The 144,179-nt window shown below is 40.4% G+C and overlaps 1 protein-coding gene and 1 long non-coding RNA gene across 5 annotated transcripts; one reads left to right on the top strand and one right to left on the bottom strand.

Moving 5' to 3' along the window:
- Window positions 1-48,051: 48,051 nt before the first annotated feature.
- LOC133122783 (uncharacterized) lies at window positions 48,052-51,805 on the bottom strand. The gene is made up of 2 exons (XR_009708142.1): window positions 51,730-51,805; window positions 48,052-49,144 (listed from the first exon to the last, which is right to left on the bottom strand). It is a non-coding gene; the product is annotated as an uncharacterized LOC133122783 (long non-coding RNA).
- Window positions 51,742-126,045, top strand: fbrs (fibrosin). Of its 4 annotated transcripts, XM_061232938.1 has the most exons (18): window positions 51,742-52,170; window positions 53,557-53,876; window positions 63,294-63,473; window positions 64,310-64,345; window positions 65,159-65,188; window positions 67,017-67,065; window positions 75,923-76,277; window positions 76,590-76,837; window positions 77,207-77,478; window positions 81,920-81,964; window positions 94,893-94,988; window positions 100,389-100,457; window positions 103,900-103,971; window positions 106,253-106,415; window positions 107,416-107,493; window positions 112,073-112,156; window positions 119,091-119,289; window positions 123,155-126,045. In XM_061232938.1, the coding sequence occupies exons 2-18, from the start codon at window positions 53,580-53,582 to the stop codon at window positions 124,758-124,760; spliced, it is 3,879 nt and encodes a 1,292-aa protein (XP_061088922.1). In that variant the 5' UTR covers window positions 51,742-52,170; window positions 53,557-53,579; the 3' UTR covers window positions 124,761-126,045. The 4 variants fall into 4 exon arrangements, with proteins under 4 accessions (XP_061088922.1, XP_061088923.1, XP_061088924.1 ...); XM_061232939.1 differs by lacking the exon at window positions 51,742-52,170 and having other exon boundaries at window positions 53,509-53,876; window positions 76,590-76,804; XM_061232940.1 differs by lacking the exons at window positions 51,742-52,170; window positions 81,920-81,964 and having other exon boundaries at window positions 53,509-53,876.
- Window positions 126,046-144,179: the final 18,134 nt, after the last annotated feature.

Here is a 144,179-nt window from a genome sequence, read left to right as displayed (position 1 = left end):
CGTATAGTGTGCACAGGAATTTCCCTTTGATCAATGAAGATGTTGGCGCTGCTATTGGAATGCATCAATGATATAAGCCTCACTTCCTGTTGCCAGATGGTGGCGCTATATTATTGATCCGTGTATGTTTTTTGAATTTGATTACACTCCAGAAATAAACATATTTGTACATTTTCAGCCACATCGGAAGATGTTCAGCGAAATTAAGGTCAATTCCTGTTTCCAGATGATGCTGCTATAACATTGAGTCGTTTTTGGAATATGGATTTGATTACACTCCAACACTGAGCATCTGTGTAAAGTTGCAGTCACATCAGACATTGGAGAATTTAAGTATGACCACTTCCTGTTTGTCTGGCATGATGTGTTTTTTATGTGCCTGACCATAGCTATATCATCCCAGTAAATCAAAAATCTGTTTTGTCATGACCATCCTAGCATCATGCTGACCACATTTACCGTGAATGTCATGAACCCATTGAAAAATAATGCTTAAGAATGCAATATAAGGCTCACTTCCTGTTGCCAGCGGGTGGCGCTTTGCCATTTAGCCTTTATTGGAAAATGGATGAGATTACACTCCAAAAATGAACGTGTGAAGTTTCAGCCACATCAGACAATGTAGAATGAAATAAAAATAACGTCTTGCTTGCACATTGTGATAACATGCTACAGTCCTGTATGGAGAGCAGAGATTAATTAATTTCCATAGTTTTTACACGGGGAGGCACAATTTATGCTTGAAAAGTCATTAGGCCATAAACATGCACTCAAAATGAAAACAATTGGCTTCAAGAAACTATTCAAATTCATTGTGGCTGCAGCGGGGATCGAACGGATGAATTTGCGTGCCTTAATCCACCGCCCTAACCATTACGCTATACTGCCCGCTTATACACGGGTGCCATCTATTGGCCAAATGTCTCCTTTTATCTTGGTTTAATAATTTCTCTACGAAGTGTCGGATAATATTGCACGAAACGTCTAGTTAACCTGCATCATTCTTTTCCATTTCACTGGTAATTATGCTGCCTGAAACGCATTTGTTCAGCCAAATCTAAAAGAGATGCCAACTCTCTGCCCTCAATACAGTATTTTCATATTAATTTACCATTCCTAGCGAAATTGTATGTTCTCTTAATTCGTGTTTAATGACAAGCCTAATAAACTAACATAGCTGGCGATTTAACTGAAAGTTTTCTATTCATGTAAACCAACGTAGCTGACCTGTTTTTTGACTCACACAGACAGTGGACTGGCTGGCTGCTGTTAGCCCGTGCGTGTCATCTCGCAACGACCTGCATGTGATACCTTTGTTGAACAAAACGGTCTCATGTTAACACAGCGTTCGAGCAGAGCCACCTCAGACGCTAAAGTTTCTTTTTGACTTCATGTGTTAATCTTTTAAAAATATGATACTCTCCTGCCAGTTAAAGCCTGTCTTTAAGTCTTTAAATGTCTTTCATATTTCTTTTAGTTATTCAATTCATGTAATGAAAATAGATGAAAAGAAACGTCGGGCTGGGTGTTGTCAATACATTTTGTCACGTAGGCTGCAGCTGTAAATCATACATCGTTATGCCTACTGGCTCGCTAGAAAAAAACAAAAACCTATCGTTGAAAAATCACTTGAAGGAAGAAAAAAATGAAAGTACCACTTTCTGCCAATTAATTGAATCGCCGTATCAGAAATGGCGGGAAGTTACAGTGACGCAGTTAGTCTGTGAGTAGAACAGATTGTGTAGACAACTTCACTGTTTCCACAAAGGAACCAAAAATGTGCTTTTTAACAGGACTTGGTCAGTGTAATGATATAAATGCTAGCATTCGATTATGGTCAACGGTACCGAAAATGCCTGTTGCACCAGCCATCATAACAAATGTCCCAATACAGGATCGATTTAAACCTCTATATATTTTTATTTCACGTTGACAGTGTAGGCTATTATGTGTATTCCGACGTGAATTACATTTAATTGGGTTACGGCATTCACTTCAATCGAATGACGTCAAATAGAAACGGCTCGAATTCCTTAATAAGGCTTCTTGGTTTTCAAGCCAACTTTCCGAACAGCTGTTTTGTATTGAGTCCTTAAAATGCTACAATACGGTTTTTTAAAAATCCAAATAACATTGAACGTCAAAGCAATTTATGCATTATATGTATTAATCTTTTAAATATATGATACTTTCCTGCCAGTAAAAGCCTGTTTTTTATTTTAGTTATTCAATCGAGTTAATTAAGATAGATGAGAAAAAACGTTGCTGTGGGCTGGGTGTTTTCAGTACATTTTGTCATGTAGGCTGCCGCTGTTACTCATACATCGTTATGGTTACTGGCTCGCAAAAAGAAACAAAACTTGTCGTTGAGAAATCACTTTATCCAAGAAAGAGAAACCATACCGAAAATTAGAAAGAATACTAACCTTTGCCACTAGATGGCAGTCGCGTATTAGAAATGGGAGAGTCAGTTGCGACTTGAGTTGAAGTTTTAAGACTGGAGATAATGAGTCTCCAGCGAAAATAGTAAACTATTATTGCTTAATGGATGTGATGACACTCCAACAATGAACATATGTGAAAAGATGTAGCCTCAAAATCAGGCAATGTAGAACTTAATACCTTTTTGAAATTATTTAATATATAATTTTCCTATTTGGGCAGCATTACAAGTTAATTTTAAGGCTGACCATAGCCATACCATTCCAAGATATAAAAAATCAGTTCATAGTTGTGTGTCAGGGCTATAATATCATGCTGACCACATTTTGTGTGAATGTGATGAACCCCCTAGGAAGAGTATTTCAAAGTTTGGTACGTGAAAAAACACTTATAAACACACAAAATCCAAAATAGCTCACTTCCTGTTGGGAAAAGTTAAGGGATGCAAATGAGAAATGTGTGTGTCTTGAGGAGACCCTTATGCCTACCAGACGTGGTGCATTTACGTGAAAGTATATGTCCACAATATTAGAAAAAAGCCATAGGGGGCGCTGTGTAGCCACGCCCAGATCAATGTGGATATGGATGTGATTGCACTCCAAAAGTTAATATATTTGTAAAATATCAGCCCGATCAGATGATGTAGAACGGAATTAAGCCCACTTCCTGTTTTTGGGCGTAACGTGTGTATTATACGCCTCGCCATTGCCAAACCGTTTGAGATATCAAAAATCCTTTCGTCATTTAGGGTCAGGACTATTCTAAGATCATGATGACTACATTTGGTGTGAATGTGATGAATACCCTAGCAGGAACGCATACAAACATGATAAAAACCTCACTTCCGTTGCCAGATGGTGGCGCTATAACATTGATTTCTTCTTGGTATTTGGATGTGATTACACTCTCACATTGAACATATTTGTAAATTATCAGCCAGATCAGACAATGTAGACCATGAATTTATGGCTACTTCCTGTTGGCGCGGCGTGACATGAAAATTGTACGCCTCGCCATGACCATACCGTTTGAGATATCAAAAATATCCTTTGGAATTAGTATCATGACTATCCTGAGACCACTTTGACCACATTTCGTGTGAATGCAATGAACGCCCTAGGAGGAGTACTTAAAAGTGTAGTACGTGTAAAATGCACAAAATTCTAAATGGCTGACTTCCTGTTCACATATTTGATTCGATGCGAATGAGAAATGTGTTTGGCAAGAGGAGCCCCATATGCATACCAAATTAGGTGAAGGTAGCTCAAAGTGCCTGTCCACAATAGAAGACAAAGCATTAGGGGGCGCTGTGGAGTCCCTCGGCCACGCCCAGGTCTGAGCATCTGATACATCCTGACAGCCAACACTTCTCATGTGTGTGCAAAATTCCGTGAGTTCACATCCATGGCAAGCACCTCAAAAATGCAAAATACATTGAAAAAAAAGAGAATAATAATTATAGGGGGCGCTGTCTAGCCACGCCTCAATTGATATGTATATATTTGATATTGTACTCCAACAGTGAACATATTTGTAAAATATCGGCCAGATCGGACGATGTCAAAAAAAAAGTAATTTTTTTGCACGCAATATGTGTACTGTACGGCTCGCCATTTCCATACCGTTTGAGATATCAAAAATCCCTTCACAGCTTATGCTCATGACTATCCTAAGATCATGCTGACCACATTTCGTGTGAATGTGATGAATGCCCTAGCAGGAAGGCATACAAATATGATAAAGACCTCACTTCCTGTTGCCAGATGGTGGCGCTATAACATTGACCCGTTCTTGGGATATGGATGTGATTATACTTCAACAATAAACGTATTTCTAAAATATCAGCCAGATCAGACAATGTAGACCATGAAATTACGGCCACTTCCTGTTGGCGCCGCGTGACATAAAAATTGTACTCCTCCCCATGACTGTCCCGTTTGAGCTATTAAAAATATCCTGGCAATTTAGCATCATGAATATCCTGAGACTATTCTGACCACAGGTGGTGTGAATGTGATGAACCCCCTAGGAGGAGTACTTAAAAGTGCAGTACGTGTAAAACGCACAAAATTCAAAATAGCTGACTTCCTGTTTGTATATTTGATTAGATGCGAATTAGAAATGTGTTTGGTCCGAGGAGTGCTATATGCGTACTAAATTTGGTGAAAGTAGCTCAAAGTGCCTGCCCACAATAGATGACAATGCGATAGGGGGCGCTGTGGAGTCCCTCGGCCACGCCCAGGTCTGAGCATCTAATCGATCTTGAAGGTCCTCATTTCTGATATGTGTGCAAAATTCCCAGACTTTTTATGCATGGCAAGCACCTCAAAAAGGCCCATTTGCATATAGAAAAAAGAATAATAATAATAAATATAGCTGCAAGCAGCAATGAACGGGCCCAAGCACCATGGGCGCAACCGCCTTGGTGGCACAGTTGTGCCAATGACATGTTTCACAATATGTACACACTTTGGAAATAATCACCTTCCTGGACAACGAATAGTGTGCACAGGAATTCCCTTTTGATCAATGAAGATGTTGCTGCTGCTATTGGAATGCATCAATGATATAAGCCTCACTTCCTATTGCCAGATGGTGGCGCTATAATATTGAGCTGTGTATGGTTTATGGATTTGATTTCACTCCAAAAATGAACATATTTGTACATTTTCAGCCAAATTGGAAGATGTCGAGTAAAATTAAAGCCACTTCCTGTTGCCAGATGTTGGCGCTATAGTATTGAGCCGTGTATGGTTTATGGATTTGATTACACTCCAATAATTAACATATTTGTACATTTTCAGCCAAATTGGAAGATGTCAAGTAAAATTAAAGCCACTTCCTGTTGCCAGATGGTGGCGCTATGCCATTGAGCCTTTCTTGGTATATGGATGAGATTACACTCCAAAAATGAACATGTGTGAAGTTTCAGCCACATCAGACAATGTAGAATGAAACAAAAATTACTTCTTGCTTGCACAGTGTAATAATATGCTCCAGTCCTGTATGGAGAGCAGAGATTAATTAATTTCAATAGATTTTACAGCGGGAGGCACAATTTACGCTTGAGAAGTCATTCGGTTATAAATATGCACTCAAAATAAAACCATTGGCGTAAAGAAACTATTCAACTTTATTGTAGCCGCACCGGGGATGGAACCGCGGACCTTGCATGTCTTAATCCACTGTTTGAACCATTAAGCTATACTGCCCTCTCATACACGTACGCCATCTATTGGCCAAAAGTTGTATGTTTCCTTTTATCCTGGTTAAATAATTTCTCTCCGAAGTGTCGGATAGTATTGCATTAAACGTCGAGTTAGCCAGCATCATTCTTTTCCATTTCACCGGTAATTATGCTGCCTGAAACGCATTTGTTCAGCCAAATCTAAAGGAGATGCCAAGTCTCTGCCCTCAATCCGGTATTTTCATATTAAGTCAAAAATTCCTAGCGAAATTGTATGTTCTCTTAATTCGTGTTTAATGACAAGCAAAATAAACTAACATATATGGCGATTTAACTGAAAGTTTTCTATTCATGTAAACAAACGTAGCTGACCTGTTTTTTTTACTCACACAGACAGTGGACTGGCTGGCTGCTGTTAGCCCGTGCGCGTCATCTCGCAACGACCTGCATGCCATACCTTTGTTGAACATAACGTTCTCATGTTAACACAGAGTTCGACCAGAGCCATCTCAAACGTTAACGTTTCTTTTTGACTTTTGACTCTTTTAAATATATGCTACTCTCCTGCCAGTTAAAGACAGTCATTAAATGTCTTTAATATTTATTTCAGATATTCTATTCAAAAATGAAAATAGATGCAAAGAAACGTCGGGCTGGGTGTTGTCAATACATTTTGTCACGTAGGCTGCAGCTGTAAATCATACATCGTTATGCCTACTGGCTCGCTAGAAAAAAAACAAAAACCTATCGTTGAAAAATCACTTGAAGGAAGAAAAATATAAAAGTTCCACTTTCTGCCAATGAATGGAATCCCCGTATCAGAAATGGGGGGAAGTTACAGCGACACAGTTAGTCTGTGAGTAGAATAGATTGTGTAGACAACTTCACTGTTTCCACAAAGGTGATGTGCTTTTTAACAGGACTTGGTCAGTGTAATGATATAAATGCTAGCATTCGATTATGGTCAACGGTACCGAAAATGCCCGTTGCACCAGCCATCATAACAAATGTCCCAATATAGGATCGATTTAAACCTCTATATATTTTTATTTCACGTTGACAGTGTAGGCTATTATGTGTATTCCGACGCGAATTACATTTAATTGGGTTACGGCATTCACTTCAACCGAATGAAGTCAAATAGAAACGGCTCGAATTCCTTAATAAGGCTTCTTGGTTTTCAAGCTAACTTTCCGAACAGCTGTTTTGTATTGAGTCCTTAAAATGCTACAACACGGTTTTTTTTAAACCAAATAACATTGAACGTCATTGCAAGATATATGCAATACCAACTTTTGCCAGTAGATGGCAGTCGCGTATTAGAAATGGGAGAGTCATTTGCGACTTGCGTTGAAGTTTTAAGACTGGATATAATGAGTCTCCAGCGAAAATAGTGAACTATTATTGCTTAATGGATGTGATGACACTCCAACAATGAACATATGTGAAAAGTTGTAGCCTCAAAATCAGGCAATGTAGAATTTAATACCTTTTTGAAATTATTTAATACATAATTGTATTAAAACATGAACTGTTTGAGCAGCATTACAAGTAAATTTTAAGGCTGACCAGAGCCATACCATTCCAAGATATTAAAAATCAGTTCATAGTTGTGTGTCAGGGCTATAATATCATGCTGACCACATTTTGTGTGAATGTGATGAACCCCCTAGGAAGAGTATTTCAAAGTTTGGTACGTGAAAAAACACTTAAAAACACACAAAATCCAAAATAGCTCACTTCCTGTTGGGAAAAGTTAAGGGATGCAAATGAGAAATGTGTGTGTCTTGAGGAGACCCTTATTCCTACCAGACGTGGTGCATTTACGTGAAAGTATATGTCCACAATATTAGAAAAAAGCCATAGGGGGCGCTGTGTAGCCACGCCCAGATGAATGTGGATATGGATGTGATTGCACTCCAAAAGTGAATATATTTGTAAAATATCAGCCCGATCAGATGATGTAGAACGGAATTAAGCCCACTTCCTGTTTTTGGGCGTAACGTGTGTATTATACGCCTCGCCATTGCCAAACCGTTTGAGATATCAAAAATCCTCTCGTCATTTAGGGTCAGGACTATTCTTAGATCATGATTACTACATTTGGTGTGAATGTGATTTATACCCTAGCAGGAACGCATACAAACATGATAAAAACCTCACTTCCGTTGCCAGATGGTGGCGCTATAACATTGATTTCTTCTTGGTATTTGCATGTGATTACACTCTAACAGTGAACATATTTGTAAAATATCAGCAAGATCAGACAATGTAGACCATGAATTTATGGCTACTTCCTGTTGGCGCGGCGTGACATGAAAATTGTACGCCTCGCCAAAACCATACCGTTTGAGATATCAAAAATATCCTTTGGAATTAGCATCATGACTATCGTGAGACCAGTTTGACCCCATTTCGTGTGAATGCAATGAAGCCCCTAGGATGAGTACTTAAAAGTGTAGCACGTGTAAAATGCACAAAATTCAAAATGGCTGACTTCCTGTTCACATATTTGATTCAATGCGAATGAGAAATGTGGTTGTCCAGAGGAGTCCCACATGCGTACCAAATTAGGTGAAGGTAGCTCAAAGTGCCTGTCCACAATAGAAGACAAAGCATTAGGGGGCGCTGTGGAGTCCCTCGGCCACGCCCAGGTCTGAGCATCTGACACATCCTGACAGCCTACACTTCTCATGTGTGTGCAAAATTCCATGAGTTTCCATCCATGGCAAGCACCTCAAAAATGCAAAATACATTGAAAAAAAAGAGAATAATAATTATAGGGGGCGCTGTCTACCCACGCCCTGATTGATATGTATATATTTCATATTGTACTCCAACAGTGAACATATTTGGAAAATATCAGCCAGATCGGACGATGTCAAAAAAAAAGTCATTTTTTTGCACGCAATATGTGTACTGTACGACTCGCCATTTCCATACCGTTTGAGATATCAAAAATCCCTTCACAGCATATGGTCATGAGTATCCTAAGATCATGCTGACTACATTTCGTGTGAATGTGATGAATGCCCAAGCAGGAAGGCATAGAAATATGATAAAGACCTCACTTCCTGTTGCCAGATGGTGGCGCTATAACATTGACCCGTTCTTGGGATATGGATGTGATTATACTCCAACAATAAACGTATTTCTAAAATATCAGCCAGATCAGACAATGCAGACCATGAAATTACGGCCACTTCCTGTTGGCGCGGCGTGACATAAAAATTCTACGCCTCCCTAGGACCGTCCCGTTTGAGCTATCAAAAATATCCTGGCAATTTAGCATCATGAATATCCTGAGACCATTCTGACCACAGGTGGTGTGAATGTGATGAACCCCCTAGGAGGAGTACTTAAAAGTGCAGTACGTGTAAAACGCACAAAATCCAAAATAGCTGACTTCCTGTTTGTATATTTGATTAGATGCGAAATTGAAATGTGTTTGGTCCGAGGAGTGCTATATGCATACAAAATTTGGTGAAGGTAGCTCAAAGTGCCTGCCCACAATAGATGACAATGCGATAGGGGGCGCTGTGGAGTCCCTTGGCGACGCCCAGGTCTGAGCATCTAATAGATCCTGAAGGTCGTCATTTCTGATGTGTGTGCAAAATTCGCAGACTTTTTATGCATGGCAAGCACCTCAAAAAGGCCCATTTGCATATAGAAAAAAGAATAATAATAATAAATATAGCTGCAAGCAGCAATGAACGGGCCCAAGCACCATGGGCGCAACCGCCTTGGTGGCATAGTTGTGCCAATGACATGTTTCACAATATGTACACACTTTGGAAATAATCACCTTCCTGGACAACGTATAGTGTGCACAGGAATTCCCCTTTGATCAATGAAGATGTTTCTGCTGCTATTGGAATGCATCAATGATATAAGCCTCACTTCCTATTGCCAGATGGTGGCGCTATAATATTGAGCCGTGTATGGTTTATGGATTTGATTTCACTCCAATAATTAACATATTTGTACATTTTCAGCCAAATTGGAAGATGTCACGTAAAATTTAAGCCACTTCCTGTTGCCAGATGGTGGCGGTATAATATTGAGCCGTGTATGGTTCATGGATTTGATTACACTCCAATAATAAACATATTTGTCCATTTTCAGCAAAATTGGAAGATGTCAAGTAAAATTAAAGCCACTTCCTGTTGCCAGATGGTGGCGCTATGCCATTGAGCCTTTCTTGGTATATGGATGAGATTACACTCCAAAAATGAACATGTGTGAAGTTTCTGCCACATCAGACAATGTAGAATGAAACAAAAATTACTTCTTGCTTGCACATTGTAATAATATGCTCCAGTCCTGTATGGAGAGCAGAGATTAATTAATTTCAATAGATTTTACAGCGGGAGGCACAATTTACGCTTGAGAAGTCATTCGGTTATAAATATGCACTCAAAATAGAACCATTGGCGTAAAGAAACTATTCATCTTTATTGTGGCCGCACCGGGGATGGAACCGCGGACCTTGCATGTCTTAATCCACTGTCTGAACCATTAAGCTATACTGCCCTCTTATACACGTACGTTATCTATTGGCCAAAAGTTGTATGTTTCCTTTAATCCTGGTTAAATAATTTTTCTCCGAAGTGTCGGATAATATTGCATTAAACGTCGAGTTAGCCAGCATCATTCTTTTCCATTTCACCGGTAATTATGCTGCCTGAAACGCATTTGTTCAGCCAAATCTAAAGGAGATGCCAAGTCTCTGCCCTCAATCCGGTATTTTCATATTAAGTCAAAAATTCCTAGCGAAATTGTATGTTCTCTTAATTCGTGTTTAATGACAAGCAAAATAAACTAACATATCTGGCGATTTAACTGAAAGTTTTCTATTCATGTAAACAAACGTAGCTGACCTGTTTTTTTGACTCACACAGACAGTGGACAGGCTGGCTGCTGTTAGCCAATGCGCGTCATCTCGCAACGACCTGCATGCCATACCTTTGTTGAACATAACGGTCTCATGTTAACACAGAGTTCGAAAACAGCCATCTCAAACCTTAACGTTTCTTTTTGACTTTTGACTCTTTTAAATATATGCTACTCTCCTGCCAGTTAAAGACAGTCATTAAATGTCTTTAATATTTATTTCAGATATTCTATTCAAAAATGAAAATAGATGCAAAGAAACGTCGGGCTGGGTGTTGTCAATACATTTTGTCACGTAGGCTGCAGCTGTAAATCATACATCGTTATGCCTACTGGCTCGCTAGAAAAAAAACAAAAACCTATCGTTGAAAAATCACTTGAAGGAAGAAAAATATAAAAGTTCCACTTTCTGCCAATAAATGGAATCCCAGTATCAGAAATGGGGGGAAGTTACAGCGACGCAGTTAGTCTGTGAGTAGAATAGATTGTGTAGACAACTTCACTGTTTCCACAAAGGTGATGTGCTTTTTAACAGGACTTGGTCAGTGTAATGATATAAATGCTAGCATTCGATTATGGTCAACGGTACCGAAAATGCCCGTTGCACCAGCCATCATAACAAATGTCCCAATATAGGATCGATTTAAACCTCTATATATTTTTATTTCACGTTGACAGTGTAGGCTATTATGTGTATTCCGACGCGAATTACATTTAATTGGGTTACGGCATTCACTTCAATCGAATGAAGTCAAATAGAAACGGCTCGAAATCCTTAATAAGGCTTCTTGGTTTTCAAGCTAACTTTCCGAACATCTGTTTTTTTATTGAGTCCTTAAAATGCTACAACACGGTTTTTTATGAACCAAATAACATTGAACGTCATTGCAAGATATGCATTATATGTGTTAATCTTTGAAATATATGATACTTTCCTGCCAGTAAAAGCCTGTCTTTTATTTTAGTTATTCAATCCATATAATTAAGGTGGATGAGAAAAAACTTTGCTGTGGGCTGGGTGTTGTCAGTACATTTAGTCACGTAGGCTGCCGCTGTTACTCATACATCGTTATGGTTACTGGCTCGCAAAAAGAAACAAAACTTGTATTTGAGAAATCACTTGAGAAACAATACCAAGTTTTGCCAGTAGATGGCAGTCGCGTATTAGAAATGGGAGAGTCATTTGCGACTTGCGTTGAAGTTTTAATACTGGATATAATGAGTCTCCAGCGAAAATAGTGAACTATTATTGCTTAATGGATGTGATGACACTCCAACAATGAACATATGTGAAAAGTTGTAGCCTCAAAATCAGGCAATGTAGAATTGAATACCTTTTTGAAATTATTTAATACATAATTGTATTAAAACATGAACTGTTTGAGCAGCATTACAAGTAAATTTTAAGGCTGACCAGAGCCATACCATTCCAAGATATTAAAAATCAGTTCATAGTTGTGTGTCAGGGCTATAATATCATGCTGACCACATTTTGTGTGAATGTGATGAACCCCCTAGGAAGAGTATTTCAAAGTTTGGTACGTGAAAAAACACTTAAAAACACACAAAATCCAAAATAGCTCACTTCCTGTTGGGAAAAGTTAAGGGATGCAAATGAGAAATGTGTGTGTCTTGAGGAGACCCTTATGCCTACCAGACGTGGTGCATTTACGTGAAAGTATATGTCCACAATATTAGAAAAAAGCCATAGGGGGCGCTGTGTAGCCACGCCCAGATGAATGTGGATATGGATGTGATTGCACTCCAAAAGTGAATATATTTGTAAAATATCAGCCCGATCAGATGATGTAGAACGGAATTAAGCCCACTTCCTGTTTTTGGGCGTAACGTGTGTATTATACGCCTCGCCATTGCCAAACCGTTTGAGATATCAAAAATCCTCTCGTCATTTAGGGTCAGGACTATTCTAAGATCATGATTACTACATTTGGTGTGAATGTGATTAATACCCTAGCAGGAACGCATACAAACATGATAAAAACCTCACTTCCGTTGCCAGATGGTGGCGCTATAACATTGATTTCTTCTTGGTATTTGGCTGTGATTACACTCTAACAGTGAACATATTTGTAAAATATCAGCAAGATCAGACAATGTAGACCATGAATTTATGGCTACTTCCTGTTGGCGCGGCGTGACATGAAAATTGTACGCCTCGCCATGACCATATCGTTTGAGATATCAAAAATATCCTTTGGAATTAGTATTATGACTATCGTGAGACCAGTTTGACCCCATTTCGTGTGAATGCAATGAAGCCCCTAGGAGGAGTACTTAAAAGTGTAGTACGTGTAAAATGCACAAAATTCAAAATGGCTGACTTCCTGTTCACATATTTGATTCGATGCGAATGAGAAATGTGGTTGTCCAGAGGAGTCCCAGATGCGTACCAAATTAGGTGAAGGTAGCTCAAAGTGCCTGTCCACAATAGAAGACAAAGCATTAGGGGGCGCTGTGGAGTCCCTCGGCCACGCCCAGGTCTGAGCATCTGACACATCCTGACAGCCAACACTTCTCATGTGTGTGCAAAATTCCATGAGTTTCCATCCATGGCAAGCACCTCAAAAATGCAAAATACATTGAAAAAAAAGAGAATAATAATTATAGGGGGCGCTGTCTAGCCACGCCCCGATTGATATGTATATATTTCATATTTTACTCCAACAGTGAACATATTTGGAAAATATCAGCCAGATCGGACGATGTCAAAAAAAAAGTCATTTTTTTGCACGCAATATGTGTACTGTACGACTCGCCATTTCCATACCGTTTGAGATATCAAAAATCCCTTCACAGCATATGGTCATGAGTATCCTAAGATCATGCTGACTACATTTCGTGTGAATGTGATGAATGCCCTAGCAGGAAGGCATAGAAATATGATAAAGACCTCACTTCCTGTTGCCAGATGGTGGCGCTATAACATTGACCCGTTCTTGGGATATGGATGTGATTATACTCCAACAATAAACGTATTTCTAAAATATCAGCCAGATCAGACAGTGCAGACCATGAAATTACGGCCACTTCCTGTTGGCGCGGCGTGACATAAAAATTCTACGCCTCCCTAAGACCGTCCCGTTTGAGCTATCAAAAATATCCTGGCAATTTAGCATCATGAATATCCTGAGACCATTCTGACCACAGGTGGTGTGAATGTGATGAATCCCCTAGGAGGAGTACTTAAAAGTGCAGTACGTGTAAAACGCACAAAATCCAAAATACCTGACTTCCTGTTTGTATATTTGATTAGATGCGAATTTGAAATGTGTTTGGTCCGAGGAGTGCTATATGCATACAAAATTTGGTGAAGGTAGCTCAAAGTGCCTGCCCACAATAGATGACAATGCGATAGGGGGCGCTGTGGAGTCCCTCAGCGACGCCCAGGTCTGAGCATCTAATAGATCCTGAAGGTCCTCATTTCTGATGTGTGTGCAAAATTCGCAGACTTTTTATGCATGGCAAGCACCTCAAAAAGGCCCATTTGCATATAGAAAAAAGAATAATAATAATAATAATAATAATAATAATAATAATAATAATCTTTACAATAACAATAGGGTCCTTCGCACCCTACGGTGCTTGGGCCCTAATAATAATAATAATCCTTCCAATAACAATAGGGTCCTTCGCACCCTACGGTGCTTGGGCCCTAATAATAATAATAATAATAATAATAATAATAATCCTTCCAATAACAATAGGGTCCTTCGCACCCTACGGTGCTTGGGCCCTAATAATAATAATAATAATAATAATAATAATCTTTACAATAACAATAGGGTCCTTCGCACCCTACGGTGCTTGGGCCCTAATAATAATAATAATAATCCTTCCAATAACAATAGGGTCCTTCGCACCCTACGGTGCTTGGGCCCTAAATATAGCTGCAAGCAGCAATGAACGGGCCCAAGCCCCTTGGGGGCAACCGCCTTGGTGGCATAGTTCTGCCAATGACATGTTTCACAACATGTACACACTTTGGAAATAATCACCTTCCTGGACAACGTATAGTGTGCACAGGAATTTCCCTTTGATCAATGAAGATGTTGGCGCTGCTATTGGAATGCATCAATGATATAAGCCTCACTTCCTGTTGCCAGATGGTGGCGCTATATTATTGATCCGTGCATGTTTTTTGAATTTGATTACACTCCAGAAATAAACATATTTGTACATTTTCAGCCACATCGGAAGATGTTCAGCGAAATTAAGGTCAATTCCTGTTTCCAGATGATGCTGCTATAACATTGAGTCGTTTTTGGAATATGGATTTGATTACACTCCAACACTGAGCATCTGTGTAAAGCTGCAGTCACATCAGACATTGGAGAATATAAGTATGACCACTTCCTGTTTGTCTGGCATGATGTGTTTTTTATGTGCCTGACCATAGCTATATCATCCCAGTAAATCAAAAATCTGTTTTGTCAGGACCATCCTAGCATCATGCTGACCACATTTACCGTGAATGTCATGAACCCATTGAAAAATAATGCTTAAGAATGCAATATAAGGCTCACTTCCTGTTGCCAGCGGGTGGCGCTTTGCCATTTAGCCTTTATTGGAAAATGGATGAGATTACACTCCAAAAATGAACGTGTGAAGTTTCAGCCACATCAGACAATGTAGAATGAAATAAAAATAACGTCTTGCTTGCACATTGTGATAACATGCTACAGTCCTGTATGGAGAGCAGAGATTAATTAATTTCCATAGTTTTTACACGGGGAGGCACAATTTATGCTTGAAAAGTCATTAGGCCATAAATATGCACTCAAAATGAAAACCATTGGCGTAAAGAAACTATTCAACTTTATTGTGGCCGCACCGGGGATGGAACTGCGGACCTTGCATGTCTTAATCCACTGTCTGAACCATTAAGCTATTCTGCCCTCTTATACACGTACGCTATCTATTGGCCAAAAGTTGTATGTTTCCTTTTATCTTGATTAAATAATTTCTCTCCTAAGTGTCGGATAATATTGCATTAAACGTCTAGTTAGCCAGCATCATTCTTTTCCATTTCACCGGTAATTATGCTGCCTGAAACGCATTTGTTCAGCCAAATCTAAAGGAGATCCCACGTCTCTGCCCTCAATCCGGTATTTTCATATTAAGTCAAAAATTCCTCGCGAAATTGTATGTTCTCTTAATTCGTGTTTAATGACAAGCAAAATAAACTAACATATCTGGCGATTTAACTGAAAGTTTTCTATTCATGTAAACCAACGTAGCTGACCTGTTTTTTTGACTCACACAGACAGTGGACAGGCTGGCTGCTGTTAGCCAATGCGCGTCATCTCGCAACGACCTGCATGCCATACCTTTGTTGAACATAACGGTCTCATGTTAACACAGAGTTCGACCAGAGCCATCTCAAACGTTAACGTTTCTTTTTGACTTTTGACTCTTTTAAATATATGCTACTCTCCTGCCAGTTAAAGACAGTCATTAAATGTCTTTAATATTTATTTCAGATATTCTATTCAAAAATGAAAATAGATGCAAAGAAACGTCGGGCTGGGTGTTGTCAATACATTTTGTCACGTAGGCTGCAGCTGTAAATCATACATCGTTATGCCTACTGGCTCGCTAGAAAAAAAACAAAAACCTATCGTTGAAAAATCACTTGAAGGAAGAAAAATATAAAAGTTCCACTTTCTGCCAATAAATGGAATCCCCGTATCAGAAATGGGGGGAAGTTACAGCGACGCAGTTAGTCTGTGAGTAGAATAGATTGTGTAGACAACTTCACTGTTTCCACAAAGGTGATGTGCTTTTTAACAGGACTTGGTCAGTGTAATGATATAAATGCTAACATTCGATTATGGTCAACGGTACCGAAAATGCCCGTTGCACCAGCCATCATAACAAATGTCCCAATATAGGATCGATTTAAACCTCTATATATTTTTATTTCACGTTGACAGTGTAGGTTATTATGTGTATTCCGACGCGAATTACATTTAATTGGGTTACGGCATTCACTTCAATCGAATGAAGTCAAATAGAAACGGCTCGAATTCCTTAATAAGTCTTCTTGGTTTTCAAGCTAACTTTCCGAACAGCTGTTTTGTATTGAGTCCTTAAAATGCTACAACACGGTTTTTTTTAAACCAAATAACATTGAACGTCATTGCAAGATATATGCAATACCAACTTTTGCCAGTAGATGACAGTCGCGTATTAGAAATGGGAGAGTCATTTGCGACTTGCGTTGAAGTTTTAAGACCGGATATAATGAGTCTCCAGCGAAAATAGTGAACTATTATTGCTTAATGGATGTGATGAGACTCCAACAATGAACATATGTGAAAAGTTGTAGCCTCAAAATCAGGCAATGTAGAATTTAATACCTTTTTGAAATTATTTAATACATAATTGTATTAAAACATGAACTGTTTGGGCAGCATTACAAGTTAATTTTAAGGCTGACCATAGCCATACCATTCCAAGATATTAAAAATCAGTTCATAGTTGTGTGTCAGGGCTATAATATCATGCTGACCACATTTTGTGTGAATGTGATGAACCCCCTAGGAAGAATATTTCAAAGTTTGGTACGTGAAAAAACACTTAAAAACACACAAAATCCAAAATAGCTCACTTCCTGTTGGGAAAACTTAAGGGATGCAAATGAGAAATGTGTGTGTCTTGAGGAGACCCTTATGCCTACCAGACGTGGTGCATTTACGAGAAAGTATATGTCCACAATATTAGAAAAAAGCCATAGGGGGCGCTGTGTAGCCACGCCCAGATGAATGTGGATATGGATGTGATTGCACTCCAAAAGTGAATATATTTGTAAAATATCAGCCCGATCAGATGATGTAGAACAAAATTAAGCCCACTTCCTCTTTTTGGGCGTAACGTGTGTATTATACGCCTCGCCATTGCCAAACCGTTTGACATATCAAAAATCCTTTCGTCATTTAGGGTCAGGACTATTCTAAGAAAATGATGACTACATTTGGTGTGAATGTGATGAATACCCTAGCAGGAACGCATACAAACATGATAAAAACCTCACTTCCGTTGCCAGATGGTGGCGCTATAACATTGATTTCTTCTTGGTATATGGATGTGATTACAGTCTAACAGTGAACATATTTGTAAAATATCAGCCAGATCAGACAATGTAGACCATGAATTTATGGCTACTTCCTGTTGGCGCGGCGTGACATGAAAATTGTACGCCTCGCCATGACCATACCGTTTGAGATATCAAAAATATCTTTTGGAATTAGTATCATGACTATCCTGAGACCGCTTTCACCACATTTCGTGTGAATGTAATGAACCCCCTAGGAGGAGTACTTAAAAGTGTAGTACATGTAAAATGCACAAAATTCAAAATGGCTGACTTCCTGTTCACATATTTGATTCGATGCGAATGACAAATGTCTTTTTTCAGAGGAGGCCCACATGCAGACCAAATTAGGTGAAGGTAGCTCAAAGTGCCTGTCCACAATAGAAGACAAAGCATTAGGGGGCGCTGTGGAGTCCCTCGGCCACGCCCAGGTCTGAGCATCTGATACATCCTGAGAGCCAAAACTTCTCATGTGTGTGCAAAATTCCGTGAGTTTTCATCCATGGCAAGCACCTCCAAATTGCAAAATACTTTTAAAAAAAAGAGAATAATAATTATAGGGGGCGCTGTCTAGCCACGCCCCGATTGATATGTATATATTTCATATTGTACTCCAACAGTGAACATATTTATAAAATATCAGCCAGATCGGACGATGTCGAAAAAAAAGTCTTTTTTTTGCACGCAATATGTGTACTGTACGACTCGCCATTTCCATACCGTTTGAGATATCAAAAATCCCTTCACAGCTTATGGTCATAACTATCCTAAGATCATGCTGACCACATTTCGTGTGAATGTGATGAATGCCCTAGCAGGAAGGCATACAAATATGATAAAGACCTCACTTCCTGTTGCCAGATGGTGGCGCTATAACATTGACTCGTTCTTGGGATATGGATGTGATTATACTCCAACAATAAACGTATTTCTAAAATATCAGCCAGATCAGACAATGTAGACCATGAAATTACGGCCACTTCCTGTTGGCGCGGCGTGACATAAAAATTGTACTCCTCCCCATGACTGTCCCGTTTGAGCTATCAAAAATATCCTGGCAATTTAGCATCATGAATATCCGGAGACCATTCTGACCACAGGTGGTGTGAATGTGATGAACCCCCTAGGAGGAGTACTTAAAAGTGCAGTACGTGTAAAACGCACAAAATCCAAAATGGCTGACTTCCTGTTTGTATATTTGATTAGATGCAAATTAGAAATGTGTTTGGTCCGAGGAGTGCTATATGCGTACTAAATTTGGTGAAGGTAGCTCAAAGTGCCTGCCCACAATAGATGACAATGCGATAGGGGGCGCTGTGGAGTCCCTCGGCCACGCCCAGGTCTGAGCATCTAATCGATCCTGAAGGTCCTCATTTCTGATGTGTCTGCAAAATTCCCAGACTTTTTATGCATGGCAAGCACCTCAAAAAGGCCCATTTGCATATAGAAAAAAGAATAATAATAATAAATATAGCTGCAAGCAGCAATGAACGGGCCCAAGCACCATGGGCGCAACCACCTTGGTGGCATAGTTGTGCCAATGACATGTTTCACAATATGTACACACTTTGGAAATAATCACCTTCCTGGACAACGTATAGTGTGCAAAGGAATTCCCCTTTGATCAATGAAGATGTTGCTGCTGCTATTGGAATGCATCAATGATATAAGCCTCACTTCCTATTGCCAGATGGTGGCGCTATAATATTGAGCCGTGTATGGTTTTTGAATTTGATTACACTCCTATAATGAACCTATTTCAAAATTTTCAGCCACATCGGAAGATGTTGAGTCAAATTCAGGTCAATTCAATGTTCTAGTTTCCAGATGGTGGCGCTATAACATTGAGTCGTTTTTGAAATATTGATTTAATTACACTCCAACAATATACATATTTCTAAATTTTCGGCCACATCGGAAGATGTCGAGTAAAATTAAGGCCACTTCCTGTTGCCAGATGGTGGCGCTATAACATTGAGTCATTTTTGGGATATGGATGAGATTACACTCCCACAACGAACATATCTGTGTAATATCAACCAGATCAGACCATCTAGAATGAAATTACGACCACTTCCTGTTGCCGCGGCGAGACCTTAAATTGTACGCCTCGCCATAGCCGTACCGTTTCACATATCAGAAATATCCTTTCAATTTAGCATCAGGATTATCCTGAGACCTTTCTCACCACATTTGGTGTGAATGTGATGAACCCCCTAGGAGGAGTATTTCAGAGTTTGGTACGTGTAAAACCACTTAAAAACACACAAAATCCAGAATAGCTCACTTCCTGTTTGGAAAAGTTAAGGGATGCAAATGAGAAATGTGTGTGTCTTGAGGAGACCCATATGCATACCATATTCGGTGAATTTACGTGAAAGTATATGTCCACAATATTAGAAAAGAACCATAGGGGGCGCTGCGTAGCCACGCCCAGATGTATGTGGATATGGATGTGATTGCACTCCAACAGTGAATATATCTGTAAAATATCAGCCCAATCAGATGATGTAGAACAGAATTAAGCCCACTTCCTGTCTTTGCTCATAACGTGTGTATTGTACGCCTCGCCATTGCCAAACCGTTTGAGATATCAAAAATCCCTTTGGCTTTTAGGGTCAGGACTATGCTAAGATCATGCTGACTACATTTGGTGTGAATGTGTTGAATACCCTAGCAGGAACGCATACAAATATGATAAAAACCGCACTTCCTGTTGCCAGATGGTGGCGCTATAACATTGACTTGTTCTTGGGACATGGATGTGAGTATACTCACACAATGAACATATTTCTAAAATATCAGCCAGATCAGACGATGTAAACCACAAAATTATGACCACTTCCTTTTGGCGCGGCGTGACATAAAAATTGTACGCCTCGCCATGACCAGACCGTTTGAGATATCAAAAATATCCTGGCAATTTAGAATCATGACTATCTTGAGACCATTCTTACCCCATTTGGTGTGAATGCGATGAACCGCCTAGGAGGAGTACTTAAAAGTGTAGTACATGTGAAAACGCACAAAATTCAAAATGGCTGACTTCCTGTTCGCATATTTGCATCAATGCGAATGTGAAATGTGTTTCAATTGAGGAGCCACATATGCATACCAAATTAGGTTCATGTAGCTCAAAGTGCCTGCCCACAATAGGCAACAATGCAGGGGGGGGGGGGGGTCAGTGCAATAGGGGGCGCTGTGGAGTCCCTTGGCCAAACCCAGGTCTGAGCATCTGATACATCCTGACGGCCACCACTTCTGATGTGTCTGCAAAATTTCAAGACTTTTTAGCCAGGGCAAGGCCCTCAAAAATGCCCATTTGACGGAAGAGAAAGAATAATAATAATAAATATAGCTGCAAGCAGCAATGAACGGGCCCAAGCACCATGGGCGCAACCGCCTTGGTGGCACAGTTGTGCCAATGACATGTTTCACAATATGTTCACACTTTGGAAATAATCACCTTCCTGGACAACGAATAGTGTGCACAGGAATTCCCCTTTGATCAATGAAGATGTTGCTGCTGCTATTGGAATGCATTAATGATATAAGCCTCACTTCCTGTTGCCAGATGGTGGCGCTATAATATTGAGCTGTGTATGGTTTATGGATTTGATTAGACTCCAATAATTAACATATTTGTACATTTTCAGCCAAATTGGAAGATGTCAAGTAAAATTAAAGCCACTTCCTGTTGCCAGATGGTGGCGCTATGCCATTGAGCCTTTATTGCTCTATGGATGAGATTACACTCCAAAAATGAACATGTGTGAAGTTTCTGCCACATCAGACAATGTAGAATGAAACAAAAATTACTTCTTGCTTGCACATTGTAATAATATGCTCCAGTCCTGTATGGAGAGCAGAGATGAATTAATTTCCATAGATTTTACAGCGGGAGGCAAAATTTACGCTTGAGAAGTCATTCGGTTATAAATATGCACTCAAAATAAAACCATTGGCGTAAAGAAACTATTCAACTTTATTGTAGCCGCACCGGGGATGGAACCGCGGACCTTGCATGTCTTAATCCACTGTCTGAACCATTAAGCTATACTGCCCTCTTATACACGTACGCCATCTATTGGCCAAAAGTTGTATGTTTCCTTTTATCCTGGTTAAATAATTTCTCTCCGAAGTGTCGGATAATATTGCATTAAACGTCGAGTTAGCCAGCATCATTCTTTTCCATTTCACCTGTAATTATGCTGCCTGAAACGCATTTGTTCAGCCAAATCTAAAGGAGGTGCCAAGTCTCTGCCCTCAATCCGGTATTTTCATATTAAGTCAAAAATTCCTAGCGAAATTGTATGTTCTCCTAATTCGTGTTTAATGACAAGCAAAATAAACTAACATATCTGGCGATTTAACTGAAAGTTTTCTATTCATGTAAATAAACGTAGCTGACCTGTTTTTTGACTCACACAGACAGTGGACAGGCTGGCTGCTGTTAGCCAATGCGCGTCATCTCGCAACGACCTGCATGCCATACCTTTGTTGAACATAACGGTCTCATGTTAACACAGAGTTCGACCAGAGCCATCTCAAACGTTAACGTTTCTTTTTGACTTTTGACTCTTTTAAATATATGGTACTCTCCTGCCAGTTAAAGACAGTCATTAAATGTCTTTAATATTTATTTCAGATATTCTATTCATATAATGAAAATAGATGCAAAGAAACGTCGGGCTGGGTGTTGTCAATACATTTTGTCACGTAGGCTGCAGCTGTAAATCATACATCGTTATGCCTACTGGCTCGCTAGAAAAAAAACAAAAACCTATCGTTGAAAAATCAGTTGAAGGAAGAAAAATATAAAAGTTCCACTTTCTGCCAATAAATGGAATCCCCGTATCAGAAATGGGGGGAAGTTACAGCGACACAGTTAGTCTGTGAGTAGAATAGATTGTGTAGACAACTTCACTGTTTCCACAAAGTAACCAAAAATGTGCTTTTTAACAGGACTTGGTCAGTGTAATGATATAAATGCTAGCATTCGATTATGGTCAACGGTACCAAAAATGCCCGTTGCACCAGCCATCATAACAAATGTCCCAATATAGGATCGATTTAAACCTCTATATATTTTTATTTCACGTTGACAGTGTAGGCTATTATGTGTATTCCGACGCGAATTACATTTAATTGGGTTACGGCATTCACTTCAATCGAATGAAGTCAAATAGAAACGGCTCGAAATCCTTAATAAGGCTTCTTGGTTTTCAAGCTAACTTTCCGAACAGCTGTTTTGTATTGAGTCCTTAAAATGCTACAACACGGTTTTTTATAAACCAAATAACATTGAACGTCATTGCAAGATATGCATTATATGTGTTAATCTTTTAAATATATGATACTTTCCTGCCAGTAAAAGCCTGTCTTTTATTTTAGTTATTCAATCCATATAATTAAGGTGGATGAGAAAAAACGTTGCTGTGGGCTGGGTGTTGTCAGTACATTTTGTCACGTAGGCTGCCGCTGTTACTCATACATCGTTATGGTTACTGGCTCGCAAAAAGAAACAAAACTTGTCATTGAGAAATCACTTGAGAAACAATACCAAGTTTTGCCAGTAGATGGCAGTCGCGTATAAGAAATGGGAGAGTAATTTGCGACTTGCCTTGAAGTTTTAAGACTGGATAGAATGAGTCTCCAGCGAAAATAGTGAACTATTATTGCTTAATGGATGTGATGACACTCCAACAATGAACATATGTGAAAAGTTGTAGCCTCAAAATCAGGCAATGTAGAATTTAATACCTTTTTGAAATGATTTAATACATAATTTTCCTGTTTGGGCAGCATTACAAGTTAATTTTAAGGCTGACCATAGCCATTCCATTCCAAGTTATTAAAAATCAGTTCACAGTTGTGTGTCAGGGCTATAATATCATGCTGACCACATTTTGTGTGAATGTGATGAACCCCCTAGGAAGAGTATTTCAAAGTTTGGTACGTGAAAAAACACTTAAAAACACACAAAATCCAAAATAGCTCACTTCCTGTTGGGAAAAGTTAAGGGATGCAAATGAGAAATGTGTGTGTCTTGAGGAGACCCTTATGCCTACCAGACGTGGTGCATTTACGTGAAAGTATATGTCCACAATATTAGAAAAGAGCCATAGGGGGCGCTGTGTAGCCACGCCCAGATGAATGTGGATATGGATGTGATTGCACTCCAAAAGTGAATATATTTGTAAAATATCAGCCCGATCAGATGATGTAGAACGGAATTAAGCCCACTTCCTGTTTTTGGGCGTAACGTGTGTATTATACGCCTCGCCATTGCCAAACCGTTTGAGATATCAAAAATCCTTTTGTCATTTAGGGTCAGGACTATTCTCAGATCATGATGACTCCATTTGGTGTCAATGTGATGAATACCCTAGCAGGAAGGCATACAAATATGATAAAAACCTCACTTCCTGTTGCCAGATGGTGGCGCTATAACATTGACTTCTTCTTGGTATATGGATGTGATTACACTCATACAGTGAACATATTTGTAAAATATCAGCCAGATCAGACAATGTAGACCATGAATTTATGGCTACTTCCTGTTGGCGCGGCGTGACATGAAAATTTTACGCCTCGCCATGACCATACCGTTTGAGATATCAAAAATATCCTTCGGAATTAGTATAAATACTATCCTGAGACCAATTTGACCACATTTCGTGTGAATGCAATGAACCCCCTAGGAGGAGTACTTAAAAGTGTAGTACGTGTAAAATGCACAAAATTCAAAATGGCTGACTTCCTGTTCACATATTTGATTCGATGCGAATGAGAAATGTGTTTGTCCAGAGGAGGCCCACATGCCTACCAAATTAGGTGAAGGTAGCTCAAAGTGCCTGTCCACAATAGAAGACAAAGCATTAGGGGGCGCTGTGGAGTCCCTCGGCCACGCCCAGGTCTGAGCATCTGATACATCCTGACAGCCAACACTTCTCATGTGTGTGCAAAATTCTGTGAGTTTCCATCCATGGCAAGCACCTCAAAAATGCAAAATACATTGAAAAAAAAGAGAATAATAATTATAGGGGGCGCTGTCTAGCCACGCCCCGATTGATATGTATATATCTGATATTGTACTGCTACAGTGAACATATTTGTAAAATATCAGCCAGATCGGACGATGTCGAAAAAAAAGTCTTTTTTTTGCACGCAATATGTGTACTGTACGACTCGCCATTTCCATACCGTTTGAGATATCAAAAATCCCTTTACAAATTAGCGTAAGGACTATCTTAAGATCATGCTGACCGCATTTGGTGTGAATGTGCTGAATGCCCTAGCAGGAATGCATACAAATATGTTAAAGACCTCACTTCCTATTGCCAGATGGTGGCGCTATAACATTGACCCGTTCTTGGGATATGGATGTGATTACACTCCAACAATAAACAAATTTCTAAAATATCAGCCAGATCAGACAATGTAGACCATAAAATTATGGCCACTTCCTGTTGGCGTGGCGTGACATAAAAATTGTACTCCTCCCCATGACCGTCCCGTTTGAGCTATCAAAAATATCCTGGCAATTTAGCATCAAGACTATCCTGAGACCATTCTGACCACAGGTGGTGTGAATGCGATGAACCCCCTAGGAGGAGTACTTAAGTGTAGTACGGGTAAAACTCAGAAAATCCAAAATGGCTGACTTCCTGTTTGGATATTTGATTAGAACCGAATGAGAAATGTGTTTGGACCGAGGAGCGCTATTTGGCCACCAAATTAGGTGCAGGTAGCTCAAAGTGCCTGCCCACAATAGAAGACAATGCAATAGGGGGCGCTGTGGAGTCCCTCAGCTACGCCCAGGTCTGAGCATCTGAGAGCTCCTGACAGCAACCACTTCTGATGTGTGTGCAAAATGTCAAGACTTTTTACGGATGGCAAGGCCCTCAAAAAAGCCCATTTGCCTGAAGAAAAAGAATAATAATAATAATAATAATAATAATAATAATAATAATAATAATAATAATAATAATACTTCCAATAACAATAGGGTCCTTCGCACCCTACGGTGCTTGGGCCCTAATAATAATAATAATAATAATCTTTACAATAACAATAGGGTCCTTCGCACCCTACGGTGCTTGGGCCCTAAATAATAATAATAATAATAATAATCTTTACAATAACAATAGGGTCCTTCGCACCCTACGGTGCTTGGGCCCTAAAAATAATAATAATAATAATCCTTCCAATAACAATAGGGTCCTTCGCACCCTACGGTGCTTGGGCCCTAATAATAATAATAATCCTTCCAATAACAATAGGGTCCTTCGCACCCTACGGTGCTTGGGCCCTAATAATAATAATAATAATAATCTTTACAATAACAATAGGGTCCTTCGCACCCTACGGTGCTTGGGCCCTAATAATAATAATAATAATAATCCTTCCAATAACAATAGGGTCCTTCGCACCCTACGGTGCTTGGGCCCTAATAATAATAATAATAATAATAATAATAATCCTTCCAATAACAATAGGGTCCTTCGCACCCTACGGTGCTTGGGCCCTAATAATAATAATAATAATAATAATCTTTACAATAACAATAGGGTCCTTCGCACCCTACGGTGCTTGGGCCCTAATAGTAATAATAATAATAATAATCCTTCCAATAACAATAGGGTCCTTCGCACCCTACGGTGCTTGGGCCCTAAATATATACATATCAATCGGGGCGTGGCTAGACAGCGCCCCCTATAATTATTATTCTCTTTTTTTTCAATGTATTTTGCATTTTTGAGGTGCTTGCCATGAATGAAAACTCACGCAATTTTGCACACACATGGGAAGTGTTGGCTGTCAGGATCTTTCAGATGCTCAGACCCGGGAGTGGCCGAGGGACTCCACAGCGCCCCCTATTGCTTTGTCTTCTATTGTGGACAGGCACTTTGAGCTATCTTCACCTAATTTGGTAGGCATGTGGGGCTCCTCTGGACAAACACATTTCTCATTCGCATCGAATCAAATATGTGAACAGGAAGTCAGCCATTTTAGATTTTGTGCGTTTTACATGTACTACACTTTTAAGTACTCCTCCTAGGGGGTTCATCGCATTCACACCAAATATGGTGAAAGTGGTCTCAGGATAGTCATGATCCTAATTCCGAAGGATATTTTTGATTTCTCAAACGGTATGGTCATGGCGAGGTGTACAATTTTCATGTCACGCCGTACCAACAGGAAGTAGCCATTAATTCATGGTCTACATTGTCTGATCTGGCTGATATTTTACATATATGTTCACAGTTAGAGTGTAATCACATCCATATCCCAAGAAGAAGTCAATGTTATAGCGCCACCATCTGGCAACAGGAAGTGAGGTTTTTATCATGTTTGTATGTGTTCCTGCTAGGGTATTCATCACATTTACACCAAATGTCGTCATCATGATCTTAGAATAGTCCTGACCCTAAATGACGAAAGGATTTTTGATATCTCAAACGGTTTGGCAATGGCAAGGCGTATAATACACACGTTACGCCCAAAAACAGGAAGTGGGCTTAATTCCGTTCTACATCATCTGATCAGGCTGATATTTTACAAATATATTCACTTTTGGAGTGCAATCACATCCATATCCACATTCATCTGGGCGTGGCTACACAGCGCCCCCTATGGCTTTTTTCTAATATTGTGGACATATACTTTCACGTAAATGCACCACGTCTGGTAGGCATATGGGTCTCCTCAAGACACACACATTTCTCATTTGCATCCCTTAACTTTTCCCAACAGGAAGTGAGCTATTTTGGATTTTGTGTGTTTTTAAGTGTTTTTTCACGTACCAAAGTTTGAAATACTCTTCCTAGGGGGTTCATCACATTCACACAAAATGTGGTCAGCATGATATTATAGCCCTGACACACAACTATAAACTGATTTTTAATATCTTGGAATGGTATGGCTATGATCAGCCTTAAAATTAACTTGTAATGCTGCCCAAACAGTTCATGTTTTAATACAATTATGTATTAAATAATTTCAAAAAGGTATTCAATTCTACATTGCCTGATTTTGAGGCTACAACTTTTCACATATGTTCATTGTTGGAGTGTCATCACATCCATTAAGCAATAATAGTTTACTATTTTCGCTGGAGACTCATTATCTCCAGTCTTAAAACTTCAACGCAAGTCGCAACTGACTCTCCCAGTTCTAATACGCGACTCCCATCTACTGGCAAAGGTCGGTATTGTTTCTCTTTTTCTTGGATAAAGTGATTTCTCAACGACAAGTTTTGTTTCTTTTTGCGAGCCAGTAACCATAACGATGTATGGGTAACAGCGGCAGCCTACATGACAAAATGTACTGACAACACCCAGCCCACAGCAACGTTTTTTCTCATCTACCTTAATTATATGGATTGAATAACTAAAATAAAAGACAGGCTTTTACTGGCAGGAAAGTATCATATATTTCAAAGATGAACACATATAATGCATATCTTGCTTTGACGTTCAATGTTATTTGGATTAAAAAAAAAAACCGTATTGTAGCTTTTTAAGGACTCAATACAAAACAGCTGTTCGGAAAGTTGGCTTGAAAACCAAGAAGCCTTATTAAGGAATTTGAGCCGTTTCTATTTGACTTCATTCGATTGAAGTGAATGCCGTAACCCAATTAAATGTAATTCGCATCGGAATACACATAATAGCCTTCACTGTCAACGTGAAATAAAAATATATAGAGGTTTAAATCGATCCTATATTGGGACATTTGTTATGATGGCTGGTGCAACGGGCATTTTCGGTACCGTTGACCATAATCGAATGCTAGCATTTTTATCATTACACTGACCAAGTCCTGTTAAAAAGCACATTTTTGGTTCCTTTGTGGAAACAGTGAAGTTTTCTACACAATCTATTCTACTCACAGACTAACTGCGTCGCTGTAACTTCCCCCCATTTCTGATACGGGGATTCCATTTATTGGCAGAAAGTGGTACTTTTATTTTTTTCTTCCTTCAAGTGATTTTTCAACGATAGATTTTTGTTTTTTTCTAGCGAGCCAGTAGGCATAACGATGTATGATTTACAGCTGCAGCCTACGTGACAAAATGTATTGACAACACCCAGCCCGACGTTTCTTTGCATCTATTTTCATTACATGAATTGAATAACTAAAATAAATATTAAAGACATTTAAAGACTTAAAGACAGGCTTTAACTGGCAGGAGAGTATCATATTTTTAAAAGATTAACACATGAAGTCAAAAAGAAACTTTAGCGTCTGAGGTGGTTCTGCTCGAACGCTGTGTTAACATGAGACCGTTTTGATCAACAAAGGTATCACATGCAGGTCGTTGCGAGATGACACGCATGGGCTAACAGCAGCCAGCCAGTCCACTGTCTGTGTGAGTCAAAAAACAGGTCAGCTACGTTGGTTTACATGAATAGAAAACTTTCAGTTAAATCGCCAGCTTTGTTAGTTTATTAGGCTTGTCATTAAACACGAATTAAGAGAACATACAATTTCGCTAGGAATGGTAAATTAATATGAAAATACTGTATTGAGGCCAGAGAGTTGGCATCTCTTTTAGATTTGGCTGAACAAATGCGTTTCAGGCAGCATAATTACCAGTGAAATGGAAAAGAATGATGCTGGCTAACTTGACGTTTCATGCAATATTATCCGACACTTCGTAGAGAAATTTGGCCAATAGATGGCACCCGTGTATAAGCGGGCAGTATAGCGTAATGGTTAGGGCGGTGGATTAAGGCACGCAAATTCAGCCGTTCGATCCCCGCTGCAGCCACAATGAATTTGAATAGTTTCTTGAAGCCAATTGTTTTCATTTTGAGTACATATTTATGGCCTAATGACTTTTCAAGCATAAATTGTGCCTCCCCGTGTAAAAACTATGGAAATTAATTAATCTCTGCTCTCCATACAGGACTGTAGCATGTTATCACAATGTGCAAGCAAGAAGTTATTTTTATTTCATTCTACATTGTCTGATGTGGCTGAAACTTCACACGTTCATTTTTGGAGTGTAATCTCATCCATTTTCCAATAAAGGCTCAATGGCTCAAAGGCTCAATGGCTTTAATTTTACTCGACATCTTCCAATTTGGCTGAAAATGTACAAATATGTTAATTATTGTAGTGGAATCAAATCCATAAACCATACACGGCTCAATATTATAGCGCCACCATCTGGCAATCGGAAGTGAGGCTTATATCATTGATGCATTCCAATAGCAGCAGCAACATCTTCATTGATCAAAGGGGAATTCCTGGGCACACTATACGTTGTCCAGGAAGGTGATTATTTCCAAAGTGTGTACATATTGTGAAACATGTCATTGGCACAACTATGCCACCAAGGTGGTTGCGCCCAAGGTACTTGGGCCCGTTCATTGCTGTTTGCAGCTATATTTCAATTTATATTTGATTCCTATATCCCAGAAGGAGTACGCGATTGTTTTTGGCGCCATACCTGAGGGTACATTAATGTTGCTGAGGAGTGCCCCTTGTCCTTCGATTTTGCCCTAGTTTGATCCAGCTGATACCCAAGTGGGTAAGGTGTGTTTCTCCTCCATTCCTAGGAATAACAATAGAGCTATACGATCTTTGTTCCAAAAAGATATTGTGTCAATCCCTTGTGTCATCTTTTATTGGAATGGTTTGGTTGATGATATCTGTTGGAAAGATGTCTGGATGCTACCTTCCAAGTATTTGCTTCCAAATAAAATTAGAGAGGTATCATTTAAAATTATACATAAGTATTACACAGCCAATCATTATCTGAGGAAATTAAAGAAAGATATTGATGTCAGCTGCTCTTTTTGTGATACAAGCCCTGAAATGTTGGTCCACTTATTTTGGCACTGTCACCATGTGAAGTTGTTCTGGAAAGATCTTTGTAGATTTGTCATAGATCATGTTTATAGTGACTTTTCTTCATTTTGGAAAAACATTTTGTTTGGTTTGACTGTATATGATAGATCTAAGGACAAGGAATTTCACCTGATAAATTTGATTATTATATTGCCCAAATTTCATATCCAGAAATGCAAATTTACGAAAAAGAAGCCCCTTTTTTTAGAATGTGAAAATTTTACTAGTTTAATTAAACATTCTTTTAATAAGAAAGCTGTCAAAACTATTAATGTCTGGACTTACTTTAAGTTATTTGTAGATTGAATTTATTGTATTGATGCCTTTTGTATCACCCCCAGCCCCCCCCCCCCCAGTATTTCTTATTTTTGTCTTTGTTTTTTTCTCTCTATTGTTTGGCTCAGCGATTGTTCTGGATACATTGTACTTGTATACTTATTATTTTGTATGTTTGTATTGTCTGCCTAATAAAAAAATAAAAAAAATAAAAAAAAATTTAAAAAAAGAACTCATCCCCTCATGGTTTCCGGTTAGCGTAAATTAACGTCAAGTCGCCAGCGTGGTTGCCAAGATTTCTCTGTTGGTTGCTATGATGCAATCTATAAGAAGCGCTGGCCAACTGTCAAAAATTTACCTCCAGCAGAACAAGCACATCAGCTTAAGGAGACCAGAAAACGGCTAAGCCCATTCTTTTCTGTAATATTACTACGTAATATATCATATCATATATTATTTTTATTATTATTATTAATATTATTATTATTATTATTATTATTATTATTATTATACTCATTAATTGAGTTATTCATTGATTTATTCACTGATTTATATTACTGACTTGATTGACCGATTAGCTAGGTAATTTATTACTACTTTTATATAATTTTATACAATAACTGACTGACTTTGTTGAGGAAAAATGGTGGTGCCACTTAATGACATTTTCCTCTATCTCTCTCAAGGGACCTATGGAAAAGAGGTTTCCAGAAATCTCAGGCAGAGTATCCGGACGGCCTCTGCAAAATTCTGTTTTCGAGGTAGAGCTGACCTACGAACAAATCTCTCCACTCGTCTCAACACGAACACTAGTCTTGGCACAATTTCACTAAAATGCTGTGTGTCCGGTTGTTTAGGTGAGCCCCTTCACTATGGAGAGAGGAGGGTCATGCTGACAGAGGAGGAGAAAGTGGTCGTCCTGACTGAGGCGCATGCAGGCCATTTCGGACCTAGGAGGATGCAGGAGAAGATCACTCCCAGGTTTTTTTGGCGTAGCATTACACAGGACACCTTGGGCTGGGTAAGTGAACTATTGGGAATACAGGGAACATCATGTTAGATTTAGATTTATATTATTATGCTTGGGCAAAATGCTTGGGGCATTGTATTGTGGGAAGCTTCAAATGCAGTTTTACTTTCCTTTATTGTCATGTTTTAAGGTGCGCACATGTCCTGACTGCCAGTGCTTTGAGAAGGTGAAGACGGAGGCACCAGAGCTGAAGCCCATCAAGTCCGTTTCACCATGGTATATGGTTGGTGAGTGAAATCGTTGATGAATCTCTCACATGTGGGGGGATCGATACACCTGTATAAATAATTAATACACACACACCTTTTCTAAAGTGACTTTATACTATAGGCGTGGATCTCTTTGGGCCAGTGGCAAAGTCCTCCAAGGGGAACAGGTACTGCCTTACCTGACTACATCACCAAGTGGCTGGAAGCCAGGACCTTCCCAAAGAAGACGGCAGCCAACGTGAAGGAGGTATGGTATACATTTTGGTAAGTCACTTCGCCAATATGACCAGTAAGAAAGAAAAAGTCACAGAAGTATTATCATTTTGGCACCACACAGGCCTTGAGGGATATCTTCTTCATGCATGTTTTGCCTGAAATTATCCTCACCGACCAGGGCACTGAGTTCAAGAAGGAGGTACCCTTTGGCTATATTTGTCCTACTGCACATTGGTCATAGAGTTAGCAGAAACATATTTTCAGACTACATATGACTGACTACATATGACTTTAAATTTAGGCTGAGGTGGTTTTTAAGGAGCTAGGGATTGAGCACCGAGTTTCATCAGCATACCACCCCCAGAAAAACGAGCTTGATGAGAGGACGAACCAGACCATCAAGGCGTCCATTGGGAAGACCATCAGGGGCCAGCAGGAGAGGTGGGAGGACAACCTCAGAGAGATTGTGTACGCACATAACACCTGTGTACAGGCGTCAACCAGGTACTCCCCCTTCCGCCTAATGTTTGGGTGGGAGACACATCTGTTTATGGAGGTACAGTGGGAGCAATAATTATTTGATCCCTTGCTGATTTTGTAGGTTTGCCCACTTACAAAGAATGGAACTGTGTAGAATTTTAATCATAGGTACATTTTAACATTGAGAGACAGAATATCACAAAATAATCCACAATAACAACATCATATAAATTTTATACATTTATTATCGTATTTTTGCATGAAATAAGTATTTGATCCCCTACCAATCAGCAATAATTCTGGCTCCCACAGACCAGTTAGTTTTTCATTAAGAAGCACTCCTAATCTCAACTCATTACCCAAAACACCTGTGTCAACTCGTTACATCGTTATGTAGCTGTATAAAAGACACCTGTCCACACAATCAATCAGATCGTTTCCACCATGGCTAAGACAAAGGAGCTGTCTAAGGACATCAGGGACAAAATTGTAGACCTGCACAAGGCTGGGATGGGCTACAAGAAAATAAGCAAGCAGCTTGGTGAGAAGTTAACAACTGTTGGAGCAATTATTAGAAAATGGAAGAAACACAAAGTCACCGGCAATCTCCCTCGGTCTGGGGCTCCACGCAAGATCTCGCCTCGTGGGATATCAATGATCATGAGAAAGGTCAGGGATCAGCCCAGTTCTACACAGGAGGAGCTTGTTAATGACCTGAAGACAGTTGGGACCACAGTCATGAAGAGAACCATCAGTAACACACTACACCGCGAAGGATTAAAATCCTGCTGCGCGCACAAGGTTCCTCTGCTGAAGAAGGCACACGTACAGGCACATGGACAGGTTTGTCAAAGAACACCTAGATGATCCAGAGGAGGCTTGGGAGAAGGTGATGTGGTCAGATGAGACCAAAATAGAGCTATTTGGCATCAACTCGACTCACCGTGTTTAGAGGAAGAGAAATGCTGAGTACAACCCCAAGAACACCATCCCCACTGTGAAGCATGGAGGTGGAAACCTTATGATTTGGGGGTGTTTCTCAGCTAAGGGGACAGGACGACTTCACCGTATCGAGGGGAGGATGAATGGGGCCATGTACCAGAAAGTTTTGGGTGACAACCTCCTTCCCTCAGTGAGAGCACTGAAAATGGGTCGTGGATGGGTCTTCCAACATGACAATGACCCAAAACATACGGCCAAGGCAACAAAGGAGTGGCTCAAAAAGAAGCATATTAAGGTCCTGGAGTGGCCTAGCCAGTCTCCAGACCTAAATCCCATCGAAAATCTGTGGAGGGAGCTGAAGCTTCGAGTTGCCAAGTGACAGCCTCGGAACCTTAAGGATTTGGAGAGGATCTGCAAAGAGGAGTGGACCAAAATCCCTCCCAAGATCTGTGCAAACCTGGTGAAAAACTACAACAAACGTCTGACCTCTGTGCTTGCCAACAAATGTTTCTCCACCAAGTATTAAGTCCTATTGTTCTATGGATCAAATACTTATTTCATGTGAAAATATGATATTAAATTTATAAAATGTATATGTTGTTATTGTGGATTATTTTGTGATATTCTGTCTCTCAATGTTAAAATGTACATATGATTAAAATTCTACACAGTTCCATTCTTTGTAAGTTGGCAAACCTACAAAATCAGCAAGGGATCAAATAATTATTGCTCCCACTGTAAGTGATTTGTTTTTGACATGGTTTTAATCATCTATGAATTAGCTTAAGCACCAAGACTGTTTGCAGGGGGAAGCATCTTAGCATCTAAGCATCTAAGAAAAGTGTTTGTCAGAATGTTAGCTTGTTACTTATATTTTACAGTGAGGAAGCAGTGATTGGTATGTGCAGACCATTGCACGGTAGGGACTCAACATTAGCCTAAACATCTCAACTCAGTAATTGTCATCGATTAATAGTTAAAAGTCTTGTTTTGTTTTGTCTGTTTGCCATATGCTAATTTCAGCTAACATCTGACTGTCCAGATGTGACCATAGCTTCTGTTGAGCCAGATTTAGTGGAGGCCTTTGTCCAGCTCCGGGGTGGCCAGGATTACATGATTTTCGGAAAGGTACTCATTATGTTCATGTATGGTGATGTATCCTGTTATAGACATATTACTTAATGGTTACTTTCGGCTGCTTCATGCATATATGTTTATTTCGTATTTATTCTCATGTAAATGTTCTGTAATCTTATCAATCTCTAATAAACCAATTAAGGTGATCTGCAATGTGGAGAGGGCCCAGGAGAGACAGAAGCTAGCCTACCGGCTGAGGATGAAGAGTGGAGTCAAGTGCTTCATCATCACCCCTGGCATGGAGGTTCTCAAGAAGGATGAGAGGAAGAAGGGGAGACCGGGGCGTACCATGGACCCAAATTGGAGCCAAACTACCAACAGGTATACATACATACAGTAGTAATCTGATATCATAAATATTGGTGGTGGTTTTCTTTCATTTTCTGTTCAATATGTTTCCTGCATAATTGTCAAAAAATGTATTTGCAAAGAAAGGCTGATTTTACTGGAAAGGGTGGTCTCTGATTTTTGGACAGTACTGTACATCTCATCCATCCATCCATCATCACCCGCTTATCCAGAGTCGGGTCGCGGTGGCAGTAGGCAAAGCCGGGTATTCCAGGCGTCCCACTCCCCAGCAACGCATTCTAGCTCCTCCTGGGGGATCCCAAGGCATTCCCAGGCTAGGAGAGATATATAAACTCTCCAGCGGGCTCTGGGTCTCCCTCGGGGTCTCCGCCCAGTTGGACGAGCCCGGAAAACCTCCAAAGGGAGGCTTCTGGGAGGCATTCTGATCAGATGCCCGAACCACCTCAATTGGCTCCTTTCGACGGCTCTACTCCAAGCTCCCTCCGGAAGTCCGAGCTTTGGAGGTTTTCCGAGCTCCTCACCCTATCTCTAAGGCTGAGCCCGGCCACCCTACGGAGGAAGCTCATTTCGGCCGCTTGTATACGCGATCTCGTTCTTTCGGTCACTACCCAAAGCTTGTGACCATAGGTGAGGGTTGGGACGTAGATCGACCAGTAAATCGAGAGCTTCGCCTTCCGGCTCAGCTCCCTCTTCGCCCCCATTACTGCTGACGCTGCACCGATCCGCCTGTCGATCTCATGCTCCCTTCTACCCTCACTCGGGAACAAGACCCCGAGATACTTGAACTCCTTCATTTGGGGCAAAGACTCGTTCCCAACCCGGAGGGAGCAATCCACCATTTTCTGGCAGAGAACCATGGCTTCGGACTTGGAGGTGCTGACTCTCATCCCGGCCTCGGCTGCGAACCGCTCCAGTGCGTGCTGAAGGTCACGGTCCGATGAAGCCAGCAGAACCACGTCATCCGCAAAAAGCAGAGGTGCGATTCTGAGGTCACCAAACCGGACACTCTCCTCACCTCGGATGCGCCTCGAGATCCTGTCCATGAATACCACAAACAGGACCGGTGACAAGGGGCAACCTTGGTGGAGTCCAACACCCACAGGAAACGTGCTTGACTTTGTGCCGAGAATGCGAACACAGCTCTCACTTTGGTTATACAGGGACCGGATGGCTCGTAACAACGGCCCCGGTACCCCATACTCCCGCAGTACACCCCACAGGGTTCCCCGGGGGACACGGTCGAAAGCCTTCTCCAAGTCCACAAAGCACATGTGGACTGGATGGGCAAACTCCCATGACCCCGCCAGCAACCCTGCCAAGGTAAAGAGCTGGTCCACTGTTCCACGACTAGGACGGAAGCCACATTGCTCCTCCTGAATCCGAGGTTCGACCGTCGGTCGGAGCCTCCTTTCCAGCACCCTAGAGTAAGCTTTCCCAGGGAGGCTGAGGAGTGTGATACCCCGATAATTGGAGCACACCCTCCGGTCCCCCTTCTTGAAAATGGGGACCACCACCCCGGTCTGCCACTCTGCAGGTACTGTTCCCGACCTCCACGTAACACTGAAGAGGCGTGTCAGCCAAGACAGCCCAACAATGTCCAGAGCCTTCAGCATCTCAGGGCGAATCTCATCTACACCCGGCGACTTGCCACTGAGGAGCTTTTTGACTACCTCAGCAACTTCCGCCAGGGATATAGGTGCAGATTCCCCGAGTCTTCTGGCTCTGCCTCTTCCACAGAGGATGTGTTGTTCGGGTTCAGGAGCTCCTTGAAGTGCTCTTTCCACCGCCCGACAATATCCCCAGTCCGGGTCAGCAGTTCTCCTCCCCTGCTGAAAACAGCCTGAGACAAGCCCTGCTTTCCCTTTTTGAGTCGTTGGATGGTTTGCCAGAACTTCCTCGAGGCCAACCGAAAGTCCTTCTCCACAGCCTCCCGAACTCCTCCCATACCCGGGTTTTTGCTTCAGCGACTGCCGAAGCCGCAGCCATTCTGGCCACCCGGTACCTGTCTGCTGCTTCAGGGGACCCCCGGGCCAGCCAAGCCCGAAATGCCTCCTTCAGCTTGAAGGCCTCCCTCACCACTGGTGTCCACCAGCGGGTTCTTGGGTTGCCGCCCCGACAGGCACCGATGACCTTCTGGCCACAGCTCCTGCTTGCCGCCTCTGCAATGGAGGCTTTCAACATGGCCCACTCGGACTCCATGTCCCCAGCTTCCCCCGGGATGCGTGAGAAGTTCCTCCGGAGGTGGGAGTTCAAGACCTTGCGAACAGGGGCCTCCGCCAGACGTTCCCAGTTCACCCTCACTACACGTTTGGGTTCACCGGGTCTGTCCGGCAGCCTCCCCGCCACTTGATCCAACTCACTACCAGGTGGTGATCAGTTGACAGCTCTGCTCCTCTCTTCACCTGAGTGTCCAAGACATACGGCCGCAGGTCTGATGATACGACCACAAAGTCGATCATCGATCTTTGGCCTAAGGTTCTCTGGTACCAAGTACACTTATGAGCTACCCTATGCTTGAACATGGTGTTTGTTATTGACAATCCATGACCAGCACAGAAGTCCAATAACAAAACACCGCTTGGGTTCAGATCAGGCAGGCCATTCCTCCCAATTACCCCCCTCCAGGTTTCTCCGTCATTGCCCACGTGAGGGTTGAAGTCGCCCACTGCCGTTTGGTGCATTAACACAAATGACAGTCAGAGCTTTCCGCCCAGCGACACGTAGTCGCAGAGAGGCGACCCTCTCATTTTCCGGGTGGAACTCCAACACAGTGGTGCTCAGCCGGTGGCTTGTGAGTATCCCCACACCCGCCCGGCGCCTCTCACCTTGAGCAACTCTAGAAAAGAACAGAGTCCAGCCCCTCTCCAGGAGTTTGGTTCCGGAATCAGTACTGTGCGTGGAGGTGAGCCCAACTATATCTAGTTCGTACCGCTCCGCCTCCCGCACTAGCTCCGGTTCCTTCCCCACCCGAGAGGTGACCAGTCTGTGACGTCGAGGATCAGCACGCCCGGATCCCCGCCTTTGCCTACTGCCTGTTGGGCAAAGCACCTGACTCCGATGCCGACCCCTGCAGGTGGTGAGCCCACAGGGCGGCGACCCCACGTGACCAGTTTGGGCTGTGCCCGGCCGGGTCCCATAGGATAAGGCCCGGCCACCAGACGCTCGCCGACGAGCTCCCCTCCTGGGTCTGGCTCCAGCAGGGGGCCCCGGTTTCCCTTTTCCGGGCGAGGTAACTGGGTCATTGTGTGGCCGTATCATGGAGTCTTTGAATCGCTCTTAGTCTAGCCCCTCCCCCGGGACCAATTTGCCTTGGGAGACCCTACTGGGGGCTAACAGTGCCCCCGAGAACTTAGCTCCCGGGATCACCGGGACACACAAACCCCTCCACCACATTAAGGTGGCGATTCCTCTGAGGGTACTGTACATCTGTAATTCAATTTGATTCTGCTCACCTTGTTCAATGCAATATTAAACACTGACCACACAACCTATTGGCCAAGTGTTAAATAACCGTGTCCTTCCAAATAACATTGTGAGGCTGGAGACCCTGGACAGAGGGGCTGCACACGAAGACACCTTATGAGTCTGTGAAACCTCTGCGCCAGAGTATGTCAATTAAAACTGTTTACAGGCAACTTTTATTCAGTGCTCCTTTTTACTGCATCATAATTTGCCTCCTCTCATTTAGGGACATGCCCCAGCTGGCCCACTGAGTCCACTTCAGCATCTGTGCTTTCAGGGGATGCTGAACTGTCCATCTCTCCCTCAGATGTGGAAATGGAGGTATATTTTTCACATGGTTGGCAGGTCAGGCTACTGGTTCTAGAAAGTCAGTAGAGTTACTTACAACCTTAGTCAGGGAGGTACGTGTGGAACAGGCATTCTGTGCATGAGGCACTATTAATTAGATCTTCAAATCAAATAGAATCTGGGCTTTGGTATAGAAGCAACATCTAATTCTGTATACTGGTCACTGGTCGTACATTGCCTAACACTCTTCTTTGTTTCTTCTTCCTGGGGCATCTGTTCCCCAAACCCCAAAAACTGCTTCAACTGGGTCTTCTGGTGTGAGATCCTGGACCACTGCAGCCCTGCTCCTCCCCTGGCTTATCCCCATGCTTCCACATCCCGGAGCTACACATTCGCCCCTCTAAGCTGCTCACTTTATATGCCTTCATGTGGACTTTTAACTTTACCTGCTAGTTTACTACCTCAACTGTTACAAACTTAAACTGTAGGCCAGTGGAGGATGGGCATCCCTGATGTATGTTTGAGGGTTTTTCTCCCCACTTGCAATCTGGGGGCTTAGGGCTAGTATTTCCCTTCTGTTACTGTGAAAAATGACAGTCCTCTGTGAAATTGAATTGAATATTTTTTTGAATTAAATGGGTTATGTGCACACGTGCTTTCTAACTATTTGCATGATCAACACAGGTTCAGGCTCACTGTCTCACAGACCATGCCTACGCTGGCCCCGCACAAGCCTGGGAAAAGGAGCTGCACTCTGACCAAGAACAATTGGTGAGTTGGTTTCAATCAGAATTAAACTGCTTGTTTGGACATTTGAGTCATCATGTGATTAATAAATAAATAAATCATTTCAGTTTATCAAGTAGCCCTAGACAGCCAACAGTGAAGTCATACAAAATGGAATATGTTTTGTATCATAAGCTTGAGTACGTTCTGGATCCTGCACGTCCTGCATTGGAGCTGATTGCCAAAGAGGGGGGATGTGCAGTTGACCTGAGAGGACTTCTGGTCCCTTGGGTTGTCCAGAGACATGGACCCCACGGTGAGTATTGTTGGAGATGAGCAACATAGAATTTTGTGACAAAAGCACATCAGACCCAAAAAAACTATCTGCTGACATGTACGTTGTACCAACATGGAAGTACATGTACAAGTACAAGACATCAATATACTGCCAGGCCTTCCAGTGAGTACAATGAATCTTAAATATTAATATCCAGAGTAAACAGACATTTTTAAAATAAAATTCATGAATCATCACGACAGAAGGATGCACACCTGAAGGATGCACTCATCCCAGCATGGACGAACTGCAGTGGTCCAGAGCAATGGTCCAGAGCACTTCCTTCTCTGCATAAGTAATGAGCAGAAAAATACATACATTGAATTCGCTGGAGATCTCTGCAAAATCTTGTGTCATGTCATTTATGCCTCTTTCTGCATTGCTATTATAGGTGTTGAAGCCAGCCAAGAGAGATTCTCTTGCTGGACTCTCAGTTTGCCCTTTGGCCTTCGGGTTTTGGTGAGGAAGAGCCATCTTTAGGTCCCTACATACTAATTCTGGTCATGGTTCCATTTTGGCCAATTTCTTTTCTTGCCATGTTCCTGTTCTGGTCTTTTTTGGGCTATGTTCCATTAGCCTTTCATTTGATCAGTTACTGATCGTGTTTGTTTTAGAATGTAGTCTGCATTTATTTTTTGACAAAAAAAAATATTATTATTGCAGGAACCTTGCAGAGAGCATTATTCCAGGAAGCTGAAGTGAGAGGACTGGAAGGGACATGCAGGTATAGTATTTTTTTTCAAGGAATCAGGAAGAAAAAATGCAAACCACTAAAAATTCATTGAAAGTCCATTGGAAAACAAATTCAAGGAAGTCTTGATATTTTTAAAAGAAGCTTATGCTGTCACGTCAATTTCTGAAAATATTCTATGATATAAGACACAGTACCTGATTACATTAAATAATAATTTAATGTAAAATCAAAGAATATACAAATTTTCATGGTGCAAATATCCCACGCCAGACATCCGGGAATGACTGTGGGATTTTCATGCTCATGGTAAGTTGAGCTATTAGGTAAATATTGCAAAGACTTTGCCCAGGAAAGACTTTAAAAGAAATCTGAAAAATGTTTATTTTGTTTTTTCCCCTCAGTACATCCTATGCATCTGTACAGATGCTCCATTTCACTTCGGTGTGGTCAATATTTGAACATATACAGATAAAAAATGGCAAATATACTGTCGTATGTAAATCTTATGTACTCATTATTGCTATATTTGCTGTAGCTGGACATGCATTCAATCAGGCGGTGGTGGGGTGTTCTTGTCATGGAGCACTTTGGGATAGAGGGGTATGACAACTACAATATCAGATTTCATGCTTTTCTTTGATATTAACAGGGACTGGAAATGTTCTAACCTTTTTTTAATTTTTATTTCATTAAAAGCCACGGCCAGAGGCTTGCCTTCTCGATAGAGATAGATAGATAGATACATTATTCATCCCGAGGGAAATTTTAGAACAGATGGACAGAATTTCTGGACAGACGAGGTGAGTTGTCTGCTACAGGGCATTCTTCAGCTGGTGTACCGGGTGGGCAAGGGGGCTACCACGGCGGTCCCAGCACATCTCCAGGCCATCAACGAGTGGACAGCAGATGCTGGTTGACTTCATTGTCAAGGAGCGCAGGACAGAGGAATGACTACTGGTACGTATGTTACATTACATTATTGGCATTTGGCAGACGCTCTTATCCAGAGCGACGTACAACAAAGTGCCTACCCATAACCAGGGATAAGTTCGCTGAAAGACCCTAGAGGGAAGTACAATTTCAACTGCTACCTGTACAACAAAGATAAGGACCAGGGCCATTTATTTATTTATTTATTTATTTTTTTGAACAAACAAACAAACAAACAGAGCAAAAGTGACCAAAGTTAACTATCCAAACACTGCTTACCTAGCCAACTAAAAATACCGATACACAAAGCAAGTCACAGAGACAACAATTAAGGTTCACAGGGAGGTAGGGAGGGATGGGGAGAGGTGCTGCTTGAAGAGGTGTGTCTTCAGCTTGCGCTTGAAGGTGGGGAGAGATTCTATAGTTCTGACCTCAATGGGGAGTTCGTTCCACCACCGTGGAGCCAGAACAGACAGTAGTCGTGAGCGTGAGGTGGAGGTTCTGAGAGGGGGAGGTGCCAAGCGGCCTGTGGAGGCTGAACGAAGAGGTCTGGCAGGGGTGTAGGGTCTGATGATTTTTTGCAGATAAGCTGGGGAAGACCCTTTAACTGCTTTAACTGCAATGTTTTGAATTTGATGCGAGCCAGGACAGGCAGCCAGTGGAGGGAAGTAAGCAGGGGGGTGACGTGTGAGTATTTGGGAAGGTTGAAGACCAGACGAGCTGCTGCATTCTGGATGAGTTGGAGGGGTCTGATGGCGGACGCTGGGAGGCCAGCCAAGAGGGAATTGCAGTAGTCCAGGCGGGACAGAACCATCGCTTGGACCAGGAGCTGGGTCGAATAGGGGGTGAGAAAGGGGCGGATTCTCCGTATGTTGTATAGGAAGAACCTGCAAGACCGGGTCACCGCCGCAATGTTCTCGGAAAGGGACAGTCTGCTGTCCATCACCACGCAGAGGTTCCTTGCACTGGGTGACGGCGTGAGTGTGGTATCCCCGAGGGAAATGGAGAGATCCAGATGGGGAGAGGTATTAGCAGGGATGAATATCATTTCAGTTTTACCTGGGTTGAGCTTTAGATGGTGGTTGTCCATCCAGCTCTGGATGTCCCTCAGGCAAGCAGAGATACGGGCTGAAACCTGCGTATCAGACGGCGGGAACGAGACGAAGAGTTGGGTATCGTCCGCGTAGCAGTGGTAGGATAGCCCATGTGCAGTGATCACAGGGCCAAGGTATGTGAGGAAACAAAGGTGGAAAAAATGTTTTGTGAGGTATGGGCGTGTTACTGCGTTCCTTTTTCACTGCATAAGCAGGCTGTGATCACTGGAAAGGAGCCCTCCACGCGGCTGAAGGATTTCCAGACAAAGTCACCTGAAAGAGTCCCAGTGTACCTTGACAACGATGCCCAGCAGGACAGGCTGTTCTACTACCTCGAGACAGTCCTGAATAGTACATCTGCACAACCTTTTATCTGGGATCATGTACTGTTCATTCTAGAGGTGTTGTTCCCAGAGGTGAGACAGATATGACACATGATCATGTGATCAGACTTGATGATGTGCAAGACCTATTAAGAGCTTCATTACTTTTCCCATACCAGGCTGTCTTCGGTGCAGTTTCTGCTCTTGGGAAGATGACCCTGCAGAAGGCGGCGGATGAGTTCTTCACAGGCACATCGCTCCAGGAGAGGCAAGGTTACATTTTGATTATTAGTTAGTTGGGTCTAACCCTGATGTTACCATGATCCATTTGACGCCTCTTAATCCGTTTGTTTTAGAGTTCGACAGGAAGGTGGAGAAGGATGCAGAGAAGTGGTTTACTTTAATTTTCTTTCTCTGTGCACTGTTGTTGCATTCTGTATGTTAATGTTTTTTTCTTTATTAATTTGTTTGAAATAAATGTATTCCCATGTTCATATTGTTGTTATTGTGCTATATTGCAAACAATTATAAATAAAAGAATTTTGATCAAATGTAAGACTGAGGTTAATCAATAATTATGGGATTGCAATTGTTGTTGGAATGAACACAAGCATTCCACATTTGGGAACCACTACCCTAGGTTATGTGTAAATAATGTGACGTGAAAATGCAGTGCACGCCAAAAGCATTAGGCTGCTAACATACACACATCATTATTAATTTTCTACCTAAATGAACACAGAAACACGTATTTTACTTACACCATAATCGCTAGCTTTAATTATATAATGTGGGAGGTAAAAGGGTGGGGCGGCAATGAAGGGATAGTTAAATTTGCTTTTCTACCTTAGATTTTCTTTAAAACGACAGGTAGGCGAATACCTTTGGCCTGTACTATATTGTTGTGGGCCACAGGAAGACTAGGTCTTGAGGATCCTCATCACAAACAATACAACCAATTCATTAATACATTTAGAAATTGAACCGATGAAGCTCATGAGTGGAAGAGGGGAAATTACTGAAATAAATCAATAATAATGCATGCAACTATGGCAACTAACAAATGCTCAAGTTTCAAAAATATGCGAACAGTAATAAATATAAATAACGCATGGATATGCTGGTGCCGTGTTAATTTTGTTTTAATACGTTTTCCTGCATTGCGAGGATGGAGCGGCTGTTCTGCATACGCCTGTTCCGGTGTATGCAAGTTAGCGAAACGTATAGATTGCCATTTCCCCTACAGTTTAGGATAGCGATAGAGATAGCTAGTGCTCATCTCTCGGTGGACTAATATCAGCACCGTTAGCTAGTTAGCGAAACCAGGGAACTAACTTAAATAAATAAATTCGATGTGAAACTAGGAAGATAAGCCTTTCTATCTAGACAGTTAGATGTAGCCTGTATCGTGGTTCGATGTGTGTGTGTGTGTGTGTGTGTGTGCGTGTGTACATATATAATATATATGTAAACAGCTGCGTGAAGTTGGCAAATGTTGCTGGCCACAATTGGAGACTTCTGGTTCGCATTTATCAAAATAAAAGTTCGGTGAATAAAATTATTTATGAACTGTAATTTTGTCAATTTTAATTGTTAAATTAATATAGTTGGATATGATTGTGATGTATTTGCAGAGAATATAAAATTGTGCAGAAATTTCAATAAAAACTGTTTGCCACTTGTTGTTGCTGTCTGTCAGGTGTGGTTTGGGCATTCATTGCCATAGACTGTCAGTTGCCACCCAACTCATTTGCATAGCTGATAACTCAAAAACTATAAATTGTTTCAAAATGAAAGGGGGTATACATTTGTTAGCTGGACCCATATCTTTAATATTCTATAGTCCTTTCTGTGAAATCCTGTTCCGAGCAATTGTTGCTGTGTTTCTTGTGTGGGGTGGCCATACGTTGCTATTGACTGTCAATTCACAAGCAGCTCATTTGCATAGCTGATAACTCAAAAACTATGAATTGTTTCAAAATTAAAGGGGATATACATTTGTTAGCTGGGCCCATATCTTTAATATTCTATAGTCCTTTCTGTGAAATCCTGTTCCGAGCAATTGTTGCTGTGTTTCTAGTGTGGGGTGGCCATACGTTGCTATTGACTGTGAGTTGCCACCCAACTCATTTGCATAGCTCATAACTCAAAAACTATGAATTGTTTCAAAATGAAAGGGGGTATACATTTACTCTATATACCCATATCTTTAATATTCTATAATCCTTTCTGTGAAATCCTGTTCACAGCAATTGTTGCTGTGTGTCAGGTGCAGGGTGGGCATTCATTGCATTAGACTGTCAATTCACAAGCAGCTCATTATATACCTATATACCCAGGGATAAACCCAAACCATGCAACTTTACAATGAAATTAAAGTCAAATCAACTTTATTTGTGTTGCACATTTCACGCTATATTTGTCAGTACATGCTTTAGAGCAGTGCTTCTCAACCAGGAATTTATTAATTGATTTATTTAATTCAGGGCATTTTTGGTGGTATGATTGGTTCAGTTATTAAATTAGTTGTTTCAGTTTCTGGTTACAACAAAAACCTTCCGGCAAGGCTAGAGTTGAGAAACACAGCTTTAGAGCAAGCCCCAGCCTTTTCCCCCACAAAACCAAGCCTAGGGCAACAGTGGCAAGGAAAAACTTTCAAGGTGGAGAAGGAAGAAACCATGGGAGGAACCAGACTTAAGTGGGGGGGCCCATCCTCCTCTGGCCGGCTTACGGGTGACAATGATGGTCAGATAAAACAATTAACAATTAATTATGAACAATTTGTTTGTGTGATGGGTTTTGAATGTGTGTGAGATTGGCAGGGTGCAGATGAAGGAGGTGGCGGTCCTGGGGCAGTATGTGGGGGGTACAGCGCTGCAGTATGATTGTGATGAAGACAAGGGAGAAAAAAAATGACAATATGGCAGTGGGAAGTAAGTAGGGACACAGATGGGACTTGGAAACAAACCGAGGCCTTAATTGTAAGGAGGATTTACTGTTGGGCTAATTCTAATGAGTATTTAATTTTAAGTTAAGTCATCTCGGACAACCTTTCGCATTTTACTTGGACTGCAATTTAACTGATTACTATCAAGTATTATACTTTTTGAAAACAGACAAACGTAAAGTCCACAGCTGCTCCCATCTAACTGATCTGGAAAGGAAGGACATTGGTGAGCATATTCAAAAACAAAATTTACTGGATGTAGTTTTCCTGTAATGCCAAAATACTGTAAAGATAAATAGAGTGAGACACAGTCAAGAACTGCAAATAAAGATGAGTTGTGGTGCTTCAGTGAATCCATTAATATTGCTTTTAAAAATATTTTTCCCTCTAATATCCTGCAATGTTCCATTGTAATATGAATCATGGACCAATGTAACGAATCTAAATTCACTGGAACAAGGACAAATTTAAATCTCCACCAATTTCTTTTTAAATTTGGCAAGACCTCAATTGTCTCGCAGTACAAACTATACAGTTCCTGGCTAACAAATGTAGAGGGGACTGCAAGAATTATTTTTTCGGGTACTGTTCTGATTAAAAATGACAGGTATGTGTTTATAATGGAATCATTTAGCCAATTGTTTCCAGGAATTCACAGAAAGGACTGTAGAATATTAAAGATATGGGTCCAGCTAACAAATGTATACCCCCTTTCATTTTGAAACTATTTATAGTTTTTGAGTTATGAGCTATGCAAATGAGCTGGGTGGCAACTGACAGTCAATAGCAACGTATGGCCTCCCCACACTAGAAACACAGCAACAATTGCTTGGAACAGGATTTCACAGAAAGGACTGTAGAATATTAAAGATATGGGTATATCGAGTAAATGTATACCCCCTTTCATTTTGAAACAATTTATAGTTTTTGAGTTATGAGCTATGCAAATGAGTTGGGTGGCAACTCACAGTCAATAGCAACGTATGGCCTCCCCACACTAGAAACACAGCAACAATTGCTCGGAACAGGATTTCACAGAAAGGACTGTAGAATATTAAAGATATGGGTCCAGCTAACAAATGTATACCCCCTTTCATTTTGAAACAATTTATAGTTTTTGAGTTATCAGCTATGCAAATGAGCTGCTTGTGAATTGACAGTCAATAGCAACATATGGCCACTCCACACTAGAAACACAGCAACAATTGCTCGGAACAGGATTTTGCAGAAAGGACTGTAGAATATTAAAGATAAGGGTCCAGCTAACAAATGTATACCCCCTTTCATTTTGAAACTATTTATAGTTTTTGAGTTATGAGCTATGCAAATGAGTTGGGTGGCAACTCACAGTCAATAGCAACGTATGGCCTCCCCACACTAGAAACACAGCAACAATTGCTCGGAACAGGATTTCACAGAAAGGATTGTAGAATATTAAAGATATGGGTCCAGCTAACAAATGTATACCCCCTTTCATTTTGAAACAATTTTTAGTTTTTGAGTTATCAGCTATGCAAATGAGCTGCTTGTGAATTGACAGTCAATAGCAACGTATGGCCACCCCACACTAGAAACACAGCAACAATTGCTTGGAACAGGATTTCACAGAAAGGACTGTAGAATATTAAAGATATGGGTATATAGAGTAAATATATAACCCCTTGCATTTGGTAACAATTAATAGTTTTTGAGTTATGGGCTATGCAAATGAGCTGGTCGTGAATTGACAGTCAATGGCATTGCATGCCCTTACCACACTGTAAATACAGCAACAATTGCTCGGAACATGATTTTAGATAATAAATGTATAATTTTATAGATATTATACTTAGATTTAATGTATGCCCCTTCATATTTGGCAACATTTTTTTCAAACAGTAAGCAGGTATGCAAATGAGCTGTTAAGCAATTTATGCTTGGCCTACAATATAGTAACTAGTCAAATAGCAAGCTAGTTGCTTGCTGACTTTTATAAGTTGTATCAGCAATGAATTTAAACAATGGTAAGTCTGTGAGGAAGCGCAGAAAACGCGGTAACTATGTTCTCATTATTTAACGTTACTCAGCAGCTCTTATTTTGACGGAAAATCACAGGAAGATGAAACCGAAACTTCTGTACAGGAAGTCTAATTGTTGCCAACTTCACCGAGCTTTTTTTATTTTTTTTATTAGTGTATTTATTGACAACGTAGTAATATAACAATACCAATCACAATATGTGAAGCAAAAGTATCACAATAACATCACAAATGACAGGGGTTAAGAGGTAACTAAATTTTAAGTACAATACAAATAAAATAAAATGAATAAAATAATAAAAGAGAATAAAAAATAAAAAACTGGTTCACTTCACGGAGCTTATATATATATAATATATATTTAAATGTGATTTGACGTCATTAGGCGGAACCGGAACCATGACCCCGGAGGGGATACGTTTTGTAAGGGGGATAGAATTTGTTGCGACAATACCATAGACATATATACATAGACGCCACATCGACCGAGTCCGTCCGCCATATTGGTCCGGGCATGACTGTCCTGTAAACACATACTAGTAAACGGGGAAGTTGCGGTCTTTTTGGATAAAAAGCAATATAACGTTTGCATTTCTAAACCGATTTAAATGAGTCGTTTATATATTCAAGGGTTTATGCGTACAGTCTTCAGTTACTTAAAATATGTGACCAACTGTGACCGGTGTTCGTCTTCGTTATGCGTTTCTTCTTTAAAAAGGAGGCGGACAACTTCTCCTGGTTTCAAACCATGTATTTTCTGTTTTCAACAAAGAAACGTACCCATCAGGACATGCTATATCTTCAAAATAGCTCCTCTCTCCACGTGCACATTACCGGAAAGAGAGTAGTACATATTTATTCATATTAAAATACCAAACAAAATGATATATCTGTTTTCAACAAAGAAACGTGGCTACTCATCAGGGAATGCTATCTCTTCAAAACAGCTCCTAAACCAAGACCATAGCCACCATTAACGCCCAGAAGTCACAATGACAATAATACATAAAACAACATAACGGGACTGAGTCATCTTTTTGGAGATGAGTCGGGGAAATGAAGACAGATGGTTTACTTCCATCTCTGATCCTGACAAGCTGACCCGTCCTGTCAAAGTCCTCCGGCTTGAATGTTCACTGCAGAGCACGGACGACTCACTGGCTGAAAAACCTTCCCTTCTTACAGCTATTTCCCACTGCCTCCTCAACTCCTTCTGTTTGGGAAACCTTCAAAGTGTGAGAAAAAAAGCTACTTTTTTTTGCATTTTCACAAAAGCATCGCTAGCTAGCCGATGCAGAGCCTGCACACACAGCAGTAAACAAATATGATTGACGTCATTGCAGAGACGGAACCGGAAACGTGACCCCGGAGGGGATACGTTTTGCAAGGGAGTGTGTGACAGCGCCCAGAAACTGGACTTCCTTCGCATCAATGGTTTTCACTTTTCTTTTTTTTCCTTTTTCTTTTTAATTATTAAGTAACATTGAAAACAGAGCATATTCAAGTGACATCCATCAATCATTTCCTATTATACTGAATAACAAAAGCAAGAAAAATAAAGTGCCAGGGGACAGAATATACTGGTTTCAATTTCAGAAATTTTAAATAAGGGTTTAGAGGTATTAAATTTGGATTTGTGGATATTAAATTTAGCTAAGATAATGATTAGGTTAATAACATAATATTCTTTGATTTTATTTCCTTTACTTTTATTGAAACCAAACAAAACATTTTCTAAGCATAGTGTGAAATCAGAGTCAATATTGTCAATAATAAATCGAGCACTTCACAAAATGAACAATTTATATTGATATCCTTTTTCAACTTTACAAGATGGGTTTTTGCTGGGTAATATCTGTGTATATGTCCCTCATGATTAAATAACTGTCTCACTAAGTAAATATTATGTGTGAACCATTTCTTATAAAATAGGGATTTGTTTTTATATAATATATTTATATTATTCCAGATGAAATATTTGTGAGGCGAGAAGTTATGCTTGTAGATGAGGGACCAAGCAAGCAGCATTTGTTGATAATTTAAGGGGGATCTTTTCAATCTTATAATTACATACTAAAACAAATTCAAGGCCACCCAATTTTGAGAATATGCAATGTGGTATGAAGTTCCAAATCAAGGTGGGATTATTAAAGAATTGTTTAATCCAATGGACTTTGAACATATTATTAAGTGTGGTAAAGTCAAAGAAATTAAGACATCCTGAATCATATCTGTGCATAATAACTGATTTTTTAACATAATGTGTTCTATTTTTCCATATGAAATTAAAACACATGTTATAAATTATTATGCAAGTTTTATTATTGACATACAATGAGATAGCTGCATAGGTTAGGCGAGAAATACCTTCTGCCTTTGTTAATAGGCAGATAAGTCCCTTTGCAACCAATGATTCCGTTTTTTCTTGGTTCTATCTATAATTGGATTCAAATTTAGGGTACACCTAGAATCTTTGTTCTTGATCATTTTAATTCCTAAGTGTGTAACTGTTTATTTTATAGGTATAATGAAAATGTGGGGAATTTCATTCATTTAGCAAGGTTTAAATAGAGCCCAGAAGCTTTAGAACATGCCTGTATAGCATTTATCGCAATGGGAACCTGAGTGGCATCTTTTAAGTACTGGGTCGTGTCATCCGCTAACTGACTAATAATAATCTCCCTATCAGCAATTGATATCCCTTTCATGACATCATTTTCACAGTGACCTCGTCCATATTTTTTATAGTCTATGTTCCTAACCAGATTTTACATCACCAACGCAAGCACTTGTTGTCCTGCATTATTGTTGTTAAATAAATAAATACATAAAGATTCCTAATTGTCTTCTAAGCACCCACGTTTTTCACATGTTTACTGGTAATCGCTTACAACATAAAATACGACACCTGCTATTCATCACAGGGAATCTAACAGCACAGCTTTCCTGCTGTTCTATAGATTAGCTTCAAGCGAACAATAATGGACGTGCTAACGGAAACTAGCCTAACTTGTACATTTCCTAATTTAACACCGCATTACCTAAAAATACTTTTGACTCCACATTATGAAAATACTTAAAACCTTAGGATTCACTAGCGAACATGTTATACTGCTACTGCTACGATGCTAACGTTCTGTTCTAAAACTGTTCTTTTCGTCACATTTCAGCATTTTCGCTAGGTTTATGACATAACATTAAAATGTTTATGGGTGCTTGTTGTGTAACATTTCTCATCCGGAAATGACACATTAAAGCCAGTGAGCTGGGCTAGAAAGGCTACCTTGCTTTGCGCGGTTTGAAAAGTATAGAGCTAATTAAAGTGACTCGTAGACATGGAGTCTGGTCCCATCTTAAAATTCGGGCCCATCGAGATTTGACTAAACAAGGGTAGCTAAATGTTTAGAGGCAAAGTGGATGACATAATCCTGTGTTGAACCTCCGGCACTGTCTCCTGGTGAATACAATAGCTACATTAGCAAGCGAGCATTTTGCTTTCTGACATTTTCTGTGGCTTTCTGCATCACAGAAACTATATATCTTAATGCTTTGTTGTATAAACATAATTTTTCGTCAGCTAGCTAGCCAAGTTATCCACATTAGCTAAGTCATCTACCTAGGCTACATGGTAGAATTTCCCCTACCAGCCTACTGTAACAATTGAAAATAAATCGTACAAATAATAACAAGCTTTGGTGGCATTAAAGCGGCGTAAAATGCGGTGTTTGTAGGTATGAAAGAACCGTCAAATACGCCGGAAGTAGGACACGTCCAGTTTTAGGCTAATTATGACCCTTTTAGCGTTCCATACCCGCATCCCGCAGTCAAATGGATTCGTTCTCATGTTGACCGCACGGCCACTGCTCAGCTAGTTCATGGAGGCTGCCATGTTTGACTGTGGGGATTTTAGCGCCACAGCAAGCGCACTGGGTCTAAATTGATTGACAAATTACGTCACGTTAATGAAGCATTTCAAGTGATCCTGGCAACCCTGAACCCAGCAGACGGAAGCGTTCTCTTTCAACATCTAAATTAGCTAGCTAGGCTAATATTTGTGTCGAATCAAATCAGCTAGCTAGTCCCTTACAGTTTTACGTAATTTATGCGTTTCCTTCAGGATAGTGGTGGTGAATAATATTTTACTTAAGTTGAAATGCACGAAAGACAATAGTTTCCTTCGACACGGTGGATTGTATTTGTTGCAAAGGGGGAACACCCCTTTAGCCTGGTCCGCGGGCATGTTTTTGGAGATGTAAGTTAGGCCGAGGCGTCAATCATTTGGCCTTGTTTTTTTCGTTTTGTGGATGTGTAACGGGAATAATACGAAAGAAAAACATCGGTTATAGTTAGATGATGAAACATAATCCAGTTTGGTCTGTAATGCATGGACTCGTTTCAGTTATTCCATATTTTCCGAGAATGATTATGTCGAATTGCCTTGACCGCACAGTGGCGTTTTTTAACTGGACATTGGCCATTTAGATTAGGCACGGAATTGTTCCTTTCTAGCTAGCGAAAAGGGGGATAGCTAGCAACTAGGAGACGAATTCTGTCAACATTGTCGTAATTGCTACCTGAGCACACGCAAAACTTTATAATGAAAACTACCACTGTGCATGGCTATTTGTTGTCAGTTAGCTAACGTTAGTTATTTTGCTAATTGCGGTTTAGTCGAAAATTAGCTCGGGTAGCGATAACAGCTCGTTTTCTTATTCTAACTAAGTTACCTGGTTAAGCAAACTATGAATGACGACTAGCTAGTTAAATTAGATGGCTCCCGTTAAGGCTGAATCAGCCTTGATTGTGTTTTTGTTAGCGAGCCGGTCGACCATAGCTGTGTGTGCCATTGTTTGTAGCTAGCGTAAGTTAGTCGTTATCATTGGTGACTAAGAAGTTGAGTGGACAGCGAATCGATTTCTATTTAATATTTCCACCCGTTAGATAGTAGACATGAATTGCCACTTAGTGCCAAAAGATCAAACCGGTCCCAAAACAAAGTAACGTTAAGTTGGCAAATTAGTATTAGATAGCTTTATCGCTAGCTGTATTTCGCTCATAGTTATTGGCTTACCATCTGTCTTGTAGAATATTACGATGGGAAACATTAGCTAGTTCGTGTATTCTTGATACTGGCATGTTGCTAGCTAGCTAGTAAGACTATCTGATAAAAATAACCAATTTAATAATGGAATGGATTTCTTTTTATTTTAATACTGTCCATGTGATGGCCAATTCAGTTGGTTAACGTTAGTTCTCAATTTATTAAATTGATTTCGCTTGCCGTTCCATTTCGCACAACTGAGTGATCGGAAATTTAGTGACGTCGCTCGGTTTTTATTAAAATCGGGACGTTGTAGATTTATTTGACTTGACGAATAGTTGCTCGAGTTTGATGTCTGGGTGATTTGATGGGAGTTCCAAAAAGGCACAGTCGCGTTGTGACACATTGTTCCCGAAGAAGGCTAAAGTGAGACGCGTGACAAACGCCATTTTAGGACAGAAACCTTGTTTACGGCGTGTAATTTTTCCCTTTTTATTTTTGGGGGGGGGGGGGGGAGGGAGGGAGGGGGAGGGGGGGGGGGGGGTTGGGTGGAAGTGCCTTTGACTTGACCGGGACTGTAAAAGTGCCTTTTACCAGACAGGGAGTGGGCTTTGTTTGACATGGATGGGCCCGGCCGAAGCAGCGGCTTCAGGCAAAGCCGTCGCTCCCGTTCGCAACGCGACCGAGAACGGCGAAGGAGAGGAGATCTAACAGAACGTAGGCCTTCCTCGTGCTCTGAGCGAGAAGCTTGTGGAAGGGACGGCTTTGGAGGTGGATGCAGAGTTGATTGTGGGCCCGGAGACATTGGCAGGAGACACAGGCCGCCACGCCGGAGGAAGCGAGAGTCTGTATCATGTGAAGAGGATATTATCGATGGCTTCGCCATTGCAAGCTTCATCAGCCTGGAGGCCTTGGAGGTAGGTTGTGGGCTTTTGTTTACGTAGTTGGGTACTGCATTTCATTTTTGTGTTGTCAAGGAATTGGGAGTTACGTTTGCTTTTACTTCGGGATATTCATCTTCATAGATACGATTGCAGTACAGTTTTAAGGTACTTTGGCGTTTCGCTATGATTTAGTAGCACGTTTGCTTCTACTGTCGTACTAGGCTAAGAAAGGTATGAAAGGTATTTTAATTTACCTATACACATTTTAAACGACGTAAAGGAAAGGACAACGAATAATGGCTTCATTCAGTCTATAAAACAAGCTTTATTCATGCGACGTGGACCTGATTCAGTCCAACGGAAGTCTTCTCATTTAAAGTGTGCGAAACCTCACGAAAAAAATGTTTTTGCAGACATCTGAGGGCCACTTTACAGCTACGTGTGTTCTCAAGAACACATTCCTTGATCTCATTCATAATTGGCTCTTTGTCCGATGGTGCTCTTTAGCCAACCAATACATACGTCTTTCAAGGTTATTTTCAGGGTTTTAATTTAGGTCCTGACGACATTAGCCCTGTTTGGAGCATTTTATTCCATGTTTAAATGGATTAACAGCCCGATCGGAATACAAATTCCTCATGTAAATCACTCGATCGGAGCAAATGATCCTATTCCGATTTAACTTTTATTCGGTTGAAAAGAGGTAGTCTAAACCTTTTGACAATCCGATTAATATATGCCATGTAAACACTTTAACCGACTACTTTCTTAGGATGAAATGCACATTCTTTCTGCGCATGTTCATTCACAAGGTAAATGACGCCACCGGGTTTCGACCGTGCCGGGGAAATCATCAGATCGCTTTTTTTCTTTTACTAACAACATTGAACATTTAATTAACTAAATATTGTGAAGAGCTTTGAAAGGCTCGAAAGAATAAGTTATTCAAACGGGTGTTCGAAAAAATAACGAAAGCGGAAACCACAGGAATATCGACCAAATAATAAACGCTGGAAAAGTAAAAAAAAGAAAATAATTGTTCTGACCCAGCCAATTTTCATTTTTACTTTTTACGAACTTGGACATAAGCTGCACTTGCGCTCCCCTTCTCGTTTTGTTGCAAGATAATTATATCCAGATGATGCTGCTTGAAAAGTGACAGCAGAAATGCAAATATTGTCCATGACACACAACGCATATTTGGAGATGTGCGAGCAATGTGTTGCGTATCATTCTCCGTATGTAAATTCTCCAAATGTTTTATTCTGATTAAATGCTTGGCATTTAAACGCACACCTTAATCGGATCAGTGTTTTTTTCAGCGTGCGTGTAAATGGTTTATTTCGTATCTTCAATCGGAACAAATTATTCGTTATTTTGAAGAAATATTCTACATGTAACGTTTGCGTGGTTGTTTTTGGTACTTAAAATCTAGTTTCACATGTCCATTCTCCTGCGCCTCTCTTGATCTTTACCAAGAACAGGTTGTTTTAGGGACTGTGTATTTAAGGATCATTTATATCAATGAACCTCTGTTCTGATTGGCTGGCTAGTTCCAAGGAACTGAACGCCGTCTGAACGCTTGGATTTATTCCGGTACCTGTCTGCAGTCTGCTCGGGTCTTTGAACTGTGAAGGAAACAGAAAAACGGCATTTTTGCCATGACCAACATTTTTTTCTTTTCTTTGATTGTCAACTAGGGCATTTTTAGTGCCGTGGTGTTGTAGTAATCGCCCACCCCTATGGTTCCGGAAGTTCCCATTCATTTTTGCCATAGATATTTCAGAAAGTTCAGAAAGCGTTTTAAGCCATAAATCGAACCATCCACATATCGGATTTATGATTTATGAAGGATTTTTTAAACCAGAAAAATCTTTAGAAAACGGAAAAAAGGCAAAGGTATAAGGCTGCACTTAACGGTTTTAATGGGAATTAACGCATCCCATAAAGCATTGTGAACAATGTAATCGAATGGCTTTCCACTCAGTTTCGCATTTTAAAATGATACTATTCGCATATATTCGATGTGAATGATATTTTATATTTAGAGCGTTCTTGTATTTTGTATCAAGTGAGGCTGCTCTGAAGCAGTGCTTCACCAGAAAAAAGAACATGCATATCATACATTATACCTATTTCTTTAATGTTAAATTATCATAGCAATGACTGTTCCCTTTGTAGTTTTGCCTCTGTCGTGAGGCAAACGCATTTTTGCTTTACTAGGCCAATATATTTCGATGAGACCTTATAAGACATTGATTGGATATTTGTGGATTTATGACGGTTTTTTTTAAGCCCACCCATGAAGCATGCTTCACTAATGTCTACTAAGCCTGTGTGCTCTTGTGCTTGTTCTCGACATGATGATTGACATAGTCTGACCAATCAGAACATCACAGTTCAACTCAGTTGGCACTTGCTCTGCCATTTTTATTTTCGGGATGTGTAGGGCTTGTATGTACTGTATTGAGAATTGAGATTGAAAGAGTGAGTAAAAGTGATTATTATAGCAATTTTAATGGTTGAGGCGTTGTCTGCGTTGCGTATATATAGTTGAGCTTAGACTTTGTATTATTATTCATTGTTGTTAGTAGCATTTTGAAATTCAAAGACCAATCAGTCGAGAAAAAGACTTGAGCTAGGTAGCTCAACATTAAGGTTAGCCTATTAGCTAACAAATTCGGCTGCCTTCATTTAATTTGGGTTTTAGAATTGGAAGAAAATAACATCTGCGAGTGAAGGTGAAAACATCCTTGTCTAAAGAGCACATGCTAGCACAGCTACTACAGTTTTGCACTCTGTTATGCAAGAAAACCTCTTAAATCTTATCTGGTTAGTCTTAATAAAAAATTAATAGTGTCTATATGAAACAATGTGTGTATGTGCGTGAACAATTTTACAAGGAACACTTATGGCTGAGCCAGATAAGCCTTCCCAGTTCGTAGTCTCATTAGCTCGTCAGCTTCCCCACCACACTCACTGGAAGTAGGCTCATTTCTTATTTATTCCTCATGAAAGCTGCATAGTTTGTAACATCGTGAGCCAACTTGGTGTTTGGAACACAGTGAGTGTACGTTACACGTCTATGTCTTCATAGACGTGTAACGTCTTTGCTAGGCAAACTTACCATCAATGACCCTTTCCCGTTTACGGGCTATTTAAATATTTTATTATTCCCACTTCTATCATTTCCTCAATCCCCTTCAGTGGAAATTGTTTTGTCTCACTAATGTGATTTAACACCGCATATTAAGTTACTTTTCCTGTTGAATCTGACACAAAGTACAGCTGACAGAATGTTTACGTGGCTTGTTACCGGCCATGCCCTACAATTACCTGGTATTTATTGGCCTACTCTTTAAAGACGGATTATATCATTTAAAAAGAATCGTGTAGTTTAGAAAAATAAAAGCAACCTGACCAGTATTTGAAAAATTATGACGGAAGTTTGGTATGCTTAAAGACTGTATAAGGAAAGAAGTCATAAAGAACCAGAAAAAACAGTTAGACAAAAAAACGAATATTCTTTTTTATTATTGTATATTTATCTTGGGCAATATCCACTTATTTGTTCAATGAGAAAAAGTAGCCGATTGCTGCTGCAGAAAAATGTATTTTTGTTTTCGGGAAATAAAAGCTGTGGCAATTCTGTTCTAAAATTTGTCTTTCAATAAAATACACAATTATGTGCAATATGTGCCCCCTCAGTTTTTTTTTTTCTTTTTACAATATAACACCTGATTACAATGTTACATTATTTTGTTCTATTTTGTTTTTATCTATTGAATATTCATAGGTAATGGATAGTGAGATGAGTACATGACTACTTGTCATTGTATTCTGTGTTCTGTTTATCATTTAAGAGAAGGCGGTTCAATTTAAATGGAATGACCATTGTGAGTGGTTGTCAATTTAGACCTGTTTAACAGGCTGCTTATATCTGGCTGTGTAATGTGGTCAGTGTTTATCGCCTCAAAAAGGCCTAGGTCAACAAGTAAAGCGTGGAACTAACTATAATTTTCACAAGGAGTGATGGTGGGTTTGCTTCACCAACAATTCTGGCCAGCAGCCGCCACTGGTATGTATGTATATGCATATTAGAGAAGTCATCAAATGCAAGTTTGAGTCAAGTCTCAAGTCTCTGAGCTAGAGTCCAAGTCAAGTCTCAAGTCTCCAGAATGGTGCAGCCTAAACAACAGTATGGGTATAGAAATTCATCATGATTCCTATGCTAATTGAAGATATAGAAACCAGTAGAAAACATATTTTTTAACGTTTTGGCAAAGCCTTTCTATAGATGGCTGGAGAAAGGCTTTGCAAAACCTCTGCTCTGGTGTCGTAGGTAATTGATATATCAATAAATAAGATAAAAAATAGAATGGCTATTTTAAGAACTCTCTATGACTCGTGATGTAATGAAAGCATTAACATGCGCTGTAATATAAGGTGATGGTCAATAACAGAATGTGGCCGGTTACATGAACACAGATTAATCTTAATCCTGGACTAAATGTTTTGTATGGATAATCTCCAATTAAATATCTAGGACTAGGCTTAATCTGTATCTGTGACTATTTGTAAACAGTTTTACAAAGTGTTGAAATTTGAATCACATTGCAGCATTGGTTTATTAATATACTCTTACTATATTCATTAAAAAGAAATCTAATGTGGCTAGATATTGTTTATGCGAGAAATTGGGAGCTATGATTTTTGGGCGTACATCTGCATTATGCTATAGGAAAACCTTGAATCCTAAGGAACGCCATTGCACTATTGCATAGTCAAATTATAAATAATTTCAAAACCGCATGCAACTACAGTACATGCCAAACTCGGGTTCTGCACTAGCTTTTAATGTTAACGTCAATTACAAACAAGCTCTCTCAAATACAGTTCAAGGCTTGTCTCGGTACACGTGATACCCCCAAAATTAAACCCACAAGCTAGCTAACATGAGTAAAAATAAATGTCTTTGGAGAGCTTCTTTGCTAAGGGGAAAAGGCCCAATGAGGAGACAGAAAAAGAGCCTACGACTACCAAGAAAAAGAAAGCTGCATTTAACAGACAATACCAGGAGTCCTACTTAAAATACGGGTTCATCGCGACCGGTGATTTTCACGGTGAAGCTGGGTTTTGCAACCAAAACAAAATTATGGAGTAGACTAGACCTAAAGAACACACTTCGGGTGTCATTGTCTCCGATTACCCCTCGATGGGACCTTCTCGTTGCAAAGAAACAAGCTCAGGGCTCCCACTGATTCAGCATTATGATGAGTTGTATTTTTAATGCACTTTGTATTTGTTTTAATGCCGGTCGTTCCATTTTATTTTCTTGTATTTATCCCCCACCCCTTGAAGGCCGGACCGTGAAAATATCGTCTTTCATGAAACCGGCCCGTAGCACAAAAAAGGTTGGGGACCGCTGATCTATAACTTTGTTACATTCCGTGCGTCTTCAGTTTGCGCTTGAAGGTGGGGAGAGATTCTACAGTTCTGACCTCAACGGGGAGTTCATTCCACCACCGTGGAGCCAGAACAGACAGTAGTCGTGAGCGTGAGGTGGAGGTTCAGATGGCTGCTTTGTTGAGGTTTACCAGGGAGGAGGTTACTAGTAGGCCGGAAGGCATCCTCAATGCATCTTGGCCAGTATTGTGATGGGGGATAAAGATATATAGGATAAATTGCATCAACTAAAGACCAATAAGGCTGCAGGCCCTGATGGCATATTCCCAAGGGTTCTCAAAGGAGTTAGGTGAGATCATTTTTTAAACAACTGGTAAGTATTTTTAGACCGTCATTGGAAACTGGAGAAATTCCAGATGACTGGAAACAAGGTAATATAATACCAATATATAAGAAAGGGGACCATACCGATCTAGGAAACTGCAGGCCTGTCAGTCAACTTGTATCCCATGCAAAATACTAGAATCTATAAGTAGGGACAAACTGGAACTCAGTTTAAAATAAATGTATGTTCATCACCAGCTGTATTATTGCAGTTCTAAACTATTCTGAACTGGCAGTCGACAAGCTTCAGTGGCCATTCCAGGGGGTTTAAAATGCAAACACCACAGGGAATTGAATGCAACGGTATTATAGTTATCAAATAATTTCTGTAGCTGTTGGTCATTTCTTAAGGTTCATTGAAGCCGTGTGTTTATTCCTTGGCACACCAATTCAAACTACCGGCAAACTGAACGTACCTTTCCACTACGCTGTATCTACATAAAAATAAACAAAGCAAAACATCATTGGACAAATGTTGCCTGAAATATTCCAATACGCTTTCCTCAAGTGACAGTTGTACAAGCAAGCAATCCACTGCCATTTCAGGTGGTTAAGAATGCGAACACCGCATGAAATCGAAGTCGCTGTTAATTCACTTATGGCTTATTCTATGGCGTTTCTTCATCCGTGTTTATTCATTGACGCACAAATTCGAACTACCGGAAAACTGAACTACTCGATGCTTAAAAAAAAAAAAAAAAAAAGACACATGATCGACCAGCATGCCTGGATGTAAACTCCAGGGATTTAACTACAGATTTCTGCAACTGTGTGGTTACACTGCACAATGTCAATGCAAATGTAAATATTTAATTTGGCAATTAGGCTGACTTTCTACAAAATGTAGCAGTAGTGGAGGGACCTTATCCAAGCAGAGTACTATGGGAAGTGGAGTCCTGCAGGGATCTGAGCTGGGGCCACGGCGCTTCCTCATTTACATAAATGACATTGACATCGGCATCGAAAGTAATTTGGTTACATTTGCGGTTACAAAACTAGGAGGTTTAGCTCCTAGCTTAGGTTTAACAGTATGGACTCTACTAAAATTATCCAGGAAGACTTTGGTGGAAACGGGAACCTAGCAAATGAAATTCAGTAACTAAATGTAAAGCTCTCCACTCTGCAAAAGTCTTAGGCACCTGTATAACATTCTGTACAGATAAGATTCTTAACAAAATAGCTCAATGAAAGGTCCTAAATAAACATACTATACATTGTACATTACATTTTAGTAATTTGGCAGAATAGTTGAGAATAGAAACTGAATCAAATCAATATTGTATCAACAGAGTATGTACACACACACACACACACACAGTACGGTATAAGGCAGGATTACTACATGGGGGGGGGGGGGGGGGGGGTTCGTGCTCCAGTTGAAAAAGGGTCATGGTTTACCAAAGCCTTTCGGGTTCTAGTCAATGTGCGGTTGCGGTATTCTTTTGGTTAACAGAACGAGAGGGCACAGATGGAAATTGGCGAAAAGAGAAATTCCGTAAAAATGCTAGGAAGTATTTTTTTACAATAGTGGTCCATTTGTGGAATAGCCTGCCAGTACCGGAGGCAGAAACACTAGGGGCTTTAAAGACCAGGCTTGATATGGTTCTATTTAGCGTTTAGGCAGACTAGGCGGTAGGAAAAGGCGAGCATTGCTGGGCTTAATGGCCTGTTTTCGCCATTACCTTATGTTAAGTTATAAAGAGCTGATGAATGCTGATTGGCCAAAAAGGGGTATGTATGGTGGCCATGAAGGGGTTTGTATGGTGGTGGGTGTCATAGGCCATGGTTACACCTGTAGTTTCATGTAGTCCCAGTCATCTGAATGTATCATAATACAACTTATCATAGTGCAACTATATTTGACAGATTTCTTGTTCCCGCCCACTATTTAAATAACCATCCTTGGAAATGACACACGCACCCCTTCACCGTTGCATGAACGGCAAATACAGTACAGTAATGCAGCCTATGTTATTTTAAATGTCTTCATTTTGACAACACTGTCTCTTAGCTTATAATTTCTTAGGAAAGCTGAAGTGAAGCAGTGGAAAATAAAACATTTATTCATGCTATTCATAGCTGATGTATTTTTTAGGCTACTAAGCAGATGGCTTTTGTGCAGAATCATCCAAACTGCAAGGCATAATTAAACAAATGTTCAATTTATTGATCAGCTGCCCGGATAGCAAGTGACTCTCGACCGCATCTATGCCACTACCGGCTGACTTCAAGCCATAATCAGGGCATATCCAACCTGGAGTCACTTGCTGTCTGAGTGCAATCCAAAAGGTCAAAATATTGCGTTTGTTTTATTTTACTCTGAGATTCTGAGGGAGCCACGCGTGGGTGGCTTGTTTATGCTGTGAACTAATAGCCTACAGTTCAATGCTACGAACGAAAGATTAACTGAGTAACATGAGGCTCATGCGTGTACTTTCTGGAAGTACAAGTGAATGAACAAGTGAGTCAAAAACATTCCCATTGCTACCATGATGATCTCATCTGATCATACAGTGTCTGTGTAGCTAACCAGGAATGGTCTTGAGTGGGAGTGTGTAGCATGTGTAACGTTGAACATTTTTATATTTTATATCTAATATATTTAAACTGAAAACATACAATAAACACTAACAACTTATTCGAGTCATATCTTGAACTCCAAGTCGAGTCTCAAGTAATTTATTTTCTGTCAAGTTGCAATCATCAAAACAGTGACTTTAGTCGACTCGAGTCCAAGTCACAATGACTTGAGTCCACATCTCTGCTGAATAGCCTATGATTTGGAATGACGGTATTAAATGAAATCAAACATGTCACATTGATAACTTGACTATATTTCATCCAATTGAATGCAATTAATAAGAAAATGGTAATTTAATGGTGTTCCATTAATGTTAAGCCCACGATAATAACACAACACAGTCCTTCAAAATTCCAAAGCACGCTGCACTTGGTACTTTAGCAAGCTAGTATGACATTAAACTGAAAATGAGCTGTGCATATAGATTTTTAATACAATTCTATTTCAAACGCTCAACGCCAGTGCGTTCACAGTGAAGAGGGAGGGATAAACAGTGTGGTTTTTACATTACATTACATTATTGGCAGTTAGCTGACGCTCTTATCCAGAGCAATGTATCGCAACGTGCATACCCATAACCAGGGACAAGTGCGCTGAAAGACCCTAGAGGGAAGTACAATTTTAAGTGCTAACAGTACAATAAAGATAATGACTAGGGACTGTTTGAGTAATGGATTGTATTTATGTCTAAAAACTGTTTTATACAGCACAACACAATAGAATGTATACTTCCATATGATCAATGGAAGGTTTGTGCTGCGATTCCTCTCTTGATCGTTGGAAGAAATTTTGTTTTGTATTTTTAACGTTCTTAAATTCGATTCATTTTCTTAAATGTCTTACTATGCAATTGCCTGTTTGTGCTCTTGGCATGATGTGCTGGCAACATTAGCCTAGATCCAAAGGGGAGTTGGGTAGTTGGCAGTTTAAGTTCCAATTGCAGACAGTGGAAAATTACTTTTGATCTGTATATATGACTGTATATGACTCCCACGAGCCCCGTCATTATTGTTGTGAAGATGTTTAAATGTTCTGTCACCTATGATCTGAATATAAACTTTGTCATACTGGCTCTTCAGATGGACTGCTCTCTGAAACCCCCAGAGTGTTCTGCAGTCTTGCTTCGGAGGGGAGGAAAGAGGAAGAGGTTCCCCGAAGAAAATGGAGGCGGATCACTTTCTGAACCAGAGGCAGGAGACCCGTCCAGTTACTCGCCTAGTGCTCAGGACAGAGCTAGAAAGAGGAGGAGAAAGAGACAGGTAAGGGTGGCTGGGGAGCACACATGGCTTTAGGGTTGCCACGGTGTTACTATTTTGACATTGGTGTTCCTTATCAAACACCATTGATCCCGGTATTACTAACCTTCGCCACAAATTAAGAATTCACAAAGTGGGCTACTTCACAACAAGAAAGTGAAATTCAAGAAACCAAAATGTGAATTCAAATAAATACAATACAAATTAGCGCTGGGCAATATAGCCATAGCGATATAACAATTTTTTTGTCAGCTGTGCGTGCACTGTTTTTTCTCCCCCGGAAACGAGATGGTTCTTAGTATGCAAAAAAATAATTATATTCTGCTATGGCAGAAATTCATGTCAGTAGAGAGACTGAGGGGCCAGCTTCCCAGTAGATCCTTGTTGGGTTGCAGGTTGGCATCAACCAGTTATGGAAATTTTGTCACTATGAAAGGGGAAGCTTTATGGGAGATCTCTCTGCGATCTAAAAAACGCAAACCGGGACTTATTACAAATTGAAATGTTATCATATTCATCATATAGCTATGCATTTAATCCATGAAACACATACTTTGAACCCAGACTTCAGTGCTTCGTAGTTTGCTTATATTTAGCTTTTGTTGCTCTATTTAATTGAGTCATCTCACCCCTAGTGTCCATATAAGTAAATGACAAAATTAAATTTCTTCAATTAGGCACGTCACTTGCATCATACTTTCGCAAATTGGATTTTGACAGGAAGTTTCTTAATCGATAACAGTACATCAAGCTGCTGTTTTTATTTGTTTGGATTGTCAAAAGTATGTTTAGTATGTTTTTAGGATTCCTGAAATAAACTTATTTTCTTTTATTTTCAGGCTGCCAGAAACGTTTTCCTTGAAACAGGCTACATTGTAAGTGTCTTCTCATTGTAATTGTGGTTTACCTCCGTTGAGTTTTGGGAAGACCTACAGTGCCCTCCATAATGTTTTGGACAATGACCCATTATTTCTTTATTTGCCTGTGTACTCCACAATTTGATATTTGTAATAACAAAAATCACAAGTGGTTTTGGTGCACATTGACAGATTTTAATAAAGGGCATTTTTATATATTTTGCTTTCACCATGTATAAATGTCAGCGGTGGCTGAACAGTCCTCCCATTTCAGGGCTCCATAATGTTTAGGACAAAGCAATGTTATGTAACTGAAAGTAGTTGTTTAGTATTTGGTTGCATACCCTTTGCATGCAATCATCACAAGTTGCTGGGTGTCTTCCCTGGTAATGCTCTGCCAGGCCTGAATTTCAGCCACCTTTAGCTCATGCTTGTCTCAAGGGCTACTACTCTTATGTTTTATCTTTAGTATATGAAAGGCATGCTCAATTGGGTGACTGAGTACCTTCGGCTGCGATACATGCCGAAGCCGTAACGCCCCCACCACTCTTTTTCACAGATGAGGTGGTGATCTATGTATGAAGACGGCTGTAATTCCTACACGGTGAAACCAAAATGTTTAGAAATACCTTTTAGTAAAATCTATGAATGTGCACTTTAACCCCATTAATTGTGTGATTTTTTAAATGTAAAATTATGGTAAATCAGAGGCTCATCAATGTATAATGGATCTTTGGAGGGCACTATATATGCCTGACTGGAATTAATAGGTCTATCTTGCTGGAAAATGAGTGAAAATCCAGTTCATATCTTTCATGCCTTTTCTTTCAGTGTGATTCGGAGAGTGAGTCTGGCGATAAGGTGGGTCACCTCAGTACTCTAACATTGTGTTGTGCTTTTTTCAGTAGGGTAGATTATTATTATTATTAAACAAAGTTCTTTAGTCTACATTCTCATAAAATTAACCAAACTGCTACAACCATGCAATAAAATGTATACGAATTAAAGATATTTATTGACCCAGAAAATGCAGGGCCTAAAGAACCAAGTAGACTTGAAACGGTTTGTGGCTGAAAGGTGCCTGACTGAGATCTGGTGCAAAGAATCACAGAAATCATTTTTGGAATATCTATCCTTCAGACTGATTAATATTTTATTATATTCAGATATAGTCCCCTCAAATCTTTGGACAGTAAGGGCAATTCCTTTGTTTTTGCATTACCCTGAATACATTTACGGTTGGGATAAGAAGATGCACACAAGACAAGAGTTCAGAATTGCAGCTTTTTTTTTTTTCTTTTTTTTTTCTGGTGAGCAAAAGTATTCGAACAGAGTATTTAAGTAAATGGAAGTAAATAACAATATTTGGTAGCATATCCCTTGCTTGCACTAACTGCATCAAGCCTGCAACCCATTGACATCACCAAACTGTTGCTTTCTTCCTTGTGATGCTTTTACTGCAGCCTTTAGCTGTTGTTTGTTTCGGGGGGAGAGGGGGATTTGCCTTCAATCTCTTCAGGAGGTGAAATGCATGCTCAATTGGGTTAAGGTCTGATAATTGACTTGGCCAGTCTAAAACCTTCCACTTTTTCTCCTAAGTGAAGAACTTGAAACCAAAGAACAAGTGTGAAATCTTGGCGTTCTAATAGACTCACTTTCACCAGCCATATCAAAGCAATCACCAAAACAGCCTTCTATCATCTGAAAAATATAGCCAGAATCAGGGGTTTGGTGTCCCAAGCAGCCAAGAGAAGCTTATCCATGCTTTTATTTCCTGTAGGGTGGACTACTGCAATAATCTCTTACTGGTCTACCCAAAAAGACCATTAAACTGCTGCAGCTCATTCAAAATGCTGCTGCTAGAGTTTTATCTATGACCAAGAGAACAGAGCACAGTACTCCGGTTCTAAAAGATCTATACTGGCTTCCCGTTAGTTACAGAATAGATTTTAAAGTGCTACTACTAACTTTTAATTCACGGAATGGTTTGGACCCAGAATACTCTCTTACATGTTTAAAGCATGTAAACCAAGTATGGCTCTTAGATCCATGGACTCAGGTCAGCTAGCAGAGCCCAGAGTCCACACTAAACATGGTGAAGTAGCATTTAGCCGTTATGCTGCATGCAACTGGAATAATCTGCCTGAAGACCTTAGATGTGAATCTTCGGTTAAAAACATTTCTCTTCATGTGCCTACGACTAAATACTAGTGTGTGTGGTACTACTACTACTACTACTACTACTACTAAATACTGCACTTCATCTTAACTTAATTCTTTAAATTATGTCTGTATCTCTGTACTCTTAACTATTTTATGCTTTTATAGCTTTTTTTTTTTGGTTCTTATGTAAAATTGATTCTGTGTATGAACTGTGCTATACAAATAAACTTGCCTTGCCTTAAGTTTGGGTGGTCTGATACAAAGGTGATATGTTTCAAGTTGTTTAACAAATCTAGATAAAAAATACCAGGACATATAAAAGCTGAAATTTGGATCTGTCATCTCGTGTACATAATTTGACCTCAAACTCAATTGTCTTCAGTGTATAGCAAAAACAAAGGAATATATTTGGCCTGTAGTGAATTTTATAGCTCAAGAATTCTACACATTGAAAACTTTGTATTTTCTGTCATTGTACTGGTAATAACTAAATAATTATTCAATATATTTTTCTTTTGTGGTCCAGGCTTCTGATGGTGAGATGGAGCCTACGTTTACTGTCAGCACCAGAAAAGGTAAATGTGATGGGCTGTGTTACTCAATTACGAAGAAGCTAATGCTCCTTTTCACACATGGAACCCACACCGTGAGGCTCAATTATTCGGGTTTGGTCGTGATTTTCTCCATCCGGACACAGATCTCCTATGTGGAATCAGACATCTGTTCATACATGACATGGCCATTACTTATAGATTAGGGAAGGTGGGTCTACCCTTTGAAGAAATGCAGTACAAATATTAACGTTATGTTCAGGGTTCCAGACTATCTTTTTTCACTATTGTTCTTGAACCGAACCTCCACCTCACGCTCATGACTACTGTCTGTTCTGGCTCCACGGTGGTGGAATTAACTCCCCATTGAGGTCAGAACTGTAGAATCTCTCCCCACCTTCAAGCGCAAACTGAAGACGCGCCTCTTCAAGCAGCACCTCTCCCCGTCCCTCCCTACCTCCCTGTGAACCTTAATTGTTGTCTTTGTGATTTACTTTGTGTATTGGTATTTTTAGTTGGCTAGGTAAGCAGTGTTTGGATAGTTAAGTTTGGTCACTTTTGCTCTGTTTGTTTAAAAAAAAAAAAAAAAAAAAAATTCAAATAGGTCCTGGTCCTTATCTTTGTTGTACAGGTAGCAGTTGAAATTGTACTTCCCTCTAGGGTCTTTCAGCGCACTTATCCCTGGTTATGGGTATGCACTTTGTTGTACGTCGCTCTGGATAAGAGCGTCTGCCAAATGCCATTAATGTAATGTAATGTAAATCAATTTTACCTTTCCCGAAATGAATGCGGAACTTGAGAAGGCCCTTATATATAAACACAATGCAGTGCCACTCTCTTCTTTTTGTTAAGGAGGGCCATCCAACTTTATCATAAAATACACAATGGTGAGTGCGGTATCCATCCCCAGTAATGAAGCGCAAGGCGCTGTGATAGACAGCTTCAAGAGGTTTTCAAGTTGAAGCTGTAGCATGCCAAGAGATAATATCCCCATAATCAAATACAGACAAAACAGTTGATTGTATATTGATTTTCCTATTAGCAGGAGAAAGGCATGCTTTATTTCTATAGAGGAATCCCAGTTTAATTCTAAGTTTCTGAGCAAAGTTGTCCACATATGTCTTAAAGGACAGTGTACCATCAGCCAAGAGCCTAAATATTTATAAGAATCAACCATCTCGATTTGCACACACTGGACAGTGTGAATACCAACACGGGGCAACTTTTAATTTAGTCTCTGAGAAATAGATACTTTGTTTTATCTGAATTCGAAACAAGTTTATGATCCATGAGGGACATCTGCAAACCATCGAAAGCAGACTGCAAATTCATTAGAGCCAGTGGCATAGAGGATTGTATTGTCCGCATAAAGGTGGACATTACAATGCAATGTAAGAAGAATGTTATTTAAATAGAGTGAGCAAAAGTGGGCTAAGAATATACCTTTTGAGGTACACCTTTACTAATTTCTAGAGCGGTAGATTTAGTACCATCAGCAACAATAACTTGAGTTCTCCCTGTGAGGTAAGCACAAAACGAGTTTAGAGAGAGGTCATCCAATAGTGGATAATTTGTTCAATAGAATAGTATGGTCAATGGTGTCAAATGCCTTGGAAAGGTCCACAAAAAGTGCAGCACAATGTTCTCTGCTATCTTCACTAAACTATGACCTGGTCTAAATGCTAATTGCTGTGGCTGTAAATTATTATTTATCTTTAGAAAGGCCTGTAGTTGGGAGTTAACGAAGGATTTTGGAGATACAGGAAAGTTTTGAAATTGGGCGATCGTGATTTAAACGCACATATCACCTCCTTTATGCAAAGGGATAATTTGAGCTGCCTTCCAAACAGCAGGGATACTGCCAGAGGTAAATGTTAGATTAAAAATTAAAGCAAGCGGCCTAGTAATTACATGGGCTCTGAGACGTAAGGCTAGGGACAAGATGATCCTCTCCCACGGACTTCCTTGTCAGTGCTTGCCAAAGCTTTGTAAACTTCACTATAGCCTATAAGATAAATTATTTCCAGGATGGTAGGGTGGATTAGATGGGGTTTCACTTTCAGGGCTAGGGGTGAAACTATCAGGGGCAGTGTCAGCAGACAATCAAATAAATGACCATTCAGCTTACAGAACAATAATATGTAAGGAAACGTATGTATCCTTAATTGTGTGTTTGGATAACTATAAAAGGCTTTCACATAGAAAGATTTCACTTTTTGCAAGGCGTGTCAGTCTTGTATTATAAACATAGCTTTGCTAGTCAATTCTGAGATATGTCTGTTGTTATATGTAGCGAAAAGCAGGCTACCATGGCAAATGCAACCAATACTCAATTTTCGTGCTTGTCTTACTGTTGTAGACTGTTAATTTGTAAAATACTTTAAGGGCTGCTGTCATGCTTTTTGATCATAGGCTAATGCTGGTTAATTGTCTCTGTGAGATTTAGAAATAGCATCACTGCGGATTTGAAGTGAACAGGATTCAAAGCATTATTCCAAGCTATTCTCATGACAGCACTTGCATCCTTGCTTTCTCCAGTTCCCTCTTATGACCAGAATCTAGTAGTAACTTAACATTTTGAGTCACGCTAACATTGAAAATACAGAATAGGCCTATGTCACGGCTGCCTACATTGACAGATACCGTTGGATCAAGAAACTTGAGTCTTGCAGTTAAGTAAAATATGGTAATACACAAAGTCAACGAAGCAAACCATAATTCTTAAGTCACACACAAGGGTTCGCAGAGCTAGCCTCCCTAGATCAGTGCAAAGAAAATAACAGGAAGTGGAAATTGCCTCTCAGGCAAACTAAATTTGTGCCTCCAGCCAAAAGTAATACCAAAGCTTCCACCTGAGGTTGTAAAACCCCCCATCCTTATTGGGAAGAAAATGGTCTTGGTACAAAGGTAATGAGAACTGTAGTGGGAAAATTAAAAGATGCTTGGCCTGCATATTTAATCAATAATTCAGTGTTGGCTGTGGGGAGGATGTGTCTGAGGTAGCTGCAGAAGGAGCAGGTGATCTGTCTATTTACAGTGAGCGCCATAATTTATTGGGCAGTGACACATTTTCTTATTTTGAATCTGTACTATCTGAATCTAGCACTGACTTTGAAAGTGTACAATGACTATGAGGTTGAAGTGCAGACTGGAAATTTAATGAACAGTTTGGAAATGACAGTGCCTTTTGCACATAGGTCCCCCATTTTTTTGTTTAATTCACTTCAGTTTTATTTTGTTGGGCTAGTGTATTCATTTGTGTTATGTAAGACCAGCGGCATTTTGACAAAAAATAAGGAAAAGGACTCAAGTGCTGTCCGTATGCAGTTACATGGTGAACAGATGATCCAACTCAATCACCTGAGAATATCGCTCCCTGACGTCTTTTCTATCTTATTAAATCCCACTTCAATTACATTCATGATCCGTAACCATTAGGGGTGTGCATCTCTCCCTTATAAGGCAATCCGATACGCATCTAGTATTTTTGTTACTTTATGGTCCAGGGGAAAAAAAACGGAAGACAAATGTATCAATTCAGAATTAAATGTAATTGTTTTTATTACTTTTGTACAACACAGTTAGAAAAAAAGACTTGTGAACAAGACTTATGACATTATGAATAAAAACGGAAGTCTGTCTCACACACCCATGCCCAGGTGCCTCACTTTGGCAGTTAGTTGGGGGGGAGAAATATAAAAAAATATTATAAAAGTCTTAGCCCTTCAGTGCATTGCAATTCATGAACTGAAAAGCCCCTCTTAACACTGATAACTAAATTAATATTACATTTTCACGCTTCTGTGTGTCTGCTCAGATGGGAGAGCAATGAGTATGCTGTTGAGGTAAAATAATAATAATAAAATAAAACTGCATGTAATAAGGTATCCATTTTCTAAGTGCTTCAGCCAAGTCTTGGATATTAGAGACTCAAGAGAGGTAACACAACGGCAACATTTCACTGAAAACAGGATAAAAATAAAGCAGCAAACTGTAAGCAGCAGTTATAGGAAGCGCTACAAATTTCCTTTTTTTTCTTTCTTTTTTTTTTGTGCCATTCTGCCATATTCCATGCATCTACCTGATAAAATCTCAATGCAGCATTAGCTCTTTAGTACTATTAACAGTGCAAAGCCACTAACACTGAAAACAGACTAACTTTATTACATTATCCCTTTTTCACTCATAAATTGTTTTTGAAGTTGTTCTTCTGTGAGACAATATTCATTCATGTATGCTTGCAGTCACACAAACACTTTCTTTCACCTTACTATAATGTTGAGAAATTAAAATCTTAATCTATTTATACCTCACACACAGTGAAGAATCATTCATGTATGCTTGTGCTTGTCAAGATTCTTCTTTTCAATTCATCGACATGTTCATGTCGGAGTACACTGCGTCGCGCGGAAGTACTATCTCCTGCAGTGCTGAACTCTTTCTGATGCTACACTGGTGGCTGGTATACAGAGGTATTTTTGGGCAAAAGATGACAGCAGTGGAAGGTTGTGGGTTCTCATTCAGGGGCAAAGGATTCTGCTCTCTGTACCTCATGACTTCCTCACTGGCCTTCTTTCTTGAAGATCTTGCTGCCGCTCTCACTTCGAAGAGTTCTTTGAACAGCTGGTCCAGTGCTGCACTTTTTCTTTTTGCAAGGAGGGTCATCATCCGAAATACAAAACAATTGCTGTATATTACCAGTTTTGTTTGCCATGACTTGCCATGAGCTCACCTTACTATTATGTATAAATCTTAAACTGCTTATACCTCAGTGTATTAAAAAAAACAAAAAAAACCACACACCTTTTGTCTCATCCTGGATCTGGGGACTAACTATGCTGTTGTCTGGATCTCCATGAGCAGCGACGCTGAGCTGGATCTGTCTGCATTGGACCTCTCTGAACTGGATGTCCCTGACTTTCTATATCCTCTGCTTCCTAGTAATCAATGTATAAAAGCACAGCTATGATTAACAATCAGACAAATGTTTACCATTGCTAACAAACTCAAAAGTTGGATTGACTAGTAAACAGTGTACAGTATGGTTAAATTCAGTACATACTATCATTAGACAGTAAACAGTGTACAGTATGGTTACCATCAGTACATACTGTCAGTAGACAGGAAACGGTGTAGTATGGTTAAATTCAGTACATACTGTCAGTAGACAATGATGGCAAACAGTGCAGTACCAGCAGTCACAGAATATAGCTAGTGATAGCTATATGTTCAAAAGCAGACTGTTAGCAATTGTTAGAATGCAAAGTGTCACTGGAATAATTTATTTTGTGTTGAGTGAATAAGAGAGTGTGTTTGTTGGGGGGTTGCCTTGTTATGTAGGGCTGCACCTTCAGCTGACATGCGTGTAAATATCCTTGTGTGAATAAGTTTTGAAGCGAGGGTCTAGAGTGGATGCAGTGTAGAGGAGGTCATGGAGGTGTGTGTACTGTTTTTCAAAGTCATGTTAAACACGTTTATCTCAGTAATGAGTGCCATGTCTTCATCGGATGCCTCAAAGTGCTTTTGAAGTCTTGCTTTGAGGGTAATAATCATTGAGATTGTGGGCTGCTCCTCCTCACATATAATAGTGGTCACAACTTTGACGGGTGCCATCACTTTGACTATGTCTTCAGCATTGCAGATGTCATTCTCATTAAGAGTATTCACCTCCTCCCCTTTTCTGAGCTCCCTTGACATGAGTGGGGCAAAAACCACAGGTTGCTCCTCTAAAAAGCGATGCAAAAACCCAACCACCCTCCTCACTCTTCCCAGCAACTTTGCAGCTGTGTTCACTTTCTGTGAGGCCAGATTTATTCTGCGAGCAAAGCACCTGCGGTGAGGGGTCATCTCTGCTTCCACTCCAGCTACGATCATGTTTCTGGCATTATCAGTTACCAGGGCTGGTTCTTTATCAGCAATGTTCCAGTCAACACATGCTTCTTTCAATAAAGCGCCTAAATTTGACCCTGTGTGTGATTCATTGAATACTCTTGTCTGTAGGACATTACTTCTTAACTCCCAGTCCACAGAGATGTGGTGTGCTGTGATCGTCTCACAGGAATCAGTTGCACATGGCATCTAGGCATCAGTTGTTATAGCCACTCGCTCAGCATTTGACAATTCTGTTTTAACTTAGTTCTTTACTTTGATATACAATTCTGGCATGCATTTGCCTGTGAAATGCTGTCTACTTGGTATCTTGTACCTCGGCTCCAACCTATTTACCATGTCATGAAAGCCATCACTCTCCACTACACTGTAAGGTTGTATGTCCTTTGCAATAAAACGGGCTATAGATGCCGTGATTACCTTAGACCTGTGTTGTGGCTGGAAAAAGTGTTTTATATCCGTGTCTGTCTTGCATATTCTTGCTTGTGCTGGCTGTACTAGCGTCCATAAATTCCTCGTCACCTGCATAGGTTTCACCAGGTGAGTGCTGAGATTTGTCGTGCTACCGCTGTACTTAATCGCTGTTCTACACGCCTTACAAATGGCCAGACTTTTGTCTAATTTCCTTCCTTATAAAATCCTTCTGAACTGTCTTCCAGATTTTAAATTTGGTGGTGCACTGTAAACCGTGTCAATTAGCAGCAAAGTGTCAGTCAACAGATTCATAACGGGAAACGACCAATTCATGGTACATTTAGATTGATCTATGGGTCTGCGTATCGATGTAGTCGCATCTTTAACGTTAAAATCGGTTTCTGATCCTTATCAGTGAATCGTTACACCCCTAATAACCAGTGTGGTTGTTCATAATCGTTCGGTTTCACTTAACATTACGTTGTACGAACGGTGTTCACAATTTCATTTTATGGGCAATTGGTGTTGGCCGTTACCCACATTCTTCTTGGCAATTAAATAACATGTACATATGTATTCGTACGCAATATCAGGCTGCGAGTCTGCAGTTCTGTAGCCGTTGCGCTGCTTGTTCTATTGAATATTAAATCATATCCTATTGCCTAATTGAACTCGGTACTTTTTTTGGATGATTACTTTGCTTTGATACAATTCCTGTTTTTTACTCCAGCACATTGGATTTGAAATTAAACAATGAATGTGAAGTTAGTGCAGACTGTCATACAGCTGTATCTTGGTGACCTAAAATATTCATACAAGGATCACATAAGTAATTCAGTAGTTGGCTTCTTCACTGTTTCTGATTACTCTGATATATTCAATTGCTCCCTTGTGCAGGTATAAGACCTTTCAGTATCTAGTCTTGATTCTTGGCTTTGCATTTCCTTTGGAGTCTGTTATTGGTGTTTGTCAGCACCAATAATAGACTCCATAACAGAAATAAGAAAAGACATACACCAGAAAATATGCTTACCAAAATAAATGGTTTGGAACATGATCATTATGGTTGACATTACTATGGAAGGAATTTGTGTGTGGAAAAGTCAGACACACAAAATCTATTATTTTATTTTATTTTAATTTTAAATATCAAATTTACCATGGTTCGTCTAAATCAGTGGTCTCCAAGCCTGGTTCTGGAGAGCTACAGTGTCTGTGGTTTTTTGTGCCAATGAAAGTCAAAGAAGCCATTGAGACTGAGAAACGAGCATAAAACTTAGACGTTGACTGAACGTTAGGCTTACTGTAATGTTTGGAACATAATTAAGAAGAGAGCACTGGGTAGCTTACTAATTGTCCAAAGGGAAGACATCCACAGCTAGTGACAAAATAATTTTCTCCATAATAAAGATAAATCCCCCAACACCTGTACAACAGATCGATCTTCAGGTGTGGAAACAAAGGAGTTTTTCAAAGCAAAGAAATGGTCAAGTCAATCACCCCATCTGAACCCAATTGAGCATGACTTTCATATGTTGAAGAGAACTTAAGGGGACTAGCCGCTGAGCCAAGTATGAGCTAAAGATTGCTGCAATTCAGGCCTGGCAGAGCATCACCAGAGAAAACGCCCAACAACTAATGATGTCCGTGAATCGCAGACTTCAAGCAGTCATTGCAAGCAAATGACTCTCCCTGCAACACTCTCCTCCTGCAGAAATTCCTCCAACACTTTCCTGCAGAAATTATTTTTTTCTGAGTTGGAGGCACAGATTTTGTGGAACTGCATGTAACTAGGAATTTTTATGTCGGTGGAATACTGTAATCACTTAACACTGCACAATGTGTCATCTTGGCTAAAAGTGAAGAGTTCATGTCATCACGTCTTCATTAGAAATCTTTCAAATGGTTTACAAGGTTGTTTGACTTTAGAAGTCAACTCCATGTTCAGAAATTCCATTCAGTTTAGGATCCCAATAAATGTTTGTATCACTTTATATCCAATAAATAAATAAATAAATAAATCTGAGCCTAGGGGTGAATGTCTTATAAATCTCATCCTGGTGAAGTTCTGCAGCCGAACAGGTATTTATTCATAATTTTCATGGCCCCAATTTAAAGCTGATTTTCATTAGAAAATAACTTACTTTGAAGACTCGGAAATGCATATCAAGGAAGAATCGAGCATTGTTTAATGGCACTTATAGTTATATAGATATTGTTGTGTTTTGTATTGGCTTTTGTATTGTTGTACTCAGAGTATTCTAGCTGCCAACTGTGGTATGCTAGTTTGTAAGTTGATGTATTCTTCAAGGTTTCTGATGGTCTCTATGGTCACACTAGGACTCAGAACCGTACTGTCCTTTCAGGTCCTCTTCCCACTTGTACGTTTTTGATCTGCACTTCGTTGTACATCACTCTGGATAAGAGTGTCTGCTAAATGCCTTGTAATGTAATGTAGTGGTCATTTTGTAGTATTTGCATTTATACCAGTCATGAAATCATCTGGAGTTGTAGTGATTGTATTCTCGGTCAAGTTTCACCTGTCTGGCTAATGTGTCATGTCTGTTTTTCGCTGCAGTGTTGAAGCCTGGCCCTGTTATCATGGGTTCCTCTGTGACCAAAAGCTACTCACCCTCATCAACTCTCGGTGGCCTACCCCGGCTCTCGGTCACACCCCGCGTTTCAGGTCTCCATCGAAGCCAGGAGAGAAGCCTTGAACCCCCATACCCAGATTCCTTGTCGTCCTCTTCTACATCTGCTTCTTCATGCATGCCCACCTTTGCCTCCTGCTCCTCTGCTACTGGAACTGTACCTGGTCAGCTCAATGGTGATGGCCGTTTTCAGCGCCGTGCACCAAGTCCACAACAGCCCAAACCTAAGCCCTTTCTCAACTACTCTGGACCCGCTCATTTCACTATTGGCCTCAATAACAGGTTAGTCACTCTAAAGCAAACCCTTCAGTTCCCATTATAAACCCATTTGTTGTGTAAATTATTATTATTATTATATTTTTTATCTTTTTTTATTAATGAATTTTTTTATATGCTACTTTACTATGTGCTTCTCGACACATACATTTCATACTAATTTGTATGGGTAACAAAATTACATTTAGTGAATTTAAATGACATGAAATAAGTGAAATATAATTCCCATGAAAAGCACAAAATGGAATTTCCCCCAAAAACCTTTGTTAGAATATAAAACTGCATGATGTCTTAAAACAACATTTTCTCAATTTTCAGGAACAGTACCTCAACCAAGCCCCCGTCCTCTTCTGCCTCATCTTTGCGTCCCCCCACACCTTCTATGAATATAGCCTTGTCCCTAGGGTGTGGTCCTGGCTTCCCAGGCTCAATGAGGCCTCCATCCCATCCAAGCTCAGGGGCTGTCTTCAGCCCATCCCCAGGCTTGCCCCCTCCACCACCTCTCCTGCAGGTCCCTTCGCACCCAACCACAGGCATGACCACCTCTACTGCTGCTGCCCTCACAGGTGTACACCACTGCACTGTTTGCTTACAAGTGTCAGTATCAACCAATGCACTTACCCTAAAGTAACAGCTTCATCACAGGATTGTAATGAATGAATTTTGTGTGATTTTGTGCTAAATGAGTTTTAATTGCATTTGATTGAGCCATTTGCATTTGCAAGTGTTCAGACATTCTTTACCATGTGTGTGTCCTTTTGAAAATGCTTAATGTGATTGAGTCACAGATCATTTGTAAATCATCCTGTACTGAATACACACTAATATTAAAGACAGGAGTTGGTAGTTTCAATGGTCTGGTCATGTTTGCCTGGTGTCTAAACTGTACCTTTTTTCTTTTCTTTTTTCCCCCCCCTTTTTTTTTTTCCTTGCAGAGCTTAACTCTCGCTTCCTCACCTCACAAAATGTAGAGCGAGATGGAGGAGGGAGTGCAGGTGGAAACCAGGTGAGCGGGGGTACAGCACCAGCAGCATCAGGGGGTCCCTTGGCATCCAGCTCAAGACCTGGGGCTTCTGGATGTGTGTCTCAGGCCCAGCCACCCATCCCCCCTTTGGCCTTTCAGTTCCACCAGCACAACCACCAGCACACCCACACACACCAACACTTCACCCCTTTCCTGCCCCCATCTGCCACAGCATCTCCTCTGGTAAGTCTTTGGAAATATTCTGTTAGTAATATGGAGTAAGTCTCGAGAGCTGAAATGATTGGGCTGTCTTGTGCTAAATTGACTGATGAGAAACTGTCCTTGTGCTGGAAGTGTTTGTTGAAAAAATTATTTCTTACTACAAATGCAATGCGTTCCATTTTATATTTGGACATTGACCCATTTTTTGTTCTTGCTCTGTACTCCAGCAAACAAATAAAACCTCACTGGTTAAAGTTTAGACTTTCAGTTTGAATTTGAGGGTTTTTACATCCATATTAGGTGAATCACGTAGGAATTACAGCCCTTTTTATACATCATACTCCAAATGTCCCTCTGATGTCCCTGCTGGTGGCAGCAGCAGGATGAAGGCCGCAGTGTACAGAAACATCTTGTCTAAACAAATATATCAAAACTGATTTGAGGATGTTTCATCATGCAGCAGGACAATTATCCAAAACATCCAGCCAACAGAGGATTTTTTTTTTTTGTTAATGTTCTTGTCTTGCCAAGTCAAGCACTTGACCTCAATCCAACTGAACATGCATTTAACTAAGACCACACTGAAGGTAAATCCACTGAAAGGTGGGTGCTGAAGAGAGCTGCAGTACAGGCCTGGCAGAGCATCACCAGGAAAGATACCCATGGCATCTATGGGGAGAAATTAGCTAAGAGCTGTTGTCTGGCAATTGGAAGGTTGGCAGTTTGATCTCCTGCCCTGGGTGTGTTCAAGTGTCCTTTTCAGTCCTCCAGAGTGTGACCACTTTGTAATTGAGTAATTAAGATGATTGGCTCAGACTTCTTGTGGCTTAAGGCAAGTGTCGTTTTTCCGTGGCGTACTGTTTCCAAGGCTGACAGCCGCTTTACATTTGTTTCTTTATAACGAGGTGTTTCTTTTTTCTCTTTATTCAAAATGCAGTGTTTTTGTTCTCGTCATGGTTTAGTGTTACATTGTTATTGTACGTATTGCACTGAGGCTAACCGCTTGTCGAAGGTAACAACCCTCGGAGAGAGTGTTTTGCTCCTTCGTTACTTGAGGTCTTAGTGGTGGGTAAGTTTACTTCCGCGTGGTTCTCTTGGCTGGGATGCATTTCATTTCCTTCTTGGTGCAGGTCTGTTTCATTTGTAACGTTAGGTTAAACACGTGTTTGGTGTGTTGCGAATCTCTGATAGCCCATACGGGAGATCTTTGTGGCTGTTCGCGTTTTTATCTCCCTTTCCCTTAGGTCTTCCACACTGGCGGTAGAGCCTTGAAGCGTTTTTGTAGCAGTGTCAATATTAATGTATGTTTGCTGTTTTCACTCAGTCTAAATGCAGTGTTTGGAGGTCGTCCCGCTCGGTTGGAGAGCTCTGTGACTCTCGGTGGCCGGGAGTTTCTGTGTTTGATACCTGCGTGGCTGTTTGTGTGCACTTCTCGCTAATTTATAAATAATCCTGTTTGGTCAGGGGCATTTGAGCCATAATGTTTTGTGTATTCTAGCCTCGGTAGGCGTTCTGCTTCACTTGAAGTACGGTTTATGTGTTTTATGGGTTCCTGTCTCTTCTTAAAGTAATCCTGCTTCAGAGTTTCTTTTGTGTATTCTAGTGTTGGGGCCAGTATTCCTGCTGTGGAATCAAGAGATGTGTCTCATTATCACGTTACCCTTCCAGGCCTAGGTAGGCTGTAATGCAGTTGGGAGCCTGGGTAGGCATCTCCCTTGTGCTAAAGGCATGCCTATGTTTTACTCACCTCATCTTATGACCACCATAATCTGTAGGATGCAAGGTTGAGTTTCCCTACCATTTGTTTCCTCGCTTGACTCAGATTAAACAAAGTATGTGCAGTGAGAATGTCAACTGAAATAGCTAGGCTTGTACCCCCTCTGGGTGGAGGGGGTGAGCTGGATGACGAGCCGGAGGGGCACCTGTCTCCTAGTCTCTGCGCCCTGGTATGGCCCCTTCATCACTACTGCCACCTGGGCACCAGATCACTGTGGGAGAGACCTCTTACTGGCACCCTGTCTGCGTGGCCTCTTCAGAGAAGGACTTGCAGCACTGGGCAACAGAGGAGAGGGCAACAGAGCACAAAGGAGAGCCAACGAGCATGGAATTGCTGAGGAAAGAAAAGGGAAAGACAATTTATTCAAAAAGAATTTAGGAGAGCAAACAATTTTATACACACTGCACGAACCCTGACTATGGATGCCAACAAACTACTGATGCAACAATCAACAACAATAAACATTCTCTCCCCCTGTTATGCATAAATTACCCATTTGTGTATCTGCAGTGTATTGCATTTAGAAGAAATTACTCGGCTGGAACAATGGTGAAACACTTCTGAACAAACTAAATAAAATCTACGAAACAAATATTTACACAAACAATTTCATACATTGAGGGGGAACTTTTTTGGCATTTGCTAGCTGTATCACACTAAAGGTATCATGTATTTCCATGTAACTTTGCTGTACTCATATGAGCAAGGGTACTTGGGCTTGCTAACTTTCCACTGTAAAAGGAAGATTGTTTTATTTTGGTGAATATAACATTAGCTGGTTATGCAAATCTAAAATTGTTGCTAGGCTACTTGTTTCCAGAAACTTTTTAGGATATACCGAATATGGCAAGCGAACACTCACAAAAGCAATTCACCGTATGTTTATGTAGCTGTAGTTAGTGTCATACAGTTGCATTGAGCCCTTTTGTTATGTCGTGTCTAGGAAACGACAGAGTCCAAATCTTCAATTTGTTGAAATACATCTTCGTGAGGGAAAAGACGACACCAGGCAGCAAGATCTTCAGGAAAATCAGACTTTATTAGCACACGTGCATAAAGCCGGATCAGCTCTCCAGAACTGAACCCCAACTGTCATTTGTACACCCATTTTATACACAGTTACTCCACCTACAACTCCTCCTCAAACCTCATTCTGGCAAATCACCCACACTTTTCTTATCGTAACTCCTCCCAACGCTCCTCCCACAACGTCATTGTGGAAAATTGCCAACGGTCCTTATGCTCTGCCAACTCTGTACAAAGTTCAGGGCATTCTGCCAACTACGTGTCCTCACTTCACCCCGCACCTGCTCTTGGCAAACTACCAGACCTCATAAAGTTCTGGATGGCCTCCCTCTTAACACGTCATCCATACACGTCACTCTGTATCTTTCGCTTTTATAAGACGAACTAAGCCGCAGTAATCATTGAAAATATACAGACAAACTAAACATTAATATTCACTTCTAATATACTTTTCTAATATACAGACATACTAAACATTTGATTAATTATTCTTTGCTCTCATTTCAACAGTTTTCACTGTGGTTTCTTGCGTTTTCATAAGCTCAGCTATAATTAAGATTCTAGGTCAAATAGATACACTCCTGGCATAAAACATTGAGAGTCCCGGAGAAATCACCTGTACAGTCATATCTTGCTCTGCCCGTGTCCTTGACAGTTTGGTCTACACAGTTCAAGACGGCCCCCCCCTGCCAGCTGGCTGGGCTCACTGTGTAATCCTAGCACAATTTAGCAGTTAATCAGTTTGAAACTGTACAGGGTACATATCATACTTTAATACAGATATATTGATGAACTTTTAGCACACATCGTCGAGAGTTTTGGAGGAACCAGCCTGCTCACTAAGGTGGAGTCTGATTTTGACTTGTGATTGGTTATCATGCTTTTAGGAGGGAGATCTTTCGTTCTGTGAATTTTCCCCTACAGTTATTCATTGAATTTAAAGGGGTAAACAAAATGGAAATAATGCAATTGCAAAAAATGTGAACGCATCTGCCGAAGTTACCACAGTCTTACCAGCTCATTCAAAATTAAATGCAAGAGCTTAAAATAATCTTAAATCTAATCTTAAGTAGACATCAACTGTTTGCCATTAGCACGGTATTGAGCACTTTTGTGAATGTTCAATATGCATAATTCGTGTTAGCATGCGTCTCCCCCAAGTTTATGGGTCGAAATTTAGAATTTTGAGGTATAATTAAAATTTTATTAAATGTACAGTCATGAGATTGGAAAAAGCGCATATTTCTGAATTTCCCACAGAATGAGTGGTCTGTGTCAGGATCTGTTGGATTTAAATAGTTATTTTTCTGCAAAAAATCTAAGCTAATTTAAGGACATCCATAACACAGAAATGGTGTATCAGTACAGCCAATGTAAAAAGTGCGTCTGGTGCCCTGCCTTCAATATTTAGTTGTATTTGCAATGAAGGGGGACAATGTATGAAGAGGGCTGTAATTCCAACATGGTTCACCCATTTAGGAAAATTAATGCTGAAAGTCTGCGCTTTATTGATTGTTTTGTTTCAACTGTTTTTTTGCTGGAGTACTGAGCTAAACAACAAAGTGTCCTTATCCAAATACTTATGGACTGTACTGTATGTACCACTTGTTATTTCCAGTTATGCCAAAGTGGGGTTTTTTCTTTTCTTTTGTGTCTTAGTTTGACAAGTACCCAGGCAAGATGGAGAGTCTCTACAGACACCCTGTAAGTGTATGGTGTGCTTTTTTCATCTCTGATGTGAACCGACGATTGTACTGTTCATGATGTGCTATTGACAAATTATCTTGCCGATTTTCAGTACATATTAATCACAGAATTATGTTTGATGTGAAATGTTAGCATTTGCCGAAAGCCTCAAAAGACAGGAAATTAAATTGATGAATCCGAACGCCATCAGCCTGCTCTCCCTCAAGGTGCATCAGCACAGATCTTTGGCCACTGCTACTACAGTATGTCAACTTTACATCAAACGTATACTTACCACTGTGCAGATTCAAACCTTCTAAACTTGCAGATTTGGATCTTTTCCAAAGCATGCTTCATTTCCAACATCCACCCGTGTTCTATTTGGGACTACATATCTCGTATCACACTTTTCACAGAGCTTATCCGCAAACTGTGTTGGTACACAGCATACCATTTTTTTTAAACTAAACTGATCGATGGTGTATTTGCAATGAGGTTTTCTGGGGTTTAATCCAATGCTAAACTCTTAAGTCAAATAGGTTAAATAGTTACTGCATCATAATCAAAATCAACATATGAGTCTTATGGCTCAGTTAGTAGAGCAATGCAATAACAAAGCAAAGGTACTGGGTTTTGAACAGGGTACTTCATGAACTGAAAAATATACAGTACTGTCAGTATGTATTTTGGACAGTGCTGCAATTTCTGCTTTTAGCTCTGTACTCCGGCCCATTGGATTTGAATCGATGACTGAGGCTAAAGATCGTTTAATTTAAGGATGTTTACGGCCATATCGTTTGGTCCATATTGGAATTACATCCCTCTTTATACATGACCCCCCACCCCCTGAATTAGTGGACCAAAAGTAATTGGACAGTTGGCTTCTCGGCTGTTCTGATAAGTCCAGTGTTTTCAATCACTTCCTTAGTCCAGGCATAAGAGAGATTTCAGCATCTAGCCTTGATTCTAGGCCTTTGATTGCCATCGGAGTCTGGTGTTAGTCAACATGAGGACCAGAGTGGTGCCAGTGACTGTCGGGGAAGTCATTATTAGGCTGGGAAATAAGTGAAACGCAGCCACATTGACACCTTGGCTAAACCAAAAATAAACATACAAAATAAACTATTTGGAACATCATTAAGCAGGAAGAGAGCACTGGAGCACAAAGGGACTAGTAGGCAAAGGAGGACCTCTACAGTTGGAGATGAGGAAAAACTCCTGTCCAAGAGAACACTTTTCTCTCTGCAGAAGACTTCAGACACTGCACTGAGACTGCACTGCAAGATTGCAGTGAATAGGAACGGGCATTTTCAGTATTTTCATGGTTGGGTTAACCCCTTATGGGCGGATGCGACCTGTGCATTACATCTCCCTTAACAGGCGGATGCTACGGTTGCTTTTGATCATATGACTGTTTTTCAAGAGACACGATCATTGAAATGTATTGCGATTCCTAGCCCTTTCTATAGGTTTTCTATAGAGCACCTTAGTCTGTAATGGGTTTAACTGTTGAAATTTAATCTGAACCAGAAATCTGTTTTTAGAATAGGCTATACATGCATGCTATAGGCTGGACCACAGCCAAAACAATACATTTCAGTATAAGCACATTAGATATGTTACTGCACAACAGGGGTGTCCCCAGGAAGAACATGAGGATGTAAAAAAATAAATAAATGAACAATGAATTTGTTTGATAAAAAAACATGTCTATAGCAGTGTATCACCAGTCATTTTTCCAAATATTTGATTGCTTACTATATCAGCACCACTTGGTCTATGACTTCCAAACTTTTTAGACTATAGTAGATATTTTGGTTAAGAATAGCAACAACCAAAATTATCTCTCGTAAATAATTTATTCAATTATTACAATGCCAAATTCGGGTCCGGCCAGAACCTCGCATTTCAAGTTTAGTTACCATATGCCAAGTGACGCTGATGTAGGAAGCCTGCAAAGTATGTTTTACTGTGTATTAAGCTTCTCTGTTTTCATCTGGTTAAGAAATGTAACAAGGAACTTTTTTTTTTAACATTTATGGCAAGCCTGCTATTGTTCAAGGCCACTGGCTTGTTTTAATTGTATGATTGAGGGGGCCTCGGCAGGGAGGGTTGCCACAAACAAAAGCGCCCTGATCACCTTGGAATCATGGTCTGAGCCTTGAGACGATGCGGCTTAGAAGGCGGCGCATTGAATTTATTTTCAAAGGCAATAAAAATTCAAGTGATGTTTCTGATTCTAATCTAAGATGAGCTGCGATGTTTTGGGCTGTGTGCCTCATTATGCTGTGAGCTTGCAGGACAGCTTTTTTCCCCATCCATGAACATGTTAGTCATATAGCAAATGCCGCCATTGTAAGGGAGGTCAGTCATCAGTGGAAAAAGCAACATTACTGATGGAAAGAAGGTAGGATTTTATCTTTATTTTTGCTATAGCCTCCACTGTAATTATCTTGTGCGCTGGTATCTTCTGGCCCTTGACATAAAGGCTTAAGAAAGCCTTTATTTAGCTACAATTAAGAGGCAATATGTACTTAATCTTAAAACTGACCAGCTGTGCTCTTTTCTGGTTTAATCGCGGTCACATTTAACGGTTTAGAGAATCACTTTGGTTTTCCTTCATCTAGAAATTTGTCATGGCACTTTTGATGCAACATATTTTATACTGCACAAATTTTTGCAGATGTTTCTTAACATTCATGTTAATTTGGCTACTCTACGACCCCACTTCTTTAGGCTACCTATAACTTTTATCCGAATATAGAACACTCTTAAAAACAAAAAAACTTTTCTCAAGTTATTATATAACGCTATAATGCAGGATAATTGTAAATATGGAAAAAAAAAAAACATTAACCGTTAAGACTGACTGTTTTGATTAAGTGTCCATTTTGGTTAACTGGTTCTCTGTCTCAGTCTGTAGTCAGTCTATACACTCAAAACGAGGAAAGAAAAGTAGATTCATTTGTGAAGGATGCATGCGTTTTATAACGTACTGTAGTTTTGCTGTTACATCTTTGCTTTGAATTCTTCAAAACCTTGTAGGCTAGTCCAGAAAATAACTTGCCATCTTGAATTGCATTTCAAATCCTTTAACTTTTAACTTCCTCAATGCAAAGTTTGGATGCTCAACTTCTCCTATTAGGAAGGCTACACTAACCTTTTTTGGTTTTTTACAAAATTATATTTGTGTATATCTTGGTGAAAACCATTACTGTATGCTGGTTCAATCCTTTTTTTGGAACTCTGCAACCCCTACAATTTATTTAAGCCTCAAACTAGTGGTTGAGTATGCAACGAAGCCCTTCCATAAAAACAACTTATAAACATATTTTCTGTTGCATGTACTCACTTCAAATTAGAGAAACCACCCCAGTCTAAGATGACGAGTCTTTCCCTCATCATTTTTACAAATGTTTTAAGTCAAAAGCTGAAATCTAATTTACCTAAGTATTCAGACCTTTTGCTGTAGCACTCAATTGTGGTCGGTTGCATCCTATTTGCATTATCTTTGAGATCTGTCAAACTTGACGAGTCCACCTCTGGCAAATTTAATTGATTGGACATAGTTTAGAAAGCCACACGTGTACTGTGTACATAAGGTCCCACAATTTGCGTTGCATGTTCGGACAAAAACTAAGTGAACATGAAGTCAAAGGAGCTTTCTGTAAACCCTTACGATGCAATTATGACAACATAGATCAGGGCAAGGATACCATTTTTAAAGCTTTGAGTGTTCCCAGGAGCGTAATGCCTCAATAATTAGGAAATGGAAGAAGTTTGGAACCCCAGGACTCTTCCTAGATTTGACCGTCTGGCCAAACTGAGTAAACGGGCAAGAAGGGCCTTGGTCAGGGAGGTGACCAAGAACCCAATGGTCACTCGAACAGAGCTTTGCAGAGTTGGGAGAACCTGCCAGAAGGACAACCATCTTGGCAGCATGGCATCAATCAGGCCTTTTAGTGGCTAGACTGAAGGCATATGACGCTTCGAGTTTGACAAATGGCATTTAAAGAACTCTGAGAACATGAGGAAAAAGATTCTCTGTTCTGATGAGATCCCGATGGTGAAGCATGGTTTTTTTATAAGAACTTTGTGTAGATAAAGTACGTGATCCGTACCGAATTTTCATAACTTCATTCGAGTTGATCATACAGTGAGTGTGGTGGGGAAGCTGTTGCTAACAAGAAACTTTGAATCGGGCTGGCTTTTACGGCTCAGGCAAAAGTTGGTGCTTGTTCAATTCTGCATAAAATGTACACCTGTACATGCATCGTTTTATACATACTATCACTTTTTAATTCATGTTAAGATTAGTAAGATAAAAAATTTACAACAGCCTCTTAAATTGAGGGGAAGGTAGAGTGTCATTGTCAAGAAATTTTAATGTTTTATTACATTTGTCTGTTGGGTGGAGATTGTATGCCTATTTGTGAAACAATTATTTGTATTTATTAACCTATTATTTTGTAAGATGAGAAATATCTCATTTTATTTGTGTGGTTTATATTTGATTGATTTTAGACAACAATAACCCCATAATGTAGCCCACTTGTAAGTTGTTGTCCTGATTACATTTGTTTTGTTCTTGGCTCTTAAGTCATAAGATCATTTGGTTAAAAAAATATCAATAGCATATTAAATGGACTGAACTTTCAAAACTGCTGACGAGGATGACCATGCCTCCTGGTGTTGTCAACTGTTGCATGTGATTGCTGAATTTATTGTGCATATTTCTTTAAAAAAATGACCCGAGTTAACCACAATTCCCCCGTGGAAATTGGACTGCATCTGTGTAATTTGTGATAAGTTTCGCGGACACATTTGGGCAGATTTTTTGACCATTCCTCCATGCAGAATTTTCAAGATCATTGATGTCCTTGAACTGCCCTTTTCAGTTCTGACCACAGGTTTTTGATGGGATTTAATTCCGCAGAATGAGATGCCGAACATTTATATTATAACATAATAACGTGGATTTTTGTGCTGCTGGACATTTAAACTGCAACTAAGTCTTGGCTTCCTTCCAGAGGCAACCAGGTTTTCTGATTATTTTTGTTGAATGTATTATGCCATTGATAGTGCCCTTTATATAGTGCCCCTGTACCACTATCACCAAAACATCAATGACCACCAACATATTTGACAGTAGGTGCTTCTCCTTGTATGTATTCCTCTTTTGCCACCAAATATGTCTATGGTATGTATGGCCAAATGTTCAATTCTGGCCATGGCATTCTTTTCCAGTCATAATTTCAATGATGTTTGGCAAACTCCAGATGCTTGGTTTGTTTATTATGCTCAGTAAGAGCGGTCTTCATACCAACCTTCCAAAGAGTTTGTTGGTATGGAAGTCTCATGGTTCTTTTGGACACTGGGTGCCCCCTAGATGTAATCAATCACTGCAATTCTTGAATCTGGGATTCTTGGTATCACACACTGACACCCCTGGGAGGTTAGATGAGCTGGACACTTTTGGGAGATATTGAAAGTCCAGATTGCTCCAGTGTTTTCAGTTTTCACAGGAATGGGGAAGGGAGAGAGAGCGTGTGAGCAAACTTATCAACAAAAAGGTCTTCGGCCGCCACCCTCAAGGGTTCCGGGTAAAAATAAAGGCAAAAGAAATCCAAGCAAGCCCTGTCTATCTCGAACAACAGCTATATTGTCCATGGTTCCCCTGTCTCCGACACCTACTGCTGAAAAGAGCACACATTTAACTGCCTCGACTAATAGGAAACGTTGTCTTAACTAGTAGTCGTGGTCCTCAGATGCTTCCTTCTCGTGAGCCGTGCCCTTGCCACTTATGTCCCCATCAGAATACAGCCGGGGTGCATTCCTGCATACAGTGGCGCATGTAGCATGCAATAAAAGCTCATTTTACAAAATACATCTGCAAAGTCTTACTGCAATCGGAACCTTTGCCTGTTGCTCTGGAGTCAGATAGCTGCCAAGAGGGACCGGATGAGTTTTGAAGCTTAGAAAAAGATGGGTAATCATTGGGGATACAACTTGGAATGTCCTGAAAAAGAAAGAAACCGCTGATGTACTGACAGACATTGAACAACAGATATTGAACTGGTCAACCAAGGAAAACGACAGTAGTTGATGATAGAAAAATTGTGAGAGCTGTGAAGAAACACCCCAAAACATCAGTCAGTGACATTACAGACAATCTCCAAAGGGCAGGGTTGAAGATATCTCAATCTTGAAGACTTGGAGAGCAGCTATACCGCAAGATATAAACCACTCATCAGTGGTTAGGCAAGATTACAATTCGTAAAGGAGTACCGAGATGAGCTACAAAAGTTCTGGAACAAACTTTTATGGACTAATGAGATCAAGATTAACATTTACTGAAGTGTTGGAAAGGCCAACGTTTGTAGAAAGAAGGAATCTGCTCTTGATCCAAAATGTGCAAGCTCATCTGTGAAGCATAGTAGAGGAAGTGTCATGGCTTGCTGCTTCTGGAGTGGGCTCTCTAATGTTTATTGATGTAACTCATGATGGTAGCAGCAGGATTGTTTTAGAAATCTACAAAAACATTGTCTGCCAATTTACGGAGAAATGTGTCCAAACTAATTGGGAGGAACTTCATCATGCTGTCGGACAATGACCCAAAACACTGCCAGTGCAACAAAGGACTTAATTAGGGAGAAAAAGTGCAATGTTTTAGACTGCCCAAGTCAATCACCAGATCTTAACCCAATTGAGCACTATTTAGCACCCAAGTTAATTGCAGCCAGCTGTAATTCCACTATTCCATGAACATTACAATCTTAATATAAAGTGTTATCTTATCCAGTAACAGGTTATATTAGATGAGATGGCATTTTATGAATCGAGTTAGATCTTAGCCAGGCAAATGTAGTTTTGATGGCATTTACTTTAGCTAATAGCTTATCGTTGGAAATAAACATACAAATCACTGTCTTCAGCATCTTATTGAACCGCTCCACCAGCCCATCGGTTGGTGGTAGAATCGACCTAACGTCCAACAATTCGTACACCTTTTCCAGTGTCTGTTACACTAAAGAAGTGCTTTTGCTCTGTGAGAATCTCTTTCGGGATTCCCACACCGGGGGAAATAAATGCCAATAATGTAATGTAAAACACCCTAGTGTGGCCGCTTCCTCCAGCTTCGCCCTTGCTTTCTCTCTCAACCCTGGCCAATCATGTCCCAGAATCAGTGGACGGGGGCTGCAGGTACTAACCCTAGCCACCATGCTATGCTTTTATCCCACAATTGAAAATTCAATCCGTGCAGCTAGATAGTAGTGAACAACCCCATGCACACACCGGATGCCCACCTCTGAGTCTTATTGGTAGCCATTGGTGGAACAAGGCGTAGCTGCTCGCTCCTTCAACAGCTTCTTTAGGACAGCCAGTCTTTTTAGGCCTATAACCCTTTTCGCTAGGAACGAACAGAACAGTCGTGGAACTCAGACAATTCTGCCGATTTCGAATGTTCCAGGTCATGCACAAGTACATACAAACCTCACTTCTCACTTTTGCAACAGTCCTGTGTCTCGTTGCCAAGGTCAGCTAGTCTGTATAAGAAGTGACAGAAAACAAACACTAATGTTCAAAATTAGATTGAAAATTTTCTTCATTTATCTACATTGAACTGCAAGCATGGGGCAGATTAATTCCTCTGATCTTTACAAGGATCGGGGACAGTGTACTTTGTTGCATAGTTTGTCAGCACTCCGCAGACTACCTCAAACGACAGATGCTGTGAACATGCATCTCACTTCCACAACATGCAGGAAGGTGAGTGTGGTTGGTTTAGGCAAGTACCATATTACTACTAGCTTGCTAACATGTTGTATTCGTAACAAAGTTGGTTGAAGTTAACACTAGAGATTTACCAATCACAGTGATTATCGCCATTTCTGTCACTTGGTTAGGCTAGGTAAGTAGCTAGCTAATTATAAGTAAGCCAATCTTGGGAACATTTCCAAGTCTACCAGTAATGCCTCGATCCAGCGTTGGTAGCCAGAGTAGTTTCAGCCAAATCTACTTGCACACGTACCTTGGTTGCACAAACAAATCAGCCTGGTGTTAAATACATTTGTAGCCTCTATGTAATTGTTTGCAAAATAGCACACTGAGCACAACATGGACATCAAACTGTTATCCTTCATCGAGGGCTTAGCAATTTCTGTCACAATGAGGCTTAAGAGGGTAAATCTTAATATACAAAGATTTAAGAATTAAAAAGGAAACATTTAAGACAAAAGGAAACTCTTGTTACAATTCTGGAATTGCAACTGGTTGGAACCAAATCCAGCATACCCAGAATGGGAACTTCTGGGTTAGGGTGTATACTGTATATAGTGTTGTCATTACTCAAAAAAATTCTGATTTTTTAAAAAGTGTGTTTGTCTCAACCTCACCTGACCACATGTTCTATCCTGTTTGGGTTTTTGCTTTTTGTGCCTCAGCCAACAGTTATATTATCAAGCAGTGATAATACGTAACATAAACAATCTAATTCTTGAGATCATTTACACATTTCTGGTTTGGCACTTCATAGAATTGTTACATAAGACACAGGGGTTAAATAGACAGTATAGACGGTAAGTGCACCGCCTTCATTGTAAAATAGAACAAATGCACTTTGCTGTGCGTTTTTATTTCACCTCGAAGTTGATCTGGGAGGGGTCTTTTGGGCCCGTTCATCGAATTCGCAGCAGGTCATTTAGGATTTTTAGGTCATTGCCGCAATGACATGGCCTGGAGCAAACACTGTTACTGTGATCGGGTACGGAAACAAAGAACCTCGATTGTGCCAACCTGATTTAATAGCCGTGCAGAAAATGGCTCCGATGAGTCTGTCACTTTTAAAGTGGGAGGACTGATGAGCCTCAGGGCACCATGATGGCCTCATCTTCCAGGACAAGGGAGTTGGTGATAGTGGGGCACTCTATTATTCTAGACCAGGAGTTTTGTTGCCCGACTGGTGCCAATCTCCTTGAGCCCGCCACCAGGCTCCTGGCTTGGGCAGAGAGGGATCTGGTTGTCATGGTCTTTGTAGGGGCAAATGACATGGGTTAGGGAAGGTTTGAGGTTTTGCAGGACAATTGTGGAATTGGCAGAAAAGAGGGAGGACAGAGTGAAATGGGCAGGGAGGCGCAGACTGCCCAGAAAAACGGTCAAGGCTACCTATAATGGTGAGAGAGCTAATAATGTTTTTAAAGCAAAATCTTAATTTGGCAATGGTGTCTTGGGACAGCGGGGAGTGAGGGAACACTGCTAAATTAGCAGTATTAGGGTAATGGTGCCATTTGTGATCAATGCACAATATTTTTTTTTGTATTTTGGCAAATTAAGAGGACCTCCTCTAAGTCCAGGATTTTGGATGTGACAACTTTACATTACTTTAATTTGATTGCATCTTTTTAGAGTGCATGTGGCTTCAGGATTGCAGTACTGTGAATGAAAAGTGGGGCAGATTCAAAAGGCTTGATTCACAGTATAATTCATTTCAAAGGTGTGGAAAAATATTTTGAAAAAGCAGTCCACAGTGGATGAATAATGCTTTATGAAAGAAAAGAGAACTGTACACAATATATAAAAATGACAGTACTGAGACTAATAAGGCTGAATATTGTATCGTGTGCTAAGGCTCTTTGAAAGGAAAGTTGCACAAGATGTTCTATGTAATCCTATGCGTTTCTTTCAGTAACTTAGTAGGAAAGGGGAAGTTAAAGAAGAGCATTGTATAAGAATAAAGATATTGCTGATGCCTAAAATAGCTACTTTGTTGAGAGTTTGACCAGGGAGGAGATTATCAAAATGGATATTCAATACTCAGAATGCCTTTGCTGATATTGAGAGAAGTACTATATAAATGAGAAGCTAAAGACAAATAACACAGCGCACAATTTTTTAGATGACTGGAAACCAGGTAATGTATAAGAAAGGGGACCGTACTGATCCAGGAAACTACAAGCCTGTCTGAGGAAGCTACCTCAGACAGGCTTGTATGTTTGCATCAAACACTTGGTATGTTCGATGTTAGCGGGGCTTATATACTTTGAAACTCGTTATCATACTGAGGATGGTAGGAATTATAGGAGGCATTTGAGAGTGCGTTCGGAACTAGTTTTGGGATAGAACACAGTAGTGGTAGGAGGAATCTTATCTGAGCAGGTATTGTGGGAAGTAGTCGCACACGGATTGGTGCTGGGACCATTGTTCTTCCTCATTTCCAAAAATGACCTCAACATGGACATTGAAAGTGTTTAAGGTTCTGTTCCACTGAAAATTTCAAGTATTCAACTTTCAGGATAGCACTACCTTTTGAATGATTATGCCATGTGTATAAGGAAACTAGTATAATTATTACCATTTATTTGCAACCCTTTACTCTATCCAGGAGAGTGTTGAGCCAATTGGTGGCTCCAAATAATCTTCAAACATGTCTTTATATAGAATCTGAACCAAGTAAGATATCGTTATTACTATTTCAGGTCATAGACTGCTACAGAAATGTTCGAATTTGTCATTTCCGCCATCTTGAAAAATGTATGCAAATGAGCTAATTTACTTATTTTGTCTGAATTTATCTTTTCAAGTCCATACCTCATGATAATTGAAGTATGTACCTCTGCAATTATCTGGAAGACCAAAGATACATTTTTGATGGAACATAACCTTAAATGGAATCCAGAAGTGGGTGGAAACCTGGCAAATTAAATTCAATATTACTGCATGTAGAGTTCTGCATGTAGGAAATCTGTTGTCGCAGCAAGGCAAGTATGCTATGCGCATTTACTTGTTCACTTCTTGCTATGTTGCTGAATGATAGCCAAGTAAGAAGTTATTAAATGTGCTGATCCAGTGGTGGATGCAGTTAAATTGGCTAACTTACAGCACGATAGCATGTTTACTCTAGCCTAGTCGTAGCTAGTCGCTGGCGTCTGTCTCCATGCATTCATCTGTTTCTGTAGGCCTTCACGCTCTCTTTCCCAAATGGGATAGGCCTTGGCTAGGGTCTGTCTTGTTGCACATTATAACCCTGATAGGAGCTGGTTCTTGAGGGGGAAGGGCAAGGGAAAAATTGTGGCAAAGATGTGACCGCAATTACCAAAAGTGTTATGGCAGCTCTTACAGGAAGCGAGTACCTAGCCGTTCCAACTGATGTGACTGCAGAGGGAGTCTGTCCAGCTCAAAGATGCTGCAGCCCAATAACCAAAGCATCCCCCTTCATCTGTGAAACATGGTGATGGTGGTGTTATTGTTTTGGCACGGCCTTAGGCACACTGTATAACTTGCCTTCATTGATAATGTAACTGCTAATTGTAGCAGAAGAATAAATGCTAAAGTCTACCGAAGCCTAGTAGGAGCAAGTTCTATCAGATGCCTCCAGACACATTTGGATGGTGCTTTATCCCACCGCAAGGCAGTGAGCCTCTACATACTCCAGTGCTCTCTTCTTAATGAGGTTTAAGGAAGCCTATTGTTCGGCCTATGTCTCTGACTGGTTTTTTTATTATTATCATTTCTCAGCCTCATAATGGCTTCCTTGACTGTCATTGGCACAACTGGTCCTCATGTTGACAAACGCCAATAACAGACTCCAAAGGAAATCAAAGCCTAGAATCAAGAAGAGATACTGAAAGCTTTCTACCCAGAGATGTGGACTCAAGTCACTGTTTTAATGACTTGCAATTTTACTTGACCGAAAATCAATGACTTGACTCAACTTGGAAGTTAAACACTTGTGACTTGACTTGGGACATGAGTCAAATGTCTTATTTGTATTCATTTTCTGTTTAAATATTGCTTAAAAAATAAAATGTAAAAATTCATCATTACACTCATTTAGTAGTGATGGGAATATTTATTCATTTTGGTCAGCTGGATCTTTTTGCTCCATTTGTTCCAAAGATTCTCATATGTTACTCAGTTCATTGTTCGTTCGCAGCATTGAACTGTATTAGTTCACTGGGACTTGACTTGCCTAACTAAGTGGTCAACTCGACTTACATTACATTACTGGCATTTGGCAGATGCTCTTATCCAGAGCGATGTACAGTTGATTAGACTGAGCAGGAGGCAATCCCCCCTGGAGAAATGCAGGGTTAAGGGCCTTGCTCAAGGGCCCAATGGCTGTGTGGATCTTATTGTGGCTACACCGGGGATCAAACCACCGACCTTGCGGGTCCCAGTCATGCACCTTCACCACTACGTTACAGGCCGCCCTGTGACTTGACGTAACCAGTCACTTGACTTGCCCAAGAAAAAATGACTTGGGACTTGCTTGCGACTTGGACCAAGTGACTTACTTCTGACTTGGATAAGAGGGTCACATGTCTGCATGAAGGAAGCAATTGCATTCACCTGACTAATCAGAAATTGCTAAGGAGCCAACTGTCCAATTACTTTTGGTTCCCTTAAATGGCAGGACTGTGTATAAAAAGGGATGTCATTTATACATCGATCACTCAATTTGGATGTAAATGCCCTCAAATTAAAGCTCAGTCTGCACTTTAATATCCTCATATCCATTGTTTATTTTCAAAACCAATGATCTGGAGTGCAGAGCCAAAAGAGCAGAATTTGTACTTAAGACTACACTGTACAATATGTGCTTGGATTTACATGTACCTAATTTGGTAGACACCCAGGAAACTATGCTTATGTCACAGGATACGACTTACTGCTTGATGATTGCTATGATGTACAGCTACTTAAAAATACTGGGTTTTCCATTTTGCCAATGACAGCTTTTTGACGGCCATGCTCTTTGGTGTAGGCTCAACTGCCTTGACTCATGTAATGTTCATCTTGACGGTTGACCTGAAATTGCTTAATTCAGGCTCTCTTTGGTGAAATTGGTTATGGCCCGTGGAAGATAGCATGAGGATTCCTTAAATCCTGCTGGGTTTGTTTGGAGTAGTGTTCTTAAAAGCTGTTCTGCTATTTGTTCCCATTTCAGTTCTTCCCTCAGTATCCACCCTCTATGTCAGGAATCCAGCCAGTTCTGCCCCCTGCTGGACCATTTAGCTCACTGCAAGGGGCCTTTCAGCCCAAGGTAAGTGGCACAGGTCCACAGGTTTTTCAGACAGCCTGAATATTAAAGACCATCGGAGTCTCTGCAGTGTACAAGCAGTGGTAGACTAAAAATATTTGTGTGTATATGTATATGTGTATATATATATATATATATATATATATATACACATATATATATATATATATATATACACATATACACATATACAATGATCAACAGGAAATTTGGAATATGTACATTTTGAACTTTTCACTATTCTACTATAATTTCTATGCATTTGGCTTAGTGTGTAATGGACATACTGAAGAGACCTTCAAGTTGCGCTCAAATGCAGTGCTCTGAAAAAGTATTTCCCCCCTCCTGATTTCTTTTATTTTTGCATATTTGCCACACTTGATTGCTTCAGAATGTTTTTAAGTTCATTTCTAAGTAATGCAGCACCAGTTGACCCAGTGCGAAAAAATAATTGCTCCCTTAGTTACTAAAATGTAATTGGGTTAAATTAGACTTGACACACTCAGACATAGTTGCCTGCCCTGTTGAATCTAAACATCAATTAACCTTTCCAGCAATGTGAAGTAGGCAAAAAGGTCTCAATAACCAGTGCGCTATGCTTCGATCAAAGGAAATGAAGAGACCAGAGCGAAAGTTTTTGAAATGTGTCCGTCTGGAAAGGGGTACCAAGCCTTTTCTAAGGCTCTGGGACCAAAGTGAGAACTTGGCACAGTCGTGAATATTCCCAGGTGTTGCCAGTGTACCAGAATGTATCCAAGAGTGCGTCAGTAAGTTCTAGAGGAACATCTTAAGAACTGCAGACTTTGCTCGCCTCAGATAAGGTCAGCGGTCATGATTCCACCATCAGAAATGGTATCCATGGAAGTGTTGCAAGGCGAAAACCACTGCCATCCAAGAGGAACATAAAGGCTTGTCTCATGTTCTCTCTGTTTTTGTACATCAGTACTTCAACTGCAATTTTTTTTAAATTATCTTAATTATTATTTTTTTTATTTTATTATAGAGAAATAAAAGGAAATTCAATAATAAAGATAATGATAAAACTGTGTGTGAATAACGGTGTGCATGTTTATCATGGTTGGTGGACAGGCAGAAAATATATATGTATGTTTATAAAAAGAAAAAATAAACATGGAGAGAAAAAAAACTCTAATTGATGAAAGGTTAAGGTTAAGAAGGTTAAGAATTTAGGGCATCAATGAATGGATTGTCAAAGTCAGCGGTTTGTATTCGATAAGTAGATTTTTCCAAAGTGTAATATGTTGCTTGATCTCCAATTCATAAGGATAGTTTTCTTGGCAATGATTAGGGCTAAGGAGAGTATTCTGCTGGATGCGTTTAAGTTTATGTTGGGTATGTCTCCAAGTAAGCAGAATGGAGGGGAGAGTGCGATGTGGCAGTCCAAAAGAAGGGAGAGGTTGTCTGATGTCCCGCCAGAATTGTTTATTGGTGTGCAATCCCATGTCGCATGCATATAGCTGTCTGTGGTGTGTTGGGTGCAGTGTGGACAAATCTGAGCCTATAGACCCCATTTTAAACATCCTTTACCCCCGTGTAGTGTCCTCTGAATAATCTATGGATATAGAGAAGATGTTTCTGCAGATTTGGGTCCAGAAGTTGGCACCAGGAGTAATGTGTAGGCCTCATTCCCAATTTTTTTGAAGGGATGGATATTGTTAAATCAGACATGGAAATTATCTTGTAAATTTGGGATAAATTCATTAAATGAAAAACTGAAATCTCTCATTTACAAAGTATTTATAAGTATTCAGGCCCTTAATTCAGTACGTTGTAGAAGCCCCTTTGGCAGCAAATACAGCTTGGAGTCTTCTTGGGTAAGTATCTACTAGAGTTACTTACTTAAATTTGGGCAGTTTATCCCATTCCTCCTGGCAGATCCTCTCAAGCTCCATCAGATTGGATAGGAAGCGTCTGTGAACTTCCATCTTTAAGTCTACCCACAGATGTTCTATGGGGTTGAAGTCACTCAAGGGCAGTCAGACATTTCCCAGAGCCACTCCAGAGTTGTCTTTACTGCATTCATTCTTCTTAATTCTGAGCAGTCTCCCTGTCCCTGATGCTGAGAAGCACCCCCATAGCTTGATGCTGCCACCACCATGCTTCATCTTAAGGATGGTTTTAGCCAGGTGATGAAACAGTGCCTGGTGTTTGCCAGACATAGTGCTTAGAGTTCTGCCCCAAGAGTTCAATTTGTCTCATCAGAGCACAGAATCTTTTTCTGTCATATGCCTTTTCCTCAAGAGTAGCTTCTGTCTCGCTGCTCTACCATAAAGGCCTGATTGATGGAGTGATTCTCCTTCTGGCTAGTTAGCCCATCTAGTTAGCGAGATTCTTGGTCACCTCCCTGATCCAAGGCCCTTCTTGCCTGATTGCCAACTCTCGGTCCTGGTGGTTCCAAACTTCCATTTCACAATTATTGAGGCCACTGTGCTTATGGAAATACTCAAAGCTTTCATAATGGTTTTATACCATTTTCCTGATCTATTCCTCACCACAATTTTATCGTGGGGGTCTACAGAGTCCCTCGTGACTTGGTTTTTGTCCTGACATGCAGTGTGAATTGTGGGACCTTATATGCGCAGGTGTATGCCTTTCTAAACTGTCCAATCAATTCAATTTGCCACAGGTGGACTCCAATCAAGTTTTAGACACATTTCAAGGATAAAGCAAACCGGATGCACCTGACCACAATTTTGAGTGAAATGAGAGATTTCAGCTTTAGATTTTTAATAAACTGTCATTGGGTTATTGTGTGTAGATTGATGGGCTTTATACTTAAATCTGCAACGCAGAGTGGAAAAAGGGAAGGGGTAAAGTAGTGGAGTCAACCAAAGTCTTGTACTTCTCAAATAAATTAATTTCCCTATAAAATGGGTTCCACAATTACTGGCACCCAGGGGCGTCGTAGTGGGGAGAAAGTGGTACTGACTACCCAGGGCCTGAATGGGCAGAGGGCCCTCAAAGCCTGGAATGAAAAGTTTGTTTTTGTTTGCAATTTTCTTTTTATGAAGTGATTAGTGTCATAACTAAATAAAAATTGGCTGAATAAATCGGTTGAGAGACTGAACTTTGTATCCAAAAAAAGTTAAAAATAGTGGAGGCTCTCTAAGGCCCTAAAGGCGCAACATGGTTTAGTCCGCCCCTGCAGTAGGATTTGTCTGATGCTGGAGCACCAATGTGCACTGTAATTGTCATGTCTTTCCCCAAGAAAGGGAAATTGGGGTACCAAAAAAGTAAATAAGGGACTGGGAAAACAACAAACTAATTTATTTCAAAAGAAAGGTGAGCACAACTTAGTTTAAGAATGGTTTAAGCTAACATCAGTAGTTGGATTTGAGGCAGTCGGCCAGGAATCGAGCTTGGAGCATATTCACATTGTATAACCTAAATTAACTGCTTACCTCTGGCCATAGAGCGATAATGCTGGCGGTAGGATCGGATTATGGACTAATCACATATCCATAATTTAGCAATTTTAAATGTCCATAGATAATGTACTTAAATTGCAGTCACTTCAGTTATATCTGATACATGAATCTTGAAGGTTATTTTTTTCATATAAACATTTGCATAATCCAAAATGCTTCCGTTAGTATGCAAGCTAATTGTTTTCTTTGTTAGACGCCATTTTCCATTGACCCCATGGGTGTTATCATGCAGTATAGTAGGCCTTTTCTCAGTGTAGGGGTTAGAAAACTAAGACTTTTTTTGTTTTGTTTTTTTTAAGCTTTCATACCTTGGAAATTATAAATACTTAAATAAACATGAAGAAAATAATGTTCTCTTAAGCATGCTACTCCAAGCAAATCTCATTAAACAAAGAAATAGGAAAAAGCCTTTCTCCATGCAGAACTTTTCCAAAACATTGATAATCTTGAGATTACTCTTCAGTTATGACCACAAGTTTATCATGGGATTTAAGTCTGGAGACTGAGATGACCATTGCACGACATTGTTGTTTTTACATAACCATTTCTGTGTGGATTTTGATGTATGCTTGGAGTCATTGTCCTGCTGGACAATCTATCTATGGCCAAGGCAACAAGATTTTCTGCCAGTAAAACATCAATTACCCACTGTCATATATATATATATATATATATATATTTTTTTTTTTGTTTCTAATTATTCCTTTTTTCTCCCAGTTTGGTAGCCAATGTGGCAATTACTACCCTATCTAATCCAATTATTTTTGCGTTAGCTTAGATACACCACTTATGACGCCGTTCCTTGGTGGATCCTTGGAGAACAACACGCCATATCGTCTCTGTGTTACCGTGATTCTGAGGCGCCCCGGGGTTGTTGTAAATGGTAAATGGTTGGCATTTATATAGAGCCTTTATCCAAAGCGCTGTACAATTTATGCTTCTCATTCACCCACCCATTCATACACACACTCGCACACCAACAGCGATTGGCTGCCATGCAAGGCACCAACCAGCTCGTCAGGAGCATTTGGGGGTTAGGTTTCTTGCTCAGGGACACTTCGACACAGCCCGGGCCGGGGATCGAACCGGCACCCCTCCGACTGCCAGACGGCTGCTCTTACTGCCTGAGCCATGTCGCCCCCACCTTCAAATGGCTTTGTACAACACACATTTTTGTGTGGAACTGAAGTAATGTATCAGATGAAAAAGAAAATCATCGGCAACATTAATGTAATTTAAAATTAAGAAGGATTAATTTGTTAGACAACCCACCATTTTCTCAGAAGCATGCTGTTGCTCATCCGATAATGGGCACTGCAAGTGTCTACCCTATAATATATATATTTTTTTAATGTTCATGAACAAAAGAAACTACCTAATTTGAATATTTGATTGTTTTGAACCAAGTATCGCAATTGTGGATAACCTTGTTTGTAGCTCAGCAAACTCTTTTATTACTATTAGCTCAGGTTGTCAGAGCAGTCGGAGGGTTGCTAGTTCGTGTCAGTCAGCCCTGGGTGTGTCAGTGAGCTGGTTGGTGCCTTGCGTGGCAGCCAATCACCATTTGTGTGTGAGTGTGTGTATGAATGGGTGAATGAGAAGCATCAACGGTACAGCGCTTTGGATAAAGGCGCTATATAAATGCCACCCATTTACCATTTACCATTTTTCTGGTGCAAACCATACTGTTCAGAAGATATGTGTCTTCAGGTAGGGTCCAGTATGGGTCAACTTTGTGGACACTCTCTTGAATGTGTGGTCATTCTGGTTAATCACCACATTCTAACTCAAAATTGTTGAAATCTGTATTGAGTTTTCACTTCTTTGTTTTTTCAGCCCCAATAATGAAACCTCATTTGTTTGTTTCCCTTTATTGTTGGATTCATATACGTGGGTTGCTAAGGCTCTATTGAGTTTGGATGTGTTTTGCGATTGATATCTTATGTCCCTCTAGGGAACCAGTTCTGAAATGGCAGCTCGCCTAGGGCCTGTGCATCACCACTTGCACCCCAAAGACCCAAGGGTAAGGAATGTGCTTATCTATTTGTCTATTTAGTGATGGATGTGTATCAGCTGTTGGATGTGGTTGCTTATGATTTCCTTAGTTTGCAATACTGCACTGGGGCCACACAAGTTGTTCCAAAAACATTTTCATTAAGGGTGTACTTTCGATTGTGCAAAACCTTCCCAGCTAGCAAGTGTTGATCTAATGACCCACCAAGGGACATTTACAGGAAATGTATGTGACTCCTGGGGGAGCTTCCTCAATATATGCTACTTCAGGGATTTAGATTTAACTTGATACAGAACTGGCAAATGCCTGACACTGGTGTAAGAAAATGGCACTCAAGAAGTCCTTTGTTGTGTTGGCAGTGTGTTTAGGGTCATTTTCTTGCTGCATGATAATGTTCCTCCTAATTAGTTTGGATGCATTTCTCCGTATGTTGGCAGACAGAATGTTTTTGTAAACTTCTGAAATCATCCTGCTACTACCATCATGAATTGTATCATCAATAAAGATTAGTAGCCATGCAAGCCCAAGCCATGACACTTGACGCAGATGTCAAACAGCGTCATCACGTAGGCCACCCACTGCTACATATAGCCACAAAACCATTAACAAACATATTGCATAGCCAGTTCTTAACACATTACTTCTTTAACCTAATTTTTTATCTTTCAATGCCCAGTCAAGATGCAGCTGCACCCTGTGGCGTTCAATTCATTATAAAAAAAAAATTTCAAACATGAAAGGACATGGCCGTGACTTATTTTATGTGTGGGACATGTAAAAGAACATGTTTTCACTGAGTAAACATCTACAGCACAGAATACAGGTTTAGAGGAATGCTGTTGACGCCTTTATTCAAAAGACTACATTAATTGCATTTTAGCTAGCTAAAATACAGGGGTTTGGATTATTGAGTAATAAATACAGTATCTATGTTAGGTTATAGGGTAGTTGTACTTCATTATAATGCTCAGTATAAATGTGTTGGTCATCAACGTGCTCCTGGACCACATCTTAATATGAGAATGGGGGGGGGAAAAGGGGTTGTGAATAGTAAAGTTAGGGAAAATATTGGTCGCAAAGCATTGTGGTTCATATCAAACTTTCTTGTGACGACTCTGCTTTGGGCTTCCAGTGAAATTATACATCTAGCTGCGTCGCTGAATTTAAGTTCACTGAGGGAAATCCGGGACCACTGCAAACCTGCAACATGGACTGTACTAAAACCACTGTCCAAGGGTTGTCTAATTCTTTGCCCCCCTCTGAATCATGTTCCCCCTAATGCCTCGTGCTTAGAGGGCGTGTTCATTGTGCTCTGAATTTGACATAGACATACAGATTATGAAAGCCCAAACATTTCTCCAGGAATATCAGATGAATCTGAATAGTTTGCAGCCACAGAAGCAGCTTTTGTGATTGTGTAACCGTTGACGAAATGGACAAATTGCTACAAATGCCAAGATATTCATATTCATCATTTTCTGCGGTAATGCTATTTCTTTGGAGCGAGCTGATCCCAAAAGGCGCTTTGTTATTTCTCTGGAATCATTGGAGGAACATGGTTTGATGGGGGAACAGAGTTCGACACGATTTTACCCAACTAACTGGACAACTGGCTAGCACATGCAGTTGTGTTCAAGAAAATAGCAGCACAACATCAGTAGCCTGATGAACCACTGTTATTTGTAGTAGTGATATATCTCCATGGCAAATACTTTACTTGTAGATGTAGTAGTGTAATAGAAAAACAACAGCCCCAACTGTCATGACATGCATGCTGCTTGTTTTGAGTAATTGACTCTTTCATTGAAAGGGGCATGTTCGAAATACTAGCAGTGTGGAGTTTAATTAGAGAATTCATTAATTATGTGAAAAAACAGGTGTCATTAATTGTCCTTTTCTTAAGGAAGAAGGGAAGCAAATGTTTCACACATTGTTATAAAATATTCTTTTGAATTGTGAGTGGGGAAAACGTATAAAGAATTGCAGCAAATTATAGGATGTTCAGCTAAAATGATCTCAAATGCTTTAAAAAAGCAACATATACCTGAAACAAGTGGAAGAAAACAAAAACTACTGTTAAAACGGATCAAAGAATAGTCAAAATGGCAGCGATTCTGCCATTCCTCAGCTCCAGAAAGATCAAAGATGATCTGCAATTTCCTGTAAGTGCTGTTACAGTTAGAAGATGTTTGATCGAAGCTAAGCTATCAGCAAGAAACTCCCATAAAGCACCATTGTTAAAAAAAAAAGAAAAAAAAAAAAAGAAAAAAAAAGGCAGAATCGGTTAAAATTTGCCAAGGAGCATATCGTTGGCTCAAAGAGAAATGGCATAACATTCTGTGGACTGATGAGAGTAAAATTGCTCTTTTCGGGTCTAGTGGTTGGCGACAGTATGTCAGACAACCGGGTGCTGAATTCACAGTACACTGTGAACACACTGAAGCATTTTTCATACTACGGTGTTGGGTTCGTATACCATGGATCAGTTTGAATACATCAAAATACTTGAAGAGATTATGTTGCCGTATGCCGAAGAGGAAATGCCCCTGAAATGGGCGTTTCAACAAGACAACGACCGCAAATGTACAAGTAAGCGAGCAGCATCTTGGTTCCAGACTAAAAGGATTGAGGTAATGGAGTGGCCAGCTTAATCCCCTGACCTCAACCCCATTGAAAACTTGTGGGGTGACATTAAAAGTGCAGTTTCTGAAGCAAAACCTAAAAATTCACAGGAACTGTGGAATGTAGTTCATCCTTGGCTGAAATACAGTACCTGTAAAACAATAGTTATGCAACTCAATATTAGTTCAGTAATTTAAAGTGAAGTTAAATCTTGAAAAATGTTAGTGGTTACACCATTCTTTCTTAAGTTTAACAGATCTGAATTTTTTTTTTTTTTTTTTTTTTTTTTTTATGCATAAAATTACCTGCAATCTACACTCTATAACCAATAATTCCAAAGTGAAAACATGTTTACAATTTTTTTTCTTCATTTCTTAAGAATCAGAACCTAATATCTAATTTAATCTAATTTAAGTATTCAGAACCTTAATTCTGTACTTTGTAGAAGCCCCTTTGGCAGCAATTACAGCTTTAAGTCTTCTTGGGTAGGTCTCTACAAGCTTTGCACACCTGGGGCTCATTCCATTCACACTTTTCTTTCCTTGTTCCTGACCCGGAATTTGATCAAGGTCCACCATTTTTAAGGACATGCCATATTAGTTCTGTGGTTAAGTCACGCTGCCTCCTAATCAATCATTTCAGGGATTTCAGTTTCAATTACATATTTGGGTCACGATGACAGCCCTACTTTAAAACCATGGTCCTAGTTTCTGACACTGTATTCCCTGGCATGCTTTGACGTAACAACAAAATGCTTTTCGGTTCAATGTACAGTAAAAAGTCCTGCACTGTGACCCTGCAAAGTTTGCCACTCTCCCTCCCTGTACAGAAACCAGGGAAGTGGTGTGCCATGCATGTCCGTCTGGCCTGGACGATTCTCAGACATAAGGAGAAAGTCAAGGTAATTATATACCCGCTTGATCTTGAAAACAGTTATTTGTTATATTTTCAGAAATGTTTCACTTGTTGGTGCATATTCCACCAGCATCAAGTGACTACACTATTGACATAACATGTAATGTAATTTGGCTGATGCATTTATTCAAAATGACAATCCCCCTGAAGCAATGTGGGGTTAAGGGCCTTGCTCAAGGGCCCAATAGCTGTGTGGAACTTAACGAGATTGAACCTCCGACCTTGCAGGTCCCAGTCATGTACCTTAACCACTACGCTTCAGGCTGCCCCCTGTTTTAATCTAATTCAAATGGTTTCATTCTACTGGTTTTGAATTACTGATTGTTCAATCTTCAATAGATGGATAGATCGATTGATGGAGATGAATGGATAGGTGAATGGATGGATGAATGGATAGATAGATCTGTGCAAGTCGATTTCGTTGCATAAGGAAATAAATGGAAACCGATGTCTGCTGAGAAGGTGACTAAAACTAATTCAAATGTAAAAAACTGTTTACTTGGAAAATTAGTTTGCAGCAATGTAACGTAGGCTACACAAAATTTGTGTCTAGTCTACTATCATTAATCTAAATGGGCTTCAATCAAAATACTGGTAGGCTATGATTCTTTCAGTTTCAGAACCGGTGAACAGAACCAGCTGGAAAAGGCAACGCAACTAGACTACATAAATGTATTTTAAGACCAAAGTCCTGTTCCACACGATGTCAAGAATGCGAGAAGATGGAAGACAGAGAAGGCCGTTATAGGCTATACATTTTATGCTTGCGACATGCGGTTACTTACCACTATGTCATTTATTTGTTAGGTAGCATTAATAATGTTTGGGGTAGCCTATAGTTTTGTTCCAAATGAAGACAAATTGTAAAATCAGGTAGTGTCTGCACTTTCAGGAAATTCTAAGCCAAAAATACAGTGGGCTAAAGAATGATTAGCAACGTTGATAAATATGCACAAACATTTTTTTTTTTTTGACATAAGCTTTATTTTTCAACTTGCATAAAGTAGTGCGGTTAAGGCCCTGTTTACCTGACAACGGTTTCTCAAAAACTGAAAAGTTTTTCCCTTGCATTTCCAAAAAACGTTATAACGATACACAGTGACACAAAAACATTTGCATGCCAGGCCAGTGGGTGGCGGTGTAACTTTGCAACTCAACACCACAGAATAACACCACGTGCTTGCGCATGCTGTAGAAGACCAAAACAAAACCAAAACAACAAACATGGCGAAAGCTTTGTGTGGACGGACAAGGAAGTGGAGTTATTGTTAAGAGTGACCCTGGATTACAAAAGCGCCAAATCGCAAGAGAACATTGACTCCTGATTTCTTGGGTGGATTTATAGAGCAGTATCCGAGCAAAATGTTGTGTTTAGACTGATTCACGCATGCGTATTAGGGTCTGTGTCGTCAGTTTCATGTCATCACCCACCTCCGCCCCTCACTCCTCCCACGGTTATCACAAGAATAGCGTTTTACCAATTTATCAGTTAAAGTTTTCAGCCCTCAAAAACGCCAGTGTCATGTAAATGAAAGGCCGAAACGCAACAAAAGTGTGGTGTTTTTTCGGCAGGCACCGTTGTTGTGTAAACAGGGCCTTAGCAATAATCCAATGGAATCAACCAAAGTCAAATAACGATTCAAATGAATGTATTTCCACAAAAAAATGGTTCCACAATTACTGCCACCACTGGTTTAACACCACTCCTTGTGGCAGAGAATTGGCCGTAGGTGGACTTTCCAGCAAAGAATACCTCAAAAAGCACACACACGGTTCTGTTACGACAAAATCAATGTCCTACAATGGCCATGTAAGGCGCCGGACCTCAATCCAATTGAAAAGCTGTAGGCTGAATTTACAAGGGCAGATCCAGTACAAACCCAACATTTTGGAGGATCTTGCAAGGATCTGTATAGAGAAATTGTCCAAAATCCATCCAAGTATGTTCCTTAATCTTGTTAAGCTTTACACAAAGTCTCCTTGCTGTTATCATTCAGGTGGATGCACCAATTACAAAACCAGGGCTGTCAATATTTGTATGAAATAAAACAAAATTGTGAAATTCATTTTTAATTAAATAAATGTATGTTTTTGGTTGGTTCCATTGAATAATTAATAAAGTACAGTATTTTTCACATGTTTGAATTTTGAGGATCTCAACATGAGTGAGTATATTTATTTTTAGTTTTGTTTTTGGGCATTACCCGTCAGGGGTGCTGGTAATTCTGGAGCCCGCTGTATATGTAATGATGTTAAACCTTTCTCAGTTGCTGCAGGTAGATCCGCACAAGCTGGATTTCCGCAACAATTTGCTGTCTCGTCTTCCTGGAGCAGGGGGCTTGGGAGGGCTTGGAGGAATTGGTGCACAGGGCAGTGGCCTACCCTCTGCCCATGAGCTGGCTAGACCTGCCAGCCTCTTCACATCCACCGGTATTTATGTGTGCCTCGGTTTTGAAAACATGAAACCAAAGCATGAATATTCTGTACATTTATTTTGTTGAAAGACATGTTTTGATTATTGCCTTTGGATTTTTGGGAAATTATTTTGGCAAGCTTACTCATTGTCCTCATGTGTTTTAAGTAACCTGCTCTGTTAAACCTTAGGAATCATGTCTGTTTTCTCTGTTCCTTACTCCCCATCCCCAAAAACTGCAGAGAGCTTTAATAATGTATTTCTTCTTTATGGGAAGAAAAGCACCAGAAACCACTCCCCAGCATTCCTCATGCTGAAAGGAATGAATTCCTTCTTGAAAATATTAACATCGCTACAGATGATGGTTGTTGAAGCCTGACCCTTGAAATATACATTTTTATAACCAATTCCAGCTTCAAGCCCTCACAACTCCACCTGTGTTTTCTGCCTCCACACTCACAGAGAGAGTGAAAGCAGTGGACATTCGGGTTATCCCAACCTTTCCATCTGAGGAATCTGAACTTGTTTCATGGTGCTTGTTGTGTTTAAATCCAACATTTTTAGATTCAGCTGTCATTTGATTTTTGAACTTTGATTTCAGCTTTATTGAGACTATTTTGAGAGAGGCGATCTGTGGTTTGACATTTTCTTTCATTCTTTTATTTTGTGGCTATGCACGTCTAACATTCTTTGTGTATGCTGGTTGACCCTTGTCTTTACTTAGATGTTGAATATTTTGTTGTGACTTTTTTCATACATTTCCTTATTTTAATCTGGCTGTGAGTTGTGCATTTTGAACATTGCTCTGCCTATGAACGAATTTCACAATTTAATTTACCAAATTAAATCAAATATATTTTATCCGGGTTTTTACAGTTCATGCACTTAGGTTTCGTATGCTGATTGCCAAATGTTAGCAGTTTTATATATACGTATAAGTACTTCTCTGGTATTTAAATACATTTTGTCTTACTGTGTTCTTCTCTTGTAAGAACTTTATTTGGAATGTCTTTCTAGGTGGAGGTCACACATCTGCATCCACATTTGCCCCCCCATCAACACCTCATTCCTCTTTCACTGCTTCTGCACACATGGGTAAGAGCTTCTTCTTAAATCAAGATTGTGTTGCTCATGCAACCATGTTTAAGCTTGTGCATCTACTTAAGTGCAAGAGATTGTCTGCACTTTTAATGCACAATAGGAATTATTTATAATGGCACATGTGTAGGCTGCCATTCAGTATTCCTTTCATGCGTCCTCCATTCAGTAGCTTGGGGGGTGGTCAGCCTGCTGAGTGTTTGCAGTTATGAACCGGGAGGAGATTCTGTGCGGTGGTTCAGTAAAGATAATTGGGTGGGCCAGGGTGCATTGACAAAATGTGGGGAGATTCTATATGGTGGTTCAGTCAAGATAAATGGGTGGTCCACAATACCATGTAGATGGCCTTGGCCCTCCATTATTGAAGATATTCAGTGACTGAATTAACGGCAATCGCTACAGCGACACAAGGTGAAATGTAATCTTCATTAGCATTTTACCTCATGCACATTTATCAAGCCATAATTGAAAACAAAATGCATATTGCCTTCTATTTCATTGTGTTTTCTGTCAAAACACTCATACTGAAATGCAATACAGGGTGTATTGCTTTTCAGTGTTAATGTGCTGTTTTCAGGGCAAAATGCGATACAGACCATTTTGCACTGTGACCACTGGGTGCCATACAGAACGTGGTCACTCGGCCTTGGTTTGAGTGTGTATAGCCGTCTTTGTGTAGAACAGGGGTCGGCAACCCTGGTCCTGGAGAGCCGCACGGTGTGCTGGCTTTCGTCTCCACCTTAAAATAAACAACCGATTCAGACCCAAGAAACCAGGTGAGGTGAGTTAACTGTGTAATCAACGGCTTTCATTGATCAATTAATGCCAAGTAACAACGAAAGCCAGCACACGCTACGGCTCTCCAGGACCAGGGTTGCTGACCCCTGGTGTAGAATATGAATGATTAGGTTTCGGGTTCTTGCTATGTTTAACATACTGCTCTCCAATTTGAATGCTTCATCAAGAGTTAAAAAATCTGTGTTTTTTCACAAGTATTTTTATAATAATTGATGATATGTGACAGCCACAGACTCCAAATATGCGTCATTTAAATCAGTGTCTTGTGGGTTATAAAAGTGTATAGATTAAACAAGTCACTAGCAAGCATGTGAGCCATGCTATGTTCCAACATGCCCCTGCCTGCTATAAATCCATCAGCCACAATAGCTTTTAATGTAAAATTGTATATTCCATGTTGAGGGTTGCCAATTCAATCCCACCCTGGGTGTGTCGAAGTGTCCTTGAGCAAGACACCTAACCCCTTGCTTGGCAGCCAATCAGCGTTGGTGTGTGTATGAATGAGTGAACGAAAAAAAAATCTATTGTACAGCGCTTTGGATAAAGGCGCTATATAAATGCCAACCATTTACCATTTAGATGAATTTGATATTCCTGGAGAAATGTTTGGGCTTCTATAATCCGTATACGTGGGAAATTCAGAGTAAAATGAAAACAGGCCTTCTATGCACAGGCAACATGATTCAGTGAGGGAGGAATTTGACACCGCCTGAACAGCTGTTTTACTCAAGTCCATCTTCCAGTTTTGCAATGATTCTGGTTTTTCTTGGTGAACTGGAATTACTGTATAATTGGTCAAATTAAGCAATGCAGCTTGATTTGATTATTTGATTGGAAGCCCAAAGATAGGCTATGCTTTTTTTTATTTTCACAGCTGAAATTATCGTGAAGTATATACAAATATACAGCTAGCTAGCTATGTACAAAATAAATGCATAGCCTGCTTCGCTTTTGGCTTCGATCAAATTGCTGCACTAATTTAGCCTTACTCCCAGCGTTTGAAGACCTAGCCAGATGGTCTCATCAGCTAAAAAAACTGCCATTGTTCAATACTCATATTAAAATTGCATGCAAGATATTTTGTGCTGAGGTCTTATTTAAGCACACTAGCCATCTGAGGGAAGGGTGGTGAATTGTGACCTTTTTGCCTTTCCATACATTGCTTTCCACATTTGTGGACGATAGCTATTTGTGTGTGAATTGCACGGGAACTGCGGAAGGAAAGTCTTAAAATCAAGACTTTATATGTATTTTTGGTCTTCATATACAGATAGGTATGCACTTGTAGAAATATATAAAATGTGGATATATAAAACATTTGTGAATCGTCTCTTATTTGTGGATCATGTTAAGCGCTTTTGTGAATAATATTGAGAATAATCTCTCCATAGGTTACCGTGACCACAGAAGGAGCGGTATCTCTTTGTAAAACCCAAAAAATATCCATTCACTTAATCCGTATTTCAGTGAATATGAACCATAACTTTCACAATTCCTTCCTGTGGTTAGTATGATGTAGCTAGCATAAGCCGATAGCACTTGGCTAACCCATACAATTTGCCTTTTAACAGTAGGCTACTTGGTCAATAGAACGATATTACTGTCAACGGCACAAGATATTTCTGTCGCCTCATCCGTAAATAGCGGATGTCCCACTATTGGTTTAATTTATGTCTTTAAATGTTATATCAGAGATGCCAGTGCTAACAAGGTTAAGTGATGCGGTGGAAGATATACCCTATACCCTCATTTGCCACCTGGTGGTGGTTCTGTGAAAAGCAAACCCGAAACCACTATGGATTATGGGCAATCTTGCTACAAATGACTTCGCTGCCTGTTACAGGGTGAAATGCAACGTGACTGCCCTACTGTCGGAAACTCGTCATTATTTTTTCCTGGCTAGCAAAATTCTTACCACAAAGGCAAACCGCCAGATTGAACACAAAACCAGTGTATATACACATCAGACTAAGTAGAATGAAATTAAGACCACTTCATGTTTGTGTGGTGTATTCTGTTTTCTGAAAATGTGACATTTGTTTGTCCTTCAACCTTGGCCCAAGCCACTAAAAGAACCAAAGCAGCAATTTGAAGGTACGTCTGCCAAAACAGAAAGTGATCTTCGGAACAGAACAAGAATTAAGATTGGCTATTGTTTCGATCAGTGGAGGAGTTTTTAAGAAGAGAACATATATAGACTGATGCAGATGTAAGTTAACATTGGCGCATTATCTTTTAGTAGTGCTTATTACTTCCATAGCACATAGCTAGAACTATTCATCAAGTCCGTCATCAAATAAATGGATGAAAAGAGGTTAGAAGTTATCATAGCCTAATATTATTCTAATAATTATCTGCTAATATGATAGTTTGGACAAAGCAGATACCTAAAATTCTCCTTTACTCCTTTTGTAATGTAGCCTAGTATATCTGAATGACACTAATATGCCTGCTGCCGGCTGAAGGAGAGTGGGATAGAGGATGGGCTGGTTTGCTTCAACGCTTTTGCCTTGCTGTTCTAGATATTTTTGCTTGATATTTCTTGAAATTCTAAAACGGGTAGACGTAGGCTATGACTTTCTGTATTTAGGAAAAGTCATGAAAGGAGGCAGCAGTATTGTTTCTGGTTACCAGATCACCTACTGCAACAGAAAAAATGGTCCTTTTTTTCATTTAAATTTGTGTTGAGAAATGGAAAAAATCTGAAATGAAACATAGCGCTGTGTAGGTATTTTAACAATTTTGCAAATCTGTGTGTAAAACACATGGTTCACATATCACATTGTATGTTAGCTACTGTGCTGCCATGTATAAATAGACAATTTCACTGAAAACAAGGTATTTCAAGAAAAGGGTAAAAAAATTGTAGGCTTAGGCAAATTAAGTCTGTCACGGTGGCAAGGGGGTGGGCCAGCGTGACAGACTTAATTTGCTGAAGCCTACCATTTTTTACCCTGGCAAAGTAGTTTTTTCCAGCCGGCGGCATTGCCGCAGAAGCTGCGAAATGAAACCCGAAACACTGTACGTTACTCAGTTACAGTATGTCATCTGATTCGTACAGTTTGAATGAGATCTTGTAAACAATGAAAGCTGTGCATTCTCTGGTGCATGTGTAAAAGAGCAGAGGAATGAAGAAACATGCTGTGCATCACTCGATGTGACTGAAGCGGTTACTTCTTTAAAATATTGTACTGTTTTCTGTTTCATGTTTTATTGTTCTGCACATTTTGATGCGTTTCTCAGAGTCCTTGTAGACTAATATGCTAAATGTCATAGGTTTCTATCTGTTGTGGTATAATCTGTTGAACTCTTACCATTACTACACCCTGATGAAGGCATACTGCTGAAACATGGTGATTTTCAAAAGTATTTTCTTTTCTTATTGCATGGAGAAAAGTGTGTTTTTTTTTTTTGTTTTTTTTTGCGTGTTTAATTATTTGGCCATTAATCAGCAGCTGAGTGTTCACTTCATTTTCAGCCTATATAATATGCTTTGACAGATTTCTCTTATGCTGGCAGTACACTGTGATTACTGTTGTCTTTTACCATTGTTGCATGTCGCACTGTGCACTGAGATTCCACCATACGATTACAGTGGTTGTCTGACATCCACACATCTTCTCGTTTTCCTTTTGGATATTAGCTAATATGATATTCTGTCTGAAAAGATGATATTCTGCTCGCACAGAGACATTGTGATTTTTTGTTCCATGTACTGTATGTATTGCTTAGAGTGTTATTAGAAACAAGAGTAGTGATCATTGTCTCTTCCTTGCAGACCCATTTGGCCGCTCACCCCCCTTCTCTTCTTTGGGATCTCTGGGGACGGGAGCCTTTGGTGGGCTAGGGAGCCCCTCACTGGGTGAGTATCGGTATTCCATCATTGGTCACAATTGGATCGGTTTTTTGACTTTTGTAATTTGCAATACCTGTTTAAATCTCATTCATAAAGGGGGTGTCTCAGTGGCGCAGCCTGTAGAGCACTGACCGCATGCTCATTGCGAGCCGCGACATCGGTGGTTCGAATCCGACCGTCCGACATTTGTCGCATGTCTTCCCCTCTCTCTCGCTCCCATTCTTCCTGTCTCTCTATACTGTCCAATAAAGCTGAAAAAATATTTTTTTTAAAATAATAATCTCATTCATAAAAAAAACACCAAGGTGCCTTGGACCCCTATTGTATTTGAGGACCATTCCATGCCAACTCCAGGTGGTTGCACGACAGCACCTCTTGGATTTATTTATTTTTCTGTTTGTTGGGAGATGATCATATTAATAGAACTCCTGAATACTTGAGCTTCAATGTCTGTTATGTTTTGCCTAAAGAGCCCATTTTAAAGTTCACGGGGTGTCGCAATGAAAAATGCGTCACCGCACGAAATGTGGTATTTAAAGGTCCATAACTTTGTAAGGAAAAAGCCCTAAGTGCCCATGTTAAGATGGTATCACAATATGGCAATTCTGCGATATTCCATATTGCATATAATTTGATACATCACGATATGTGTCACTGAAGATTTTTTTTTTTGGCAGGAATCAACCATATACTGTATTTAGTCGCTGCATTTTTCAGCTGTGTCAGTTACACATAATTTTAGACAACTGAGATGAAACAAAACAAAGTGCAAAGAATAGAGTTTTCCTCTATTCTGCTTCAATGCTGTCCTTTTTGGGCAGAAGGACTGGGGGACTGAGGCATCTTGCTAAATGTTTATAAAATGTATATATTAATATATTCATACTTATACTTATACTAACATACTTCATGTACTGTTGAACTTAAGTTAGACCCGTAACGATGGTGCGATGGAAATCTTACCAGAATTACCAGAACTCACATCTAACATCTTGAACTGAAGGGCTTCTTATAATATATATATATATATATAATATATATATATATATATATATAATTTGCTTAAACAATGGTTTTATAGGCAGTTATTTCAATAAGACATTCAGGAACTGAAAGCAAAACCTTTAAAAACAACTCATTCCCTCTCTGATGTATCATTCCATGTTGGCATTATGACTACTTATTGCAGACCAACACTTGTAAGTTGATACTAGTATGTAAGCTGTAGTTACTTACCGTGATAAGACAATTTAAGTTTTTTTATTGCTAAAATAAAAGTAAATTGTTATTGCCATGTTTGAGATTAGAATTCTGACAGCAGATGATGCCTCTCGAAACATTTATGCAATTTAGAATTCTGAGCCTATCAAACCGTTTGTACAACTGTAGTTAGACATGCCTCCTGTTAAACGACTTGTAAAATGTCTTATTTCTGTGAAAGGACCCTGTTTTTGTCGATGTTAGCTTGGTGCAAAAATGGGAAATTCTATCTATGGAATGAGGCATCATACGGGACTCCTTTCTCCACTTCACTTAACCAGTTGTTGAGCAACTAGATTATTCAGCATTTTCACATGTCAATGACAATGGTGTCTTTTTCTGAATTGTGAAAATAGCCTTTCACACAGTTATGGAATTATGGGGGACAAATGAGAAATGCGTTAATTCACATTTTTTTACACATAAATATTGTTTTTATTAATCATAACTGTTAGTAATGGTATAACTCTAAATAACATTGAAAAAGCACAATTATGGTCACCTATAAACGGAATAATCCCTTGCTTTAGCTGCGCGCCACCGAGGCAGTAGGAGGTTATATCAATTTAAGGAGCTCTATGGAGGGTGGTTCTTCACCTTGTGCCCTGCATTAAAATTATTTGAAATAATGACAGAAATAATAATGATTCAAAAATAATGTGCATTATAAAATAATTTGTTAAAATATTGATACTTGCTGCCACTGTATCAATACTGTATTGCAGAAAAAAGTTTTGCAATACTATGCTGTATCAATGTTTTCCCCCCCACCTCTAGTCGGGTGGTGCTTTCATTTTGGCCCTAAAAATTCACCTTTTTTTCCCCCCCCACTCGGGACAAAGAATGTTGGGAACTCATATCTCCAAAGGTAAACTTATTTTTAGTGTCATTTTATTTGTAAACTTCAGTCATTGGAGAGTATTTGTGTAAAGATACTAAATTACTAAGAATATTAGCTGAAATATGACCCACAGTATATCACCCAAACCTCTATATGTTGACGTTACATCAACTTTTCTAGAAAGTTAGCTTTAATAAATTGTATATTGCATATTTCCCATCTTAATATTGGAGGCTAGAAAACTGTACACGGTGAATAAAATCATGAAAAATGTGTCAGGTGCTCTTCTGGTGGTATCAGTGTCCCAAAATAATGTGCTAATGCTCTGCAGCCAGTGTATTCCAAGTGCAGTAAAAAGAGCACCTGTAGGCTTACTTGTACAGTACTGCGCAAAAGTCTTAGGCACCTGTATAACATTCTGTACAGATAAGATTATTTAAAAAAATTATTAAATGAAAGGTCCTAAATAAACATCATATACATTGTACATTACATTTGAATAATTTGGCCGAATAGTTAAGAATAGAAACTGAATGAAATCAATATTTTTTGTGACCACCCTTCGGCGTTAAAACTTCATCACTTCTCTGAGATAGCCAATGCTGTCCTGCAGTTCTATAAGACAATCAGCAGGGAGGTTGTTCCAAGCATGTTCGAGAACTTGCCACAGTTACATTACATTATTGGCACAGTTCTTCTGCAGACTTTGGTTGGCTCCTTGGTTCTGATCTCAGACAGCCTTGATCAAGTTTTTAATGTAAAATCTAGTCAATTGCTTACAGTAATGTTACTTTTAAATCCAAAAATGTCTCTGTAAATAAAATCTTTTAGAAAATGAATATTTGCAAATCTCAAATGTGTTTTTTTTTATACTAACACACACCCAAAAAGAAATGTGTATATAATAAAGTCTAGGGTGCCTAAGACTTCGGCACAGTACTGTACATACATGCATCTCTTCTCTCTCGGTGCAGCAAATTTTTCAACGTTATGGTTGATATCAACCATGTCATTCACCATCCTCTTGTCTATAAAGAGTATGGCTGAGGCATTCTGTCTTTCTTGGGTATTGGTGTTCCTCAAACTTTTAATCCTTTTCAGGGTTGAGAAGCACCTCTCAGCCTCTGCAGTGGTCATGGGTGTGGTGATGAGGATATTCTGGAGAGCCTGTGCAAAGGTTTTTCTGAAGATTATTGTCCGTGAATAATTGGAACAGGGCCACAGCACCACGGCAAATTTTGAAATCATCACTGCTGTAGATGAGTGTGCTCTTCTGCTTTTGTTAAGCTCTCGGTAGGCATTCACAGGTATCCAGTGCAGCCTCAGGAAACGCCCCTCTAATGTTGGTGTGGCACTGACAGGGTGCTTTGTTACATTACATTAATGGCATTTGGCAGACGCTCTTATCTAGAGCGAAGTACAACAAAGTGTAAAGTGCATACCCATAACCAGGAATAAGTGAGCTGAAATAACCTAGAGGGAAGTACAATTTCAACTGCTACCTGAACAACAAAGATAAGGACCAGGGCCTATTAGATTTATTTATTAATTTTTTGTTTTTTTATTTTTTACTGTAATACCGCAACATGTATGAACCAACCCCTTACCTAGCCAAACACTGCTTACCTAGCCAACTAAACATCCTGATACACAAGTAAATCACAGAAAGACAACAATTAAGGTTTACAGGGAGGTAGGGAGGGACAGGGAGCAGTGCTGCTTGAAGATGTGCGTCTTCAGTTTGCGCTTGAAGATGGGAAGAGATTCTACTGTTCTGACCTCAACGGGGGGAGTTCGTTCCACCACTGTGGAGCCAGAACAGACAGTAGTCGTGAGCGTGAGGTGGAAGTTCGGAGAGGAGGAGGTGTCACGCGGCCTGTTTCTTTGTGAAAGAAAAGCATTCCTTGGCATTTGCCAGTTTGGTATCACGTACCTAGAATGAAAAAAATAAAATAAAATAGAGAATTGTGCATACAATAGCAGAAAGTCAATGTTGGCCATAACATTCATAACAAGCAAAATTATCTGATATACACTCAGGTATTTTTTAGGTATTTGTTAGACTTATTGGCCTTCTGCTGCAATAGCCTATCCACTGAGGTTTGACATGTTGTGTGTTCAGGGATCCTCTTCTGCATACCACTAATGTGTGGTTATTCGCATTACTGTCACCTTTCTGTTAGCTTGAATCAGTCTGGCCCTTCTCCTCTGACTGCTCTCATGAACAAATAGTTTTTGCCCACAGACCTGCTGCTCACTGGATGTTTTTAGATTTTTGCGCCATTCTCTGCAAACTCTGGAGACTGTTTGTGAAAAATCGAATTTCTTCCCCATTCTGACATTTGTTCTGAACAAGAGCTGAACCATGTCTGCATGCTTTTATGCATTTAGCTGCTGCCACATTATTGGTTGATTAACCCCTTAAGTATCACCCTTTTTCTTTTTACATTACAAAGCATTTAGCAGATGCTCCTTTCCAGAGCAACGTACAACGAAGTGCAGATAGAACACAGGAACGAGTGTGAAGAGGACCCAAGAGGACAGTCCTACCATGACCATACCGATACAATTGAAACCCTTGAAGTATACATCAACTTACAAACTAACACAAGCTTCTTGACTCAAGCTTAAAAATGACATTCCCAAAATGAAATGGTTGCTATTATCAAATCAATTTTTAGTACAGGCATAGTCCTGGTCTCTTCTGAAAGGTAACCTCTGAAAGGTAACCTTTTGGGGTTTGTTTTCCAAGATTCAGAAGAGCCTATCATTCTCCCCTACCTCTCTGTCCCAAACTCCTGTCTCCTTGCAGCTGTCCTCAGACAGCGACAGGTCAAGAAGATCATAAAAAATAAGTACAATCACAACAATATATAATAAAATATATTAATTGAGGTCCATTGATTGAAGCTTTTGTTGAATACCCAACCCCCATCAACAAATTAAACACATTCCATAATTTCATAATGCGGCAGTATTGGCTCAGGCAGTTGTTGGTTCAATCCCACCCTGGGTGTGCCAAAGTGTCCCTGAGCAAGACATCTAACACCAAACCAGACAAGCTGTTGGTGTGTGAGTGTGTGTGAATGGGTGAATGAGAAGCATAAATTATACAGCGCTTTGGATACAGGCGCTATATAATTGCCAACCATTTAACCTATGCTATTTATCATTGAAAATCAGGCTGGATCTTTATTTGTAAGCATACTGACTAACACAAAAAATATTTTGAGAATGTATTTGGATTCTCACCAATATAAATTGGGCCCCCATCACCTCTGTTGTGTTGTCAATGGGGTTTTCACTGTTTTCATATTCACTGAGATGAGATTAATTGGAACTCCTTAAAAGGATGTCCTCTATTTAGATGTTCGTATCGCAAAATCAATCCTTTGTTGTAAAACGTCAACCTTTTTTGGCATAAAATCTCATTAACTGTTTTTGCCAAAGCATAACACCGCATGCATATTGAAAATGCTACAGTTTCATTACGCAGGCTGAACAAATTATGCATCGTTGGAAACGTAATGTCATTAGCTAAAATGCTTTTTAGTCGTCGCTTCAGTAACGCCTATAGTCAGTTCTTTGATGAGCTGAAGTTATACTGAATTTTCTTACACACAGTTGGGGATAATGCATTTTCTCTACAACTACGTTGCGAATACTGGTCAGAGACGTACTTGTGTTCGAGAGAGCCTATACGAAATGTAGGTGATAGAATTATGTACAAGAACTTTTGTGGAGGTAGACGGCAGCGAAACAATGATTCCTCCAGAGAAATTCTAAGTAAACCATGGACCTTCTATTGAAGTTTCTCTGATTAGCACATTTTTAGAATGAGAAGTAATGCATTGGACACTATTTGTGTTGAAGACTGATATTACCGCATTTCTTGTAGTATGTGGATTTTCTAAATGTTGAGTTTCAGTTGCAAACAAAATTTTTCACCGCACCTTATGCTGCTGCAATAATACATTGTACCAATAGTACCCCGAAGTACCGTCAGAGCCTGATAAATACCTATAATTCTTATAAGAGATGGGCTACCTAGCTAAATTAGACTGTGATGTCATAGCTGGTTACATCTTCCCCGTCAGCAGCCATTTCTGTTCGCAGTGCACTACCTTTTCAGATTATAACAGAAAAAAGTTTGAATATGTTTGCTAACGTTTGCGATCTTGAACACACCCCTGATCACATGATGGCAAGGTACTAGTTAAGTAGTTCTATCCTTAATCTACGATGTGAACAAGTTTACACAACAGTCTCTTGACATGTGCATGAGAGAAGTGAGGATAATAACGGCAGGCAGTCATTTTTACTGATCTAAGGGGGAGGAACCAGGGAGGAATTGGCCTATCACAAAACAGTGCTTGTTACGCATTCCTCACTGATGTACAGCTACTGCAGCCAATGTAAAAAAATAATCGGATCACGGATTATGAATTCCATTACTCCTACGACATTGGTATTCAGCAAAAGGTCAATACTCGTATGAAACAAATACTCGGCTCACCCCTATGAAATGGCTTTTTTTTTTTTTTTTTTTTTTTGCTCTAATATATAATACTATATTCTGACCTTGTTTCCTCTGATGACAGGGGCTGTAAATTATTTGCACTCTGGTTCTTCAGGGTTGGGAAAAATTGGGGTTAAAGTAAAAATGGAAAAAAAGTTTAAGAAATAAACTGCTGTCGTTATGAGCCCGAGTGTGGCCAAGGAGTGTGTGTGCCTAAGGACTAACAGAATAGATAGCTAGCTTTCAGATTGTATTAGGATTTAATTAAAGCTGACTCTAGAACAAGCTCTGAAAAAAGTTTTTTGTTTTATTTTTGTCAGGTGCCAACTCTGTTTTTGGCCACAAGGAGTCACAAGGAGGACCTGTCGGCCCCAACCCCCAGGACCCCTGGAATCGCCTTCACCGCATACCTCCTTCTTTTCCGACCACCCCATCGTGGATTAAAGGGATGGACAGAAGGGAGGACAGAGTGAAAGAAGCAGACAAAGAAGTTATTCGCATTAAAGTTGAAAAGGATCGGTATAACACATTTTCATTCAATACTTTCATCACACCTCTTACTAATGCACCTGCTACTTTATTTCCTGCCTATTCTTTTCGACTGTTCATGTTCTTTCTCCATTCAATTTTATCTTTATTTTTCTGTTTGGATCTAAAATACAGTAGCTAAACATTGTCGGCAATGGTCATTCTGAATTCTGATGTTCATCATTTTTGAAGTGAAGCCAAAATACAGGAATTTTCATTTATTGTAATTACTCTGTTACAACACTTTATTTTTTATAATTAAGTACACTGAACCAAGATGCTGAACCAAAAGATTTTCTCTGAACAGATAATAAAGATTACAAAATACATATTATACATTATCATCTAAAGAGCCATAAGAAGTAGTGATGCAAATTTGAAGGAATTACCTTAATCGATTTTCAGTAACATTAATAAACAATCCTCGTCGTTAAACAAAACCTTTTTGCAAAATATCCAGGAGTCTTGACATCCTTAGCAACTGTTGCTAGGTACTACAAAAGAGTCCCAGTCTGTCAGCTGGCAGCCTCTGCTAGAATTAATGAACATTACCACAAGATGGTTTTTGGAAGTATAGTCCGGTGAAGTAGTTTGTCTGAATGTAAGCATATATAATGTATTTAAGTATGAAATTTGGTTCAATGCAGCTGCCCAACGGGGACCGGGTGTTCAGGCCCTGGTCCCGCCAGATCCGAATGTGGCTGGTGCATGAGGGGAGCAGCAATAATTGGGCCACCATTCCGAGGGTGGGGGGAGAGACTTGGCGGGGAGGATCGCCGCATGCAAGCGTTCCTGATAGCCTCGGAATCACTAGACGGCAGGGGTTGAAGCAGGTGTGTCGTTCTCATTCAGGCTGCCAGGGGGCAGGGTTGACTAGATGTTGGCGGAATTCAGTGGAGGAATCACCAGTTTCTTGACTGCTTTTGTTCTGTGTAGATTGAACGCTGCTTCTTTTGCTACACAAGGGCTATGTCGTAAATTGCAGGATTGTGGACTAGTTAGTGTGATCATGTGATCGTGTCCAAAACGTAAGTGGAAAAAACTAGCAAGTACTCCTGGAATTAGCCGGTAGTTCTGTTGTACTTGGGAGGCCTGAAAATTCAAGTTTGCTTCAGAGCACACTTTCCGTTCCCGGTAATTATGTTTTCACGGAAAAAAAGGAATTGGAATTTTAAATATGCAATAAATTGTAAGGAATACTGTTCTTTACAAAAAATACATTGCTGCAGCTGATGAGGGCATAAAACTAGCAGGGCATATGCTAGCTAATGTCACTGACTGGAGATGACTAACGTTAGCCGTGAAAATCATTCTCATCTTAACCTTAATATACATACTGCTGAGCATTTTCCCCTTTTTAATTTATTAATACAAATATAACAGCATATGTTGTCATGAATCCTTCTGTGCTGGGAAAACGTGTTAATCAAGAGTGTGCTGGCCACACTGTAATGCCCCTAATTAGACTTAATAACCTTAGGTGTGTGCTGTGGGACTAATGGGAAAAAGGAAAAAAAAAAGGGCATGGGGGACATATCCACCATTTCCACAGGTGACTCACCTTGGTTGGAAGACAACGACTCCTATCCTCACCAGGGCCAGCCCAATTGTTCAGCCTTCTGCAGCAGCGTCCTCTCTTGGTGCTTCCTCAGAGAGTTTAATTTCATTTTTAGTGGATATCAAAGAAAAACTAAGCAAAACTAAATCTCTGGCACAGCGAACAGCCCCCTACTTGTAAAACTCCCCAGGCGTGGAAGAACGTAGCATATCCTGAAAACCATCGGAAGAACTAATTAAAAATATGTATTCTCCCCGAATCTGCTAGATAATTATGACCGTCTAATATTTCATGTGGAAGCCGTCCCTCTAAGTACTAGCAACGACGTGCGGTAAGAATAACCTTGTTTCCCCTAAGCACTATTTCTGACTGTCCTCACCAAAACCAATCGTGCCTTCACGTTCTCCCCCACATCAGTTAGGGGGCCAAGCGAAATCAACCAAAATCAGTTGAGGTGTGTCCAGCTGCCTGACGTCACAGCAGGAAGTGCCAGAACAAAAACTGAAAAAACCTAAAGAAAACAAAGAATGTCAGTGTGTGTAATTCCTAGTTATTACAATGTTCACCACAAATTTGAATAACACATTTATTTTGCTTATATATACCGTCCCCTCCAAAGTGTTGGAACAGCAAGGCCAATTTCTTTGTTTTTGCAATTCACTGAATATATTTGGGGTTGAATAAGGAGATGAACGCGAGAAATGAGGATTTTAGCTTTTATTTCCTGGTATTTACACCTAGATCTGTTAGAACCTCTTAGTTCTGCTTAGAACTGCTTAGAACCTCACACCTTTGGTATCAGTCCACCCCCCCAAATATGGGGAAAAACTTCAAAACATACGTCCTGCCTGTGTTTCCCAGAAGGTCACAGGCACTCAACTCCACCCTTGAATGCAGTGATGGTTTATGGACAGCCACCCACCCCAGCGAATACATGACACTCCCAGAAAACGTTATGTTCGCATAAAAATATCACAGAACCTGAGTGATGTGACGCACAGTTCTGACTTCGCTTCGCAGAGGTCAAGCTTTTCTATTTTGACGATGAAATACAACCTTATGGTTTGAAACTGGGATTTACACAGGAAGAATTGTGTGAGCAAGAGAGACAGCAGAGGAACACTGACAACTCAACACAGAGTTTGCATCACTGCCAATAATAACTTTGATCGAACCATTGCCACATCCTGCTGTACTTACAAACTTCTTCTGCAGCAATAGGATGATTAATTGGATGAAGTATCCACAGCCAAGTTTTTACACAATGGAGCCGGTAGAATGTCAAAATGATGGCTGATGCCGATTGCTGATGTTGATGGCTGCAGTGGAGCCTTGCTGTAACTCAGTGAAGTCAGAGTTGTTATATCGCTCAGACTAGGCAAGGTAGGCTACGTGGTATGCTAATGTTACGTATTTTCGTTGGAGTGTCGTGATTGCCTGGATGGTTGGCCGCTCATAAACCAGTCTGCGTTCAAGGGTACCATTTGAGCACCCGTTACCTTCTGGGTAACGCAGGCTGGAGATTCACGCCAAATGCGTGAATCTGATTTCAGTTCAATGAAGTGGCAATCTATTGTCATTATTGCCCTGGGCTCTTGCCAGCAGTTGGCACTGGTACAGTCAGGAATTGCTACTTGCCCACAGGTCCAAGACTTGGCCTGGCTCTAATTTTGCGTAACCAATTTTGATATTTGGCCCATGGGGCTCATTGCTGCCTGGTTTATATGAATTGGGGATAGACACTCACCGAGCACTATAGTAGGTATTTATTGGACTTATTTTTTAGACCTCTGCTGCTGTACCCTATCCACTTAGAGTTATGATGTGTTGTGTGTTCAGAGATGCTCTTCTGCATACCACTGTTGTAATGTGTGGTTATTTGCATTACTCATTAGCCAGGCGTCTCGGTATGCAAGGACTGCTGCTCACTGGATCTTATTGTTTTTTTGTTTTTTTTTAACCAAGCTGTAGAAACTAGTGTGCATGAAAATCCCAGGAGATCAGCAGTTTCTGATATACTCAAACCACCCTGTCTGCCACCAACAACCATTCCACAGTCAAAGTCACTTAGATCATATTTTTTCCCCATTCTGATGTGAACGTTAACTGAAGATCCTGACCCGTATCTACACAATTGTATGCATTGCACTGCTGTCGCACAATTGTCTGATTAGATAATCGCATGAATAAGTTGGTGTAATAAAGTAAATGTTCTTAATAAAGTGCTCAGTGAGTGTATGACTGCATGTCAAGGAAAAGGTGCATTATTCACCCGCTTTCTCCAACTTTCTCTTACAGCGACACTTTGTATGGTCAACACCCTGTGAGGATGTCTCCAGCTGCTCCCTCCCTCAAGCTGTGCAGCAATACCCCTGTCTCCCAGATGAACGGTCTTGGTCGGCCAGTGCTCAGCTCTGGAGGTCTATCAGAGGACGAGCCCCCTCGCACACGCAGCAGGGAGAAGGACAGGGATACAAAGCACTCTGTTGTGGCTCCTAAGGCACCCCTTCCTTTCGCTTCCTCCTCAGCACCAGAAAGACCACGTTCCTCATGCTCCTCTGCTCCCCATACCCCTCACCCACCTCCATGCCTCGTTCCCTCCCCTCTAAACCTATATGCTCGTCCACAAGCTCCTCCTCCATCCAGCTCTCCAAATGAAGCCTCTCAGCCTACCCAGATGGAAACTGCATGTTCCACTCCTCCCTCTGCCCCTGCTTCTTTGCGTTCTTTGTCCCAGTACAAGAAGCCAGACCCTACCACCTCAGTATCTGTCCCCAAGCTTGCCTCCAGCCACCCTCCTGCACCGCTGTTGCCTCCCGTCAAAGTTAAGGTGGAGCGCAAGGATGAGGTTGAGCCTGTGCCCATCTCCTTGCCACTGCCGTCAATGCCATCCCAAAGTTATGATCAGCCCAGTAACTGCCAACACCCTGCCCCTTCTTCCTCTGCCCACCTCTCCCTGGGTCCACCACCCAGTGTCTCCATGCCTCCACCCTCTCCACACCCCCATCACCATCCCCTCTCCCTCTCCCTCTTGGATCGCTCTCATGCAGCAGCTGCCATAGAGGCCTATCTGGGTGTGACAGGAAGCAGTGGGGGGATAGTTGTTGGTGCGGCAGGGGATCGCTTCCCCACCGCACATACTGCACCGCAGGGGCATTCTCAGTCTCCGCACAGTTTCCCCTGGGACCCCTGGAGGGAATTGGCTGTCCAGCAACAGAGGGATGCCCTGACTATGCGCCCCGACTCTCACCTGGCCCTGCGCACTGATCCCCACTTAGCCAGGCTGCTCCAGCATCAACAGGTTCAGCGGTTCTTTGAGACTGAGAGGGCTGTGGCAGCTGTCCTGGGGCCCCACCACCCTCCTGCTACCTCCATCGCTTCCTCCTCCTCCTCTTCAACGCGACATGAATTTGGCCTCATGCCCCACCATCACCATCAGGAGCGTCCTCCACAGGCAGCGGGGCCCATCGGCAGCCTGCTTGAGGAAGATCAGCGAACACGCATCTTGCGGGAAGACTTTGAGAGGGTGCGCTGCTATGGAATGCACCCACACACGCATCTCTCCAACCCTCTCCTCCCTAGTGCTTCTCATGCAGCTCACCTGGACCAGCTACATCCTGCCCTGCTCTCCCACACACACTCCCACCAACCAGGATCCTCTGCTCGCCACCCTAACCTCTACTCTCGCCTGGGCCCCTTGCATCCTCACTCTCACCATTTACCCAATGGCCTCCTGACCAAGACACCCTCTGGGTTGGTGGGGTCCCTTTCAGTCGGGCCCCCCCCTCCCCTCATCCCTTCTGTGACGCCTGGCCGGGCTTCCACCTCTCCACGCAACTCCCGGGTTGGAGGGGGACATGACCTGGCCCTCTACGGTGCTCCCAAAGACCGGGAATCCAGATAGTACAAGGGAGAGGGAACCCACTGAGGTGGTTCCTGCTTTCACTGTCCTCTTCCAGAACTGGAAGACTTGGCCCAAAAACTGCCATTCACCCCCCCTCCCTTAATCAGCACCCTTTTATTGTTTTGTACTGTTGATGGTGTGAAAATACTGGCGAAAAACTGGGCAGTTCAGTACAAGATCCACTGTGGTTCTATCGGTGCAATTTTAAGGTACATGGTTTTGTGCCTTGACTTTTTTATTTTTAAAGAAATCCTGAATTGCAACGACTCTGCAATGGGGTTGTTCATGTGATGCAATGCTTCTCAATGTGATAGCATGTGTGATACAATGGACATTTTAATGATGCTTAAACCTGATTACCAGGTTTTGAACAAACTTTGCAAGGCTCAATTTGTTTCCGGTTTCCATCCATGTATTACAATAAGTATATGCTTGCACTCTTGTATTTTGCTACCATTTTTATACTTCTATTTTAGTTGGATATTTTGAGTTGGCCGTTTAAACATTGTACACAAAACATGACTACCTCTCCCTTTCCCTGATAGGGACCTGTGGTTAACTTGGGCCTATTCTTTTTTTTCTTTCCAAACAGTGGACGTTTTTGCTTCCAGAAGCCATACACCTCCGGAAAAAAAATATTTAATTGGGGGGGAAAGTATGTCCCGCCAAATCTGGCAAGCATATTTTCAGGGCATCTTCAGGGCACAAAATGGGGGATCAACTAGTACACCAGTATTTTTCTATAGTGTCTTCCTATATTTTGACTTAAATTACTGTAAATATTTATGAATAAGAAATGTGTTTGTAGTTTTCATCTATGTGAATTAAGTATCTGAGAGTTTTTTGGGGGACCTTGGGACCTTACAATTAAGGCATAAATTAAGTCATGAACCCAATGGAGGTGGGTTGATTGAAATGGTGATTATTTTCATTTCTGATCCTAAGATGCTACCAGCCCTTAAATATCCAGCCCTGTTGTTTTATTAACTTGAATACAAAGTGTGTGTGTGTGCAAGAAGTTGAAATACTATTGGCCAAAGCTGTGTGTATGTTGGAAATAAGCAGAAACAAAGGTATATATTATTTATACATGCATCGTTGGAGTAGCCACTGGACTAAGGTGGCACTGTAGGACGTAAGTGTTTGCGCATAAGCATTTGGAGGGAATAAGCAGATAATATGGTGAGGGGTAGGCCTACAATCATTTGAAAAAAGTGTTTTGTACATCTCATGCCTTTTTCCCTTGAACGGGTAATGGTGAAATAAATTGTTTGCTATTGTGCAAGTCTGATCTGTTCATCTTCTTCATGTCTAGCACTGTGTGGATTGATGATGGGGGGTTTAGGTTGGACACATCTAGTCTGTCCTGCAATAAATAGTGTCTCACAATGTTCCTATAAAGCTGTGCAAGAAGTCAACACGTTGCGTTTGGCAGACCCGCTTTCCAGAGTGACGTATGTGCATAACTATTACCAGCGACAAGTGCGCTGAAAGACCCTAGCGGGAAGTACAGTTCCAAGTGCTAGGAATGACCACAAAGATGAGAACTTGAACCTTGTAAATGAATCTAAGACAAACAACGAAAGGAGCAATAAAACCTTCTTGGTGCCAACAATACTTGCAATAAAAAAGTATACACATAAGAACTACAAATAACAGCTTCTAAACCCAAACCAAAGTAGCATAAAACAGTCTTGGCAAACACCGCTAGTAATAATAGAACCAGTATACACAATGGAACTACGATAAACTGTTTACATAATTGATTATACATTTCTGGGAGGTAGGGAGGGGTGAGGAGAGTGTAGTCTGAAGAGGTACATCTTCAGTCTGCACTTCAAAGTGGACAGACTATCTGCTGTTCTGACCTCCATGGAGAGATCATTCCACCACTGTGGAGCCAGAACAGAGCGCAGTTGTGACCGGGAAAAGCAAGTGCCAAGAGGGGGAGGTGCCAGGCGTCCTGCGGCTTGATGGGTCTGATGATCTTTTGGAGGTAAGCTGGGGCCGACACCTTCCACTGCCTGGAAAGATGGCTCCAATCTTTTGAATTTATTGCGAGCCATCACAAGCGAGGGTAGTGAGCAGGGGGGTGACATGGGACTGTCTAGAGAGATTGAAGGCCAGACGGACATGCATTCTGGATGTGTTGCAACACAGGTTCAGATTTCAAACTCAGAAATGTGGATAAGAATGTATTTTTTAGTAGTAAGTTAAAAGCATTGCAAAATTTGGGCTCCCCTCTGGTCTGAACGAATCTTTCAGCACAACTACATTTTTGGAAACTGAAGGAAGAACCGCTTTCCATTCCATTTACATTTTACATTTACATTTTAGTCATTTGGCAGATTCTTTTAATCCAAAGCAATTTACAAGTGCATAGGTTCTTCCACAAGTTAAAGCATCACATCCATAACTAGGAAAATACACATGAAATGCTGTTCTAAACATAGTCATCATATTTATTTATTTAATTTTTTTGTTGGGGTTAGATCAGGAGGATAGGGATATCAGAAAGGGGGGCGGGGAGGGGGTGTCTCGGTGGCGCAGCCTGTAGAGCACTGACCGCATGCTCATTGCGAGCCACGACGTTGGCGGTTCGAATCCGACCATCCGACATTTGTCGCATGTCTTCCCCTCTCTCTCGCTCCCATTCTTCCTGTCTCTCTATACCAGGGGTCGGCAACCCTGGTCCTGGAGAGCCGCAGGGTGTGCTGGCTTTCGTTGTTACTTGGCATTAATTGATCAATGAAAGCCGTTGATTACACAGTTAACTCACCTCACCTGGTTTCTTGGGTCTGAATCGGTTGCTTATTTTAAGGTGGAGACGAAAGCCAGCACACCCTGCGGCTCTCCAGGACCAGGGTTGCCGACCCCTGCTCTATGCTATATACTGTCCAATAAAGCTGAAAAAGGCCTAAAAAAAAAAGAAAGGTGAGCGGGGGAAATCAGGAGGGAGGACTAAGGTAGAGTTTGAAAAGGTGTGTTTTTAGTCTGCGTCGAAATAGGGGGAGGGATTCTGCTGTCCTGTCAGTGGTAGGCAAGTCATTCCACCAATGAGGAACCAGAGCGGAAAACAGGCGCGAACGTGCAGCTCGACCGCCAGGTGCACATAGAGAGGGAACCATAAGGCGACCAGAGCTGGCAGACCGGAGTGGTCTAACTGGGGAGTAGGGAGTGATTAAGGATTGTATGTAAGGTGGGGTCGTCCCCTTAGCAGCCTGAAATGCCAACACTAGGGCCTTAAATCGGATGCGTGCGGCAATAGGAAGCCAGTGGAGGCCAAAAAAAAGCGGGGTGACATGAGCCGACCTGGGCTGACTTGATCAGGCGGGCTGCAGCATTCTGGACCAGCTGGAGGAGCTTGATGGCACACGCTGGGAGACCGGCTAGGAGGTAGTTGCCGTAATCCAGGCAGGAAATGACGAGCGCCTGGACTAGGAGCTGGGTGGCTTTCTCCGTCAGGAGATGACTGAAAGAAACCTGCAGGTTCTAGCAGTGGCGGATACTTGTGGAGCCAGGGTGAGGCAGTTATCAAGAGTCACCCCAAGATTCTTTGCCATACGGGAGGAGGAAACTACAAAGTCCTCAACAGTCAGTGAGAGGTCGATTGACGGAGAGGACTTAGCAGGGATGTAGAGAAGCTCATTTTTGGCAAGGTTAAGCTTCAGGTGGGAAGTCATCCACGCAGAGATATCAGCCAAGCAGGCTGATATCTGTGTGGTGACTTGGGTATCGGGGGGGGGGGGGGGGAATAAAGAGTTGGGTGTCGTCGCCGTAAGAGTGATCAGAAAAGCCATGGGAAGAGATAACCGAACCAAGAGACATGGTGTATAGCGAGAAGAGGAGAGGACCAAGAACTGAGCCCTGCGGGACTTCAGTTTGTAGGGGGTGAGGGTCAGAGACTGAGCCCCTCCAAGTCACCTGGTAGGAGCGACCAGAGAGGTAGGAGGAAAACCAAGCGAGTGCAGACCCTGTGACACCCATCCCTGACAGCGATGAGTAGGGATGTGTATCATTAGGATTTTATTGATACCAATACCGATACTCCTTATCGGTGCCGGTATTTATCGATACTCTTATCGATACCACGGCGTGGAATTTAGTGTATAAAATAAAGACGTTACAAGATGGTAAAAGATTCAATCGTTTTTTATTACCACAAGGGGGGTAACACCAGCAACATCATTAAACAACTTGCAGCACCTGCCTTTTAAGCCCTTAGCAGGTCAACATGTGCAGTGCGAGGTATGTCAAAAAAAACAAGCAGGCAGCTCCATACAGCCTTAAAGGTAACTGTCAATGTGATAATGCTTTGTATCGGAAAATTCACAGAACAAAAGATCTCCCTCCTAAAAGCATGATAAACAATCACAAGTCAAAATCAGACTCCACCTTAGTGAGCAGGCTGGTTCCTCCAAAACTCTCGACGATGTGTGCTGAAAGTTTATCAATATATATGTATTAAAGTATGATATGTACCCTGTATAGTTTCGACTGATTAACTGCTAAATTGTGCTAGAATTACACCGCAGCCAGCTGGGAGGGGGGCGGGGAGAGACCAAACTGTCAAGGACATGGGCAGAGCAAGATATGACTACAGCTGATTTCTCCGGGACTCTCGATGTTTTATGCCAGAAGGGTATCTATTTGACCTAGAACATTAATTATAGCTGAGCTTATGAAAACGCAAGAAACCACAGTGAAAACTGTTGAAATGAGAGCAAAGAATGCTACGTACATTTACTCCCTTAGAAGACAATAATTAATCAAATGTTTAGTATGTCTGTATATTAGAAAAGAATATTAGAAGTGAATATTAAATCAAATGTTTAGTATGTCTGTATATTTTCAATGATTACTGCTGCTCAGTTTGTCTTATAAAAGCGAAAGATACAGAGTGATGTGTATGGATGACGTGTGTGTTAGAGGGGGGGGCATCCAGAACTGGTAGTTTGCCAGGAGCAGGTGCGGGGTGAAGTGAGGACAGGGGGAGTCCTGAACTTTGTTCGTAGTTGGCAGAACGCCCTGAACTTTGTACAGAGTTGGCAGAGCATAAGGACCGTTGGCATTTTGCCACAATGACGTTGTGGGAGGAGCGTTGGGAGGAGTTACGATAAGAACAGTGTGGGTGATTTGCCAGAATGAGGTTTGAGGAGGAGTTGTAGGTGGAGTAACTGTGTATAAAATGGGTGTAAAAATGACAGTTGGGGTTCAGTTCTGGAGAACTGATCCGGCTTCATGCACGTGTGCTAATAAAGTCTGATTTTCCTGAAAAACTTGCTGCCGTGGTGTCGTCTTTTCCCTCGTGAAGATTTTTTTCGATAAATTGAAGATTTGGACTCTGTCGTTTCCTGGACACGACAGCTTCAACAGAACAGAAGCTTAACTTAAAATTACAAATGCTTCTCAGAATAGATTAAATAAAATAAAAACCTAGGGAGATGACCAAAGCCCTTGCCTACATGTTCAACCCAACAGACACACATGTAAACAGAACAGTGTAGGGGAGGCGCTTCTCCTGACGCATTTAGCCCTAACAGTTTTTGTTAAGGAAAAGCAACATATTTACTTTCTCTGGCAGCAGCCAAGATCGCTCTGGACAGAGTGACGTCACGCTATACACTTGGATAAAATGGCGCTGCGCATGTTTAAAAAAATAATTAAAAAAAGGGTAATTTAATTACTTTTTATTTTTAATCCAGCTTTACTGGCACTCTTAAACCTTTACGGATGAATATATTGGGAATCAATCTTGTAAATTATGCCAACTTAATCTAGTATTTCACTTCCCCTTTAATGATTCATACAATCACCGTGACTTGATGAAGAAGCACTGTCGGAGTCTGCCTGCACGGAGGAGGGCACGGTGTTGTTAGCGTCTGCCGGGTTGCTAACTTTAGATGCGTTGTTTAGCCAGTCAAACACGTCGCACTCCTTCAGCTTTATACTATGGGTAGACTGCAAGTGTTTCATGATGTTGTTGGTGTTACCCCCCTTTGACACAACTACTTTCTTGCATATATTGCCTTAAGCCGAGGATTCATTGAGTTTGATGAAGTGAGCCCATACCTTGGAGTGCTTAGCTGTTACGGCCAACATATTGACTACTGGAGAAAACAAAATCAAAAAGTCACCAACTTAAGCGACCACCAAATATATCCATATTATATAGGCATCCATGACTTGATGTTTTAGCAACTTTAAATTCATAAATTCATCACTGGAGCCTGGCAGCTTATAAAGATGTGGCCACCTGTCACAGAAACACAGGAACAGGTGTTATGAATGTCTTCGAAGAACACAACCCCATAGTGCAATTACTATACAAGTGAAACTCGAAAAATTAGAATATCATGCAAAAGTTAATTTATTTCAGTAATTCAACTAAAAAGGTGAAACTAATATATCATATAGACTCATTACATGCAAAGTGAGATATTCCAAGCCTTTATTTCTTATATTTTTGATTATTATGGCTTAAAGCTTCTGAAAACCCCAAATTCAAAATCTCAGAAAATTAGAATATTGTGGAAAGGTTCAATATTGTAGGCTCAAAGTGTCACACTCTACTCAGCTAATTAATCCAAAACACCTGCAAAGGGTTCCTGAGCCTTTAAATTGTCTCTCAGTATGGTTCAGTAGAATTCACAATTATGAGGAAGACTGCTGACCTGACTGTTGTGCAGAAAACCATCATCGACACCCTCCACAAGGAGGGAAAACCTCAAAAGGTAATTGCAAGAGAAGTTGGATGTTCTCAAAGTGTTATATCAAAGCACATTAAGTGGAAGGAAAAAGTGTGGAAGAAAAATGTGCACAAGCAGCAGGGATGACCGCATCCTGGAGAGGATTGTCAGGAAAAGGCCATTCAAAAGTGTGGGAGAGCTTCACAAGGAGTGGACTGGGGCTGGAGTTGATGCATCAAGAGCCACCACACACAGACGGATCCTGGACATGGGCTTCAGATGTCGTATTCCTCTTGTGAAGCCGCTCCTGAATAACAAACAACGCCAGAAGAGTCTTACCTGGGCTAAAGAAAAAAGAACTGGTCTGTTGCTCAGTGGTCCAAAGTCCTCTTCTCTGATGAGAGCAAATTTTGCATCTCATTTGGAAACCAAGGTCCCCGAGTCTGGAGGAAGAATGGAGAGGCACACAATCCAAGATGCCTAAAGTCCAGTGTGAAGTTTCCACAGTCAGTGTTGATTTGGGAAGGCTGCTAATGAAGCATCCTGGTCTTCCATAACACCTCAGCAGTGCCACAGGCTGATCGCATCCATGCCACGCCGTATTGAGTCAGTAATTCATGCAAAAGGGGCCCAAACCAAGTACTGAGTACATATGCATGATTATACTTTTCAGAGGGCTGACATTTCTGTATTTAAAATCCTTTTTTGATTGATTTCATGTAATATTCTAATTTTCTGAGATTTTGAATTTGAGGTTTTCATAAGCTGTAAGCCATAATCATCAAAATTATAACAAATAAAGGCTTGAAATATCTAGCTTTGCATGTAATTTGTCTATATAATATATTAGTTTCACCTTTAAAGTTGAGTTATTGAAATAAATGAACTTTTGCACGATATTCTAATTTTTCGAGTTTCACTTGTATTACCTTTAGTACTCGCATACAGGGCAACTCACTTGGGTAATGGAACTCTGGGAAGAGGCCGCTTCCTCCAGAAGTTAACGTCCATTGAATGGTAGTTTTACTCCTAAGGAATGTGATTTATGATTATGGTTGCTTATTCACCATGTCAGACACTAAATCATTTTGATGCGAATTGGACCAATAATTACGGAGAAAACAAATGCCACCACAATGTTTTTATGAAAATGGCAGGAATTATACTTTACACACCGTCTGATAACTAGTCCGAATATTGCCTTTGACAGACAGACTTTATTATTTTAGGAAACTCTCATTAAGTACCCTGCTCTCTTGATGGTGGAATGTTATCTGGTTATCCTCTGTTCTACCCCCGCCATAATGAGTTTATTACTTTATGACTTGGGAAGAAGAACACAATTGAAAGTTATCATTATTCATATATAAAAATGCAACAGGATTCAACATGAAAATGGCTAATGTTTAATTCCGGTAATGCTTAAGTGGGGTGTAATATTAATTCCATAAAACAGGTTAAAAAAATGTGCCATAAATAGGGCGTAGCGCTCTTCGGCCGTCGTTTGTACAGTGCTGCTTGAAAGTATGCGAACGCCTTTAGCAGTTTAGAGTTTTCTGTTGTTTTGGGTTATGCAACAAGACAACGACCCAAAGCATTCCAGAACAACTACCAAGGAATGTCTTAAAAGAAAGAGGATTCATATTCTGGATTGGCCTAGTCAAAGTCCAGACCTTAATCCAATAGAAATGTTGTGGCTAGACCTGAAGCGGGCGGTACATGCCAGATGTTCCTCCAACCTCTCTCAACTGGAGTTCTGCAAGGAGGAGTGGGCAAAAATCCCCAAAGGCAGACGCAAGAGATTGGTCAGTGGTTACAGAAGACGTTTGGTTGAAGTAATGGCTGCAAAAGGAGGGGCCACAAGCTACTAACTAAGACGGATCACATACTTTTGCATGTCAAATTTTCTGTATTTGTGAGATAAACCATTTTTGTTGAATAAATAATGAAAATATATCTTCCTTTTTTTTCTTTTTTTTGGGTTTGTGTTTGTTTTTTTGTTTTTTTACAGAAACAACGACCATGTCTGGAGGGTTCACAGACTTTTAACCAGCACTGTATGTCTGGCCTCTCTTTTCATCATTCAGCCTATTAGAAGATTTGGGGCATGGTGTAGCCTACTTTGGACAATATTCGAATACCGAGATGATTCATAAGGCTAACAGAAGAAACAATTAACAATGACGGCAAGTTCATGTTCAAACATCATGGTATAGGTATGAGGTAACTTGCTGTTTTGTTCGTATTACTCCCCTAGATTTCTGTCTTTCCATGATGGTTTGGAAAACATTTAAATCTGCAGCTAGGCTAGCTTACCATCAATTTATTAATTTCCCTTTTCAGTCAAATTAAAAATCATATGATTCTCACTTCTGTTAAGTGATCCCCCTCAGTGAACATTGTTTTGTATGTTACTACCTGTTTATGTCCATGACTTAACACAGCATATTTTAAGTTACTTTTTCTGTTGATACCGTTGACACAAAGTACCTCTTGCAGATGCGGACAGCTGATGGAATGTTTACGTGGCTTGTTACCGGCAATGCACTGCAAATAGCCAGTACTTCTAGGCCTACTCTGTAAAGTCGGCTTCTATCATTTAAAAAGGATACACCACGTAGCTTAGAAAAATAAAAGCAACCCGACCAGTGTATGAAAGTTAATGATGGTCAAGTTTGGTATGTTTAAAGACTGTAGGATATAAGGATATAAGTTGAAAAGAACAAGAAATACTGTTGGACAAAAAGAAATGAATTATATATTTATCTTTGGCAATATCCACCCATTTGTTCTGTTAGAAAATGTAACCTATTGCTGCTGCAGAAAAATGCTAACTAAATGTATTTTAGTTTTTTTTGGAAATAAAAGCTATGGCAATTCTGTTCTAAAATTTGTCAAATACAAAAAAAAAAGAAACAATAAAAAAATGAATCAATAATGGCATATTAATGGATCTAATCTTAACAATCTCCCTTCCTACAGGTCAGTGGTTACCATTTGTAACAGGATGACATCAGATAACATATGTCTCCTTTTAATCCTGAGAATACAGGTAGGCATCAGTAGAAAGCTAGTTAAGCATCCCAGGAACTTTATTTTATAGGAATATAATTGCATTGCTAATTGATGCCATCCAAATTTGCCATAGTCACTGGGCAGGATTCAGATAAAACTAAAATTCTGTTAATATTTTTTCTGATCAAATCAAAGTTTATTTGTCACATACTCCATCATACAGGTACAATGTGCAGTGAAATTCTTCCCGCTAGCTCCAAGATATACTAAGTAAATATATAAAATATAAGTGCAAACACAAGACAAAAGACACAGGTTAAGAGGTATGGACATGCAATTAAACATAAATTCCCCAGCAAAAATAAGTTAAAAGATTGTGAGGAGGGGCTCCAAAGGTGTCAGTGAATTAGAGATTAAGGCTAGGCAGCTAGAAAAAGCATGAGATGTATTGTACAAGGCTCCTTCATATTCACAGTTTATGAATACAGCAACACCTAGTGCCCCCATAGTGGTAGACACACCCCTGAGTCCTTCTGACTTATGTAGCATGGTTAGGGAATTACCTGACCTAAAAACAGACAACCCTAACTTTTTGGGAGAAAATAGCCAAGTATATGACAGTCGGGGTTTACATGCCTTTGACATTTATGTGTCAACTAAAGCGAAATGTCCAAGTGCGATATGGAGTGAGTTAGTCGAAGTTAATAATTGAACATCGCTTCTATTTTTGACACTATACTCTGAAAATTATCATTTGATTACTCTACCATCAACAAGGCGCTCCAAGTTCCCACCGCGTCCTATATCATCCACAAGCTCACAGAATAAATACAGGCAGATAAAACGTAAGTAATTTACTAATTCTACTGCCGGTTTTCGGTCCTTCCCTCTCCTTCTTGGGCTGTCTCCTGCTCTGTGTGCAATATGTTTAGTTATTTCTTCTCCGATTGGAGCACCACTCCTACATATTGTCAATGCTTCTTTAGCATCTGGACACATGCCACAGACTCTTAAACTTGCAGTCATCAAACCACTTCTTAAGAAGCCAAACTTAGATGTGAATGATTTGTCCAACTGCAGGCCCATTTCGAACCTCCCGTTCCTGTCTAAAGTACTAGAAAAGGTAATTTCAAAACAACTTTGTTCATTTCTGCACCCCAATCATGTATGCACTGAAACAGCCCTGGTCAAAGTACTCAATGACCTACTCCTCGCTTCTGACAGTGGCTGCATCTCTGTACTTGTGCTTCTAGATTTAAGTGCAGCATTCGACACAGTTGATCACCTGATCCTGTTGGATAGACTTGAAAATCTTGTAGGCCTCCGTGGACAGGCTCTCTCTTGGTTTAGATCATACCTATCAGATCAATATCAATTTGTGCACTTTAACAATGACTCCTCTTATCAATCCAGGGTTAGATACGGAGTACCACAAGGATCTGTGCTTGGGCCCTTGCTTTTCTCTCTATATATGCTTCCCCTGGGACAAGTTATTCACAAACATGGCATTAACTTCCACTGCTGTATCTATCAGTCAAACCTGAGGAAGTTGTCCGGCTGTCAAAAATGGAAGCTTGTCTTAAAGACAAAAAGAAATGGATGAATCATTACTTTCTTTTGCTAAACTCAGATAAGACTGAGATAATGGTAGTGGGGCCCAAGTCCTTGAGATGTGAATTATCTGATGATATGCCAAACATTGATGGAATTTCCATCACTTCAAGTGCTGTCATCAAAGACCTTGCCTGGAGCGCTAGCCCAACTTTTCCTGCGCACGCCCTCCTGGCCAGCTGTACAACTCCCTCCTGCCACTGCTGATTCAGCTGATTCTTGCCTGACACTGCCACCCATTGGTGTTCCTGCCACCTCGTCTCTGCTTCAAGTTTATAATTGGACATTTATGTACTTTATATGTCATTTTCTGTTTAAAACCATTGTTTCTACAAACCGGTGTCAACCAGCAGCAGATGGGTTCCCCTACTGAGTCAGGTTCTGCTCAAGGTTTCTTCCTGTTTCCAGGGAGTTTTTCCTTGTCACTGTTGCCCTAGGCGTACTCTTGGGTCCCAGTTTCTCTGTAAAGCTGCTTTGAGACAAAGGCCCTTTGTAAAAAGCGCTATAAAAATAAAATTGAATTGGATTGAATTGAATAATTCTGCCTGGGCTTCAGTTCGTTTCACATCCACGGTCGAAATGGTGCAAGTGGTGAAAAGGTTTAGAGAAGCATTTTCTAAGGCACTCTGCACAGGCTCCAATCTGTATTCACTTCATCTCACCCGTCGCAAACGCGAAGATGAACCTTTTGATGGGTATATTGACGAGAAGTACAGTTTGTATCTATAGTTTGTATCTAATACAGAATGCGACTCAAAGTGCTTAACTGAAGTAAAATAACCATTTTAGTCAATTATGCAAGTTGAATAATTAATAAAACATTTAAACAAATAAATGATGGAGAAAATAATGAAAATTAATAAACGAGTAAAATAAAACAAATGGGAATTGTCGGTGGGCGATACAGTAAAACTGGCTTTGTAAAGACTGTGGTAGTAATAGTAGTGATGGTAGTTACAGTTGTGTTCAAGAAAATAGCATCAGTAACCTGATGAACCATGTTATTAGTAGTAGTGATATTTCTGCATGGCAAATACTTCACTTGTAGATGTAGTAGTGTCATAGAAAAACATGACATGCACACTGCTTGTTCTGAGTAATTGACTCATTCATTGATAGGGGCGTGTTCAAAATAATAGCAGTGTGGAGTTTAATTTGAAAATTCATTAATTCTGTAAAAAAAACTGGTGTCATTAATTGTTCTTTATTAAGAATGGAAGCAAATGTTTCACACATTGTTCTAAAATATATTTCCTTCTGAATTGCTAAGTAAAAAGAACCATTCCCATGTATTCATCCACTGTGGAGATTGTTTTCTCAATTTACATTTCTGCAACTTAGGAATAAATTTACACTGTGCGTCAAGTATAACCCTTATGAACCTGCTCCACTTTTCATTCAGTCCTGCAATCAAGAACTTGCTCCCAGTCTACATTACTTAAATTTGATCGCATCTTTTTAAAGTTGGCCTGCCTAAAATCCTGGACATGAACCCCTCTTAATTTGCCAAAATACATCAAAACTTATTGTGGAATGGTCAGTTGTCCCAAGTGGTTCCATTACCTCTATCCTGCAAATTCTGTCTGAATCATTACATATTACTAGATCTAAAATCGAATGCCCTCTTGTAGGCTGACTGACATACTGTGTCGAAAAAAGGTAATTTATAACATCCAAAAATTCCTCTTCACTTTTTCGCTGTCCGGTCACTAAATTCCAGTTAATATTTGGGTAATTCAAATCTCCCATGATTATAGTCTCGCCTCCCTGGCAAGCTTCTTTTACATTTTTAAAGAGCATTGTATTTACACTACTATCTGAAGCTGCCGGTCGGTGACACACTCCAGTGTTAAGGCCTTCATCTTCCTCCCCAATAAGCTAAATCCAAATATCTATCGCAGGGCACACACACCATTCACTCACACACTCATACCTACGGGCAATTTAGACTCTCCAATCAGCCTAACGTGCATGTCTTTGGACTGTGGGAGGAAACTGGAGTACCCAGAGGAAACCCACGCAGACACGGGGAGAACATGCAAACTCCGCAAAGAGAGGCCCCGGCCGACGGGGATTCGAACCCAGGACCTCCTTGCTGTGAGGCGGCAGTGCTACCCACTGCACCATCCGTGCCGCCTCAAATTCCATTCCATTAATGTAAAATGTAATGTAATGTGTTTGGTAGTTATTTACTTTGGCAGCAGTTACAGCAGAAGAGACTGGTAGTTTGAGAGGTCTGATGGGCCTCTGGATTTCCCCCACTTCCTCTCAGCTGTGTGAAAGCTGGCCCTGGAGGTACGTAGGGTGTCAGACTTCCAAGGACTCGGAGGGGATGTGCGAGGTGGCCTTAGGACAAGGGGGCAAAGAGAGTCAAAGGCAGAGGAGAGCGATGAAAGCAGGTTGGCTGATGCAGAGTCAGTGGGGAGGTTGAAGAAGGATTTCAAAGGGGGTAGAGAAGCGGTGATGGTGGGCACAAAGGAAGAGGCTGAGAGGTAGTGAAGGTTACGGCAGACTGAAATAGTGGGGGTGGGGGTGTGGGCGGTGTATCTAATAGGTATAAAAGGTTTATTGCTCCCCCCGTAACAGTATTGGTTTAACTGTAACTTGACATCACACCAGGGTGTTGTTGCGGAAGTGTCCTGTGGAATTGTGGGAAATGTAGTTATGTGGTCCCTACAGCTCCAACAAACCTGAGCAGACTTTTTGGTCAAATTACATTACATTTCAAAGCATTTAGCAGATGCTCTTATCCAGAGTGACAGACAACAAAGTGCAGATCGAACATAGGAACAAGTGTGAAGAGGAACCAAGATGACAGTACAGTTCTGAGTCCTAGCATGACTATACAGATAGAATTAGAACCCTTGAAGAATATATCAACTTAAACTAGCATACCACATTTGGCAGCTAGAAGAGTACAACAATACAATATCTAATACAATACAAAAATATCTATGTATAACTATACATAAGTGCCATTATAATCTATGGCATATACAAGGCTAATCATTTAGTGTTTGCTGTGGAGACGATGTGCGTGAGGTAGCTACAGTGGGAACAGAAGGAGCTGGCAATCTGATTTTATTTATATTCCACTCATTCAATTTAACAGGGAATGCCTGTCAGTCCAATGGATTTAATGTTATTATACTATGCAACCACATTTTTAGGACATAGCTACAACATGTCTTTGCTCCACAGAACATCATAATAATAGGTTACACATTAATATCATAATCATAACTAATAATCATAACATACGTTTTCAGAAAAATGTCTGCGGTAGCTCACCTGCTCTACAAAGAAAGCAGTCTCAGAACAAATATGAAATAAAATATATGAAAGTAAAAATACATTTTAACACATGATTAACCCCATGATTAACACTTTTTAGGGCCCAAGCACCGTAGGGTGCGAAGGACCCTATTGTTATTGTAAAGATTATTATTATTATTATTATTATTATTATTATTATTATTATTAGGGCCCAAGCACCGTAGGGTGCGAAGGACCCTATTGTTATTGTAAAGATTATTATTATTATTATTATTATTAGGGCCCAAGCACCGTAGGGTGCGAAGGACCCTATTGTTATTGGAAGGATTATTAATATTATCATTAGGGCCCAAGCACCGTAGGGTGCGAAGGACCCTATTGTTATTGGAAGGATTATTATTATTATTATTATTATTATTATTATTAGGGCCCAAGCACCGTAGGGTGCGAAGGACCCTATTGTTATTGGAAGGATTATTATTATTAGGGCCCAAGCACCGTAGGGTGCGAAGGACCCTATTGTTATTGGAAGGATTATTATTATTATTATTAGGGCCCAAGCACCGTAGGGTGCGAAGGACCCTATTGTTATTGTAAAGATTATTATTATTATTATTATTATTATTATTATTATTATTAGGGCCCAAGCCCCGTAGGGTGCGAAGGACCCTATTGTTATTGTAAAGATTATTATTATTATTAGGGCCCAAGCACCGTAGGGTGCGAAGGACCCTATTGTTATTGGAAGGATTATTATTATTATTATTATTATTATTATTATTATTATTATTATTATTATTATTATTATTATTATTATTATTATTATTATTATTACGGCCCAAGCACCGTAGGGTGCGAAGGACCCTATTGTTATTGTAAAGATTATTATTATTATTAGGGCCCAAGCACCGTAGGGTGCGAAGGACCCTATTGTTATTGTAAAGATTATTATTATTATTATTATTATTAGGGCCCAAGCACCGTAGGGTGCGAAGGACCCTATTGTTATTGGAAGGATTATTAGGGCCCAAGCACCGTAGGGTGCGAAGGACCCTATTGTTATTGGAAGGATTATTATTATTATTATTATTATTATTATTAGGGCCCAAGCACCGTAGGGTGCGAAGGACCCTATTGTTATTGGAAGGATTATTAGGGCCCAAGCACCGTAGGGTGCGAAGGACCCTATTGTTATTGGAAGGATTATTATTATTATTATTATTAGGGCCCAAGCACAGTAGGGTGCGAAGGACCCTATTGTTATTGTAAAGATTATTATTAGGGCCCAAGCACCGTAGGGTGCGAAGGACCCTATTGTTATTGTAAAGATTATTATTAGGGCCCAAGCACCGTAGGGTGCGAAGGACCCTATTGTTATTGTAAAGATTATTATTATTAGGGCCCAAGCACCGTAGGGTGCGAAGGACCCTATTGTTATTGGAAGGATTATTATTAGGGCCCAAGCACCGTAGGGTGCGAAGGACCCTATTGTTATTGTAAAGATTATTATTAGGGCCCAAGCACCGTAGGGTGCGAAGGACCCTATTGTTATTGTAAAGATTATTATTATTAGGGCCCAAGCACCGTAGGGTGCGAAGGACCCTATTGTTATTGTAAAGATTATTATTATTAGGGCCCAAGCACCGTAGGGTGCGAAGGACCCTATTGTTATTGTAAAGATTATTATTATTATTATTATTATTATTATTATTATTATTATTATTATTATTAGGGCCCAAGCACCGTAGGGTGCGAAGGACCCTATTGTTATTGTAAAGATTATTATTATTATTATTATTATTATTAGGGCCCAAGCACCGTAGGGTGCGAAGGACCCTATTGTTATTGGAAGGATTATTATTATTATTATTATTATTTATTAGGGCCCAAGCACCGTAGGGTGCGAAGGACCCTATTGTTATTGGAAGGATTATTATTATTATTAGGGCCCAAGCACCGTAGGGTGCGAAGGACCCTATTGTTATTGGAAGGATTATTATTATTAGGGCCCAAGCACCGTAGGGTGCGAAGGACCCTATTGTTATTGGAAGGATTATTATTATTAGGGCCCAAGCACCGTAGGGTGCGAAGGACCCTATTGTTATTGGAAGGATTATTATTATTATTATTATTATTATTATTATTATTATTATTAGGGCCCAAGCACCGTAGGGTGCGAAGGACCCTATTGTTATTGGAAGGATTATTATTATTAGGGCCCAAGCACCGTAGGGTGCGAAGGACCCTATTGTTATTGGAAGGATTATTATTATTATTATTATTATTAGGGCCCAAGCACCGTAGGGTGCGAAGGACCCTATTGTTATTGGAAGGATTATTATTATTATTAGGGCCCAAGCACCGTAGGGTGCGAAGGACCCTATTGTTATTGGAAGGATTATTATTAGGGCCCAAGCACCGTAGGGTGCGAAGGACCCTATTGTTATTGTAAAGATTATTAGGGCCCAAGCACCGTAGGGTGCGAAGGACCCTATTGTTATTGTAAAGATTATTATTATTATTATTATTATTAGGGCCCAAGCACCGTAGGGTGCGAAGGACCCTATTGTTATTGAAAGGATTATTATTATTATTATTATTATTATTATTATTATTATTAGGGCCCAAGCACCGTAGGGTGCGAAGGACCCTATTGTTATTGTAAAGATTATTATTATTATTATTATTAGGGCCCAAGCACCGTAGGGTGCGAAGGACCCTATTGTTATTGGAAGGATTATTATTATTATTATTAGGGCCCAAGCACCGTAGGGTGCGAAGGACCCTATTGTTATTGGAAGGATTATTATTATTATTATTATTCTTTTTTTTTCAATGTTTTGTGCATTTTTGAGGTGCTTGCCATGAATGAAAACTCACAGAATTTTGCACACACATCAGAAGTGGTGGCTGTCAGGATCTCTCAGATGCTCAGACCTGGGCGTCGCTGAGGGACTCCACAGCGCCCCCTATCGCATTGTCTTCTATTGTGGGCAGGCACTTTGAGCTACCTGCACCATATTTAGTAGGCATATAGCACTCCTCAGGCCAAACACATTTCAAATTCGCATCTAATCAAATATGCGAACAGGAAGTCAGCCATTTTGGATTTTGTGCGTTTTACACGTTCTACACTTTTAAGTACTCCTCCTAGGGGGTTCATTGCATTCACACCAACTGTGGTCAGAATGGTCTCAGGATAGTCATGATACTAAATTGCCAGGATATTTTTGATAGCTCAAACGGGACAGTCACGGGGAGGATTACAATTTTTATGTCACGCCACGCTAACAGGAAGTGGCCGTAATTTCATGGTCGACATCGTCTGATCTGGCTGATATTTTAGAAATACGTTTATTGTTGGAGTATAAACACATCCATATCCCAAGAACGGGTCAATGTTATAGCGCCACCATCTGGCAACAGGAAGTGTGGTCTTCATCATATTTGTATGCCTTCCTGCTAGGGCATTGATCACATTCACACCAAATGTGGTCAGCATGATCTTAAGATAGTCCTTACACTAAATTGCGAAGGGATTTTTGATATCTCAAACGGTATGGAAATGGCGAGTCGTAGAGTAGACATAGTGCGTGCAAAAAAATGACTTTTTTTTTGATATCGTCCGATCAGGCTGATATTTTAGAAATATGTTCACTCTTGGAATACAATATCAAATATATACATATCAATCGGGGCGTGGTTAGACAGCGCCCCCTATAATTATTATAATCTTTTTTTTCTATGTTTTGTGCATTTTTGAGGTGCTTGCCATGGATGAAAACTCACGGAATTTTGCACAAACATGAGAAGTGGTGTCTCTCAGGAACTGTCAGATGCTCAGACCTGGGTGTGGCCAAGGGACTCCACAGCGCCCCCTATTGCTTTGTCTTCTATTGTGGACAGGCACTTTGAGCTACCTTCACCTAATTTTGTAGGGTTGTGGGGCTCCTCTGCCCAAACACAATTCTCATTCGCATCGAATCAAATATGTGAACAGGAAGTCAGCCATTTTGAATTTTGTGCGTTTTACACGTACTACACTTTTAAGTACTCCTCCTAGGGGGTTCATCGCATTCACACCACATGTGGTCAAAGTGGTCTGAGGATAGTTATGATACTAATTCCGAAGGATATTTTTGATATCTCAAACGGTATGGTCATGGCGAGGAGTACAATTTTCATGTCACGCCACGCCAACAGGAAGTTGCCATAAATTCATGGTCTACATTGTCTGATCTGGCTGATATTTTACAAATATGTTCACTGTTCGAGTGTAATCACATCCATATACCAAGAAGAAGTCAATGTTATAGCGCCACCATCTGGCAACAGGAAGTGAGGTTTTTATCATATTTGTATGCCTTCCTGCTAGGGTATTCATCACATTCACACCAAATGGAGTCATCATGATCTGAGAATAGTCCTGACCCTAAATGACAAAAGGATTTTTGATATCTCAAACGGTTTGGCAATGGCGAGGCGTATAATACACACGTTACGCCCAAAAACAGGAAGTGGGCTTAATTCCGTTCTACATCATCTGATCGGGCTGATATTTTACAAATATATTCACTTTTGGAGTGCAATCACATCCATATCCACATTCATCTGGGCGTGGCTACACAGCGCCCCCTATGGCTCTTTTCTAATATTGTGGACATATACTTTCACGTAAATGCACCACGTCTGGTAGGCATAAGGGTCTCCTCAAGACACACACATTTCTCATTTGCATCCCTTAACTTTTCCCAACAGGAAGTGAGCTATTTTGGATTTTGTGTGTTTTTAAGTGTTTTTTCACGTACCAAACTTTGAAATACTCTTC

Source organism: Conger conger, chromosome 2, assembly GCF_963514075.1.
Source record: "Conger conger chromosome 2, fConCon1.1, whole genome shotgun sequence".
NCBI classification, from domain to species: Eukaryota; Metazoa; Chordata; class Actinopteri; order Anguilliformes; family Congridae; genus Conger; species Conger conger.
This window is presented reverse-complemented; position numbering and strand designations above follow the sequence as displayed.

Coding starts and splice junctions, on each gene's coding strand:
- fbrs (XM_061232938.1), top strand. CDS start 53,580: ATGGATGGGCCCGGCCGAAGCAGCGGCTTCAGGCAAAGCCGTCGCTCC. Junction 100,458..103,899: donor TGCACCCCAAAGACCCAAGG/GTAAGGAATGTG, acceptor CTCCCTGTACAG/AAACCAGGGAAGTGGTGTGC. Junction 106,416..107,415: donor CAGCCTCTTCACATCCACCG/GTATTTATGTGT, acceptor ATGTCTTTCTAG/GTGGAGGTCACACATCTGCA.